Here is a 141884-nt window from a genome sequence, read left to right on the forward strand (position 1 = left end):
CTTTGATTAAAGGACCTTTGAGTCCTTTCCCTAGTGGGTCCCCCAACAGCATAATATTTTTTTTTTGCATTGTATCGTGAAAGTGAGCAAAATTAAGTAATACTGTAAGAACCAAGGGAATGTGCAAGAAACTTGTTCCCAGGCAAGCATGTAAGTTTCACTTCTCAAATTTAAGTCAGCATCTGTACTCACGGACTCTCTTATTCTGCTTCAAACAATAAGAGCAAAAGAAACCACTCCTTATTGCATTCTCCAGTAACTGCAGTGTCATGAGCTCTACATCCTTTCTTTCTCTTTTTTGGTACTGGGGATTGAACCTAGGGGTACTCTACCACTGAGCTATATCCCCAAACCTTTTTATTTTTTTTTAATTTGGAGACAGGGTCTCCCTAAGTTGCTTAGGGCCTCACTAAGTTGTTGAGGATGGCTTTGAACTTGTGATTCTCCTGCCTCAACCTCCCAAGAAACTGGGATAATCTGCATGTACCACCATATCTGGCGTCTATGTCCATTTTTGAACATGGTTCACTTAAAAAATTAGAATAAACATAAAATTTTAAATAGATATTTTTCAGCTACTCAAAATTATGTTTATAAATACTAAGAAAACTAAGTGAAAATATTTATGTTGTGTTAAGTGAAAAAAATCCTTTGTTTTTGCATATATAGGATAGATCATAACTACCTAAAAACTATCTAAAAATGTACACACAGGTAAAAAATAACATCATGACAAAGCTATATGCATCAAGATTACAGAAATAAAAGTACAAAAGAAATGCCGGTTCTCTTTTCTTCCTGTGTTTTTCATATTTTCAGTTATGAATATGTATCACAAAATGGAAAATATGTAACAATTTTTTTTTTTGGTATCAGTGATTGAACACAGGGCACTTTACTACTGAGCCACATCCCCAGTCCCCCGTTTTTTAAAAAAATATTTTTTAGTTGTAGATGGACACAATACCTCTATTTATTGATGTGGTGCTGAGAATCCAACCCAGTGCCCCACCCATGCTAAGGGAGTGCTCTACCACTGAGCCACAAACCCAGCCCTTTTTTATATTTTTTATTTAGAGATGCTGAGTTGCTTAGTGCCTCCATAAGTTGCTGAGGCTGGCCTGGAACTTGTGATCCTCCTGCCTCAGCCTCCCAAGCCACTGTAATCAGTGGCTTGGGATCACACCTGTGGATCACAGGTGTGCACTACCATGCCTGGCTTTGTAACTGATAATTTTAAAGTCACAAGTTTATGTACTACCAACTGATGAAAGAAACAATTAGAGATAATCAAGATAACAGAGAGGTGTAGTGGCACATGCCTATAATCCCAGCAACTCGGGAGGCTGAGACAGGAGGATCACCAATTCAAGGGCAGCCTCAAAAACTTAGTGAGACCATGTCTCAAAATAAAAAATAAAAAGAACTAGGGATGATGCTTAGTGGTAAAGTGACCCTGGGTTCAATGCCTAGTACCTAAATCAATCAATCAATTGAAATCACAGAACATTCCTGACAGTCCTCTGTAGAAATCTTGACACACTGCTTCTTTCTAACTGTCTTGGTGTGTCTTCTGTTTCTATAACAGAATACCTGAGACTGGGTAATTTCTTTAAAAAAAGATTTATTTTAGCTCACAGTCCTGGAGGCTTGGAAGTCCAACAGCATGATGCCAACAACTGCTCAGCTTCCAGAAGGGCCAAACAGAAGGACAACCAACTGGGTGTGTGTGGAGGAGAGGAGGGGACAAAGAAGGAGGGATGCTCGCTAACAACCTGCTGTCATGATTCTGGAGGGAAATATGCAAATTTCTTCATGAGAGTGGAGCTCTCAACACCCCAAACATCTCTAAAAGCCCTGCTATCTCTCAATACTGTTACTCTAGCAATTAAATCTCTATATGAGTTTTGGCAGGGACAAACCGCGTCCAAACCATTGCACGTATTCAGAAAACTTGGTGCAGATTCCAAACAAAAAAATTTTCCAGAAATGACTTTTTCTCAATGGTGGAAGTACTGTGGTTTTTAAAATCAGATTTACCTTACTAATGTTTTGTGTCTTGTAATAGTAAAGCAGGTCTCCATCCACCTGCCATGAGGGTAATCACAATAGATTTGCCCCAAATCATTTACACAGCATAGGGTGTGCCTACAAGATCCCATTCTGGTTCCCCAAGTCCTGCTTCTCCATGGACTCTCCAGGGCAGACACCATTGAGTGCTGTGCAAGAGTCACCCACCCCTCTGCTCTCTTGGAACCAGCTCCAGCTTCTGTTCAGATCAGGCAGACAGTTTGCCCAGCCAGGGTTACCCATCATGGGCATCCTGGTTCCTGCAGAGGCACAGCCACTTGACTCCTCTCTAGCCAATGTGATGCTATTAGGAATATGTTCAGCTATCAGGGAAAACCATTTACTTCCCATCTCAAAGCACAAAGTGGCTGGTCCAGACTGGGAGAGAGTTCTGCTCCCAGACCCATCATTCCAGTGAGTGGCCCTTGTCATCACTTTCCAAGATGGCCAGCAGGTTCCTGGTATGAGGATGGGATAAAGATGTGGTCTCCAAGGAAGGGTCTCTCAAAGAAGATACTTGGATGGATACTTCCTTGATTATTCTTTGGCCAGTATTTAGTTAATTGGCCATATATAGCTATGAGGGGGACTGGGGAACAAACTCTTTATTATGGAGGTCCCATGTGCTCAGGTAAGATATGATTACAATGTAAAGAAGATAACTAACTTGGGGGGCATAATTAAGCATACATTTCCACTTAGCTGGATTTACTGCAAAATTGAAAGGGCCAATCTGCTTCAGGGGCTAATGTCAAAGACTGTTCTTAAAGAAAAAGAGAATTCTGAGCATACCTAGCTTCAGATCTTGGTTTCTAATACCATTCTCCAATAAAAGGCACCAGGCAGGATCCCTAGGAGAAATGGACTGGAGAAGTAAATATTCAAGATGAGCCTGGGAGCACCTGAAAGTAAGGAAGTCCTCAAAAGTAAAAAAAAAAAAAAAAAAAACAACTCTCTCCATAATAATTGGAGATTATATATGGTATATTCAAGGGACACAGAAGCCAACTAAAAGAGATCCCAGTGCCCAACCTGGAATAAATAGAGTAAAAAAAATAATGTTATATTAGATGGTAACCCAAAATACATGTCTGTGAGTCTATGCCAATATAAAAATTTCAGGTAATTTATGTAGTTACTTTGTATGCAGGAAGGTAGAGCATAATTCTTGCTCCTTGCAAAGAGTACAGTATAGATTCAGAGGGGTTTTTTTGTTTTGTTTTGTGCTGGAATTGAACTCAGGACCTTGCACCTACTAGTTATGTACTCTACCACTGAGCTACATCTCCAGTCCTTTTAGAGACAGGGTCTTGCTAAGTTACTGAGGCTGGCCTTGAATTTGTGATCCTTCTGCTTCAGACTCTTGGGTTGCTGGGATTACAGGCATGTGCTGCCATACGCAGCAAAGGAGAGTAATTTTATAGTGGAGACATTTGACAAGCACTACCTCAACCAGGTGATCAAGTCAACACCAACAGTTATAAATCATGTCGACAGTATGTACTTGTTATGTTTAAATTTCTTCTCCAAATTCATGTGCTAGAACCTTAACGGTAGACCGTTAAGAGGTGTTTAGATTAATGCTATTACTGTAGGAGTGTGTTCTTTATAAAAGGACAAGAATACATATAAAGGACAATCTTGGCCCCCTCTTGTGTGCTTGCGTGCTCTCTCCCAGTGACCAGCAACTCTTGCCATTCTCAGGAGGGGCACATTCTCTTATACTTCTAGGCTTATGTGCACTTGATTCCTCTGCCTGGAATGCTTATTTCTCCCAGAAAATACCAACCCCCATTCAGGTTTCAGCTCAGGATGCACAGTAGGCAGAATTCATGATATCCCCAAGGATCCCTGCCTGCATAATCCTCAGTACTGTGAATATAATGGATTTTACTCCTGTGATTAAGTGTGTGAGATGACAGAGTTGGCTTTAAGATTACCCAGATAGGCCTGATCTAACCATATGAACTTTTTAAAAGCAGAAAGTTTTCTCTGGTTGGTAGCAAAAGAGGAAGTCAGAGATTTGATATAGAGGCTTATATGACACATAAGAATTCTCTGTTGCTAGTGTTGAGGACAGAGGGAGCCATGTAGCCAGAAATGTGGGTGGCTTCTATGAGCCAAAAGCAAGCCCAGGAAACAAGAACCTGAATCCTTATAACCATAAGGACCTGAATTCTGGAAAGCTGGGTGTGGTGGCACACATTTATGATCCCAGCTACTTCAGAGGTTGAGGCTCATGGTCCTGGGTTCAAAAGAGTGTCTTTGGAAAATCATCCCCCAGGCCTTCAGATGAGAATTAGCCCAGCTGACACTTGTTTCTGGTTTATGACAAGCTTGAGTAGAGACTCAGCCATGTCCCTGTGGAACTTTCAGAAGTATAGAACTGTGAGCTAATCAATAGCTGTTGTTTGAAGTTGTAAGTATATGGTATTGTGTTATGCAGCAACAGAAGACTCACAAACCATGTCTCCTCTCTGGAATCCCCAGACACACCTGTGACATCTTCCTCTTTACTGCCGTGGCACCCAATACCCATCCCTGCTACAGTGCAAGTCATTCTGTGTGCTCTCCTTACCAGATTCTTAGTCCGCAGGAGAGAGGGACTCTGTTATTTATCATGGCAAGCCAAGGCATAGCAGGAAGGCAAAAACAAACAAACAAACAAACAAAAACAAAACAAAACATTCACTGAATGAAGTTTACATTGAGAAAAAAAATTTCAAGATCATTAATTTGTAATCATATATACTAAAATAACCAGGTATGTCAGAGATTTACTATCTAAGCAATAGTAAAAGGTACCAGTATAAAAAGAGAGTGGAGGTCTGGGCATGGTGGTGCATGCCTCTAATCCCAGCAGCTGAGGATTGATTGCAAGTTTAAAGCCAGCCTCAGCAACTTAGCGAGGCCCCTAAATAACTCAGCAAGAGCCTGTCTCTAATATTTTTTTTTTAAAGGGCTGGGGATATGGCTCAGTGGTTAAGTGCCCCTGGGTTCAATCCCTAGTACCAAATAAATAAATAAAAATTAAAAAGAGAGTGGGGAAAGATTAGCTACTATAAAATATCCACATGAGGTGTTTCTAAGGAATCCAGAAGCGAATGAAGTCCCTACATGTTGTGGGTGAGGGGAGGGAGTGGAGGAGTGAGCAGAGGTATGAGGAAAAATCTATCTCAAGATTACTTGGTAAACAAGTACATATTTATTGAATGCTTGCTATGTGGTCATGCCAGGAGCTCTGGCAAACAAGGGAGAAGTTTAAGATTCAAATGCTATCCTGGCTGGGGGTGTAGCCCAGCCAAAACTATCTTCAAGGATTCCAAGACCCTCCCTCCCTTCTGTGCCATACAAGTCCTATAATGTTAGAATCAAAAGGAATCTTACAAAACTTTTTGAGATTTTATGTGTACATAAGTTTAAAAGACTTCCAGTTTAAAAGACTGGGGTTGTGGCTCAGCGGTAGAGCGCTCGCCTTGCACGTGCAAGACCCTGGGTTCGATCCTCAGCACCACATAAAAATAAATAAGTGAAATACAGGTATCATGTCCAACTGCAACTACAAATAAATATAAAAGAAAAGACTTCCACTTTTTAAACAAGTGGGAGCAAACTGCTTTTCCTTTTAGCTCTGTATTTCTGAGTTGCACATCTTTGTTCCTGTGCTGTTGACACCTCTGCTAATGGGTCTCTAATAAAAATTCCTGGAAGGGGACTCAGACATTTCGATATTACAGTACCCTCTCCTTCAGTCTCCGCCTCATCCTAGACCAGGATCAGAGGTGGAGCAATTCCTTACCTCTGGGCTTGGTGTGTGCAGCTCCCAACTTTCTCATTTCAAGTGCTGGAGTAGAAGTGAGGTTTGGAACAAGCAGGTAAGGGGTGAGATCTTGGTCCAGAAACCAAGTAGACAAAGTATAGGGAAGAATGGTACAGGATATTGCAAGAGGTGTTTAAGCAAAGGAGAACAGATGGGGTGGGAAGGATGCTTTCTGAATGAGTAGGATAGAAAATCTCAAATGCAGGTTATTAACACCACGGATATCCTGATTAATTTGCATTTTATCCCGTGGACGACGGGGCACCAGGGAAAGATACGGTGAGATTCATGTTTTAGTCTCTGCCCCAGGTGTGTGTGTGTGTGTGTGTGTGTGTGTGTGAGTGTGCGCGCGCGCGTGTCCGGGAGCGGGGTGGCCGTGTCGGCTTCTCTCCTGGGCTGAAGTTTGCACACCTGGTAAACCAGTGAAGTAACCCCTGCGGGGCCAAGCTATCACAGTGACAAGAACTAAACTGGAAACACATAAAACTGAGGCGGTCTCCCGGGGGTGGGTTTCAGGCTAGGTGGCAAGTCCTTCAGGGAAGAATTCTGAAACCTGATTCACAAATTTAAGAGGCAGACGGCTCTTCGCCTTGCAAATGAGCTGCCGCGGATCCACCGTCTTTCACTGCCCCTCAATTCTGCTACCATCCGGATCCGCCCGCGAACCACGTAGGAGACGCTTCCCAGGCTCCGCTTTGACGTCGCAGATACAGCACAGGCGCACGTGCGAGAGGACCAGGGTGCTGGTGTGTGGCGCTAGTAGGCCGGCGCCAGCGGATGGAAGCCAGAACCGGCAACCCCGCGGCGCTCCGCGGGTGGGGGACCAAGACGTGTGCGCAGTCACAGTTGGCCACTGCGCAGGCGCCGACAGGATAGCTTCGGTCGGGCGCGCGCCCGCGGCGGGTTCTGTTCTCGGCGGGCCGAGGCTGCGCGCGCACGAGCGAGCGGCCGTGACGTGCGCCGCGTTACGCCCGACGTCACGGGTCTGTGTGTAGTGGCGGCCGGGCTACCCGTAGCGGCGGAGCCTGGCAAGGGTGGTGCGGCCGCTGGGTGCGGTGTTCGGGGTCGCACGGCCAGTTGCGGCGACTACGAGGACCACGACTCTGGCGTTCCGGGGACCCGGCCGCGGAGTCGTCGCTTCTGCCTCTTCTTTGGTCTCCAGCAGCGTCGGCCCTCGGCTTCCTCCTTTTCTGCCGTCCTCCCCGCGGGCCTCGGGACTGCTGCGGCGAGAAGCACCCAGGGGCGTGAGAGGCCCCGGCCGGGGCTCCATGTGAAAGAGGAACGGGCCTGCCACCGGCCCGCGCCCGACTTCTTGCGCGCCCCTCCGGTCCCCGGGGGCCCCGCGGGCTCCCGCGACCGGGGGCCGCGGTGACAGGCCGCGCGGGGGCGGAGGGGCGGGCTCGGCGGCTGCCGCCCCTCCTCGGGCCTGCGGCTCCCTAGGTCCCTGCGGAGCGCCGGTGAGTGTGTGTGGGGGTCTGTCTGTTGGGGGCTGCGGGCCCGGCGTGGGGCGGAGAGGGTGGCTGTCGGTGGCCTGTGCGCTGCTCCGGGGCCGGGATTTCTTCGGGTGACGGGCCTGCTCCGGGAGGGTGGACCTCTGGCCCCCAGCATCGCGTCCTGAAATCCCGATTAGCTTCAAGTAGGCTGCTGGTCCGTGTAGCTGTCAGACACGTACTCTGCCGGGGTTCTTGTCGCAAGGTTGCCGCTGATCCCAGGGGCTAAGCAGAAATGTTACACGCTGTAAGCAAAAAACTGCTTGTCTTTGCATTGTCACAGTGTGATAGTCTATCGATTATTGTTTCTCTCTTCTCTCTCTATGGAGCATTTGGCTAGAGCTTATGCCCGGTGGTTGTGTGTTATCTCACTTCATCTTCCTAACCCTGTGAAGTGGGCACGATGCCTTCCCATCATACAGATTAAAAACTGAGGCTCGGAGAAGTTTAAGGCATTTATTTGCCCAAGGTCACATAGCTAGTAATCGAGGAAGCCGAAGCCGTGATTCAGATATGTAGATGGACTTTTGTAGGACTGTATTTCTTTGACTTGGAAAAGTAAGTATGCGAGGATGAGACTGGCTGGATATTTTCATCCTGAGCATAAATTCTAAACACCTGGATAGTTTACTTTTCCCTGACGTAGGCTGTCCGATGTGTTTTGCTTCAGCCTTGCCAAATCGTTTTCATGATTGAAAAAAATATATATTACTTGTAAAAGGTGGCTCCAGGCACCTTCACTTTTTATGTGGTAGAACTGGACAGGAAAAAAAAATATATTCTCCTCTTCGAAAAAAGAAATATATTTGATGAGACCGCACTTTTCTTGAGAAGTTACAATTTTACTTTTGCAGTTCTTGATGCATATAGGGAACTTGTATTTGGGTTATTTGCTTGAGATTTCCTTATTGCAAAATTTGTTGCTGGATATGTGGCAATGTCAACACACGTAGTAATTTTGAATTTTCTTATGCAATGTTTCTGAGTTTAATGTCAAAATTTAATGTGTAGAATATTGCAGGAAGTTATCTTTTAATGTTGTGATTTTTTTCATTAGTGCAGTACTACTAATCAATGTTTTATAAGCTAACTGAAAATTCTCATTTTAGCGTTTTCTTGTGCCGTTTTTTTAATTGTGGTTAATGAAAAAGTAGAGCCAGAGTTCTGGCTATGTTGATAAATTCTCTTGAGTAATTGGAGTTTCGTTCAGTTGCAGATGTTTAGGAAATCTATTTATGCTGTGTTATAATATTCTATAATTTCATTAGTATATTATCAGGTTGAAGAAAATTTGTAGTTGAGCATCTTTGTAATGCTTGTAAGAAAAAGGTAACTTTACAGAGTTAACAGGTGAATGGCAATAAGTAGATTGCGTTGTTGTTAGGTTAAAATATGAACATGTCGAATTTTGTTGAATTGGATTGAATTATGGTATCATCACAGAATGGTTATTTAATTGTGCTCTTGTGTTTTGAGAGAACTAGCTGTTAAGGACTTATTTTAAATAATTGTTTTTACATTATAGGCTGAATCGTTTTTTGGGGGGTACTAGGGATTGAACTCAGGGGCACTCAACCGCTGAGCCACATCCCCAGCCCTATTTTGTATTTTATTTAGAGACAGGGTCTCACTGAGTTGCTTTTAGCGCCTCACTTTTGCTGAGGTTGGCTTTCAACTTGTTATCTTCTTCCTGTCTCAGCCTCTCCAGCTGCTGGGATTTACAAGGCATGTGCCACCACACAGTGTTTAAACTGAATCCTTTAAGCATTGTATCTTTAAAGATTTTGTTTTTTAAATATTTTTTTAAGCTGTAGTTGGACACAATATATTTTATTTATTTTTTGTGGTGCCGAGGATTGAGCCCAGCGCCTCACATGTGCTAGGCGAGTGCTCTACTGCTGAGCCACAACCCCAGCTCCATCTTTAAAGCTTTTTAGGTGGCGCTTTTTTCCTAGTTTGTTTCTATCACAGGGGTAAACCTATATTTAATAGGTGTATTAAAAAGAAGTTATGTTTGATAATCTGTAGTTCCTACAGTTTTAGTTAAGATTGATTTTTTTTGCCTTGTAGAGTTGAAGCTCTCTAGGCACCCCCCAACTTTTTATTATGAAACAATGTCAAGCGCATAGAAAATTGGTAATAGTGAACACTCTTATGATGATCCTCTAGATTCAACATTTGTTGATATCTTGCCATATTTGTTTTATCTGTAAATACATGTATATTATTTTTGACTGGACCATTAAAAACTAAGCGATTGGTATGACGACACTTTATCCCCAAGTCTGTCAGTATGTGTCTCCTAAAGATAAGGACATTTTCTTAAATAGCTAAAATACTGTTATTGTTAATTTCTTTTAGGTGTGATGATTCTTTAGTGTAATCCAATAGCCTTCCATATTTAAAACTTTTCATTTATATTAAAAAGTCTTTTCGGCTTTCTGCATTGTCCCTTACCAAACCAGGAAACCAGGATCCCATCAAAGTTTACTTGTTGCATTTGGTTGTTAAAATCTCTTCTAATATAGAACAGCCTCACCCAGCTACTTTTTTCTTTTGGTGGTACTGGGGATTGAGCCCAAAGGTGCTCTACCACCGAGCTACATCTCTAGCCCTTTTTTGTTTTTTGAGTCTTGCTAAGTTGCTGAGGCTTGCTTCGAACTTGTGATCTGCCTGTCTCAGCCTCACAAGTCACTGGAATCATAGGCATGCACCATCATGTCCTCCCTTCTTTTAAAATGACATTAATATTTTTTAAAACATCAAAAAAACAGTTGTCTTATAAAATGACTCACATCTTGTGAAATTATGTCATTTGCAAGAAGATGGATGAAACTTAAGAGCATTATTTTAAGTGAAATAGCCAAACTCAGAAAGTCAAGGATCCTGTGTTTTCTCTCATACATAGAAGCTAGAGAGAAAAAAGAAAAAAATATATGTGTGTGAGGGCTCTCATGAAAATGAAGGGAAAGAGTAGAGGAAAGGGACCAGGGGAGGGAAAAAGGGAGGAAAAGGAAATACTGGGGAATGATATTGTCGAAATTTTATTGTTTTATCATGTATACATATGAATATATAACAACAAATCCTACTATCTTGTGTAGTTATAATGCCCCGATAAAACGTGGAAAAAACGATTCACATTCTGAATTTGTTAGAAGTTTTCCTTTCATGGTGTCATTTAGCTTGTTCCTCAATTCCCCCATACTATCTATTCCTGTAAAGGGTTGATTAGTTTCAAATTAAAAATTTGGGACAAGAATTCCTAAGTGATGATGTATACTTCCTATTGCCTTCCATCAGAAGACATATACTGGTCTGAGGTTGTGGCTCAGTAGTAAAGCACTTGCCTCACACAGATGAGGCACAGGGTTGAATCCTTAGCACCCATAAAAATAAATATATAAAGGTATTGTGTCTATCTACCAAAAAATATTAAACAAAAAAGATACTGTTTATTCCCATTATTTGTGATGCTGTTTGTTTACTTTGTTGTGGGGATAATTAAGGTAAGGTCTATTTCTCACTGCAATTAGCATGTAAACTCTGACATGATAAATTAGCACAGTAGTGCTAGCCTGTTCTTCAATAATCTTTCACCTAACAGTTGTAGAGATCTGTTGATGATCCTTGTCAGGCGAGCTTTTGAATTTCAGGTTAATAATCTTTTGTTATAGATGGAAACAAAAATCACAGAAACTGTATTGTGCAGTTACATTAATTAGAATCCCATTTTATGGATTTTTAAGATTTTTAATGATGAATCTAAGGTATCTCTTGTTAAAAGTTTTAAAAGAAACCTGGTTTCAGAAAAATGGGAAACCAGGTTTCTTTTAAAACTTGTAACAGGAGATAACTTAGATTTATCGTTAAAAATGTATACTCTTAAAAAGTATGTTTAAATTTTTCTCAGTCAACATTTGTTGCACAAGAATGGCCAGAAATAGAAGGTAAGATTAGATCTACTAAAAAACATTTTGAGGAGATTGTGTATTTTTGGTGTATTGGTGGGCTTTTCTAACTGGACTGAGATCTGGATTCTAATCTTTTTTTTTTATCTTTTGTGATGCTGGGGATCAAACCCAGGGCCTCACATCCATGAGGCAAGTGCTGTACCATTGAGTTACATCCCTCGCCTCTGAATTCTAGTTTTAATTGTATTACTATGTGTAGTTGAAGAATTATAAGTTTTGGGTTGGGGATTGTGTAGCTCAGTTAAGGGCAGGCATATTTGAGGCCCTGGGTTCAATCCCCCAACACACACACACACACACAAAAAAAAAAAAAAACAAAGGAAGAGTTACATGTTTTTAAACTTTACTTTGTATTTCATTTCATGATGATTATGTTAGTGAACATTTATGAGTAAAAAATGAATTAATTTCTTTTCATATATGTATTTGCTTTAATTAGTAGAATGAATTAATTTCTAATGATGAGATATGTTAATTACATTTAGGGATAAACCTCATTTTTATTAAGTTGGATATAAGTAAATCAAATACATATAACATAAAATTGATTTTCCAACTGAATAACATTTAGTAGATTTTTTTCCCCTTGTTTTTGTGATCCTCTTGCCTTGGCCTCCCTGCCTCAGCCTCCTAGTAACTGGGATCACAAGTGTGTGCCTCTGTGCCTGGAAGTAGATGGTTGTTTTAAAGAAGGTTTCATGATAGAATTTCCTTAAGTAACCCATTATCATTAAAAATATGATTTAATTCATGAAGCAGTTTACATGAAATTTTTTCACTTTTTTTTTTTTTTTGGTAAATCAGGATAAACTATATATATGGAAACAAAAAATTTTCCCTTTATTCGCAAAAGTACTCCTTTAAAGAATGTAATTCACTTAATCCCTATACCAACCCAGTGAGTTACTTACTATTATTATATCTATTGCAGATGAGGAAACGAAACTCAGGGACAGTAAGTAACTTGTCCATGTTTCTACATCTTGTCTGTGATGGAGCTGGGGCTTTGATTTAGGCAGTCTGGCTCCAGAATCTGTGCTTTTATTTATTTATTTTTCAGGGAGTAAGCCTGGGGTACTCTACTACTGAGTGATATCTCCAGGCCCCCCGCCCCCTTTAAAAAAATTTTTTTGTAGTTGTAGATGGGCAGAATGCCTTTATTTTGTTTATTTTTATGTGGTGCTGAGGGTTGAACCCATTGCCTCACACATACTAAGCAAGTGTTCTACCACTGAGCTATAGCCCCAGCTCATCTCTAGCCCTTTTTATTTTTATTTTGAGGTAGAGCCTCATGAAGTAATCCCAGACTGGCCTTGAACATGCCATCCTCCTGCCTCAGCCCCTGGAGTTGCTGGGGTAACAGGTTTTTGCCATCATGACTGGCCAGAGTCAGTGCATTTATCATGCTGCCTATGAGCTTTATCAGGACAATGAGAAAATTGGATCTGATTTACCAAAGTGTAATACATATTATCATTTAGAGAATATGTACTTTGTCCCATGGTGGGTAGGGTGCTTCCAGAGGCCTTGAAAAATAGGCAATAGTTGAACTAATTTAACAAGTCCTATATGTTAACCAACTGTGCTTATAATATTTACTGAAACATTTAAAAATACAGAAAAGAAAATAAAGGTAGTAAATAGCTAAGAATATGAACTTGGGAGTCAGGTCTGAATGTGAGTCTTAGTGCTTCTATTTAATTTCTTTAAACTTCATTTTATGTATTTGTAAAATAATAATAATAGTACTTATAGGTTTGTTATGAAATTTATTTATTTATTTTTAAAAATATTTATTTATTTTTTAGTTTTAGGTGTACACAATATATTTATTTTATTTTTATGTGGTGCTGAGAATCGAACCCAGAGCCTCACGCATGCTAGACGAGCGCGTTACCACTTGAGCCACATCCCCAGCCTTGTTATGAAATTTAAATGGGATAATGCTTAACACAATATCTAGCATGTAAGTGTTCAAAAAATCAAATAAAAAATCAATTCAGTTTTTGTAAAAATATTCTACAATCCACGCAGTTCATGTTTTTATTTTGATGTACATAGACGCTCTCTTATTTAATATGATTAGGGTTGGTAGTGTTCAGTTTAATTTAAAAAGTTCTAATTTCAGGGGAATAAAATGACACATTTTTATCTTAAATATTTTATATTTCAGGGGAACAAAATGACACATTTTTATCTTTTTTTTTTTTTTAATATTTATTTCTTAGGTGTAGATGGACTCAATACAATGCCTTTATTTTTATGTGGTGCTGAGGATCGAACCCGGGTCCTGCCGGTGCTAGGCAAGCACTCTACCGCTGAGCCACAATCCCAGCCCCCATTTTTATCTTAAATATTTTATTTTGTTTAAAAAACAGAAATGTAAAGCAGTCTGAGTATATGATCCATCTAGAGTTATGTGATTTTTCTATCTAGTCTTTTACAGTTGATTCACCTATAACTCATTTAATAATAGTTTTTTTTTTTTTTTTAGACTTTGGGTCTTTCTAGATATTTGACATAATTTTCATTTTCATAGAAACAACTTTTTGCATTCACTGTTTCATTAGTTTATGTATTTGATTAATTATTACAAGACATGAACATAATTCTTGATAAGTTTATGGGAGCAAAAATGTAAGCTTAACTAGTTGTGAATGTTTACTAATTGTCAGTGAGTTTCCCAAATTTGTTAAGAAAGTTGGATGAGAAAATACTGTTGGTTTGCCTTCTGGTATCTCTGAGTATATGTATCTATTATTAAATAAATATTTAAACCAAAGATTCAAAGCTACATAATCATCTCAATTTTGTTTCAGCTCTTTGAAGAGTATTCTTTTTTAAATGTCTGTGGTTTTTCTTTGTGTTCTAGTTCCTTTAGAATGTGGGTTTTTAGATTAGATCTCCATTCTCTTATCTGTCATCTTCTCTCAACATTTTCATCTCTTTGTTATTTTACTTTTCATTTTAGTAGATTTTCTTGGGTTTGACCTCCATGCTACTCCATTGTTTTGTTCTTTATAACCTTCTGAGACAAATGAAATAATATTTTAAATCTCATATGAGTATTTTAGTTATGCATTTGAATCTCTGTTAATCTTGGCAATCCTTGATCTCTCCCATTTCCTTTTTATCACATCCTTGTTTTGCATCTCAGCCTGGTCTCCTCTTTGGCTTTTTGTTCCTGTTTCAGAAGGTATGTCTTCTGGCCTTGAAGGCCATCACCCAATTTTTTATAAATTTCAGACTGTATTTTGGGAGGAAGGAGAAGTAATATTTGAGTGTCTCCTATATGCCAGAAACTTCATTCTACTGTGTGTGTGTGTGCGCGCGCGCGTGTGCTGCTGGGGATTGAATGCGGGGCCTTGCTAGGCAAGGACTCTATCACTGCCAGCCCTCACTCCAGAATTTTTAATTTTATAGTAAGCATGGTTGATCCTATTATCCTATTTTACATGTGCAGAAACTGGCTCAGAGATGTGAAGGATCTTGCTCAGACTCAAATAGTCTGGTTGGGATTTTGTAAGGCTCTTTCAGTTAGAGCAAGAGTTCCTAACCCTCTCGTGACTTCCACATTGCTCACATGTTCTCATTATATGCAACATTCTCTGTGGGAATATGTGCACTGGAATCTTCTGCGATGGGTCAACATAGCTAAAACAACCCTCTCAGATTTAGATGTTCTTACCTCTCATCTTTTGTAATTACTAAGCCATAGAGTTCTGATCAGTACTTGAGTAAACCTTAATGATGTCTTTCTATTACATAAAATTTTCAGTAGGATGAGAATAAGCTGATTTATTTTATTTTTTGGTACTAGGAATTGAACTCAGAGATACTTTACCACTGAGCCACATCCCCAGCCCTTTTTGAATTTGTATTTTGAGACAGGGTCTCATTCAGTTGATTGGGGCCTTGCTAAGTTGCTGAGGCTGGCCTCTAACTTACCATCCTCTTATCTCAGCCTCCCAGTTCACTGGAATTACAAGCATGTGCCACTGTACTGGGCTCAACTGATCTATTTTAAATAAATGGTATGGAAATTGTGTTCACTCTAGGAGAAAATAATTTGGAAGAGCTTAATGTATATTGCTAGAGAAGTGATGATACAATTTCTTGAATAGGATAAACATTAAAAATTTTCATTAAAATTTAGACTCATTTTGAGTAGGCTGTGAACACTAACTCCCACATCTCAGTAGTCCAGAACACAAAAGTTTATTTTTGCTTTGTGTTGGTGGAGGGAGGAGGGTACTCCCTTTGGGAGAACTCTAGGCCAGAAATTCCTCAGGCACTTCCCAGAGTAAAACTTCCAACCCTATGGCAATATCCAGTAACCCGTGACCATGGGATAAAATTTTGTGATGCTAATTAATGAACATTGCACCATCTTAGAATACATAACTGATCTTTTCTTTATTAAGTAACAAGGTAAGATTATGTATGCCAGAGACATAGAATCACTTGTGGGAAAGTTGAGTACTAAAAACCAAGCTAGTAAGCATGGAGCCCTGGAAAACACCAGAGAAGAACTGAATTATTCTGATATTAAGAGTGGAGAACCAAGACTACTGAAACACATTTTTGGAAATGTGTTTAAACACTTTAGTTAAAAATAGGGGATCTTTTTGGAAAAGGAAAAAAAAAGTATTGGAAAAGTTGTTCAGTCTTTTATGTCCAGTAGAAACTTAAAAATAATTTAGGGAGACACTTGGATAAGCCTAAACTTAATTACATTTTAAAAAGCAGCTCTTCCCTGCTTCCAGGGGACAAAACTTTAGGATAAACCATACATCAGTCGATATTTTTCTTCTCAGAATTTTTCTGTGTTGTTGCTCTTCCTTTTTCTATTCTCATGTCTCTAACCAAAGCATAGGATTACCCTTCAGTGTTCTTAGCTAACCTTGTTCTGAGTAAGTTGGTATTGATATTTGCTAATCTGATACCCACTTTAGCTAGCATTCTCTCCATTAAATCTTTGTTTGGTACTGGGGATTGAACTCAGGGGCATCAACTACTCAGCCCCAGCCCTGTTTTGTGTTTTATTTAGAGACAGGGTTTCACTGAGTTGCTTAGTGCCTCGCTTTGAGCTGGCTTTGAACTCACGATCCTTCTGCCTCAGCCCTCTGGAGTCACTGGGATCACAGGCACTGGCTCTCCATTAAGTCTTGCTTGCTTTTTTGTTAATGGGAGGATTAATTAGGAAGGTATAGAATCTTGCATTCCAAAGAAACAAAGATGGGCAGTGCAGAACTGGTAAAACAAAGCAAGGAAGGACTGAGTGGGCCTAGATTTGGATATGCAGGAGGATCTCAGAAGGCAAGTTGCAGAGATTTCTTGTTCAGTAAGTAGATTGGGAGGAAACTTGCATATTTAAGAGTTCAGTCAAGGAAGCAAAGCCACTATGGTATTTTGAAAATAAGACTTTATGAAAGGAATTAAGACCTTATATAGTTGTGGGAGAAACTCAGAAATCAGAGAAAAATCTCTCATGTGATTTCTTGAAGCCATGGTATAGTGGCAAGTTGGAATTTGCAGGTGAATACGAAAAGGTGAATCTGAAACCTTGTATTCCCAGCTGCTGGAGTGGAGCACATGGTGGAGCTGATGGAAAGTCTGTGAAGAGCTGTTACTTCTGCACAGCTGTCTCTTTTGGTCCTAAGTCAGGCTTTGATGGTGATGGACTTGGAGTTGCTGTTTGACACATTTGGCAATCAGGAAGGAGAGCTATATGCAGAGTAGGAGAGAACAGAAATATGGTAGAATCTGTTGGCAACTCTGGTATTTCTGTCCAACAGCGATCTTCAGAGAGTAATTTGCTTATTTGGAAGAAGATTCTGGAAAATGTAGTTTGAACTTAACCAGTTTGACATAGTAACACTGCCACAGCAGTTAAAGGAGACACAAAACAAAACAATGGAGGATGTTAAAATTGTGGGGATCCACAATGGTATTTTCTAGGTCTAGGCTCTATTGTGAAGAGCAAGTTTGCTTAAGCTCTCCAAGCCTGTTTCCCCTTCTGTAATATGGGGAAATAATATCTACCTTATAGGATTGTTAGGCTAAATGAAATGTGTGTAAAGTATTTAGCAGAGTGTCAGCACAAAGCAAGCCATTGTAGACAGTAGCTTTTATTATCAGTAGTAATTGCAGTAGTAAGGAGAAAAGACTGATAAATAGGAAGGATACATTTTGGAAGGAGATGGCGAGAAGAGAGAAGATGAGTGGAGATAAGAGTATAATATGTAGTTCCTTTGTTTGAGGATATTGCAGTCTGGCTGCAGAGAACACATGTAAACATGGACTAGTTAGGAAGCTATTATGTGAAGTTATAACCTTTAAGAAAGATGACCTTGAATGGAGAGATAGCAAACGCTGTCAGTCCAGTATAATTAGGGCTTAAGTGATACTGTATGTGAAATGCCTAGCACACTGACAGTTCACAGATCTTAATTCTTTTCTGCTCTAATTTATAAATGGAAAAATGACTTGGCGAAGAGGACAGGGAGGCCTTGATCTGGGTCCTTAAAAGATGGATTGGACAAGTAGAAAAAGGTAAGTATTTCAGACAGCACAGACAAAAGGTATGCATCCACAAGGCAAGTGGAGCCCTGATTCTGACTCCTATCCTTTTCTGCTTTTGGTCATCTATATGTAATTTCTAGAGATTCTCATGTTTAACTTGGCTTGGGTTGGTTGCCCACCTCTGGACCATCAGTTATGGGAATGGTGTGGGCCCACCTGCTGATTTGACACTCCATATCAAGAGAGTGGTTGAGGTGGTAAGTGGTAGAAGGGGTAGGTTTCCAGGAGAAGGGAGTGTCTGGAAAAAGTTCCCACTGTGGGTGAACAATTCAGTCATCCCCTTTTAGCTTACATGCCATAGTTAAGTATTATAATTCTATACCATTCCTATCAGTTGCCCAAATTAAACATTTTTCTTCTTCTCTACAATTAATATTTAAATTTATTACATTTATCAATTTCTTGCTAGATTGTGTTCTTCTGGAATCACTTTTTTTTTTTGAAGCACATCTTTTAGAAGTTTCTTTATGCTTAGTGGTAAACTGTTTTTGCTTGTCTGAAGTTTTTAGCTCAGTTCTCAAATGTGTTAATTGTCAGTGACAGTCTAGATTGATAGTTATTCTCTTTTCAATGTTTTAAAAATATTACCTGTCTTTTGCTGTATAACCAGAAATAGGAGGCTATCTGGATGTCTTACTAATTATGCTGTTTTATTGTGATGTTAGAACATATATAATGGCTTTTGGATATCATATTAGTGTTTCTTTTTTCTTACTATTTTTTTAAAGTGGTACTGGGGGTTGAACCCAGGGGCACTCTACCACTGAGGTACATCCCCAGCCCTTTTCATTTTATTTTTGAGACAGGGTCTCATTAAGTTGTCCAGGCTGGCCTCCCATTTGTGATCCTCCTGCCTTCCAAGTAGGGAATTCTGATCAAATTAAATCCTATATCAAAGGGTGTCAGTAAAATAAGGCTTTCAGCAATTTATAGTTTTAGTTGTTCACTTGCATTATTACCAAAATTACATTATTACCTTTTCTGTGTTAACCCTGAGGATAAACAGTTAAATCAGTCATTGTTTCTGTAATTGTAGAGCTTCATTCTGGTGGGGGACATGTATGTATTAGGGTGGCCATATAACTTATTAGCCATACATGGGTACTTTAGAGTGTGTAAGAAAGATGATTTAATAATTATCCTGGGCGTATATTGTGCTGATGGTTTCATGGGTGTATATTTTTCTCCTATCTTTTTAGGTTGTATACATGAAATATAGACAGCTTTTTGCATTGTAGTCATACCTCAATAAAGTGTTTTTTGTTTTTAAATATCCTTAGTTAAAAAAAATAAACGAGGGTGCTGGGGTTGTGGCTCAGCAGAAGAGCTTGCCTAGCACATGCGAAGCTCCAGGTTCGATCCTCAGCACCACATAAGAATGAACGAATGAATGAATAAATAAATAAATAATGAATAAATAAATAAAAACAAACAAATAAATAAAATATATTGTGTACAACTACAACTGAAAAATAAATAAAAATAAATAAATAAACTGGGACTGTCCTTAGCAAACTGAAGTATATGGTTTTCCGTACATATGTGAAAATGTGATGCAGTGAGTATTATGGGAATATTTAATGTAATAATATGAATATAAATATTCTAAACATTCATGTAAATATAAAAATTGTAAGTAATAACATAATATTCATATAATAAAGCTATATTTAATTAAGTAGTGATGGCAATACTACTGTTGGTCTTATAGGAATGAAGCATACCTAGCTGTCGGTCTAGCCTAATGAAAACAAGAAGTAAATAGAAAAAGCCTCAGTTTGGCCAAAGAATAAATAAATAAATTCTAAATTGGATAGGTGGGAGACCATGCCCACAAATGAGGTACAGAGTGCTGAGAGTGGCAGTGAACTTAATTGGAAACAATTTCTTGAATAAGTTGTTTTGAGATGCATGTTAGGAGTAATGATTATTGAAGAGGAGGGAGAGATGAGTGGAAACTAAGACCATCCCCTGTAAACCCATCTCCCCTTCTTTAGTTATCTTTACTCCTAACTTGTGTCTCAAATGAGTTATCAAAGAGTAGAATCTCAGGACTGCCATTTTCCAGCCATTTGACTTGGGAAAGTCACTCGATAGGTAGTCCTGATCCTTAGCTCTAATTCAGAATTGAGCTAAAACAGTTAACTAACCTTTTTATCCCTCCATTTTCCATCTATAAAAATGAGAATAAAGGCCCCACTGCCCAAATCCCAACACAGTTCAGTCATGATTTCAGTCCTTTGGGAGAAAGCAGATATTTTTATTATTGTAAGGAGTTAAACTTGAGGTTTGTTTATTTAAGGTGCTTGTTAGTGGCTACTATGTGCTAAGTGTTGTTAGGTGCTGTAGAAGATATGCATGTGTAAATAATATTTCCTACCAAAAGCAACTTACATTAGTGAAGACAGCTAGGAAAAGAACCTTTTTACAGAGCATGAATTGAAGGAGATTGTAGGAATTGCTTTGATGAGAATTGACTAGGTTTGGGTTTTTGTTGGAGTGTGAGGTTTAGGTAGCATGTACTGACTCCAGAGGTCTGAGTGAACAGTACTGTGTTTGATATTATTTGGGAGTTTTGATGATATAATGAACAATAGAAAGTTTGAAACTCCTACCATCAAAATGTGAGTATGCTCAATATAAATCTAATTTGAAGGTAGTCCTGGTTATGTTTTTTTTTTTTTTTTTTTAGTTGTAGATGGACACAATACCTTTATTTTATTATTTGTGTTTATGTGGTACTTAGAATCAAACCCAGTGCCTCACACATGCCAGGCAAGTGCTCTACCATTGATCTATACCTGCAGCCCCTGGTTATTTTTTTTTTTCTTTCATACCAGGGCTAAGGTATAAAGTTTTGTGTATTTTTTAAACTTTGGAAGGATTTTAGAATTTTAAAGGATTTTAGAATTTAATTTTTGAAGGAGTGAGGGGAGTGCATTGGTACATAGTTTATCATATAGTACACCATTTAACACGTGCCTGTATATTAAATAAGCAAGTAAATGAGAAGCAGTACAAAATATGTAAAAGTGGATTCTGAACAAGCTTTTGTCCAAATGCTGAACTAAATTTTTAGCTTTGTGTGTGTGTTTATATGTGTGTTTGTTATGCTTGGTTATTCTAAATGCTTTACAAATAATATTTCTTTTAACCTTGTAACAATCATATGAAGTAGATATAGTTTCTGAGCCCAGTACCAAAAAAAAAAAAAAAAAAGAAAGGGGTGAGTGTCAAGGATGTAGCTAGCTCAGTGTTAAGTGCTTGCCTAGAATGCACAAGGACCTAGGTTCAGTACCCAGTGTAACACACATATACACATAAAAGGGGAAGTGTCTGTAAGATAATGAGACTTGTAGTATGACTCATAAATTAGCCTAATGTCAATTTTAGAGTTGTGGAGCTAGTAGCATTAAAGAATGGCTTTTTTTTGTAACTTGATTGAGATAAGTGACATTTAATAGACCTTACATTAAATTATATAATTTGGCAAACTTTGATGCATGTATATGCCTGTGAAAACATCACACATCTCAAGATAATAAATATCTGTCAACTTCAAGAGTTTACTCAGGCCCTTTTGTATTCCTTTACCATCTTACTTTATTTATTTATTTATTTTTTAATTTTTTATTGTTGGCTGTTCAAAACATTACATAGTTCTTGATATATCATATTTCACACTTTGATTCAAGTGGGTTATGAGCTCCCATTTTTACCCCATATACAGATTGCAGAATCACATCAGTTACACATCCATTGATTTACATATTGCCATACTAGTGTCTGTTGTGTTCTGCTGCCTTTCCTATCCTCTACTATCCCTCCCCTCCCCTCCCCTCCCCTCCCCTCCCCTCCCCTCCCCTCCCCTCCCCTCTTCTCTCTCTGCCCCCTCTACTGACATTCATTTGTCCCCCTTGTATTATTTGTCCCTTTCCCCTCACTTCCTCTTGTATGTACTTTTGTATAACTCTGAGGGTCTCCTTCCATTTCCATGCAATTTCCCTTCTCTCTCCCTTTCCCTCCCACCTCTCATCCCTGTTTAATGTTAATCTTCTTCTCATGCTCTTCGACCCTACTCTGTTCTTAGTTACTCTCCTTATATCAAAGAAGACATTTGGCATTTGTTTTTTAGGGATTGGCTAGCTTCACTTAGCATAATCTGCTCTAATGCCATCCATTTCCCTGTAAATTCTATGATTTTGTCATTTTTTAATGCAGAGTAATACTCCATTGTGTATAAATGCCACATTTTTTTTTATCCATTCATCTATTGAAGGGCATCTAGGTTGGTTCCACAGTCTAGCTATTGTGAATTGTGCTGCTATGAACATCGATGTAGCAGTGTCCCTGTAGCATGCTCTTTTTAGGTCTTTAGGGAATAGACCGAGAAGGGGAATAGCTGGGTCAAATGGTGGCTCCATTCCCAGCTTTCCAAGAAATCTCCATACTGCTTTCCAAATTGGCTGCACCAATTTGCAGTCCCACCAGCAATGTACAAGTGTACCCTTTTCCCCACATCCTCGCCAGCACTTGTTGTTGTTTGACTTCATAATGGCTGCCAATCTAACTGGAGTGAGATGGTATCTTAGGGTGGTTTTGATTTACATTTCTCTGACTGCTAGAGATGGTGAGCATTTTTTCATGTACTTGTTGATTGATTGTATGTCCTCCTCTGAGAAGTGTCTGTTAAGGTCCTTGGCCCATTTGTTGATTGGGTTATTCGTTTTCTTGTGGTTTAATTTTTTGAGTTCTTTGTATACTCTGGATATTAGGGCTCTATCTGAAATGTGAGGAGTAAAGATTTGTTTCCAGGATGTAGGCTCCCTATTTACCTCTCTTATTGTTTCTTTTGCTGAGAAAAAACTTTTTAGTTTGAGTAAGTCCCATTTGTTGATTCTAGTTGTTAACTCTTGGGCTATGGGTGTCCTATTGAGGAATTTGGAGCCCGACCCCACAGTATGTAGATTGTAGCCAACTTTTTCTTGTATCAGACGCCATGTCTCTGACTTGATATCAAGCTCCTTGATCCATTTTGAGTTAACTTTTGTGCATGGCGAGAGAAAGGGATTCAGTTTCATTTTGTTGCATATGGATTTCCAGTTTTCCCAGCACCATTTGTTGAAGATGCTATCCTTCCTCCATTTCATGCTTTTAGCCCCTTTATCAAATATAAGATAGTTGTAGTTTTGTGGATTGGTTTCTGTGTCCTCTATTCTGTACCATTGGTCCACCCGCCTGTTTTGGTACCAGTACCATGCTGTTTTTGTTACTATTGCTCTGTAGTATAGTTTGAGGTCTGGTATCGCTATACCGCCTGATTCACACTTCCTGCTTAGAGTTGTTTTTGCTATTCTGGGTCTTTTATTTTTCCATATGAATTTCATAATTGCTTTATCTATTTCTACAAGAAATGCCGTTGGGATTTTGATTGGCATTGCATTAAACCTATAGAGAACTTTTACCATCTTACTTTAATTCATTGTTCCTAAGTAACCAATAATCTGCATTCTGTCACTGTAAATTAGTTTGCATTTTCTAGAATTTTATGTAAATGGAGTCATACAAATACTCTTTGTGGGGGGAAGTCTGCCTTCTTTTACCTAACATAATTATTATCTTTATTATTATTTTGGTGCTGGGAATTGAACCCAGAGTCTCATGTGTGCTAAGCATGTGCTGAACTACTGAGCTAAATCTCCAGCCCTCACGTAACTGGAATGTTATACATTTGGAATCACACAGTATGTATATCCTTTGCAGATTGACTTTTTTCACTTAGCAATATGCATTTAAGTTCCTGTGTCTTTTTGTGCCTTGATAGTTCATTTCTTTTTATTTCCTGAATACTGTTCTATTGTATTATGTGCCACAATTTGTTTATCCTCTTGCCTACAGAAGGTTTGTTTCCATTTTTTTTTTTGCAATTTTAAATAATTGTGTTCAGGGCTTTTAAGTAGATGTATGTAAGTATTCAGCTCATTTGGGTAAATACTCAGAAGCATGATTGCAGGGTTAAACGTAAAACATATGTAGTTTTGTAAGAAACTGCCAAACTGTTTTCCAGAGTGGTTGTACCACTTAACATTCTCATTAGTAGTATGAACATTTTACTTGTCAGCACTTTGGATGGCCAGGCTTTGGGAATCTTGTGGTTTCAATTTATATTTCCATTTCCATTTTCACTAACAATATTGAGCATCTTTCATGTGTTTATTTGCTATCCATATATCTTCTTTGGTGATGTTTATGTCTGAATCTTTTGCCCATTTATTTATTGGATTGTTTTTTTTTCCTTGGGTTATAAGAGTATTTATGTATTCTTGAGACACAAATGCTATGCCAGGTATGTTTTGTACATACATTCTATTAGTCTGTGGCTCTGTTTTCAGTTTCTTACTGGTGCCTTTTGAAGTGTAAGTTTTTAATTTTAGTGAAGTTCAGTGCTTTTTTAAAAAGATTAGAGCTAAAAAAAATTAGTGCTTTTATTATCCAAAAGATACTATCAGGGGAATGAAAAGAATTATTTTCTACACTTCAAGGTCACCAAGATTGTTTCTTTAGTAGATATAGGACTTCTCAGGTTATATTTTTCTTTGGTGACCTTTGGTAATTTGTTTCTTTTAAGAAATTTGTCCATTTCATCTATTGTTTATAGGTATGCATTTCTTTATAATATTTTGTCATTTGCCATTTCATATTTTTAGAATTTATATCATGTAGAATAAAAGAAACAGTATACTACAATTATTCCCCTCCCTTTTCTGACCTTTATTGTATAGTTGTGATGCTTTTCATTTTTATATGTTCAACTTCATAACATAGTTATTATTTAAAGAGGATTTTAGAATAGGAAGAAATATATCTAATAACATTTCTCATGCTCTCCATTTCTTTTTTTATTAATTTATTTTAATTAGGTATCTATGACAGAATGCATTTTGATTCATTGTACGCAATTGCACAACTTTTCATTTCTCTGGTTGTACATGATGTAGTATTGCACCATATGTGCATTCATTCATGTACTTAGGGTAATGATGTCCATCTCATTCCACCATCTTTCCTGCCCCCACCCTCCTCTCCACCCCTACCTCTTCTTTGCCCAAAGTTCCTCCATTTTTTTCATGCCCCCCCCCATTATGGATTAGCATCCACTTATCAGAGAAAACATTTGGCATTTGGTTTTTGGGGATTGGCTTACTTCACTTAGCATGATATTCTCCAACTCCATGCATTTACCTGCAAATGCTATAATTTTATTCTTTTAATGCTGAGTAATATTCCATTGTCTATATATACCACAGTTTGTTTATCTATTCATCTATTGAAGGACATCTAGGTTGGTTCCACAGTTTAGCTATTGTGAATTCAGCTGCTGTAAACATTGATGTGGCTGCATTACTTTGGTATTCTGATTTTGTTCTTTGTATACAGATCGAGGAGTGGGATAGCTGGGTCAAACGGTGGTTCCATTTCAAGTTTTCTAAGGATTCTCCATACTGCTTTCCATATTGATTGCACCAATTTGCAGTTCCACCAGCAATGTATGAGTGTACCTTTTCACCTACATCCTCTTCAACATTTATTGTTGTGTTCTTGATAACTGCCATTCTGACTGGGGTGAGATGAAATCTTAGAGTAGTTTTGATTTGCTAATTTGATTTCTCTAATTGCTAGAGATGTTGAACTTTTTTTTCATATATTGTTGATCGGATGTATATCTTCTAAGAAGTGTCTGTTCAGCTTTTTAGCCCATTTATTGATTGGGTTGTTCGTTTTTTTGGTGTTAAGTTTTTTGAGTTCTTTATATATCCTAGAGATTAGTGCTCTGTCTGACATGTGTGTGGCAAAAATTTGCTCTCAAACTGTAGACTCTCTCTTCACCTCATTGATTGTTTCTTTTACTGAGAAAAAGCTTTTTAGTTTGAGTCCATCCCATTTATTAATTATTGATTTTTTTTAGTTGTAGATGGACACAATACCTTTTTTATTTTATTTTTATTCAGGGATCGAACTCAGTGCCTCAAGCATGCTAGGCAAGCGCTTTCCACTGAGCCACAACCCCGGCCCTAATTCTTGATTTTATTTCTTGTGCTTTAGGAGTCTAATTAAGGAAGTCAGGACCTAATTCCACGTGATGAAGATTTGGGCCTGCTTTTTCCTCTATTAGGTGCAGGGTTTCTGGTCTAATTACTATGTCCTTGATCCACTTTGAGTTGAGTTTTGTGCAGGGTGAGAGATAGGATTTAGTTTTATTTGCTGCATATTGGATTTTCAGTTCTCCCAGCACCATTTGTTGAAGAGGTTATCTTTTCTCCAATGTATGTTTTTTGAGCCTTTGTTTAGTAAGAGATAACTGTATTTATGTGGGTTTTTCTCCGTGTCTTCTATTCTGTACCATATTGGTCTACATACGGAAATCAGTAAATATAATCCATCACATCACTAGACTTAAAGATAAGAATCATGATTATATCAACTGATTCAGAGAAAGCATTTGACATGTTCAAAGCACTAGAAAAACTAGGGATAGTAGGAACATTACCTCAACATTGTAAAAGCTATCTATGCTAAACCCAAGGCCAGCATCATTCTAAATGGAGGAAAATTGGAAGCATTCCCTCTAAAACCTGGAACAAGACAGGGATGCCCTCTTTCATCACTTCTGTTCACCATAGTCCTTGAAACTCTAGCCAGAGCAGTTAGATGAAAGAAATTAAAGGGATACAAATAGAAAAAGAAGAATTCAAGCTATCATTATTTGCTGATGACATGATTCTATACTTAGAGGATCCAAAAAACTTCTATACTTAGAGGATCCAAAAAACCCAGAAAACTTCTAGAATTAATAAATGAATTCTGCAAAGTAGCAGGACTTAAAATCAATACCCATAAATCAAATACATTTCTATACATTAGTGATGAATCCTCTAAAGGAGAAATTAGGAAAACTACCCATATTCACAATAGACTAAAAAAAATCTTGGAAATCAACAAAAAAGGTGAAAGACCTCTATAATGAAAACTTCTTCTTGAAGAAGACTTTAGAAGATGGAAAGATCTCCCACGCTCTTGATTTTTTTTTTTTTTTTTTTGGTGGTGCCGGGGATTGAACTCAGGGCCTTGTGCATGCAAGGCAAGCATTCTACCAACTGAACTATGTTCCCAGCCTTCCCATATTCTTGGAAAGGCAAAATTAATATTGTCAAATGGCCATACTATCCATATATTTCTGTTGTGCCAGATTTACATCTGATAATTTTTCTTCTGCCTGAATGACTTACTTTTTTTTAATTTATTTTTTAGCTTTTAGGTGGACACAATATCTTTATTTTACATTTATGTGATGCTGACGATCGAACCCAGTGCCTTATGCATGCTAGGCGAGCGCTCTACCACTGAGCCACAACCCCAGCCCAGCCACAATCCCAGCCCCTGAATTACTTTAACTTTTGTGGTCCTTCAGTGCACGTCTTCTGGACATGAGTTTCTTCAGGGATTTTTTTTGTTTTTAATATCTGGAAAAGTCTTTATTTCTCCTTTTTAACAGATGTTTCCTGGATCTAGAATTGTAGGTTGGTGTTTTTCTTTTTTCTTTTTTCCCCTTTCAGTACTTTAAAGATGTTGTTCCAGCTGGGAACACATTCCTGTAATCCCAGTGATTTGGGAGACTGAGGCAGGAGGATTACAAGTTCAAGGCCAGCCTCAGCAATTTAGTGAGGCCCTAAATAATTTAGGACTGGGGTTTAGCTGAATGGTAAAGCACTACTGGGTTCAATCCCTAGCACCTCACCACCCCCCCAAAAAAAAATGTTCCCCTGTCTTTTAACTTGTATTGTTCCTGATGAAAACTACTGTCATCCTTTCCTTTTGTGTATAATGTACACCATGGCAAGGACTTTTGGATATATTCAAGGTGTGATTGGACACTACTGGTAGTTAAGAGCAGAGAAAGAGCTATTAACATTCTCTGACTACTTTATTTATTTACTTTTAGTACTGAGGATTGAACCCAGGGGCACTTTACCACTAAGCTATATCCCCAGATGTTTTTATTTTAAGAAAGCATCTGAGTTGCTAAGTTGTCCAAGCCGGGCTAGAACTTGCCTCTGCCTTCTGTTTTTAAAAGATGATTCTTATTACTGTATAGAAAATGAGTTGTATGAGGGCTTGGAGTAAAAACAGGTTAGTTAAAAATCTCTTTCAATAATCCATGCATACTCGGGCATCGTGGCACACACTCCTAGTGGCTTGGGAGGCAGAGGCAGGAGGATTCTGAGTTCTAAGCCAGCCTCAGCAATTTAGCCAGGCCCTAATCAACTCAGCAAGACCTTATCTCTAAATAAAATACAAAAAAGGGCTGGGGATGTGGCTCAGTGTTTTAAGTGTTCCTGGGTTCAATCCCTGGTACCAAAAACAAAACAAAACAAAAAAATCATAGTTGGGCTGGGGATGTGGCTCAAGCGGTAGCGCGCTCGCCTGGCATGCGTGCGGCCTGGGTTCAATCCTCAGCACCATGTACAAAACAAAGATGTTGTGTCCGCCGAAAACTAAGAAATAAATATTTAAAAAAAAAAATCATAGTTGATCATAGTTTAGAGTGATGGTGGTACATACACATATACATATACATATCAGGATTTGCTGATTAATTTGAATGTTAACATGAGAGAATGAGTGGAATCAAGAATATTCCAAACTTTTTATTTTGTGTAACTAGAAAAACGTGTGCTTTTTGATGAAGTGGAGAAACCTGCGGGGAGGAATAGGTATTATATTGTTTTTCAAATTGTTTTTCTTTTGAAATAATTTTTATCTCTTGAAGTTGCAAAACCAGTATGAAGAAAAAAGTTTTTTGAATCATTTGAGAGTAACTTGCTAACATGAGGTCCCATTATTCCAAAACTCTTCAGTTTGTAATTGTTATCAATAAGGACATTTACTTTCATACTCAGAACACATCAAAATCAGAAAATTTTAACATAGCTACGATAGTTATCTAATTCACAAAACCTGTCAATTTTTTTGGTGGACCTAATAATGGTTAATTTTTAGCAAAATAATTTAATCTAGAGCTATATTTTTCATTTAGATGTTGTTTGTGTCTTTTTTGTTGTCTTTTTAAAAATATATTTTTATTTGTAGATGGACACAATATTTTATTTATTTTTATGTGGTGCTGAGGATCGAACCCAGTGCCTCATGTGTGCAAATCAAATGCTCTACCACTGAGCCACAACCCCAGCCCCATTTTTTTTGGTGCCTTTTATTTTGAAATAGTTCTTTAATATATTCTTGATTTTCATGATCTTGACTTTTTTTTTTTTTTTTTTTGTCAAGGTATTGAACCAAAGACCTCACACATGCTAAACAGAAACTCTACTATTGAACTACAACCCCAATACTTTTAAACATTTTATTTTTGAGAAGTGGTGGGGGATCTTGCTAAGTTGCCCAGACTGACCTTGAACTTGAGATTCTCCTGCATCAACCTCATGAATAATTGATTGCAGCTCTTTGTCACCACATCTGATGATCCTGACAGTTTTGAGATTAAAGAGCAGTTAATTTTGGAATAGTCCTCGTTGGAGTTTGCCCGATGCTTCCCCAGGATTCAGTTCACATCTACTTTTATGTCATAGAGGTGATGTGGTATCTCATTGTTCCCTATCAGATGGTATTTGATTTTAATATGCCTATTACTAGTGATCTTAACACTTTCACCCTCTAGTTATAGCATTTATTGGTTTTTCTTGGCTGGATTATTACTACTAACGAATTATCTACTATTGATAATTACGAAATGGTGATTTTTCTAGTCATTGTACTATTATAATTTATTAGTTGACATTCTACTGAAGAAAAATCTTATTTCCACTTTTATTATCAGTAAGATGTTGCAGGCTCATTTTGTAGTTACCTGCTTCATACTTAGAATCAGCAATATCTCAGTCATAATTTGATTTCTCTTAGTGGGGATAAATACTTACAAACTAGCATCTGGCCAGGCATGGTGGTACGTGCCTGTAATCCCACCAGCTCGGGAGTTCAAAGTCAGCCTCAGTAAAAGTGAGATGCTAAGCAACTCAGTGAGACCCTATCTCTAAATAAAATGCAAAATAGGTCTGGGGGGCTGGGGTTGTAGCTCAATGGTAGAGTGCTTCCCTTGCATGAGTGAGGCCCTGGGTTTGATCCTCAGCGTCACATATAAATAAATAAATAAAAATAAAAATATTGTGTCCATCTACAACTAAAAAAATAGTAAAAAAAAAAACAACATAGAGCTGGGGATGTGGCTCAGTGGTTGAATGCCCCTGAGTTCAATCCCCAGTACCAAAAAAAAAAAAAAAAAAGAAAGAAATAAAAAAGAAACTAGCATCTGACATGAGGTACACAAAAATGTACTCATTTTAAGTAAGTTGTCACTGCTCCCAGGTTTTCTTAGTGGACAAAGCTATAAAATATGTGCACACATACATCTTTCTTTATTTATACATATTAAAAGCTATTATTTTATATGATTTTTATTCTTTTAAATATATTGAAGTTTAGTTTATGGCCTAGGATTATCTTGGTGGATATTGTTTCATGGGTATTTGAAAAGAACTGTGTTGGTTACAATGGTATGTGTAGAAATTAGCTTTATGCAAATGTATAGTTTTTTTTTGTTTGTTTGTTTTTTTAGGGTTATAATTGTTTTTTCCTTTATAGGATCTACTTTCAAAATTTTGTCTTTCTGGGCTGGGGATGTGGCTCAAGCGGTAGCGCACTCGCCTGGCATGCATGCGGCCCGGGTTCGATCCTCAGCACCACATACAAACAAAGATGTTGTGTCTGCCGAAAACTAAAAATAAATATTAAAATTCTCTCTCTCTCTCTCAAAAAAAAAAAATTGTCTTTCTGCAGTTTGACAATATGTCTAGATGCAGATCTCTTGATGTTTAATGGATTTAGAGTTTATTATTAAATTTCTTGGATCTGTACTGTGATGTTTTTCATTATATTTGGGGTATTTGCAGCCATTAGTTTAAATATTTTTTGTGTGTACTTTTTTCCCCCTCTCTTCTCCTTCTAGAACACCTATTTACATATTTTGGCATGTTTAATGTCTTTCAGGTTTCTTAGACTGTTTTTCCTCAGTCTTTTTGTCTTCATTCATTAGGTTGTATAGTTTCTGTAGATCTTTTGTCAAGTTTGATTTCTTCTTCTGCCATCTCAGATTTACTGTTGAATCCATCTAATGTGTTTTACACTTGGATATTGTGCTTTTTTTAAAAAAAATTATTTTTGTAGTTGTAGATGGACAGCATGCCTTTAATTTATTTGTTTATTTTTATGTAATGCTGAGGATCAAACCCAGTTCTTCACACATGCTAGGCAAGTGCTCTGCTACTGAGCTACAGCCCCAGCCCTGGATATTGTGCTTCTGAACTCTAAAGTTTCTGTTTCTCTCTTGAGGCTCCCTGTTTGTGGAATCATTTTCAAGATATTTTCCTTTAATTCTTTTAAATATATTTGTAATAGTTGCTTTGAAGTCTACTAATTATAACATTTGGGCCTACTCGGTGTTTTTTTAAAATTTATTTTTATTTGTTCTTTTTAGATATACATACCAGCAGAGTGGTTTTGGACATATTATACATACATAGAGTATGACGTATTCTAATTAGGATCCCGTTCTTGTGGTTATTCATGATGTGGCATTTCACTGGTCATATATTCATATATGAATATAGGAATGTTATGTCTGATTCATTCTACTGTCTTTCCTGTCCCATCTGCTCCCCTTCTCTTCATTCCTCTTTGTCAAATCCAATGAACGTCTTCTATTTTTCCCCTACTCAGAGTTTCTGTTGTATTCTTTGTATATGTATGTCATGGAGAACTAGCAATTTCTTCCTGAGTATAAAAATGACAGAAATGTGGGCTTATGTTTGCCAAAAGGCATGTTCAAGGAGATTGATAATAGCTTTATTTGCAATAGCCCCAAACTGGAAACAACCTTCATGTCCATTGGTAGTAGAATTAGTTGAGTGGACTATTATTATACATCAATGAAAGGGACTATTTTGCATGGACTATTAATACATCAATATAATGGACTATTATATGTCAATAAAAATGAACAAAATACTACTAATATAGATAATGTTAAAAAATTTAGAAAATATAAATTTAAATGACAATAATTAGTATGTCTTGTATGATTCAACTAAAATGAAAAATATGAAAATCTAGTCTGGTAATAAATGTTGAGATAATGGTTACCCATATGGGGAAACTGGGAACGAATACAAGGGATCCTTCTTGGGTGGAGGTAATGTCTCTATCATGATCTGTTTGGTGGTTTTATATGGATGAATGCATATGTAAAATGTATGTTTAAACTTTGTGCATCTTATACTATGTAAGTTATGTATTTAAAAAATCTGGATAACCAGTCAATTTCCTATCATTTTCTATATGCTTGAAATGTTTTATAATTCAGTTAAGAATAAATTTAAAATATTATGCATTCTGGGATATATTTAACAACAAAAGTCAGTTGCATGAATTAGAAAATGGATGCTTGTTTGGCTTTGGAATATACTGTTTCTCTAGGCCTAAGATGTGATTAAATCTTGAACAATGTTCAGGAGTTGTTCAAAAGTGGTACATGACAACCAAGAATGTAGCTCAATGTGAGAGCATCTCTCTAGCATGTGAGAAGCCCTGGATTTGATTCCCAATATTGGGCAGGGGGAGGTGCAGTAATGCATTTCTTGGAGACTGTTTGGGCTATTTTCATGGTCTTGGTCGCAACCAATTTGGTTCTTATATGAGATACATCTTGTGAACCTGCATCAGGTTTTTTCATAGATTACTTGAATATTCAGAACTTGGGTACTGCTATATCATTGACTATTCAGAGTGAATCTCTGCTCTCAAATCTTTCCCCAGAGGAGGAGGAAAGTGTTTAATTCCAAAGGTGCACATGTGTGTCTATGGGTATATGATTTATGTATATATGTTGGGTGAATATGGGCCTAGGTTCAATTTTAAGGGATGAAAGCAGAGAACCAAAATGTATGCCCTCAGGAGAGGGTAATGGTGACAGAATAACTGAGTAAGTATTGGCAGTGAATTGAAAGTGTGAAATACCCATATGTATAGTAATAGGATATTTTACCCTCAGTTGCTTGAAATACAGTCTGAACAAAAGTTAAAATAATTTGTGGATTATCTTATGGATAAGATCTTTCAGTTTCATATGTAACTGTTATTTCACCTTTGTCTTTTTTTGTCAGCCACTTAATTTTGTAATTTTTCATGATTTTGACCAGTTTAGCATCAGAATATTAGTAAATGTACCATAGCTGCTTTATGGAAATACAGCTTTGATTCATTTCCATTATAAAGATTTTAATAGTACTTTATTTCTGAGATTAGTCAAATTTTGTCTTAAACATTTTAAATCAAAAACTTTGAAAAATTTTATTAAGACTTTAAATTTGTAGGTGCAGAACATAATACATGAAACTTCATCAACCTCTTTGTGATTATTTTGTTTATGTGTATTTGTATGGTAGGAAAATTTCTTATGCTAGCTATTTTCCCCAGAAGTGAACTCAGTGACATATGGTAGTATGGTAAATTTATTTGAGTGAGAAATAAGAAATAAGTATTCACATTCTAGTTTTGCCTAGTTTTATGACTGTAATAAATTATTATATTTTTGGCCCTCAGATGTCTTATTTATAAAAGATAGTGTTTAGGCTAGATCTTTGTTTCTCATTGTTTAAAATTTAGTCTTAGCTGGGCACAGGGTATAATCCCAGCTACTTGGGAGGTTCATACTGGAGGATTGTGAATTCAAGGCCAGCATGGGCAACATAGTAAGACCCTATCTGAAAAACAGAAAAAATTTAGTTCTATACTTGCCTTGATGAAAAAGTCCTAAAAACTCAGGCTAGTGAAGTAGCTCAGTTGTAGAGTGCCTTTTTAGCATGCACAAGGCTCTAGGTTTGATCCCTAGAACAGGGAGTGGTGGGGAAGGGGAAGGCAAGACTAAAAGTCCTAAAAACAGAGGTAATATAGTAGTTGCCCCTGGAAATGGTACTCATTGGGTGATGAAAGGAGCATTTTTATGTTATATCCCAAGTATTCATATATTAAAATGTTTTCTTTGGAAATCCTTTTATGTTACTGTAAAATAATATTACAACTACTATGTTATTGTAAAATAATATTACAACTACTAAGAACTTAGAACTGTTGTAATGTTGAATTTATTTTTTCAAACTGTGTGTGATCCTCCAGTAGAGTGGCTACAAGATGGTAGCATGAAAGAATACATACAATATTTTTGTAAAAATATGAATAAAATTGATAATATTTTAAAATGGGAAGGTCTCACATAAAAATTGAATTTGGCTTTTTGAAAAAATCATAATATCTGATACTATTGAACCTGGAATTTCTGTAGTAGCTATTGTGACTTGAGCTGAGGCTCTTACTCTTCTGTATGGACAGATGATTTCCAGTTATTCATAGAATGTCTCTGTTATTTCTTTCCTCTCTCCCTTTATTCTTCCTTTCCTTTTCCCCTCTAGTTCATTTTCTGCTTCTATAATTGAATGCCACAGCCTGGGTAATTTTTGAAGAATTTATTCCTCACAGTTCTGGAGTCTGGAAAGTCCAGGGTTGAAGGACTGAATAATGGTTGATTGTATTTCATTGATGAATATATCATATGTTGTTTATTCATTCATCAATTGATAGACTTTTGGGTTTCCACTTTGGGGCTCTTATTGAATATTAGTGCAGGTTTTTGTGTGGTCATATTTTCAGGTCTCTTGGATGTATTTGTAGGAGCGATAATTTTTTTTAATAAACATTATTTATTTATTTATAGATGGACACAATACCTTTATTTTATTTGTTTTTATTTTATGTGGTGCCAGGGATTGAACCCAGTGCCTCACGCATACTAGGCAAGTGCTCTACCACTGAGCCACAACCCTGCCCCCGCCCAATAATGTGATTCTAATGGTACCCCTTGCTCTACATTTTCACCACCACTAGTCCTTGTTGTTTTGCTTATCCGTCCTGCTGGGTGTAAAGTGTTATGTCATTGTGCTTTTGATTTATATTTTTCTAGTGACACATGTTATTAAGCATCTTCTCAAGTGCTTATTTGTCTTTGGAAAAATGTGTTTTTAAATCCTTTGTTCATTTTATGATTGGATTAGTTGTCTGTTGTTATAATAGTTCCTTATTAGATATGTCAGACTTGCAAAAGTTTTCTCCCTTTCTTTAGTTGGCTTTTCATTATCTTGACAGTGTCCTCAGTAGCAGATTTTTTTTTTTTTTTTTTTTTTTTTTGGTGGTGCTGGGGATTGAACCCAGGGCCTTGTGCATGCAAGGCAAGCACTCTACCAACTGAGCTATACATCCAGCCCTTGATACCCAGTATCCTTCGATGCACACAATTTTTAACATTTTTCTTTGGCAGTACTAGGAATTGAACCTGGCCGGAGGGGGGGGGGGTGCTCTATCATTGAGCTATATTCCCCAGCCTTTTTTTTTTTTTTTTTTTTTTTTATTTCAAGACAGGTCTCACTAAGTTGGTGAGACTGGTCTTGAACTTGTAATCCTTCCTGCTTCAGCTTCCCAAGTCACTGGGAAAATGTTTAAATTTTGATGAAGTCCCATTAATTTTTCTTTTGTTGCTTCTACTTATAATGTCATATTAGGAAACTTGTTGCCTAATCCAAAGTAATGAAAATATCCACATCCCTTTCTTTCTGAGACTTTTATTTATTTAACTCTTAATATTTATATCTTTGATCCATGATGAACTAATTTTTGTGTGTTGTGTATTATGTTAGGAAGTGGTTCAACTTCATGCTTTGCTATGTGGATATCCACTCATATAGCACCATTTGTTGAAGATTATTCTTTGTCCATTGAATTGTCTTTGCACTTTTGTGAAAAATCAGTCCATCATAGATGTTTGGGTCTATTTGTGGACTCTTAATTCTATCCCATTGATCTCTATCCTTGTGCCAGCACTAAACCATTTTGATTACTGTAGCTTAATAAGTTTTAAAGTCAGTATTGTTTTGGCTATTGAGTGCCCATTGCAGTTCCATATGAATTTGAGGATCAGCCTTTCCATTTCTGAAAAGAGGCCATTAGAGTTTTGATATAGATTGCATTCAATCTATAGATTACTTTGCGGGGTAGTTTGGCTTCTTAAAAATGTCTCCCCATCCATTAACATGGTTATGGGATGTCTTTTTGTATATTTAGATCTACTTTAATTTCATTAATTGTTTCATAGTTTTCAGCACACAAGTCTTGCATTTATTTAAATATTCTTAACTATTTTACACTTTTTGATACTATCATAAATGGAATTGATTTCTCTATTTCATTCCAAAATGTTTATTGTTAATATGTAGAAATACAACTCATTTTTTAGTGTTGATATTGTATCCTGTAACCATGGTGAACTTGTTTCATAGTTCTAATAGTGTTTTTTGTGAATTTAAGACTTTTCTGTGTAATATACATCACTTACAAATAGGTATACCTAAACTCCTTGTCTAATCTGGGTTCTTTTTATCTTCTTGCCTCATATTCTGACTAAAACCTCCAGTACAGTATTACATAGAAGTAGTAAGACAAGACATCCTTGGATTGTTTCCAATTTTTAGGGGGGATGTAGCTAGTCTTTCACCATTAAGTATGATGTTAGTTGTGAATTTTTCATAGAGTCTCTTTATCAACTTGAAGATATTCCCTTCTATTTGTTGTCTGAGTGTTACTCATGTTGAATTTTGACACATATGTTTTTTGTTGAAATGATTATGTGATTTTTATCCTGTATTCTATTAATCTGATTTATTGCATTGGTTGGTTTTGTATTCTGAACCTACTTTTTTTGTATTATGAATACATATCCCATGTGTTCATGGTGTATATTCCTTTTTTCATGTTCTGGATTATATTTGCTAGTATTGTGCTAATAAATTTTACATCTGTATTCACAAGGGATATTGATCTGCAATTTTCTTGTGTTGTCTTTTTCTGGTTTTGGTATCAGAGTTATTTATACTGGCTTCCGAATGAATCGATAATCATTATTGTTAGTTTTTTATGTTTGAAACCATATGGTAGAGGACTTTTTATTTGTGAAAGGTTTTTCATTTTTAATTCAGTCTCCTTGATTTTTATAGGTCTGTTTAGACTATTTCTTCTTGACTCTGTTATGGTTGTTTGTTTCTTTTTTTTCCTTGGTTAGACTAGCTTTGTTGATCTTTTCAAAAATTAACTTTTGTTTCATTGATGTAAAAAAATTTTATGGTGTTCCTGTTTTCTAGCTCATTTCTATAATTCTACCTTGTAGTTTCCTTCCACTCATCTCTATTGTTTCTTTTCTTCAGTTTGCTTTGGGCTTAAATTTTTTTCTAATTTTTTAAGGTATAAGTTTAGGTTATTGATTTGAGGTCTTTCTTTTAATATAAACATTAACAGTTACAAGTTTCATTTTTAATTGCGATGCATGCATAAAGTTTCTGTTGGTTGTGTTTTTATGTTTATCTCACAGTATGTTCTAACTTCCTTGTGACTTCTTTTTGATCCACCAGATCTTTTTGAGTATGTGGTTTAATTTTAACATATTTGTGAATTCCCCAGATTTCCTTTTGTTACCAATTTCTGACTTTACTGCATTGTTGTCAGAGAACACATTTTGGGTGATTGCGTATGCTGAGATTAGTTTTATTGCCTAGCATATGGGCTGTCCTGGAAGATACTGTATTGTGCATTCTGCTGTTTTGAGGGTTGGAAGTTCTACAGATATTTATTAAGTCTAGTAGTTGAATAATTTTGTCCAAATCTTGTTTCCTCATTGACTTTCTACTTTTTAAATCCATTATTGAAAATGGGGCATCCAAGTTTACCACTCTTATATATGAATTGCATGTTTCTTCCTTAAATTCTATCATTTTTGTTTCATGTGCTTTGAGACTATTAGGTGCATATATTTATAATTGCAGTATGTTGTTGTTGAATAGGCCATTTTTCATTATAAAGTGCCCATTTTACTAATAACTTATTGTTATAATCTATTTAGTCTGATATTAGTATAGCCATTCCAGGCCTCTTGGCTACTCTTTGCATAGTATATCTTATTCTATACTTTCACTTACAAACTATTTTGTCTTTGAATTTAAATGTGTCTCTTGTAGGCAACATATAGTTGATCATGTTTTAAAATCTATTCTGCTAATCTCTGTGTTTTAATTGGTTTGTTCATCCCATTTATATTTAAGGCAGTTACCATAAGATAGGATTATATTGTGGGGGGGTTATTGTATCTCTTGTCTGTTGTCTTATTGTTACTCAGTTTCTCTATTACTACCTTTTATGTTAAATAACCTTTTTTTTTTTGGTACCAAGGAGTGAGCTCAGGGGCACTTAACCACTGAGGCACATCCCCAGCCCTTTTTTGTATTTTATTTAGAGATAGGGTCTCACTGAATTTCTAGGGCCTTGCTAAATTGCTGAGGCTGGCTTGAACTCTTGATCCTTTGCCTCAGCCTCCTAAGCTGCTGGGATTACAGGCATGTGCCAGTGTGCCAGATAATTATTTTTGAGTATGCCATTTGAATTCTCTTGTTTTCTTTGATATATATTTTGAATTTTTTTTTTTTTAGTGGTTGACCTGAGTATTAGAGTTAACATTTTAATTTATAAACAGTGTAGTTTGGGTTGATATAAACTTTATTGCAATAACATACGAATACTTTTTTATGCTCAATGTAACTCTGTCTTTCCCCTTTGTGTTATTATTACGAGGTAAATTATATCATTATATGTTGAATTTCTTACAACAGTTATAATTATTGCTTTATGCGGTTTTCTTTAAACAAATGTTTTAATTTCCTATTGCTGCTTATGTAGAAAAGAATTAATGTGACAGACTACTTATCCTTAGAAAGACCTGCTTACAAGGTTAACCTTTGACTGGCACTTGAGGACTTGGATTTCAGGAGAGTTCCAACATCCCTAACTAATAACTGGTAATGGCTTATTGTCCCTAAGCTATTTGTACAAGCACTATGGTTTATTCTGAATGCTTTTCTTTGGGGAGTCTGGAATTTTGGTGTGTTAGGCAAGGGTGCCTACATGATAGCTTTCCAACATAAAGTACTTCTGTCAGAAAAAAAATACATAAAATATTCATATTGTGTATTTCTCATTAGTGTTGTCTATACTACTTTTCTTCTTTTTGTGGCTGCCTCTTCTGTTTCTTACTATTAATGTATTTGGGTTTTTTTGTTTGTTTTACTTCATAAGGCAATAAAGAATGCTGATGGGAGAGCCATTTTCCTAACTTACAAATTATCAAGCTGGTTGCCGTAATGGGTGAGTTCAAACTAAAAGCATTTTCGGTTATAATTAAAGGATAGGATGGGGGAATTTTTTTCTCTATTATGTGTTATAGTAGACATTTTATATATAAATTTTATGATGTATCAGATTTATGTAATGTTTATTTTTACTTAATAGATTTTTCAGTTAAAGTACTTTTTGTGTTGTTAACAGTTTTAGAATGATAATTTTGTGCAGGAGACACAGTAGGGACATTCAGAGTAAACTGTTCAGATGAATTATGATTTGCTTCAGTGTCTGATGTCAAGAGAAAAATAAATTATAAAATTGAATTGTCAAGTAATGCAGCAAACAATTGATGCTCCGGAATGATAATTTAAAGGGACTGAACCATATAAGAATGGATTGTGGGGTCAAGTGCAGTGGTATATGCCTGTAATCCCAACAACTCAGGAGGTTGAGGCAGGAGGATTGGAAGTTTAAGCCTAGCCTCAGCAATTTAGTGAGACCCTGTCTCAAAATTAAAAGGGCTGAGCAATCCCCAATACCACCACACACACACACATAAAAAAAAAAATGAATTGTGGGTGTTCAATTTACATATTTTCTCCCCACTTGCCTTTTTCTCCTAGGTCTTGAGGGTTCCATTCTGAAAAGGGATTAGAGAAGGAGATACTTATTATTTCTCATAGTTATTTTTCAAGTGTAATGAATATGTATATGATATCTAATTCAGTGTATCTTTAATTAAAGATTTCATTTGAAGTTATCTCAGTTTTTTTGATTTTATGTTCATATGAATGTCCTTTTTTTAAAAAAACACACATTAGAAATCCACTACTCTTTCTATGTGCTCATTTGTCAGTCTGATATCCTCTGGGCATTCTCACTGTGTTTTGGGTCTATCCATAACCTATACGACATTTATAACCTAATATGCCACCCTGTGACCACCACAGGGATTCATAATAGAGTAAAACAGTCTAAGAATTGTTTAGAATAGTGCTTATTTTATGTTCACACTAAGTTTGATCTTTTGTGGATTTGGGATTTGTTCACATTTTATCACTCTCCTCAAAGTAAGTTTCTTGATATAGGTACTTATCTACCATGTAATTCTTGAAGCCTGCAAAAGAAGAAACTCAGATTTTCCTTTGTTTTGTATGTCCAATCTTCCCAAGATTTAAACTTTTTGTTCATTTGGACTTTTCCCTTTTTACACATATGGTAGAAAATGGTACATTTTCTCTTTTTTTAAATTGGTACATTGTGACTACACATAATAGTGGAATTCATTGTTACTTTAACAGTCTTTTTTTTTTGTAAGTCATTACTGGGGATAAAACCCAAGGCCTCATGCATACTAGGCAAGTGCTCTACCACTGAGCTACATTCCTAGCCCAACTCATGTTTCTTAACAAAGAAATAAACATGTAAATATAAGAGATTTTCTGTTTGAACATTATGATACTGTATATATATATTAAAACTCGGAATTCAAGTGCTAAAGATTTTTCTAATAAAATAATTAAAACAACATAAATACATTTAAATGTTTGAGTTTTCCTCTCCCCTGTACAGAATTAAGCATTTTAACATTCCTCAAGAAGGTCACATCAGATGATTTTATTTCAGTTGGTTGATATCATTCTGAGCTTATTTAACCTGAGAGAAAATTTATTTTCTTAATCAATAAGTAACATAGGCTGGCATGAACCTATTTATGCATCACTTGTTGTAATTATATTGTATCTGATTGACTCAGTTACCTATTTGGTTAAGCTAACATGACAATTTTATTTTACAAAGGATTCTTCGTAAATGATTATAAAATTTTCTTTTAACTGGAATTTATTATTAAAACAATTGTAATTATTTTAAATTTTAACATGCAAGTACTTTTACTATGGAATAGAATATCTTGAACATTATTAAAAATTAATAAATTAGGGAAGTCAACTGTGTTTGAAAGACTATTGAAACTCTTGAATTGTCATATTGTTTATAATAATTTCCTTTACAGGATGTACCATGTTTTAATTACTATTAAGCAACACAAACATGATGATGATGATGATGATGTTATTATAATAATTTTTCTATTTTTGGACATTGTGATGCTATGTATTAAAACTTATGTTATTATTATAACATTATTATTATTATTATCATTTTGGCACTTGGAATTAATTGAACCCAGGGGCACTTCACCACTGAACTACATCCTCAGTCTTTTTTATTTTATATTTTGAGACAGGGTCTCCCTAATTGCTGAGGCTGACCTCAAACTTACCATCCTCCTGCCTCAACTTCTTGAGTCATTGTAATTACAGGCGTGGGCCACCGGACCCATCCTGGAACATAAATTATTATAGACCAAAATGTAAACTATGAAGTTTTTGTTTCTTTTATTTACCAATTGTTAATAATTATTAGTAGAATTGATTTATTAATGAAATTCAGTTAACTTGTCCCTAAAGTCCTCTAGATAGTTTATAATTGGCATTGCTGAGAGGCATATTCTTTATAGTTTCAAAAACAAATCAATTCTTTTGTTTTCTATTTTTTATTTATTCTTTTTAGATATACATGACAATAGAATATATTTTGACATACATACATGGAATCAAAAAGAAATCTTCAAATGGACCAAATTTTACTTTTATATTGTGTGTATAAACAAATAATGTAATATCAAATCCCATATATAATTATAATGCACTAATAAAAAACATCTAAAATTTTTATAAAAGAAATCTTTAATATGTTTGGAAGAAGCTAAAAGTTCATGGTTCATGAAACTTAGTTTTCTGGATTTGGTACTTTTTCTAAGAAAATAAATTTTCCTGTAGTGTTAATTTTCTAAATTGTTACTGGCCAAAATTCTTAGATATTCTGTTATGTTTATGGTCTTGTCAGCTCTGATGGTGAAGAAATATGAGGGATCCGTTCCAAATATCAGCAGGTCCATATCCACAGATGAAGCTTTAAAGTCTGCACTTTAACTATAAATACTTGGGGCTGGGGTTGTGGCTCAATGGCTGAGTGCTTGCCTTGCACATATGAGGCACTGGGTTTGATCCTCAGCACAACATAAAAATAAATAAGCAAAATAAAGATATTTTTAAAACTCAGCATAGTAATGATAAAAATATAAATACTTAATGATTATTTTACAAGTTGCTTTATTTTTCCCAATTGTTTTTATTAAGATTTTAAGATGTCTTTTTAAAAAATTTGTTCTAATTAGGATAGTAGAATGCATTTTGACACATCATACATAAATGGAGTGTAGACTTATACAGGTCATGTAATCATATACATACATAGGATAATAATGTCTGATTCATTCTACTACCATTCCTACCCCCATACTCTCTCCCCTCCCCTCCCCAGATGTCTTTATGTTTGTTTAGGTGTTATGGAAAAGAATTTATAGTAATAGGGCTGTTTTGATCCTTATCCTAAAATGTTTAATCCTTAGAAGAATCAGAATGACTTTGTCTCGCCTATAAATGTCTTGTGTGGACTCCTTCTTTTTTGTTTTCATTTTTAAAAATAATTAAAATTTTATTTCACCAAAAGTGTAGGTATTAAAATGTTCTAGATGTAGTTTTACATTAAATCAATGCATTTTTATTAACTTTCATATAAATTTTGTTCAATGTCTGTGATAAGTATATATTGGAATTACAATTCTGTGTATGTTTAAAAATACCTAGATGATCAGCAAGCTTTGAACTCAATCATGCAAGATTTGGCTGTCCTTCATAAGGCCAGTCGACCAGCATTATCCTTACAGGAAACCAGAAAAACAAAATCTTCATCACCAAAAAAGCAGGTATTTGTTCAATAATATTTTTATAAGTATATTTTGTTGTTTTATGAATTATTTCCTTTAATGTTCTGATCCTATAAAAGACTAATTTAGTGTGTGTATCTTTTATACTTTTGAGCCAAATGTTTTGTTATATACATTTTCCCAGGACAGTGTACATTAAAAAAACATAGTTTTATTTAATGTGGTAACTGCTTTCTAAAGGTGTTATTTTATTCATTCTTAAAGCACTTAAGCAGTTTTCCTTCAAATAATCTACTCTGGCTATTTACAAATGAAGGTGATTTTAATTCTTATAAATGAAATTCATTTGTGATGCCCAGTATGAAAAGTGGAAATATAGTAGTTCCTCCTTATCTGTGGTTTTGCTTTCCACGGGTTTACCCATATGTCAACTGAGGCCTAAAATATTTGATGGCAAATTCCAGAAATAAACAGTTCTTAAGTCTTCAGTAGTAGTGATGTTCTGAGTAGCATGGTAAAATCTTGCTCTGTTGCTCTCTCCTGCCTAGAACATTAATTTACGTTTGTCTATTTTATTTATGATGTATATTTTACTACCTGTCAATTAGTATAACCTCAGTTATAAGATTGACTGCCACAGTATCATGTGTTCAAGTAATCCTTAATAACTTAATAATAGCCCCAAAGTACCAGAGCTGTGATTCTGGCAATTTGGATATGCCAAAGAGAAGCTGTTAAGTGCTTTCTTTAACTCCGATGCCCCATCATCTTATATATAGGATATGTATAAAAACTTAAATTGAGCTAGGTACAGTGGCACATGCCTGTAATCCCAGTGGCTTGGGAGGCTGAAGCAGGAGGATCACACGTTCAAAGCCAGCCTCAGTAACTTAACGGGGGCCTAAGCAACTTAGACCTTGTCTCAAAATAAAAAAGGGCTGGGGATGTGGCTCAGTGATTAAGTGCCTCTGGGTTCAATCCCCGGTATCCCACTTCCCCAAATTAAATTGACTTTTATAGTTTTTGTAGGTAACCTATATACAGAATGATGGGACATAATGGGTGGTTAAGAGAAGAGGTGAAAGTTGTCAATAAGATGGGGAATCTTAGAACATTTACCACATGAATAAGGGGGACTGTGATAAAGTATTACGTATTTCCCTATAACAGGGTCAGTAAATGTTTCATATCCTTGGTTCCTTCACTAATAGCTCTTAGGGTTCTTTCCTATTGTGCCTAGTTTCACCAACATAATTCTCAGCTGAGCTTTTTAACAGATATTATCAAATGATTGGACTGGCTTTGAAAATGAAACCTTCTTTCCTTTATGTTTTATAGTAAATGAATGGCTAAGAAAAAAATATGATTTTAGAAATTCTAAAAGTTTTATCTGAATAATTACGATTGGTTTGTCATTTCATTATAGAATGATGTCCGAGTGAAATTTGAACATAGAGGAGAAAAAAGGTAAGGAAGGAAACATGTCACTTCATTTAGTAAAACATATATTCTGATTAAGCTCTAAAGGTTTTTTCCATATGTGAATGAATTTCGTGGCCTAAAATTGAGAAACGAGTAGTCTTTGGTAGTATGTAACATGTGACTTAGACTGGAGTTTGTTAAAATTCTGCCTAAACGTTAGAACTGATTAATGTTTTTACTTTGCAATATCAGAAACTAAGTAAGGCCACTGCATAATGCAGCCCTTATTGCATTTCCTTTTACTTTTGCTCAGTGGAAATTAAATATATTTCTTCTTACAATTGTATCATCCCTCCAGATACTATACAGAATTAATATATGTGGACTTAATATTTATAATTTTGATTATTCTCAAGAGACCTCAATGCTATGACATGTATTTCGTTGGTAATGTTGAGGAAGGTGAGTTGGAATGGTGGCTGCAAGTTATTTTAGCAGAGATATAAGTTTAACCTTCCACTTGGTATCTGTATGTCAGTGCAAAAGTGGTAGTAGTGATAGTTAACAACGAAATTACTAACATGACCTGAAAGTAGTTAGAGAAAAGTGATTTTATTTCTACTTTTAGTGTCCCTGTAGTTAATTTACTCATCTGTTAGTTCTAAACACTTTAAAATGGGTCACAAATCATAAAATATGAAGATGTAAAGATGTTTTACAGATAGATGTTGAGAAAAATGAAATATACCAGACATACCATAGAATCATTATTCATTCTACTTTCTTATATAAGATTCTTTTAGGAATGTTTCCCCAAGTTTTCATTCAGTCCTATTTATTGAGTACTTACTGTATGTTAGGCATAATGGGAGCAAAGCAGATGTGGGCTTTTGTTATGGAATTTATAATCCAGTGTGGTAGTATCCAAGCTTTAATGCATGCTCTCTAAGGCAGTGCAGGCTAGTCTTTTGGAATATGGGAAGAAATGTTATATAATTTTATTTTCTTTCAATATTTCAATCCCTTTAAAATGTTTATTTTGGAGACAGGCTTACATAACATATTTGCTCAAAAATGTTGAGTTGAAGCAGGGTGAGGTGGCACATGCTGTAATCCCAACAGCTTGAGAGGAGGAGGCAGGAGGATCGAGAGTTCAAAGCCAGCCTCATCAATTTAGCGAGACCCTAAGCAACTTAGTGAGACCCTGCCTCTAAATAATAGACAAAAAAGGACTGGAATGTGGCTCAGTGGTTAAGCATCCCTGAGTTCAATCCCCAGTACCAAAAAAAATGTTGAGTTGGTAAGGGTACAGAGAGTAAAAATTTGAATCCCCAAAGAACAATTTTACTTTTTTTTTTTTTAACAGTTTCATTGTATTCTGCTGTGCATTTGTCACATAAATTTGATCACATTCCTCAGTGGATGTTTTATATTGCTCTTTAACATTTTCAGTGTGGATTAAAAACTGAAGTTTTGAGAATTGTTTTTTAAAATTAGGATAGAGCAAACAAACTTCAGAGTTTTTAAACTTCATGTTGAAAAATTTGTATACTCAATAAAAATGAGCTGTTATAGTCATAAAAAACATAAAATTATGTTTGCAGGAAAATGAATGGAACTTAAGATCATTATGTTAAGTGAAATAAGCCAAATTCAAAAAGTCATTTGCCTATATTTTCTCTCATGTGGATGCTAGAGAGAAAGAAGGAAAAGAAAAGTATAGGGTGATAAGTAGAACAGAAGAAAGGGACCAGAGGGTAGAAGGATTTGGAAGGGGGAGTGCTAGGGAGTGATGTTAGCCAAATTATATCATCATATTGTGTGCATATATGAGTATGTAACAGTGAATTCCACCATTGTATACAAGTACAATGCACTAGTAAAAAATGTGGAAAAAGTAAATAAATAAATAGAAAATGAACTGTTGAAGTGAATATGTGCATAACTTTTGCTTAATTTTGTATTTTGGAAATGTTGTATATATTTAACTGCCTAAAATACATAAAATATTTTGTCTATATAGAATCCTTCAGTTTCCCAGACCAGTTAAACTGGGAGATCTGAGATCTAAAGCCAAAATTGCCTTTGGACAGTCTATGGATCTACATTATACCAATAACGAGGTAAACAAATACAGTTTAACTTTTGGTAGTCTTTATTTTAGAATAAGTGTGTGCATTTCATATCATTTTAGGACTTTTGTGTTTTTATTTAGTTATTCATAAGAATATGGTATGTTAGACAAAATATCTCAGGTAAATTTGTAAATTCTAACTGATCAAAATGGATTTTTTCCCATTATGGAGATAATAGAAGGTTCAACTGTTGTGCAAATAATTGAATAAGAGTCTATGCTAGCAGGAAATATATGTACCACTTGGTTATACTTTATATGTAACTACTTATATATTTTTTATTTTTATTCTATTATTTTATTGCTAAATGATCTTTTTCTCTCATACTGTACTTGGCTGCAGACAATGGAACCTTGGTAGTCAGACAATTTAGTTGAAACCTAAAGGATTATTTTCTATTGGTTAGGACAGATTAGATTGTTATGTTTGGGAGTCAGAACATGTGATTTTAAGGGCTCTGGCACTGAAGAACAGCTTCTCCTGGAGTTGGCATTATAGATTTGTAGTATGAAGCAATTTATAAATTAATTGTTTATATATGAAGTTCTTTGAAGGAAATGCATTGTGTTGATGAGTAAAGACAAGGACAGTAGGTATTCATGGTATTAAGGAAGTAACTGAGGTGGTGACATTTTTTTCCTTGAATAAATAATTTTAAAATTCTTTTTAGCTATACATGACAGTAGGCTGTATTTTGACATATAAACATGCAGTGTAACTTATTCTAATTGGGAAGATGGTGACATTTAGTAAATATCTCCACTAGACACGGAAACATTAGTATGAAACCCTGCAACAAGTTTTAGGGGAAGAATGTTGCTGGGAGAGAAAGCAGCTTGAGAGCAGTTCATATAGAGATCCTAAAATGGAAAAGACTTGTATGTTTTAGAAATAGGGAAGGTACCAATGGGGCTAGAATAACAGTGGAAATCTTGATAAACTTACCTTAAGAGAAAACATGTGAAACTGCTTTGTAAATGTTAAAGCACTGTTCAAATAAAACATTTGAAAATAGTAGATTTTAAATGAGGTAATTATTAATTTAAAACCAAATTGAATACTAATGTAGCAAGTAATGCCTGTCTGAAGAAATCACTATATTATTTTGATAAAGTAAAAATCCATATCCTCTGTAGTAATAGCTTGAAATTTTATTTTTCAAATACTTGTTGGATTTTTATTTAGCCATAAACACATCTTACTGCTCAGCCCGATCTTGGCACTTTATTTCTGTACATGCTGGTCTGATTTCTAGCTGCCAGCCCTTGGGACTCTGAGGGATTTCTAGAATTATGACCCCAGGGTAGTGCAGATGAATGGACTGCGCTTGCTGAAAGTGATAACTTGCTGAATAATACACCCTTCATGAACCTCCTTCCTTTCCTTGTTTCCCCCATTCCCCTACCAGTGTTTCCTAGTATCTTTTTCCCATATAATAAATTTGAATCCTTATTTCACAGTATGATTCTAGGGAACCAAGACATTACTCTGTGTGTGTATATGTGTGTGTGTGTGTGTGTGTGTGTGTGTGTGTTGTCTCAAAGTGTATCATGGGAAAACTTTCATATGCCTAAATACATTAAGACTACAATATTGTCGCCTGGTAGGTTAGTCACAAAAAATGGGGTTGTTTTGACATTTGTCCATATTGTACCTGTGCTGACTCCTAGAATAGCTGGGTTTTTTGTTTGTTTTGTTTTTTTTTTCCCTCAGTTCTTCCAATCCCCCCACCCCCATCCTGGGTTTCTAGAGTATTGGCATCAAGTTGTCTGATTTTGTAATTTCAGGAACTCTTTCTTATTTTCTTTAAAAAAAAAATTGAATATTCTTCTCATTTTAGTTTATTTTTCTCGTGCTTTTTAAAGGGATTTTATAAGTGATTCTGACATTATAAAATGTGAGAGGCCTCTTTGCAGGAATGTAGTAGAGGTAGTATTAGGGTAAGATTGCATTTAAGATTTCTTACAGCCCCGAGGTTATGTGAGAATCTATTTTCAGTGAGCTAACCAGTCCTGATTCACATCAGAATGTTGTCCCAAACCGAACCCAGGATGTTGTATTTTGGTGGTACTAGGAAAAATCTTATAGTTTTCCTTCTCTACTATCTAAAATAAGAAAGATCTTAGAAAATCTTTCCTTTGCCTGAACACCTCCATACCCATCCCAGCAACACATGATACATATAGCCATCACTTTATTAGGTAAAGAGGAGCCAAACCAACAAATTCAGCCAATCCGGGGCTGGGGTTGTGGCTCAGTGGTAGAGCACTTGCCTAGCATGTGTGAGACACTGGGTTCAATCCTCAGCACCACATAAAAATAAATAAAAAACTAATACAAAGGTATTGTGTTCATCTACAACTAATAAATTAAAAAAAAATTCAACTAATCCCAGCTTATTTTTTTTTTAAATTTTTTATTGTTGGTTGTTCAAAACATTACAAATTTCTTGATATATCATATTTCACACTTGGATTCAAGTGGGTTATGAACTCCCATTTTTACCCCATATACAGATTGCAGAATTACATCAGTTACACATCCATTGATTTACATATTGCCATACTAGTGTCTGTTGTGTTCTGCTGCTTAAATTTCTTGGTTCTTTCAATTTTGGAAAACTTGGTATTTATGAAATAATGTTCATTGTCAAAAGAGGAATTCATGTTATGCTAGAAAAAATATTTATAAAGAAGTAGAATAAAAATAAAATAAATGAGTTTTTTGCTTGTCTACAGGTCCATAAAACTACCACCCCTTATATGGATTGTTTTCAGATTTAATTATGTAAAAAAAGGAAGATAATTTTGTCTCTATTAAGTTCTATTTAATATATACTTATAATATGTATTTAGACTTAATTTTTAGTTTTATTTTCAGAAAGGATTTAGAAACGTACTTCTGATTTACCAAAAATAAGCCAGAGGGAAACAAATTTCATGAATGAGGCTAAAATGATTCACCAAACAAGCAAACATTCTGTGATTTATTTAGTATAATTTAGATAAGTTGGAACTTATTCTTGACTCTGTCTTCATTTTACATTTTATAACAGGTGACATTAAGATGTGAGGGATCATATCAGGATTATAAAAATAGAGTATTGAAGATAGGAGCAAGATAATACAAACATGGGGTTGGGGGCATAGTTCTGTGGTAGAATGCTTGAGGTTATGGGTTCCATTCCTAGCACCACAATAAATAAATAGATAGATAGTTTTTGTTTAAAAATAAAGATACACAAATATGGTTCATAATTGATAGGAAAGTGAAATGGATTTAATTAAGCAAATCAGTAGATCAGGCTTGAGCTCTGATACCAAACAGTTTATTAGAAAACATTTCTTACAGAGATAAAAGAGCCCAGTACTTAGTTGATAGCTTGTAGTAATATACAATTAGCTATAAAAATAAATTGGAAATAAAACTTAAGTACAGAATAAGTAAATGCAAGCAGAATGAATGGTGGAATTGATATTACTCCTGGATTATATATGTGCCTAGCATCTTCATTAAAACAAGGACCTTTTTTAGAGAAATCTGCACAGAATGAGTGTACAGTATGCCAACTAGAAGGTTTGTGTGCAGATTGAGCTCATTCGTGTGATGTTTGGCAGGCCACTGTGCCTGAAGTTGGGGATCCTTATCCTTAAGGGATTTTTACTATAGAGGACCCCAACCTAAGTGGGCATCACATTTTAAATGGCCCAGATGCTATACTTAGTAGAGTTTGTTAACAAGTATGGTATTTGTTTTTATCTTATCCCTTTTTCAGTGAAATGGATGTACTTTGATGTTATTAATAGAGTTTTCATAAGCCTCTAAGTTGACATTCTTTTTGAAAAAGAAAAGTCATTTTGTTTTTCTTAAATTATGTGAGTCACACTTTATCTCATAGACCTCAGGTGCCTCTGTCCTGTATAACATTTTATTCACGAGAGTGATACCACCAGTTATGGCTTCTGCTCCCTCACATGTTGAAGTATAACATTAGAGAAGTACACTGAGGCAAGTATATAAAGCAGGGTTATTTAAAAATGTACTCATTTAGAATTTAATTCTAGTAACAAATCAAAGAGTATTTTGAGATTTATAATTCTCTTGTAATAGATATTCATGAAAGAACTTGACCTGGTGAGATGACCACATGATTCCTTATGTTTCTTTTTATTTAGTTGGTAATTCCATTAACTACTCAAGATGACCTGGACAAAGCTGTAGAACTGCTGGATCGTAGTATTCATATGAAGAGCCTCAAGATATTACTTGTGATAAATGGAAGTACACAGGTATGAATAAGGGATTTTTTCCTCTCCAGGAAGAATTTATGGGACTTAATTCTATAAAAGTTAATATATGAAACAAGTATGTGTGTGTGTGTGTGTGTATACACTCTATCATATCTCTACCCCTCAAAACTACATACTCAAAATTACAAATAAGAATAATATACTATATAGAAATAATATATAGAAACTGACAGCTTTGAAGAATTGTGTTAGGATTAAATGATTTTTTTTTTAATAGAATTTCACTATGTTACCCAGGCCATCTTTGAACTCTTGAACTCAAGTGAACCTGTAGTCTCAGCCTCCTGAACAGCTGAGATTATTGTCATGGGTCACTATGCCTGGCAGGATTACAATTTCTAAGAGTAGAAGATTTTGATAACAATATATAATAACTAGGTTGTATTTGGTAGGGGAGAGAATTCTGCTTAAAGCCCTTTGGGAAAAAAATAGCACTCATGCCCTTTTTCTTTTGTAGGCTACTAATTTAGAACCATTGTCATCAGTAGAAGGTTTGGATAACGCAGGATTTGAAACAGAGAGGAAAAAGCGGCTTTCCATAATAGGTAAGAAAGCTAATATCTGAGTCAGGAAATGGTTGATTTCTCAATTTCTTAATGGAGGGCAACACCTAAACATATTCCTAAATAGCACCCCATTTCTATACTCTGCAATTTATCTAAGTTAACTAGTTTTTAGTGTCTGTTGTTCCTTGGAAATTAGTTTTACATATTATAGTATTAGCAATCTTCAATCAGGATTCTTTGTATGTATATTCACAGTACTTTAATGTTCAATAAATTCAAATAAAGCCTTGTAAGCTTTTAATTATATAAATAGAATAGAGGGACTGGTTGCAGTAGCACACTCCCGTAGTCTCAGCAGCTTGGGAGGCTGAGGCATTTGTTCCCAAGTTCAAAGCCGGTGTCAGCAAAAACAAGGCACTAAGCAACCCAGTAAGACCCTGTCTCTAAATAAAATACAAAAAACAGGGCTGGACAATTCACAATAGCTAAATTGTGGAGCCAACCTAGATGCCCTTCAGTGGATGAATGGATAAAAAAAGTGTGGCATATATACACAATGGAATTTTACTCAACATTAAAAGAGAATAAAATCATGTCATTTGCAGGTAAATGGATGGAGTTGGGGAAGCTAATGCTAAAGTGAAGTTAGCCAATCCCCCAAAAACAAATGCAGAATGTTTTCTCTGATATAAGGAGGATGACTCATAATGGGGTAGGGAGGGGGAACATGGGATGAATAGATGAATTCTAGATAGGGCAGAGGGGAGGGAGGGAAAGGGAGGAGGCAGGGGATTAGCAAGGATTGTGGAATGTGATGGACATCATTATCCAAAGTACATGTATGAAGACATGAATTGGGTATCAACCTACTTTATGTACAAATAGATATATGAAAAATTGTGGGATATATGTGTAATAAGAATTGTAATGAAAAAAACAAAGTACATGTATAAAGGTATAAATTGGCACAAACATACTTTGTATACAAAGATATGAAAAATTGTGCTCTATATGTGTAATAAGAATTGTAATACATTCCACTGTCATGTATTTAAAAAAAAAAAAAAAAAACAGGGCTGGGCATGTGGCTCAGTGGTCTAATGTCCCTGAGTTAAATCCCCAGTAAACCCCCCCACACACACACTCACAAGATAAAAGAAGAGAGGGGGAAAAAGTAATTCTAGCATATTAAAATTAATAGACTAGATTCTTAAGTTCCTAAAACTTTCTGTAAGGTCTTAATAATTGAAGAATGCAATCACAATAAAGATTGCCAAAAAATATCACATTTTGCCTTTATTATACTTTCTTATTATTCAGTTTTTACTTACCATTAATAATGTATTGCTATATTTTTTTAAAAGATAGACTCGATATCTTTATTTCTTTTTATGTGGTGCTGAGGATCGAACCCAGTGCCTCATATGCATGAGGCAAGTGCTTTACATATATTTATCAGGAATATGTTTTAATTATATAAATAGAATAGAGTTATAACCCCAGCTCCTGTATTGCTATACTTAAGGTTATGATATAAAGAAATAAAGATCCTATGTGCTGTATCATAAGGTGGCCTTAGTAAGGTTTGGGAAAGGCAGATGTGTTTTTTCTTTTTTTTTTCCAAAATATTTATTATCTAGCATATCTGAAAATGACCTCAAGAGTTTGATGGATTATTTACATATCTGTTCAGAAACTATCATTCACCAGATTTTCACCTTGTATGTCAATAAGCCTAATGGACAAACTGTTTAGTTTAAACAGCCCTCAGATGTGTTTTTTCTTTTGGTACTGGGGTTTGAACCCAGGGGCACTTAACCACTGAGCCACACCCCCAGTGCTTTTTTTTTTTATTTAAAGATAGGGTCTTACTGAGTTGCTAAGTACCTCACTAAGTTGCTGAGGCCAGCATTGGACTCACCATTCTCTTGCCTTAGCCTCCTTAGCTGCTGGGATTACAGGCATGTACCACCAAGCCTGGTGGCAGGTGTGCTCTTAACTCTTCAGTTCTATGTGTTGTCTTCAGTTTGTACAAAGTGTTGATAATGTGCATTTTTAAAAAAAAGATAAAAGCATTTCATTATTCAAAACTACTGATATGTGGTCATTAAGGATAGCATGAGATTATGTATTTGAAGGGCAAAAGTAGAAGAGGACAAAAGGACAAATAGGGAGGAAACAGAAGAGTGGGACAAAGCAAAAGATTTGATTAGGATACCCCATTTACAATAGCCTCAAAAAAAAAAAATACTTGGGATACCTCTTTCATTAAAGATGTGAAAGATCTATACAATGAAAACTAGAGAACCCTAAAGAAAGAAAACCTTAGAAGATGGAAAGATCTACCTTGCCCTTGGATAGGCAGAATTAATATTATTAAAATTACCATACTACCAAAAGCACTATGCAGATTTAATGCAATTCTGATCAAAATCCCAATGGCATTTCTCATAGAAATAGAAAACATATTCATGAAATTCATCTGGAAAAATAAGAGACCCAGAATAGCTAAAGCAATCCTTAGCAGGAAGAGTGAAGCAGGTGGCGTCACTATACCAGACATTAAACTATACTGCAGAGCAATAGTAACAAAAACAGCATGATATTGGCACCAAAACAGACTGGTAGACCAGTAGTACAGAATTGAGGACACAAGAGACTAACCCACACAATTACAATTATCTTATATTAGACAAAGGCACCAAAAACATACATTGGAGAAAAGATAGCCTATTCAACAAATGGTGCTGGGAAAACTGGAAATCCATATGCAACAAAATGAAATTAAACCCCTGTCTCTCACCATGCACAAAACTTAACTCAAAGTGGATCAAGACCTAGGAATTAAACCAGAAACTCTGTGTTTAATAGAAGAAAAAGTAGTCCCTAATCTTCATCATGTGGGATTAGGCCCCAACTTCCTTAATAAGACTCCCATAGCATAAGAATTAAAACTAAGAATCAATAAGTGGGATGGACTCAAACTAAAAAGTTTCTTCTCAGCAAAAGAAACAATCAGTGAGGTGAAAATAGACAGCAAATCTTTATCCCTCACACATCATGTAGAGCACTAATCTCTAGGGTATATAAAGAACTCAGAAAGCTAAGCACCAAATGAAACAAATAACCCAATCAATAAATGGGCCAAGGACCTGAACAGACACTTCTTAGAAGAGGATATACAATCAATCAATAAATATATGAAAAAATGCTCATCATCTCTAGCAATTAGAGAAATGCAAATTAAAACTACTCTAAGGTATCATCTCACTCCAGCCAGAATGGCAGCTATTATGAAGACAAACAATAAGTGTTGACAAGGATATGGGAAAAAGGCACACTTATACATTGCTGGTGGGACTGCAAATTGGTGCAGCTAATACGGAAAGCAGTATGGAGATTCTTTGGAAAATTGGGAATGGAGCCACCATTTGACCCAGCTATCCCTCTCCTCGGTCTATACCCAAAGGACTTAAAAACAGCATACTACAGGGACACAGCCACATCAATGTTTATAGCAGCACAATTCATAATAACTAAACTGTGGGAACCAACCTAGATTCCCTTCAGTAGATAAATGGATTAAAAAAATGTGACATATATATACAATGGAATTTGATGCATTAAGCTGATGTTTTAAATTCCTTTTAGATTAAAATTGTACTGAATACCTCTGTCTTATTCTACCAATAAATATTTTTGTTGTTTGACCTTAGTGCTGGCATTAAGGGGAAAAAAAATCAGAAATTGACTAGAATTACCAATAGTGCATTAGCATGCCCATTACTAACAGAGGTTAAGAAAAATGGGCTACCAAGAAAGGAGATGGAGTGCTGGGTGCAGTGGCACACGCCTGTAATCCCAGTAGCTTGGGAGACTGAGGCAGGAGAATCTGGAGTTCAAAACCTACTTCAGCAAAAGCGAGGCACTAAGCAATTCACTGAGACCCTGTCTCTAAATAAAATACAAAATAGGGCTCAGGATGTGGCTCCATGGCTAAGTGCCCCTGAGTTCAGTCCCCAGTACCTACCCCCTAAAAAAGAGGAATTTTCATAGTCTCTTTTCTCCCTATTTCCTTTTAGTAGTAGAATATATCAGTCTTTTATAACCAGTGGTATGTGGAAGAATAAAAATATTAGGGTTCAATTTGTTCCTTTGGCTATTAGTTAACAGAGCCTCAATCAACTCTGACTCAGATTGAGCCCCTAAACATTTTACAGATAAGTGTGAATTTGGTAATTATCTTGCTCTCTTTCTCACTAACAAGTGCTGGCATATACTTAAAATGACCTGTTTACACAAAGATAAAGCTTTTTTGCTAGTTTAATTTCAAAAAATTATAAGGTGAGGGAGAAATTATATTCATAAACATAGCATTATTTCCAAAGAACCACATTAAAATAAGATGGATTTTTATCTGATAAGAATTGTGATTAATTAAAGGACTATCTTAAATGGAAGCCAGATTTCTCCATTTTTCTAAACTACAAAGAAATTTAAATTCCAGGAATATGGTTTGCCACACAGACTTAATTTTACGTGCCCAGAAATATAGTCCAGGATTCCAAATTTAAAATACCCTAATAGGGACTAAATGACTTAAGAAGTAATCTCACTTAAGGTATCTAAAGATAAGAGGAATGGAAAGAATATCATGGAGACAAATGTGGATAGAATTCATTTGTCATGAATTATTTTATCACCACAACATTTTTGCAAAAAGGAGAATTAGTCCCATGTTTACAAACTAGGAATTAGGTGATGATCTTGTAACTTTCCCAATGACACTCAGCTGGTAAATAACTTGAACCAAGATTAAACTAAGGTCTGACTCCATGCTTTCACTACATTATGATGCTTTCTACAAGTTATGTAAAAAGTTTACAGATATGAATTATCTGCAATAAATTCAAAAGTGGTGGTATTTATTTATCTAAAATTCCATCTGGCTGGGGTTATGGCTCAGTGGTAGAGTGCTCACCTAGCATGCTTGAGGCACTGAGTTTGATCCTCAGCACTACATAAATGTAAAATAAAGATCTTGTGAAAAAAAATTCTATGATATATCATCAAATATAATGTAGTTGTCAACAGTCAGAAGAGCACCTGATAAGTATAAATGGATATCACAGTGAGGTTAATAATTAAAGTAGGGTGGGAGTTTAGAATGGTTGTAAGAATATCTGAAGTTTTACAAACATGAATGTTCTGATAAATGTTAATAAACACTGGGTTTCATTTGCTTAAATTATTTTGATATAGTTCAGAAATACAGACTATTTAGTATTTTTTGGTACTGGGGATTGAACCCAGGGATACTTTGCCACTGAGCTATATCTTCAACTCTTAATTTTTTGAGATGGGGGTCTCACTAAGTTGCTAAGGCTGGCCTTAAACTTGTGATCCTCTTGCCTCAGCCTCCCAAGTTGTCAAGGTTACAGGCATATGCCCAATTAGCCTATTTAGTTATACTCCAATTTCTTTCTTTCTGATATTTATAAATCACATAATTTTCTTCCTTTCAGGTCCCACTAATAGAGATAGAAGCTCTCCTCCCCCAGGATACATTCCAGATGAATTACACCAGGTAGCCCGGAATGGGTCATTCACTAGTATCAACAGTGAAGGAGAATTCATTCCAGAGAGCATGGACCAAGTAAGCTGAAGTCAGATGTTATTTTTCATTTTATTTAAAGGGATATTGGTAAAAGTCAGTGTGATTTGGCAAGTATCTGAGTGTGTGTGTGTGTGTGTGTGTGTGTTGTGTGTGTGTGTATTTTCTCTTCTCCAATCCTGTATCTTTCTTAAGTGAACAAAATCATTTAAAAAAACAGGAAACTGCACATTAACTTGTATGTGCCTTTATGTATTGAAGTATACAGAAAACTGCTGAAAGGCTACCTTTCTTAATATTGCTTACCCATAAATGAATGAATGAATGCATTTGTTTTTAATCACAGGGATAACTAGCATTCAGATTTTTTATATTAACACTTGAAAGAACAAAATTACAAATATTTAACTTTATGAAACTGAGGTTTGTGAACTTTTTATAACTTTTCAAAAATAATTCAGTATTAAAATGTTTTTATAGAGTTGCTATTATTTCCTTAACATTGGATGATCACACTACTGCAGTAGTAGTCACTGTGTAATTAGTCTCAATTAGGGTGGGGCCATCATTCAGTTTTCAGTAAGTAAAATTATATGAAACATTTTAGCTTTAATTATTTTAAAGGACTATTAGGGAACTTTGAAGTAAGCCTACCTGTGCAAGACATTTAGAAATGAATAACTCCGGAGAGTGACTGCTATTGGGTATGGTTTCTTTTGAAGGTAATGAAAGTGTTCAAAAATTGTGGTAAGGGTTGCACAGCTGCCCGTATATCAAGAGCCATAGAATTATGCCCTTTAAATGAGTTAGTTTTATCTCAATAAAACATTTTTTAAAGACTTTTGGTTGTATCAGATTGAATCATGATGGAACTCTTTATTTTCCTAGATGCTGGATCCATTATCTTTAAGCAGCCCTGAAAATTCTGGCTCAGGAAGTTGTCCATCACTTGATAGTCCTTTGGATGGGTAATGTCAATTGTAGTTTTGTTTTTTAATACATATGAGTAATATACACATATATACAGCATGTAGAATTATCAATAACTCTTTGTACTACATTTATGGGAATATAGTTAATTGATATTTGTTCTTACTGATGGTGAATGAAATTCTTCATAGTGCAGATAAATCCCTTAACCTCATGGAACTCAGTGTTATTGGCTAAAATGATATCTGATGATACTGTTTTAAGTGTTTCTGCTTGCCAAAGATGTGTTTGAAGCCAAATGCAAACTTAGAATTTATGTGTGCTTATTTTTAAAAACTGTACTTATGAAACTTATCATATTTTTTAATTGATTTTATTTTTTAAATACATGACATCAGAATGCATTACAATTCTTATTACACATATAGAGCACATTTTTTCATATCTTTGTATATAAAGTATGTTTACGTCAATTCATGCCTTTATACATGTACTTTTTTTGCATTACAATTCTTATTACACATATATACCACAATTTTCCATATCTCTGTTTGTATATAAAGTATGTTGACCCCCAATTTGAGTTTTCATACATGTACTTTGAATAATGATGTCCATCACATTCCACCATCCTTGCTAATCCCCTGCCCCCTTCTTTCCCTACCACCCCTCTTTCCTATCTAGAATTCATCTAATCCTCCCTTACTCCTCCTCCCTACCCCACTCTGAGTCAGCCTCCTTATATCAGAGAAAACATTTGGCATTTGTTTTCTGGGGATTGGCTAACTTCAGTTAGCATTATCTTCTCCAGCCTCATCCATTTACTTGCAAATGCCATGATTTTACTCTCTTTTAATGCTGAGTCAAATTCAATTGTGTTTATATGCCTCATTTTTTAAATCCATTCATCCACTGAAGGGCATCTAGGTTGGCTCCACAGTTCAGCTATTGTGAATTGTGCTGCTATAAATATTGATGTGGCTATGTCCCTGTAGTATGCTGTTTTTAAGTCCTTTGGGTATAGACCCAGAAGAGGGATAGTTGAGTCAAATGGTGGTTCCATTCCCAGATTTCCAAGTAATCTCCATACTGCTTTCCATATTGGCTGCAGTAATTTGCAGTCCTTCCAAGTAATCTCCATACTGCTTTCCATATTGGCTGCAGTAATTTGCAGTCCTACCAGCAATGTATGAGCGTACCTTTTTCTCCACATCCTCACCAAATTTAATATATTTGGTTTTGGAGATTTCTTGAGTTGCTTCCCTGTTAGAATTATGTTCATCCTGGCACCAGAAATAACTTAAATTCTTTATAATTGTGGCTTAGTATGTTGGTTGACATTTTAAAAATTCAAATACTTTTTGTGTAATACAGGGATGTGAGCAGGATCAAGTAGCAACTGTGAATTTTTTGTTATAAATGTGCACTCTTCTGATTGTAATTGGACATTGTTCTTGGTAGTCATACTGTATCACACAGTCAGTATTAAAATCTTCACTTATTTAATCCCTAGAATTGCTTTATGAATTTTTTTATTTGGTTTTAGGGATCAATTGTCTATCTACATGAAACTCTTGTCTGTGTCAGTGTCTACCTGAAGATAGACATTTAAGAAAGTTAGGGAAGTAGTAATTAGAAAACTATATAGTGAATACTATTTGGAATGTACTCTCCTGAATGCTTACATGTGTGTGTGTGTGTGTGTGTGTGTGTGTGTATTTGACGAGTTTGAAATTATTTCTTTTATACAGATGCAAAAATGATCTTGGTTATACAGAGCTTGGCCTGATAGGTGTTTCTAGATAACTATGATTCCAAAATGCATCATTCTTACCACTATATAGGTTAATTTTAAAAGCCGTATGCAATATACATTTTTCCTATATGTATCAAATAAGTGTTTGTAAAGACCCACAAACACACAGATATGGCTTAAATATTTTTTACATTTTATTTTAATATTTAATTTAATGTGACATTTTCTGTTTATAGAGAAAGCTATCCAAAATCACGAATGCCCAGGGCACAGAGCTACCCAGATAATCATCAGGAGTTTTCAGGTTAGACTATATGAATTCTAAATATTTAAATATTTATGTTACAGTAATGTTTTAGCGGGGGAGGAGAGAGGGAAGATTTTTGAAAAATCAAAAATTTTGTCCGCATACTTTTCATCATTAGAAACACTTGACTTTTTTGTGATGTAGCTTTCTTATGTCTTCACAGACTATGATAACCCTATCTTTGAGAAGTATGGAAAAGGAGGAACATATCCAAGAAGGTATCATGTTTCATATCATCATCAAGAATATAATGATGGTAAGTTTCTGGCAGTTAGATCATAACACTTTGGAAAAATCTCAAATATAAAACTAAATAGAAAATGTTAGGAAAAATTTCATTTGTGTAATATAAAAATTGTTTTTGAATCAGTTTTCTGGTTTTAAAAAAAGCCTTTTTAAGGAAATTGGGTCATAACTAAAACTGTAGTTACATTTTAGTATTGTTTCTAAAATGTAATAATACTTATCTTTCTTTCTTTTAAAAGGAGTAATTTGACAAATTCCACAATTTAAAATATAGAATTATAATATACAATAAAATATGGGGGAAAAGGAATAATTTTAAAATGATTAATTAGAAAATTATTCCTTGATGATAAAATTCATACATGTATTGTCCATTTTAGGGGAAAAACTACCTATAAACTTTTTAGTTTTTGTTTTGTATTTTAAAATCATTGGAAATGAGAATAAATTATTTTTTTATCCAAAAATGAAGGGCTTCTATTTTGTAGTTTATTTTGTGTGTGTGCATGTATGTACATAAGTTACTATTTGAATTTATGTTTAGATCCTAGTTTTTTTTTAACCCCACAATTATTGCCATTTCAGTTCTTTAGCCTAGTTACCAGAAAAATGTCTGTTTCCTACCATATAAATTTTAAATACTTTAAAACTAAATCATATTAACAAAAGGAATAAGTTAATTCTGTTTTCATTTTGTAGGTCGAAAAACTTTTCCAAGAGCTAGAAGAACCCAGGGGACCAGCTTCAGATCTCCTGTGAGTTTCAGTCCTACTGATCACTCCTTAAGTACTAGTAGTGGAAGCAGCATCTTTACCCCAGAGTATGATGATAGTCGAATAAGAAGAAGGGGAAGTGACATAGACAATCCTACTTTGACTGTAATGGACATCAGCCCACCCAGCCGTTGTAAGTAACAAAAATTGTCATAGTGAAATGTATAGCAGAACCTTGCAGAATTTTATAATATTAACAGGAATAAATACCAAATGAATATTCATGGTAAGACAAGACTTTTCAAAAGAGATCATACTTGCATTTTGTGCTTAAAAAAAAAAGAGATCATAATGGGAGTTTCTAAAAATGGCCGGAATGTCTGGTGTAATAATGGTATTATTGCTGATTACTCTTGTTAATTCTGTCCTTCATTTTTATTAGAAAAAATGTTATCAGCTATTCAATTTGTCATCTGTTCCATTCCATGTATCCTTGTCAAATTCCTAAAACTGAGATTTCAAACATGATCTCTAAGATATAGTCTAATGGGATAAATGGTATATAGAGAAATAAATATACTATTGCATTTAATGTAGATCTAAGACCTGAGTAGAAATTCACTAGTTAATGAAGTGACATGTATAAGAGGCCATGACAATTTGAAAATTGAGAGTAATTCATATTTGCTAATGTGGGAGATAGCTTACTTAAATCATAGGAATGGATTATAGTGGTAACTAAGGCTAGATTTTAAAGTATTTGGACTTTATCAAAGATTCATTCTTAAAGATATTTATTGCAGTAAAAATTGTATGCTATGAATTTCTCCCTATTATGCTAGTGTTGTCATACTTTAGTTTTTATGTCTATAACCCCACACTATGTTGTTTTTTTCTTTGCTTTAGACAGCTGTATTTAAAGTGATAAAAAAATAAAAGAATATCCTTAATATCCTTTATATATATATATATATATATATATATATATATATATATATATACCATCTGTTTATCTATTTCTATAAATCTTTGTTTATATAGATTTAAGATGCAGTCAAGTGTCAGATTCCTTTTTCCTAGAGAATTGCGTATAGCTGAGTGGCACACACCTGTAATCCCAACTATTTGGGAGGTTGAGGCAGGAGGATTTCAAATTCCAGGCCAGCCTGAGCAATATAGCAGGACCATGTCTCAAAATAAAAGAAGGGCTGGGGATTTAGCTTAGTGGTAGAATACTTGTCTAGCCTGTGTGAACCCTAAGTTCAATCCCCCCCCCCAAAAAAAAAGGAGGAGGAGGAAGAGGAGGAGAGGGAGATGATTTGCATTTAAACTTTCTTATAAAACAAGTCTGTTAGTAATAAATTCTTTTCAGCTTTTGTTTATAAAAGTCTTTTTCATTTTGAAATATTTTTGTTTTCCTGGGTATAGTGTTCTGGGCATTATTTTTGGTTTTTTTAAAAAAATTTCAGCACTTAAAAGTTTTATCTCTCCATTTTCTTCTTGTTTACATACTTTGTAAGGAAAAATCTGCTATAATCTTGTTTTTGTCATACTGTATACAGTGTGCTTCTCTATACATCAACTCTGCACCACGACCACCCCCATCCCTGTTATCTGTCCCCCTAGCAGCTGCTTTTAAGATTTTTCTTTTGGTTTCCAAAAGTTTGAATATGGTGTGTCTGGATATATTGGTATGAGATTCTCAACTAATGTTCTTTCACTACAGTTTCCCTCAAAAATATTCTGATATTATCTCTTTAAATATTTCTTCTATTCCATTTTAAATTTTTATTTATTCTACTACCTATGCAGTAGACTATTTGATAGTGTCTTATACATCTTTGTGCACTTGGATTTACACACATTCTCTCTTAGTTTGAAAAATTTTTATTGATCTGTTTTCAGATTCATTGACTCATTCCTCAGCCCTGCTGAGTCTATTTATGATTCTTTTGAAGGATTTTTTTTTTAATTTCAAGCATTTTCATTTGACTCTTTTCTTCAGTTTTTATTTCTGTTGAAATTCTCTGCCTGTTGTTAGCTTTTTTTAAAAATTAGAACCTTTAACACTGTAATCGTAGTTACTTTTAAATATCCTGTCTAAATCGCTTAAGTCTTGTATTAATTGATTTCTCTTTTGATTTTTTTTTTGGTTTGCTTTTTTGCATCTTATAACTTTACACTGAATGCCAGATAATGAAGACTGAGGTAAATATAATTTATGCCTGGAAATAGACACAACTATTCTGCCTAGGCAATTACTGTGGGGGATTGATTGGTCTAGTCAGCTGGGTTTAGATTTGGTGGTTGCTGGTATTTCTATTTACCACTGACTTCAAATTCCTCTAGAATTAACCTTGTATTGGTTTTCTAGAGGGATTTTCTCAATGGTGATGCTCCACTCTCAGCTTTTGGCCTTCCTTTTCAGAGAGAGAAGATCTATCTGTGCTCTCACTCCTCCCTCAGCAGTACATGATGCTATTTATTAGCATATTATAGGAGAGGCAGAATAGAGGGCTGAGAGCTGTCCCATGCAGATTCCGTCTTAGGCAGGCTCTAGTTCTGCAGTTCTCAGAGATGGGTTTTCTCCATGATGGTTTCCAGCCCCTCCTCAGGGATAAGCCCCCACCCTTTTTTTCTTATTCTCCTCATCTGTGGGTGATGTTTCTTGCCTCCCTTTCTTCCAACAATTTAAGGTTTTTACGTCTTAGGGGAGAAGAGCTGAAGAGAGTAACAACAGAGCTCATTTTATTCTTCAGGTCTTAACTTACAAAAGGAGGCTTTCTCTGGTCTCTTGCTCCTATGAGTGCATGGAGATTGTCTATGGAAAAGTCTGAAACCACTTTATGTCAGGATCTTGCTAGTGTTTGGTATTCTCATGTAGCCCATGCTTGTTAAAAGTGGAACTGAGTTTTTCTTACCTGCCATTGTGGATCTTTCTGCCCCTCCACAAGTGTGCCAGTGCTTGTGTTCCATCTCTCCTTGGAGGTGCTTATTTTTCCTCCAATTTCAGGCTGGAAAACATTCCAACAGGTTCAGTAAAGGTTATAATTTTGTAGATTACCCAGGATACTCTTGTTGTTAGGATGGAAACAGTGCTCCTTCCAGCTTTTGACATTGTAGGTAGAAGCTGATAAAGTAATTATAAATATTGCATTGATAAAAGTTAGAAATAATGAATCTTGTAATCAGTGGCATCTTAGATTCAGTGAAAGATGCTGTAACATTTGTAATTGGGGGAAAAATCTTATTAGAAAAATAGGAGTTTTAGATATGAATCTTATTTGGATTTAGAATTTTTTTTTTATTTTTATGTATTTACTTATTTATTTTTATATGGTGCTGAGGATCAAACTCAGTGCCTCACGCATGCAAGGCAAGCACTGTACCACTGAGCTACAGCCCCAGCCCAGGGTTTAGAATTCTTAAAAGAGAAAATATTTGAAAAATAGTGACCATAATGAATTTGGATACTCAAGATTTTTGCTTATATCCTAGCATGTTCAATGAAGGGAAGCACTATCCACAATACTCATTTAGTCCTTAACCAATCTTGTGCATCTAATTATCCCATTTTTAAGATAGTGTTCTTTTTTTTTTAGCACCTCGAGCACCTACCAACTGGAGATTGGGCAAGCTGCTTGGCCAAGGAGCCTTTGGCAGGGTCTACCTCTGTTATGATGTTGATACAGGAAGAGAATTGGCTGTTAAGCAAGTTCAGTTTGACCCTGATAGCCCTGAGACCAGCAAGGTAAAAATCACTGCACAAACTACTTTGTCACATTATAAGAAACATTTTTACTTAAAAAGGTAATATACAGAAGAATCTTTAGCTTTGCAAAAGATTTGCAAAACAATTAGATAAATTATATTTATCTACTTTGTACTGTGGATACTTCTTTTCTAGTATTTAAGTTGTCTTTCTAGTCTGATATAGTATTGCTTTAGCGTACTGTGAGGGACTTTTAAAGAAGCTACTGATTAGCCACTTTAAAGTGTTTGTTCCTTGGGAAATAAAAATTTCAGAATGTAATCACCTTGATAGGTCTTGAAGTTAGAATTTTTTTGTTTCTACAGTATTGTAAAGACTTAACAGTGAATTTTGTCTTTTAGGAAGTAAATGCACTTGAGTGTGAAATTCAGTTGTTGAAAAACTTGCTGCATGAGCGAATTGTTCAGTATTATGGCTGTTTGAGGGATCCCCAGGAAAAAACACTTTCCATATTTATGGAATATATGCCAGGGGTAAGCTACTACTTTTTTTTAAAAGTAGACATTCTATTTAATAAAGTGTTAGTTGAGGAAAGAAAACAAAATTTTCATTATAACCTTAGTTAAGGACATTTTAGAAGAGTTTTAAATTAGAGCTGATTAATATTTTATTTTCTGTTTTTTTCATGAATCTTTGTATTTTTAAACTCATTAATGTTAAAATATTTGAGGTTGGTTACAGACATTATAGCAGTCCATCATATTTCTCTAAATGTCCTAAAAATATCCTTGTAGCCAGTTTATCCAAACCGGAACTAGAAATGTAATTGTTTCTGATTTCTAATCATACTCTTTCTTTCTCCTGAGTAATAAGTTAGCATTATAGTTGTACATAGTTGTACATTATATCTCTGAACTCTATTTTTTATCTATCATAGTCCATTTTTACATGATGTAGATTTGGTGAGACCAGGAGAGTTGTTCTTTTAACAGTCTCATCTCACAGATTTCTATAATTACACTCATGGATTCTGTTTAATTTGGTCCTTGTTTCTTTTTTTCCTGTGAACTTTAGGTTAGATCTAAACTCTTAAGTCAGATTCCATTTCATACTTTCTTAGCTCATATGTCATAGATGAAGCTATATACTTTATGTTGCATCCCATCAGGAGACATTCGATTTATGGTTATTTTACCATAGAGATGCTAAGAGTGATTGCTAGATTTGATGACTGACATCCTGATTCCTACATTGTAAAGTTTTGTTTTTTCCTGCAAACCAGTGGCACATATGAATGTTCAGTTTCTTTCCAAACTTTTCCCTAATTTTTTTTTTTTTTTTTTTTTTTTAATTCTGGAGATTAAACCCAGGGCCTTGTTCATGCTGAAGCATGTACTCTACTGCTAAGTTAGAGTTACACCCCAGCCCCACACTTGTTTTTAACACTGATTCACAGGCATCCTAAAGTCAATAATTTCAATGGGAATTATAAAATGATATTTGTGACCTTTTGTCACAGATTGTTATTATTTGTATCTATAGAGGACATTTTAATATATGATTTTCAGAATGGTGGTTGATATATTCATTTAAAAATATGTATAGTCTAAAATTTTAGTGGGTGGCATATGCCAGAAAAAGGAGTTTGACTTATAGGTTTTTATGGAGGTAGCTGATTAAAATTGTATGTAGCAGGTATAGGTTGCAGTGTGAGCTTATGGATCAGTAAAACTGTGTGTGGATCAATACCTGATAGTAATATTCTTAACCAACCTTAGTGTAACATGAGCAACAATAGACTTTTTTCTTATCATAATGAATAACTAATTGTTCCTAGTGACACTATTGCTACTCAGTGGTTATCTTTACTATTTCTGTTTTTAAAGATTTTATTTCCAGTGCAAGTGGACTTTAAAAAGTCCTCTTTGGGTTCTGGGAATGTGACTCAGTGGTAGAATGCTTACCTAGCAAGTATAATAAATCTTCCTTGGTAGCTGTGCTCATGTCAGTTATTCAAAAGGCAGAAGGATTGCTTGAGTCTAGAAGTCTAAGGCAAAAACACACACACCCTCTTTGAAAAGCAAATTGAGGGTTATATTAAAAGCAATAAAAATATTGAAGACAGGACTGGGGATGTGGCTCAAGTGGTAGAACACTTGAGCCTGTCATGTGCGGGGTGCTGGGTTCGATCCTGAGCACCACATAAAAATAAAATAAAGATGTCGTGTCCATCGAAAACTGAAAAATAAATATTAAAAAATTCTCTCTCTCTTTCTCTCTCTCTCTCTCTCTCAAAATATATATATATATATATAGAAGGCATGATAATCTCATGGAAATTTTTCTTCAGTAGTAATCTGAAAGAAGGGGAAAGCTCTGTATATGTATTTTAGTATTATTTGATAGTGGGAAAAAAGGGGAGGTTTTAGTGACCACAGTGGAAATAAATTACGATGACATTCTTTTGAGAACGTATGCTAAAAGTTAAAATTATGAAAATCATTATCATGAAGTTTGAGGAAATATTTTAATAAAAGGGAGGAAAATAATATAAAATACTTTTTAAATAATGATTACAGTATTTTAAATGTGTCTGTTTGAACAAAGAAGAAACTTAGAAAAATGTGATTATGGTAGATTTTTCTTATTCACATTTCTTTTACTGTCTGTGCAATAAATATTTATGTTAAATAGAAAATAATTATGAATAAATATGAATAGAAACTCATCATTGAAAGTAAGATTAATTAAAATGGTTAAAACTGATTTAACATCACAAGTATAGATATATAATCTTTATACATTTATTATATAATTATCTTTTTGAGAATGTAAACTTCCTTTCATTGAATTGTGAGAATATAATGAAAATAATGAAACCCATTTTAAGTACTTATTGTTTAAATATTAAGTTGAATTGGTATATGAGAAGTAATAGTTATGCATTTAGAAAGATTTCTTAAATTGAATATTATAATATTTCAAAACTTTTTATTTTTCAAATTGAATATAATTTCCCTTTATTTTTTTTCCTTCACAATCTTTTCTTATTTTATATATATATATCAGAGTATTATAGTTGTACATAGTAGTTGGGTTCATTTTGACAATCATCGTATAACCTTAAGACTAAAACTAGGACTATTCAGGAAGGGAGAGCTGAGTGATCTTGTTTCTCATTAGCTACACTTGGTTTTGTAAGGGCAGCTATCTCCATCAAAGCATAGGTTGTCATTCCTTGAATTTGAAAAGCATGTTACTAAATTAATGATAGCTTATTGATAGTCTAAGTGAATTAAACATGTAACATATAATATAGCAAGACTATGGTAATAACTGAATTTATATATATTTCCTATACTTTCTTGAATTCCCAAGTGTGTGAAATGCTATATTTCTCTCATTAAATTTAATATGATGGGCTCCTTTGTAACCTAGAATCACAATGTCAAAATTGTCATTCCATTCTTCAGTTTTCCCAAATTTAGCTTTCCATTCCTTAGTTTGTATAGAACTGTATTCATACTTGGGACCATAACTTTTTTACATAAAAATTTTTTAGATACCTAAACTAGCTTTTGGCTTCTCTTCTCTTTCCACACTCCTTCCTCTCCTCAACCCTCCCCTCCCGACTCCCTTTCCCTCTTCTACACACACACACACAGGTTTTTAGCTGGTACAGTTCTTCTCAATCTGTTCCAGTTGTACATGCTGCAGAAGTTAATTTTTTATAGTACACAGGTGTAAACAGACAACATTAATGGAGCTGTTAGCAGCCATAGACCACTGGTCCAGCTGCCCAGAGGATCATATCTCCATAACCCTATAAGTATTTTTCTACCTGTTGTCTAGAGTGTTTAGTTGTAGTTGAGATAAATACAGAATACTGTGTGTCACTACAAGTGGATACATAGTAAATCAACTGTGAACAAATGGGCCACAGTGGATTGCAGGTATGAATGGCAAACATTTCACATGTGTGTTTGGAGTTTGAGTCTGCAGAATTTCATACTGTCATCTCTGCAGGAATCACTCATGAGGAATGGAAACACCACATGACTAAATCTGTAAAATCCAAGGATCTATTTTGTATGGCAGAGTATATAATTTTCTAAAATTAAAGGAAAAACAGGAACATCAGGACATATTTTCTTATTTTTTAAAAAAATTTCCCTTGTAAAGCATTTATTTTTATTTATTAAAAGTCTTGATAAGTAACCATAATGTATACATTGGAATCACTTGGAAAGCTTTTTCAAAATTCAAATGCCTGTGTCTCACCTCAGGCTGATTCAGCATACTCGGAGAAAGACACCTCATCCTGGGCCTATAAAAACACATAAAAAGTTTGATATTCCCCTTTTATATACTCTGTTACGTTTTGAACTAGAGTGTTGAGTATATATAGTAAGAACTAGAAATTTAATTGGTTCTGATTTCTAATCATACTCTTTCTTTCTCCTGAGTAATAAGTTAGCAAATATAAAACACTTTTTAAAAAACAGAATAAGAACAAAAAATGAATAAATAATATTCAAGTAGAACATAGATGAGCAAATAAGAAAAACAAAAGTATACTCAAGGCAAAAAAAAAAAAGTGCAAGATGGATGTACTGGAGAACCTTTAAAAACCAAGTTGCAAAGAATAGGAGGTTGTTAAAACCAACATAGTCACAGAAATGAGGGCATCAGTTAAAACATAGTTTTAATAGCTTCTCTCAGCTATGGCATATACTCTTCCACAGTTAAAGTTGGGGAATGTAGGTGACTTTTATGTTAAATTGTATGGCATATTATGTCTTTACTAACAATTCCTGCCCTCTCCAACTATAGCTTCCCAGTCATGAACTCTAGGACTCTCTTAAAAACAAAGATTTAATAGCAATTTTCATTTCAAACCGTACCATAGTTTTGTTGTTGTTTTCTTTTATCCTAGGGCTCAATTAAGGACCAATTAAAAGCATATGGAGCTCTTACTGAGAATGTGACTAGGAAATATACCCGTCAGATTCTGGAGGGTGTCCATTATTTGCACAGTAATATGATTGTCCATAGAGATATCAAAGGTAAGCAATGTGTTTTTTACCTTAAGTGCATAATTCTTGTTGAATCTGAATGAAATAATTGATATGTTGAAGATACTTAACATTTAAATTAATGTATCTGCCTCTAAAATACCACAGGGAAACAGTTCTCCTGCTTTTCTCACAGACTGTCAATATCCTTAAAACAGTCCTGATATTCAGGTCTCTACAAATGAGTAGCTCCACAGTGGGGATTCATAGAATCAATAAAGATCAAAATCACATAAGTGGCACCATGTCTCAGTTAATCCGTATCAGGGGATCAATTCACTGACTAGGTTAAAACTCTTACAACCCAATCATTTCTCTTCTGAACCTTCTTGCATTGTCTCACACATGAACTTTTAGGGGACAGCTCACATCCAAACCGTAACAATGGGGAACATGGGACAGTTCTCCCTACAGAATAATTCCAATTTAGGAATTATTTTATCGAATTCCTGGAGCGCAATTCTCTTCTCTTTGTGAACTGCACAAATGAATTTTTTAAAGATGACTATAATGTGGAGCTGGGTGTGGTGGCGACACATCTCTAATCCTAGTGGCTCAGGAGGCTGAGGCAGGAGGATCACAGGTTCAAAGCTGGCCTCAGCAACTTAGCGATGCTCTAAGCAACTTAGTGAAATCTTGTCTCAAAATTTAAAAAAGGACTGGAGATGTGACTCAGTGGTTAAGCACCATTGCCAAAACAAAAACCAGAATATGTACATACAGTATAGAATAGAGGAAGTGACCTTACACTGGAGAAGGCAACAAATACTGCCTCCAGCCAGGCAGTGTCAAAGGTAACATCAACAGTGATGTTGACAATATGCGCCTGTAATAGCTTGCTAGGGCTTCAGTTAGTACTTTACCTCTGGTCTTCTTCCACAGAACTCATAAACCCCAGTCTAATCATGAGAAGAACATGAGACAAATTGAGGGACATTCTACAAAAATCTCTATCAGTGCTTCTTAGAAATGTCAAGATGATCATAGAAATGGAAAAGTAAAATTAAGGCAAAAACCCAATATTAAGAAAAACTTTAGGGCTAGGGTTGTGGCTCAGTAGTAGAGTGCTTGCCTCGCAATGCAAGACCCTGGGTTCCATTCTCAGCACCACATAGAAATATATAAGTGAAATAAAGGTATTGTGTCCAACTACAACTAAAAAATTAAAAAAAAAAAAAAACTTTAAAATACAGGTAACTAATATTTAAATAATGGATGAAAGTGCTAGAAGTTTGTGACTATAAAGTACCCTCAGTAAGTTCCTGAGGAGAAACTGACTTCTTGGGAAAATCATTTTCAACCATGCTCTTCTTCCTTTATGACAGAGAAACAGGGGCCAAGAGCCTCCTAGTGCTTTCCTGGTACTTCACTGAGCTTCACTCTTTAGCCTCTCCCTACTCCTTCTCTTCTTGTTCACCCTCCACCCCCGCCACTCTGCCACAGTTCTTTTGAGTGGGAGAACCTTCTTAGGTTCTGAAGCATAACACAGTTGATTAAAAATTCAGTGTTCACCCAGCAAATCCTTAATTAGCACCAACTGTGTAACTGGTAGTATGCCAGTTCATCATCACCTCAGAAGATGAAAAGCAGCAATTTGGATAGATTGAAAAAATCCACTAAGTACTTCTCTGCCATTGTTCTTTTTACTATATTCAAGAATGCTAGTACAATTAATGAAGTGAGGTTCTCTCTTATTTTTAGGCGCAAATATACTGCGAGATTCAACAGGCAATGTCAAACTAGGTGATTTTGGGGCCAGCAAACGGCTTCAGACCATCTGTCTCTCTGGAACAGGAATGAAGTCTGTCACAGGTACACCATACTGGATGAGCCCTGAAGTCATCAGTGGAGAAGGCTATGGCAGAAAAGCAGATATCTGGTAGGTTTTGATGTGAGATTTGCCTGAAAACTTACCTTATGTGTATTTTCACTCAGAATTGAAAATACTGAGCCAGATTTAAATTATTTATCTTTTGAACTATGCTGTATGAATTGGAAGGATTAACATCATTTTAACTGTGTCTCATTGAGACTATACTTAACTAAATAGTTAGAGTCCTGGAACCTGTATTCCCTTCTTTTTTAAAAAATATTTATTTTTTAGTTATAGTTGGACACCACATTTTTATTTTATTGATTTATTTTTATGTGGTTCTGAGGATCGAATCCAGGGCCTCGCACATGCTAGGCAAGCACTCTACCGCTAGCTGAGCCACAACTCCAGCCCCCTATATTCCCTTCTGAGGAAGGATTTGTCTTAAGCAAAGTTCAGCATTAGATAGGTATCATTACCCTGAAGAAGTTTAAAAGTAATTAATTATTATCAATGTTCTTAATATTCACTTGATCTTTAATTGCTTAATAATTTATAAAACACAAAATGGCCATTTCCTACTTCCCACACAGAAAAAACTTTCATTGATGTTTATTGTAAGTACCCCAAGGCAAACAATTTCTTTTCTTTTTTGGGTACCAGGGATTTTTGAGCCACATTCCCAACGTTGCCCGTCCCCCTCCCCCCTTTTAATATTTTATTTAGAGACAGGGTCTTGCTGATTTATTTAGGGCCTTCCTAAGTTGTTGAGGCAGGCTTTGAATTTGCCATCCTCCTGCCTCAGCCTCCTAAGCTGCTGGGATTACAGGCATATACCACTATGCCCAGCCTAAAAACTCTAGCAAAAAAATTCTAATACTTATATTCTTTATAAAAAGAAGACAAAAAATTTATCTTTAAGATTAGGCAGATTATAAAGCAAAAATTATAAAATCAATAATGTTCTTTGCCTCGTCTCATAGATGGCATGATAGTAATTAAATTGTGGTATGCTTTTGATTTTTATGTTTATTTTACGGTTTTATGTAATTAAAAGTGTTTTAATGAAACTTGAATCAAGTCATGTTTAAATGTGTGTGAACTTATTCCTGTTTGTCATTTTCTGGTTTGCCTGCTTTCTTTCCTGATGTTATTGCTCAAATTATGTATTTCTGTTTATTTCTTTTTAGGAGTGTAGCATGTACTGTGGTAGAAATGCTGACTGAAAAACCTCCTTGGGCTGAATTTGAAGCAATGGCTGCCATCTTTAAGATTGCCACTCAGCCAACAAACCCAAAGCTGCCACCTCATGTTTCAGACTATACCCGAGACTTCCTCAAACGGATTTTTGTAGAGGCCAAACTGAGACCTTCAGCTGATGAACTCTTAAGGCACATGTTTGTACATTATCACTAGCAGCTGGTAACCTCTCCTGTGCCTCCACCCAGCTCCCATCTGATCGTTCACCTTCTCTCTGACTGCACTTTTCTTTTTTTATAAAAAAAAGAGAGATGGGGAAGAAAAAAGACAAGAGGGAAAGTATTTCTCTTGATTCTTGGTTAAATTTGTTTAATAATAATAATAGTAACCTAAATTTTTTATATTTAGTCTTTTTTCCCTTACAAGAACTTGAAACAACTACTTTTTTTTTTTTTAAATAATGTACTGATGTGGTTCAGAGAGATAAAGCACTTTAGTACATAGTAAATCTTTTTAGTACAAACAAATCATTTGGAATACCGAAAGATTGTAGAGTCTTTCCCTGTATCGCTGACATATTGATAGTGTTGGGGAGACGTGAAAGACAAGGAGAAAATGATGTACAATTTGTAGTTTTTAGTGATAGTATTTAAAGTAGTTCCTCATTTGTGGGGTTGAGCCCTAAACTTGAGTTTAGGGTAGGTACTCAAAGAATATAGATTTTTTCTTATATCTGTATTCTTTAGATCATAACCTCTGTCTACCAAGCTTTTTGCTCAGTAGGAATCTTGATAGAAGATATGAATATCTAAGAGGTATGTTTATTTGTAATTCTAACCAGTATAGTAAGCAAATACACTATAATAGATCCATGTTACTGGAATCTGTAAACCTTGAGGGATAGTGTTCTGCTTTAAAAAAAAAAAAAATACTGTTTTGTTTTAAAGCAGATATGGGAAGTCAATGAGTAAATATAAGAGACAAAAAGAGATTGCTCTCATTAAATGTGTGAGCAAAGAAGAGACCACATTTGCTAGTAAGCAGAAATAATGAAAAAATGAATTGAGTGTTGTTTAGCGTATTTTAAACTATGTGCTTTATTTGAGGGGGGAAGTCCCAAAATTAAGGAAATTGAGAAAAAATAAAAATCATATATTCTGTCTTCCTATCTAGCTCCTGATTTCCCATAGCTAACAGTCTTTAGAAACTAAGGGTGAAGCCTGGAGTATCCATGTGTAAAGCTAATATAATGAGAAGAAATTCTTTTCTTGGGATCACAGAATACTGAAGCACCTCAGAAAATTAAGACGCCACGTAAAATAGTGAGATTGTCATTGGTGGCACAGGGACATTTCACTTGGGTTTAGCAATGCCTGGAGACGTTTTGTTTGTCACAAATGGGAAGATACTTCTGGCATCTAGTGGGTGGAGGCCAGTTCCCCCCAAAAGAATTATCCTGCCCCAAATGTCAAAAATACTGAAGTTAAGAAACCCCAGAGGAAAGGCCAGTCCCAACTATAAACTGAAAACAGCAATTTACAAAGTAGTAATTACCAAAAAAAAAAAAAAAAAGCAAATTTCAAAGAAAAAGTTTTAATGTATTGCAAAATGAGGGTTTTATAAGAGCAGATACCACTGCCTTAAGCCCAGGGTGAATGATCTCAGCAAGTAGCAATCGCTTCTTTACCAGCAGACTCTTACATCCAAATCAGTAATTCTTCCATTTTAGAAACAGTGTGTTTTGATTAGAAGATATGAATATCTAAGAGGTATGTGCATTGTCACTAGCATCAGTGAGCTCAGCATCGGTGTGTATTCTTTACTTAAAAGTCAATTCATAATCATGGGCAGAGAAAACCATATCAAACAAAATGTTTACTGTAAACAGGAAGGTTAAAATGCTGTAAGGCATTTCTAGAATAGGGTATCCACTAAGAGAAGGGACATAAAATGAAAAGAGACAGCTGGGAAAGATTCCACCATCTCTAATGGAATTATGCTAATTAAAAAGATGAGGATGTCAATAATTTGGCTACTTGTAATTTTTTTCAGCCTATCAAAGCAAGTGTGAAGTACTTTATTTTTAAAGATCTAGAAAATAATAGTCTTCCAGGAGGCCCTAAATGTGATGCCTTTCATAGAATTCATAAGGGACTAAGGTATTCTTATTTTCTGCCACAAAGTATGCTCATTTAGGGGCTCAAAAGTACTTTGTTTCAAAATTGTATAGGTCTTGGTTTACCATATCAAGGTCTCACCTGGCATTTCCTGTAGAAAGGAATATTTGAAATTCCATCTGCTAGTCTGAGAAGTCAAAGCACAAAATTAGTTGTTGACGCTTCTCCCATATTCTGAAAAATCAAAGGAAGCAGCTTGCAAAGAACAAAAATCAGGTGCCTCCTGCTTTGATGAATCCACTACCTAATCTTTGAGCTAGAAACATAATCCCCAAGTATGTGGATCTATTATAATCTCTTTATTTTTTATGAATGAGGGTATTTTTTCTACTTGAGCAAGATCATGCTATCTGGACCAGTGGACTTTTCTTTGTTTCTTTGTCTCCTGTGATTCCGCTTTGGCTCATTTTTGGTCTGTCAGGGTAACCAGCAGTACAGAATATGAGGCAAATACTCTCAAGAAAGAAATCTGGGAAGATTATGGAATGCAAAGCAAAATTGTTTGCTTTTTTCAGTCTCCATTTTCTTTTTTAAATGCTATAGAAAATGAAGGCACCGAAAGGAAACTACTACCTTAACACTGCTGCAGAAGACCATTGCTTTATATTTTAAAAGAGAAAAAATTATCAGCTATGGGACAGTACTATTCTTTTATGTAAAGACTTAAAAATAGACTAATAGTTTACAGAGTTATTATATAGAATATGATGTGAATTTACTCCAAACAAGTTGTGAAGGTACCAAAAACCAAATAAAAGTTAATATACATAAAAACTACTAGAACAAAAAGAGCTTGACATGGGGGTGGGGACATGGAAGACCAAGGTAAATTTTTTAAAAAATTGGAAGGAAACACATTTATCAGGGGAAATTAAATATTACACTCTGTTTTTTCTTCTTTCTAATGTTGGTATGGGTCAACAAATGAAATTTGAACTTTTTAAGATGACTATAAATGTATTTTGTTTTTTAAATGCACAACTGATTCTTCTTCTAGTTTTTCTTTGCTGAGGCTGGAAAATGGCCAGACTGCTGACTTTGTGCCTTTAAAATGCATTCTGCTTTGACAGTGGCAGACTTTTTGGTGCTGGAGAAGATTTACTAGCAGTCTTATATGTGCTTTTCAGGAAATACCTTTATACTTAGGCCTTGAGAGATTCAAAGTGGCATGACTTAGGCTTGGACCAAATATAAGATCATTTACATTGTAAAGTATATTGAATTTAAAGAGTTGAAAAATATCATAATGACTAGTGGAAATTTCGATGGATTGCTAATTCTTTAAAATATATTTAAAGATACACAGACTGAAAATTTCAGAATGAGTGTCTTGAAAAATCCTAGCACTTTTCCTTGTTTACAAAAGCATGTTTTTTACTTTAAAAATGACTAAGACTATACTGCCTTAAAGTTTTAAAAGGCACACCCTTAATATATGTAAGAAATTGAGTATGCACATGCTGAACTACAAAAGGAAATTCGAACTTTGATTTCAGAATAAATCGAATTGGCTTTCATTTAAGGGTCTTTACTCTGTTCCCAGTAGGAATTACATGAAAAGAATGAAAATATTTCTTTACAGCTTTTTGCTACAACAACTCTGAAATAGGTTAGGTCTGATCTGTGGTTTATCTGAGATGGAGTTGTTTATAAGGTATATGAAATCACTAAGGAAATAAAATTAAACCTGTGTGGTTTAACAAGGTGACCAAGCTACCTGCAAACTCCTTGGCCCATGGCAGAATTCTCTGCCAACAATATTGTCTGGGGGTCTAGGAGCCAATAGTTTTATATAAAACCACATGATGTCAATCAAATATACAAATCTATCCATTTTCTTTAAAATAGGGTGAATTTCTTTTTTCATTTATTTATTTAGTAACTGTGACTTACTTTGTCAGGCACTGAATTACATCCTAGGTCACAGTCTAGCAAGAACATGGACAACAGATATTTAATCTACTTCATGCCATACCCTAACTCTTGAAAGTTCAGCAGTGATGTTTTAAAATGTTATGTTTTTGTTTTTTTTTTAATGAAGGTAAGGGGAAAGCAATTTGGGCTAATCTTATTTGGCTGTTATAAACTAAAATGTTTATAAAATGTCATTAAGGAGGAATTAAAGTAAAAGTGTCCCCAAATTGGAGTCCTCCCCTCTAGGCCAGACAGCCTCTTTCTCAGGACCCTCTGTTACTACAAAACACAACCTTTACTCAAATTGTTCCAGGGAGGGGAACATTTATTCCATAATACGATGTTTTTATACCCAGCAGTTTCTTTGAAAGAAAAAAAATATTTTCTTTTTGTCTAAATTGTGAAAATACCGAAAACATTTGATAGAAAATTAACTCTGTCAACATTGTTATTTATGCTTGACAATTTCTCCAGACCATATTATTTTATCTTTAAGCTTAGCATTTGTTTTTATTGTAATGTGCATATTTATTTGAATTTTAAAATTGTTTAACAGTTAATGTAAAGCAGTTGTTAATTTTTAGTAGTGCCTTTTTCTCTGTATGCCTTAATTTTTTTATTTTACTAATTCAAGTTACCCACCAAAATGAAGATGTTTTTCCAAAATCAATAGGCTTCATGAATTCATTTGGCCTTAAACTGTATATTGGCCCTTAAATGTTTCTTAATGCCTGCTTCCTCCTCCTATCTTTTTCTACCTCTTTTTTTTTTTTTTTTAATGTTAGGAGAGAAGAAACATTAGCATTTGTGATAGACACATTGCAGTCTCCACTAGACATGAATTCCTAAAATAAACATAGTAAGATGGATTCTCATTCTAAAGAAAGATAGCAAATTGTTTTCTGAGTTGACTACTTGATTTTTAATCACATTGACATCGTCCAAGTTCTTTATACTATGGTTTAGTTGTGATTTTTCATAGCTGAGCTAGAGTGGTTGTTTTTTGCCCTAAAGAGATCATTTAAATAGTTTTAAAATGTTGAGGCAATGAGACTTAGGGCATTGAGCAGGAAATACAGGGGTAGTGAATTCTAATCCTTAGTTTTAAACTAACATTTTTACTAATATTCTAGCTTTTCTGTGAAGAGAGAATTGAGAGTGCATGTGTGTGCACGCGGGCGCGGGCGTGGGCGTGCATATGGTTGGAATTGGAGCAAGGGTGGGAAGGAAGCAAAGATATGAATGTTCGATTAGATCAGTCTTTATTCTTGGAAGAACAACTCAAAAAATGTTAAGACCTACTGATGATGGATGACAGTAATCATCCTCAAGTAGGAACTCCAGTACATTTTTCATAAGTAGCTAATATAAGTGATTTTTAATAAAGGTATTTATTGTAAATTGCCAAACTTTTGGTTGCTAAAAATAGACTAAAATTCAATTTGTGTGTGTGTGTATGTGTGTGTGTAAAAATGAGCTTATGTATACTTCTTAAATAGGAAGTAATTGATCTTAACATAGTTCTTCATGAATTCTTTTGGATAGAATTTCTGCCAGACATTATCTAAACCAGCTTCCTTAGCTTACCAAGTATTCAAAAGGAAATTCTCTTATACCTCTTATTGGTTGGCTAGGGAAGGCATGCTGTGAATCCACTGTTCCTCCTTCATCGTTTCTTTTAACTTTGCTTTGACTTCTGCCATGGTCTGAGCAACATGCCCTAATAGGTATGGGAAGGATCAGGGCCATCCATCTTTCTCCATCCTCACCTTTCAGAGCTGTAGAGCGCTCTCAGGAGCTTAGAGATTTTTTTTTTTTTTTTTTCTCAGTGGAAGTGACAGTAGTCAAGGCTGAGTTTCAGGAAGGTGAGGGAGGAGTCATAGTAAATGAAAGAGTAAATTGTGTCTGTTTCGTACACAGTCTCTTACATAATTCTTTGGGTTTTTTCATAATTGTGCATTTTAATTGACAGTCATATTGTTGTTAATAACAACAAAGGCATTAAATCATGAATACTGTTATTCCCTCTGCCTGATGACTTCGTATTTGCATCACAATCTGTATTTTTAGAATTACTTTAAACCAAAGCTTTTATATTCCCTGCACACATAGCCAAAATGATTCGCACTGTTATATCTGCCCACTGTAAGCTACTAGAATAAAAATAATAAAGCAGGTACTAGTATAATTTGTATACTGGTCTATCATTCAAGGAAAAGGACAGGTGCTCAGTGTTTGCATTTAGAGGTACAGAATTTATTTCAACTATTAAGGAGTTAGGTAGTCATTACAAAATGAAGCTTGTACACGTGCCAATCTTACTAATGTCACTTGAGCACAGATGCATGTAGATACATATTGACGTCCAGTGCCTCAGGGTGGTGGCGTATCTTCTTCTAGTGTCTTAACATTTATGAGCTTGTATTTGACTTGCGGGGCATTTCAGCAAAGCTGTGAAGAAAAATAGGTTATGACTGATGTCTGCTTTGTGCCATAGACATTTTGGAACATAAGGAGATGTCTACTTTTTAGTATATGTGCAGAATTTGTCCCCAAATAATCTAAATCTCTTAACGCCAGTTGAGAAAAGTTTATGACTATCCTGAAAAGCACTTTTGTGTTCACTTATTTATATATTTTTAAAACTTCTTTTTAAAAATTATGTAATTATAATTTTAGCATTAGCATTACTTAAAGGGGAGAGATAAGTAACACAATTATATCTTAAACTCTGTTAGATGCTTAGACTCCAGAATGAATTTGACATGTTCTCATTTTTCCAAAGAAATTTTTTTTCCACCTGGTTATAAGGAGAAGACTAGTGAAAACATTTGAGCTGAAAGGCTTATGGGCAAAAGAAAAGGGGGCAAAACCCTTAAAACACTCTTTTCAATTAAAAGTATAGTGTATAGGGATAAGAATATTTCTTTAAACACAAGCTATTGTTTTAATACAATCTTATTTAGCAAAAGGTTTACATTTTTTCTATCACTGTTGGTTTTTAAATTTGCTACCCTGCATCCTGAAATATTATAAAAAAGTTAATACCAAAAATACTTTTAATGTCTGACATCTCTTACATTTCACATGATTCTTTTTATTCATTGTAAATAAAAGTAAACTTGGATAAATTTAAAAATAAACTTTTAATTGTTGCAGACTATGATTATCAATTTGTAAATTGACCCTTTGACTTAATGTACATTTTTAAAAGTAGCCATTAAATCTCTATATTTAACATATTGGTTTTTCTCAGTAAATGTTTTTAATCTCATTTGAATGCTGGGCAGTTTATAATTATATACAGAGGTTTTTGTTTCCTATTAAGGTTGACTTTTTTGCACATTTTTGGAAATGTTTCATTTGTACACTGATTTACTACTCTGACCAATAATTGTTGAGTGTATGAGCGTCATGAATGGGTGCATTAAACTACTGTCTGTGTCTGTTTCAACTTCTCTCAAGATGTAGCCATCAGTTACTGCACTGCTATGTCTGTCTTACTTCTAAAACTTATCTATGGTTCTATCTTTGTCTTAAGAACTCAGGAGTTCCAGTTTACTTTCTAATTTTATAACTGTATTCTAAAATCCATTACTAAGTTGTAAGTATGCTTTGTAACTCTGTATCGGGATGTGTGTATGTGTGGAAATGTCTTTTTCTGTTTGTAGGCACATGTATATATATCCCAGTAAATTCTTATTTTCATTTCATTTCTACATTTTTATGAACTTGTTTTATAAGGGTACTATTTAGTTAGGATAATTAAATATATATAAAAGCTTTCTGAGAGATTTATTTACTATATGAATATATTTTCAGCTGGCTGATCAAAATATTTTTTTAATTTTGTTTTTAACCATTTAAGATGTATTTGTATTTCCAGAATTGGAGACAAGTTGTACTTAGAGCTCAATTAAAATATTATTGCAAGGAAAGGCATTGAATTCTTTTGACAATTCTGTGAAATGCAAATTAAGAGAAAGACAGGCTTTAAGCAGTAGCAAAACACACTGTCCACTAACATGGCCTTTGAATTCTCAAAGCTATGAAAAAAATGTGAGAAATGAAATTGTTTTGAAAAGATGTCAAGATTTTTATATCTCCAGTTGCTGTGGGCCTGTCCTACTGTTGTTTTTTAAATATTTTCTTTATTATACCCCTAAAAGATTACAACCTTTTAGTTTTTCCCCTAACGGGCAAGGTCAGACTGGTTTTATAAAACAATACAATGGTATATTGTGATTCTCTGTGACTGATTAAAAATTGGTTTAGAAATGTCCAAACATATATTATTGTGTCTTTATACTGTACTGTGTTTTAAGTAACTGGCAGAAAAAGAATTGGAAATTAGGTTTCCGATCTGACAATGTTACTGTATTTGAAGAAAATCTTGTTTTAATATGCAGTACCATGTAAAATTACTAGTGTTAGGAATAAAGTCCAATGTTGAGGCTGAATGTCACTAAGATTACTATGTTAAAAGGAACCGGTGTGATTAGAACCTCCCAGAAGCCAGATTATAGTGTGGTATGTGCCACATTTCATGCACATTTTGAGTTTATGTTCATTCAAAATTGTGCTTGTAAAAATGTATAAAATTTTTGAGTTTTATAATTTCTATGTTCTTATTTTTTTCTTGCTGGTAAATAGCTTTTTTTAAAATCTAATATAAAAGAAACCATGTTTATATTTTGTTAGTTATCAATGACTTTGTTTATATGGAAATTTGTATATTGTTGGCACACATCTCTGTTTAGATATATCATGCATGAAGGCTTGCAATTATTAGCACAATGAAAATTGCTTTTTCTTACATATTAGTTTTTTTTTTTTTTTTGAAAGATTGTGGTGCAAAGGCTTACTCTAAGTAGCCTTCTGGACTATGGAATGAATATAAATGAATGGCACTTTGAGTGTTAATAAAGCTGATATTTATTTCCACTGTGATTGTTTTGTTCTGATGTCTTCTTGGACACAGTGTGTTTGCAAATGTAGCTTCTTGCTTGAGTTGATGACTCTCTAGGAGAGAGCAACTCAGTAAAGTTCTATCTCAAATTTTTAAAAAAGCACTGAAGATGTAGCTCCGTGGTAAAGTGCCCCAGGTTCAATTCCCAGTTAAAAAAAAAAAAAAGCAAAACAAGCAATAAAGCACAAAGCCTACTATCTTACCTACTAAGGAAGAAGATTGGTCTCTCATAAAGATTGTTTAAATTAATACCTTCATATAGCATGCAAGCCCAAGCCTCAGAGGAGTCCTCTCTAACCTAGCAATTTTAATGTCTAGGAATGAATCCTGTGGAAATCATTATGAATGCGGTAAGGTATGCCTATAAAAACCTAAAATTGGCTGTGTGCAGTGGCACACACACCTGTAATCCCAGTTGCTAGGGGCAAGGGGTTGGGGCAATCCATATTTCTACTACCAATCTCTTCAAGACAACTGAAGTTTTCCTATCATACACCTCAAAATTCTTTCAGCCTTGGGATATAGATCAGTGATAGAGACTTGCCTAGCAAGCAAGAGGCCCTAAGTTCAATCCCCAGTACTGGGGAAAAAAAAAAAAAATTACAACTTCTACCCATTACCCAATTCCAAATCATGTCCACATTTTTAGATATTGGTAATGGCAGCACCCTATTTCCCTGAACCAAAATCTGTATTAGTCATGATTTTTCAGAGAAATGACTCCTAGTGTCTGTGAGAAATAAAAAGCCTGGTGGTCCATTTTCAGAAAATACTATTCAGCCTTAATTGGATCAAATTTGTAGCCATTTTAATTATAGTCCTTTCCTGTTACCTATCATTGATTGTACCCCTAATTGTGCCCTGAGTTTCGAATCAGGATGAAGGGCAGTGCTTCATTAGGTATGTAAACTGATGGACTGCCCACCAGGCCTGCTTGCCAGCCGGGTTCTCTTAGAAGAAAATGCCTTGCCCGCCCATTTTAGAGCTCGTGTTTGATTTCTTGTGGCACCTTGTTCTTTCTAACAGTGTCACAGGACAAGGGTCCAAGGAGGAATCCCCAAGGGACAATAGTATAAGGTCCTTGCTTTAGCATCTGGATGGCCATCTTAAGTGACAGCTGCCATTTTAAGGAAAAAGTTTTGCTTTCCCACAGAAGGGCCTTTCTGAGAGAGGCACACCACTCCCCCACACCAACCCAGCCCTTAACCACCCACATTAGGACCCGCCTGGCACTGATTCCTGAGCCTCTCCCATAAAAGCCCCAGAATTCAAGCCTGTTTTGCCACTTTCTCTTATAGAGAGATGGCCTTTATTTGTCAGCTCTGACAAATAAATTCTTGTGTGTATCTCTGCCTGGTCTCCATCTTTCATTACTCGCTTACCAGTCTCTTGTTCCTTGCTTTCCCTTCAAATACGAGCTCAACTCAGCCAGGTGGATTCTTGACTTATGTTGCTGAAAAGAATTCCAAGATGCATCCAAAGCAAGGCACAAGCAAAGATTTATTGAAGACCGGCAAGGGACTACACATCCCAAACACAGGGCACAAGTGCCATTCACTTCTTGGGGAAGAGAAAACAAGTGACACACCTAAGGTTGAGTTCTCAGATTATATATGACTTTTCTGGGAAGAAATGCACAGATTCTCAAGGAAGCTTCTTTGAAAATCAAATGCCAAGACAGTCATTTGATATTTGGGGTTCACAGTGTTTCCTTTTTTGTCTAAGCAGTCTAGCTATAAATTAATTGTGGGCATGTTGTATAAGTCTTTGAATGTGGTGAGTTTAACTTGGTTATGTTTTTGTTCTGGTTGACCTATATGCTAAAGGTTTTGTTCATCTAACTAAAGAGGCAAGTATGATTGGTTATGCTTGCAGATCTGGATCTCTATCTACTAAGAGTCTCTTTTTTTCTCTCCTGAGAGCCCATCTATCTCAAATGAAGGAATGTATCTTTCATTGAAAAAGAGTGAGAAAGCAAGAGATAGAGTTAGTTTAAGGAATTGGCTCACATAGCTGTAGGGGCTAGCAAGTCAGAAATTCACATACATGTTGTATTTTTCCCATCAATATATACACCTATAATGCACAAATTAAAAATGTGGAAAAAAAAAGAGTTGTACTCTTGAATCCAAAGGCTAGAAACTTGGAATCTCTCTTGTAGTCTGGAGGCAGAATTCCCTTATTCTCAGAAAAACTGTAAGCTTTTTTTTTTTAATTTTTATTTTTTGGTGGTACTAGGGACTGAACCCAGGGGGCATTCTAGCACTGAGCCATACCTTCAATTATTTTGTTTTTATTTTGAGAGAGGGTCTTGATAAATTGCCTAGACTGGCCTGGAATTTGTGATCTTCCTGCCTCAGCCTCCCAAATTGCTGGTTTACAGGTGTGTGCCACTTCAGCCTGTCTTTGCCCTGAAGGCCTTCAAGTGATAGGATCGGTCAGCTCACACTACTGAGGAAAAACTTTACTTAAACTCTATTAATTGTGACTGTTAATCATATCTTAAAAATGCCTTTACACCAGATTGGGTGCAGCGGTTCACACTGTAATCCCAGTGGCTTGGGAGGCTGAGGCAGGAGGATCCCGAGTTCAAAGCAATTTCACGATGCCCTAAGCAATTTAGCAAGATCCTGCCTCAAAATAAAATAATAAAATAGGCTGGGTGAAAGGACACTTGCAGAGTCCATGTGAAGTCCAAGAACCACGCCACACACCAGAATATCACGCAAGAGATTTATTGTCCATAACAGGAGGCATAACCACAAGGCTGTCCCTTCAAGGAGAGCAGCAGCCTGTTGGCACTTAAAGAGCAGCTTTATAGCCCACAAGAATCTCATAAACTGCATATGAGTTTAAGCTGGATGGGGTTGATTGTTTTAGCAGGTACTTGTTCTTAAGCAGCACTGCCTCAGAATTGAAACTTTGGAACCTCTAGATAAAATGGCTCCTGACCTAAAATGGTGAATCTGATGCCAATATTGATCTGATGCCAATACTGGGGGGCTATGGCTCAGTGGCTTAGCACCCCTGGGTTTAATCTCTGGTACAAAAAAAATATATAATTTGTATCTGAAGATATTCATCATAGAGCTACTCATAACTGGGTAAACAGGTACTATCCCAATGCCCCCAACTAGGGTCTGGCTAAGTAAATTATGATATTGTCATGCAATGAAATATTAAATTGTTATTAAACACTCACTTTAAGAAGTGAATAAAACAAAAGAGGATATAAAATCACCATATGTCAATATGGTACATCATTTTTGTAGCTCACAATATTACTTGGACAAGTAATATTTTCATGGTATAAAGACACCTACACATACAAACAAAAGAGAGAGAGAAAACTACTCACAGAAAAAAAGTCTGGGAATATAGCTCAGTGATAGGGTGCTTAACTAGCAATTGCAAAGAAAGCCCAGGGTCCTCCACCCTCACCCCTCCTCCCATCCCTTAAGTAGACAGCTAGAGGGTAGTGTTGTGTGTGGTTTAAGTAGCCTTTGCTATACTTTCTACCAATTTTCAAGATTTTTTACTTTAAACAAATGTAAAACATGAAAATATAAAAGTCAGTTTCACTTATTAGGTTTTTGGGTTTTTTTTTAAGAACTGGGGATTAAACCCAGGGGTATTCTACTGTTGAACAACATTCCCAGACTTTCTTTTTTAATCTTTTCAGACGGGGTCTTGCAAAATTGGTAAGGCTGATGTCAAATTTGCAAGTCCTCCTGTCTCAGCCTCCCAAGTAGCTGGGATTTCAGGCATGTGTGCCACCACTATCAACATAAAAGCCAGTTTAAAAAGTGTGGTTCTTCCACCTCTTCAGTGAAATTCACTTAGACCATGGGCCAACAGCAAATCTTCAATGTACTAAAGTCATTCAGCAGAGAACTGATCTCTACATTGCAAATCTATTGCTGAGTCTCAATCTTCAATCTAATCTTTTAATCTAATCTGTTGATCAGTAGCATTTGACATAGTCCATTCCTTCCTCCACTTTGAAATGAAATGAGCACTTCCAGGCCTCCTAATTTTACCATCTTCTGATTGCCCTTCGGGTGGTGTTACCCAAGACTCCTTTTTTTTTTTTTAATTTTTTTATTAGTTGCTCAAAACATTACAATGATCTTGACATATCGTACATTTGATCCAAATGGGGTACATAATCTTATTTTTCCACGTGTACAGATTGCAGGATCACATTGGTTATACAGCCATGTTTATACATAGGGCCATATTAGTGTCTATTGTATTGTGCTGCCCTTCTTATCCCCACTCCCCTCTCCTCCCCTCCCATCACCTCTTTCTACCCAATCTACTGTGACACGTTTCTCTCTCTTTTATCTTCCCCCTCACACCATCTTATATGTAATTTTGCATAACCATGAGGGTCTTCTACCATCTTACATGCAATTCCCCTTCTCTCTCCCATTCCCATGCACCTCTCATCCCTATTTAATGGTAATCTTCTTCTCATGCTCTTCCTCCCTGCTTTGTTTTGAGTAGCCCCCCCTTATATCAAAGAAGACATTCTGCATTTGTTTTTTAGGGATTGGCTAGCTTCACTTAGCACAATCTGCTCTAATGCATCCATTTCCCTGCAAATGCCATAATTTTGTTATTTTTTAGTGCTGAGTAATATTCCATTGTGTATAAATGCCACATTTTTTTTATCCATTCATCTGTTGAAGGACATCTGGGTTGGTTCCACAGTCTAGCTATTGTGAATTGTGCTGCTATGAACATTGATGTAGCTGTGTCCCTGTTGTATGCTCTTTTTAGGTCTTTTGGGTATAGTCTAAGAAGGGGAATAGCTGGGTCAAATGGTGGTTCCATTCCCAGCTTTCCAAGGAATCTCCATACTGCTTTCCAAATTGGCTGAACCAATTTGCAGTCCCACCAGCAATGTACAAGTGTACCCTTTTCCCCACATCCTCGCCAGCACTTGTTATTGCTTGACTTCATAATGGCTGCCATTCTTACTGGAGTGAGATGGTATCTTAGAGTGGTTTTAATTTGCATTTCTCTGATTGCTAGAGATGGTGAGCATTTTTTCATGTATTTGTTGATTGATTGTATAGCCTCCTCTGAGAAGTGTCTGTTCAGATCCTTGGCCCATTTGTTGATTGGGTTATTTATTTTCTTGTTGTTTAATTTTTTGAGTTCTTTGTATACTCTGGATATTAGGGCTCTATCTGAAGTGTGAGGGGTAAATATTTGTTCCCAGGATGTAGGCTCCCTATTTACCTCTCTTATTGTTTCTCTTGCTGAGAAAGAACTTTTTAGTTTGAATACGTCCCAATTATTGATTCTTGATTTTAACTCTTGTGCTATCGGTGTCCTATTAAGGAATTTGGAGCCCGACCCCACGAGATGGAGATTAGGGCCAACTTTTTCTTCTATTAGACGCAGAGTTTCTGGTTTGATTCCTAGCTCCTTGATCCATTTTGAGTTAACTTTTGTGCAAGGTGAGAGAGAGGGATTCAACTTCATTTTGTTGCATGTGGATTTCCAGTTCTCCCAGCACCATTTGTTGAAGATGCTATCCTTTCTCCATTGCATGCTTTTGGCACCTTTGTCTAATATAAGGTAGTTGTAATTTTGTGGATTGGTCTCTGTGTCCTCTATTCTGTACCAGTGGTATACCTTCCTGTTTTGGTACCAGTACCATGCTATTTTTGCAACCTCTTCACTATGAAAGGTCCTCAGTCCTTGGGCCTCTACCTACATTCATTCACTCCCTAGGTAACTGCAACCAGTTCTATAGCTTTAATACCAGATATGTTGACAATTCCCAAATTTATAATGCTATCCAGAACTTCAGAATCATATATAATATTGTTCTTGACAATTGTTTAATAGGCCACTGCTATGGGAACAGCATCTTCTCCAAAATTCATGTATCAAAGGCCTAGCCCTCACTATGACTGTATTTGAAAATAGGGCCTGTAAAGAATAATGCGGGTTGAAAAGAGGTAGTAATGGTGGGGCTAATCTAATAGGACTAGTGTCTTTACAAGTAAAGAGATGTCAAAAGGACACAGGGAGAAAGTGGCTTTCTGCCAGCCAATAATCAGGCCCTCACCAGGAACCCAATCAGATTGGACCTTATCCTCCAGAACAGTGAGAAAATAAATTTCTGTTTAAGTGATGTAGTCTGTAGTATTTGTTATGAATAAATTGAGCAAACTAATACAGCTGCCTCATATATAATACGTTAAGACCACCCTCCAAATCTACACCTTTCCCTAGGTCCATCATTTTTGCAGCTCACATAACTCCACTTAGGAGGGGTATCCTAGGACCACTCTAGAATGGCACCTGCCCATTATTCTGGGCCGTATTATTTTACCTCAGAGCACTTCGCACCATATTTATTCGTTCAAGGCTCCTTTGGAACTTAAATTCTAGGACAAGGCCTTTAATTTGTTCAATGTTCTACCCCAGCGACAATGGCGAGCTGCCCGAAGACACCGGCGCTCGACAATCACCTCACTTCCGGACTAGAGGTCGTCCGCAACACGTGACCGAAACCCGTTACACCTCTCCAACCCTTCCCTTCCCTGACCTGAGACCAAAGGCGGGACTTCCTGTGAGTGGTGCTAAGTTTCCGTTGTGGGCCGGAAGTTCCTCTGAAAGAAGACGCCACGGTGAGCGGTCGGCGCTGGGGGTGTCCAAGGGCTGTTAACGTCGCTGCCATGGGCAAAAGAGACCGGGCGGACCGCGGTGAGAGGAGGCACGGGCGCGGTGTGTCTTTTCTGTTCCTGTCGGCCCGCCCTCACCGCTCGGTGTCAGAGCTGCCCGGGGTGTATTGGCTGCGGCCGAGCCCACGCGTACACCTTGTCCCGCGGACCGCCGGGCTGGGGAGATGCGGGACCTGGGCGCAGCAGCCCTACCAGCAGCTGTGGGTGGGAGGAGGTTGAGGGACTCGACGCCTGCGGGGTTCAGATGGCTCTTGCTTAGGAGATGGAGGCACCCGTGGAATGAAGCTGCTTCCAGGTTCCTGCTTGTAGTGCATAGTGAACTGAGATTCCCGCTGGGCTCACTTCTGTGTCGGTATCCGCAGACAAGAAGAAGTCCAAGAAGCGGCACTATGAGGATGAAGAGGAAGATGAAGACGACACCCCTGGAAACGACTCTCAGGAGGCAGTCCCCTCGGCGGCCGGGAAGCAGGTGGATGAGGCCGGGACCAAAGTGGATGAATACGGAGCCAAGGACTATAGGCTGCAGATGCCACTGAAGGATGACCACACCTCCAGACCCCTCTGGGTGGTAAGCATGCCTTCTGTCAGGCAGGGCCCAAAGGTCTAGAGTGGCAGCTAAATCTTGGACATTCTTAGACCCCAAAATGTCGGATACAGCCTCTCGGAACCAGCTGGGAGAGGCAACCAGCTGTTTGAACAGCTGGTCACACATAGGTCAGCCAAACATGCTTGGGCTTTCTTCATCTCTAACCCTTTCACTTCCACTCCTTCCCTAGTTCTACCTACTACATATTGGAAAGTACTTTACTGGCCTAATAAATAGCATTTATTCTGTTAACAATTTATTTCATAATTTTTTAGTAGCCAGCTTTTGCGCAACATTAAAATAATTAATGTTCTATACTCAGTTGAAATCTAGCCAAAAAGTAGCTTGAGGATAGCCAGTAATGTGGGGAAGATTTTCCTCTGCAGAACAGTGGGAAACAGATACAATTTGGGAAACCTCTTCTTCTGTTTTCCCCTGCTCTTCTGTATCTGGTTAAAGTAACAGTACCTACAGTTCTCTGAAGTACTGGTTGCACAAGTATCCCTGGTGTCAGATGGCTTATCCTTTCTTGATAACAGTATGGGAAAGAGTCTTGAGTTTTTGCATCTCATTAGTTTTCTTGTCTGTTGTGTTGATTTTGTGTTTCTCAGGCTCCTGATGGCCACATCTTCTTGGAAGCTTTCTCTCCAGTTTACAAATATGCCCAAGACTTCCTGGTGGCTATTGCAGAGCCTGTGTGCCGACCAACCCATGTACATGAATACAAGCTAACTGCCTACTCCCTGTATGCAGCTGTCAGTGTTGGGCTGCAAACCAGTGACATCACTGAGTACCTCAGGAAGCTCAGCAAGACTGGAGTCCCTGATGGAATTATTCAGTTTATTAAGGCAAGTCGGGGCTGAGGCTAGCATTTCTGCCTGCCTTGACAGTGTGGTAATAATGGGGCTAGATGCTACTGATTATCATTCTATGATAGCCATGAAAATGTGCCATTTGTATCTTTTGTGGGAAGCATAATAATAACCCATTGCTATTCCTGTGGACCCAGTGTTGTACTAACACAGTGGGGGTAGTAATTCAGACATATACTAGCCAGGGTTATTTGGGAAAGCAGCCCAAAATGGGTGATGTGGTGGAATATATTGTGTCCCCCAAAATTTATATGTTCAAATCCTGAGGCCTATAATTATATTTGTTTCAACCAAATGAAGACCTAAGAGTGTGGCTCTGATCCAATAGGATTAGTATCCTTATTAGGAGACACTAGAGAGCTCTATCTGCCTCCCTGTTGTATTGCACAATAAGAAGGTGGCAGTCTATAAACCAGGAATAAAACCCTCACCAGAAATTGAATCAGCAGGTACCTTGATTATGAATTTCTAGCCTCCAGAACTCGAAGAAAATAAAATGTTGTTTAAGACACCCACTCTGTGGTATTTTGTTATGGCAGCCTGAACTGACTGATACAGTTGCCAAACTCCATTTAAGGGTAAATACTTGCATGAGACTCAGAGTCAATGAGTTCTATTAGGGATAGTAAAAAAGAACTTCAAATATTGAAGTAATGTTTGAGCAGCATTTGAACATGGATGAATGCTATTCAAAAGAGACGAATGGTGACTTTCATTATCTTTGCCTGATCTAATGGGAATTTGATTCAGATTCCAATTCTGGAGTGGCAGAAGAGGCCATTAGGCATCCACTCCCGGGGAAGCTGGCAGGAACTCTGGAGAGAGTTCTTTTTTCTTGCAAGGTGTCTAGAGAGAGGACTTTTTGGAAATGTCCTGTATTGGTCCCTGGGGCAATGCAGTGGTGGATCAGAGGGGCAGCAGGGGTAGGCAGCAGCCCAAGGTCTGAGTGGAAGATTTTTATGGCCACCACATAATCTCTGCTGGATTCCTTCCTGAAGGTTGTTGGGAAGCTGGGAGGATTTAAGCTGTATTCCCTTAATTCTAGTTGAAGAAATAGGAACATTGATGGGAAGGCTAGGTGGTTTTATATTTTCTTTATGCAGCAAGTTATTAGTTATTACTAAGTAATTACTAAGTGTATACTCCATGCACACTTGTATGCTAGGAGCTATAGTAACATTGTTGTGATAGGATAAACCTCTGGATTAGGATGGGGGCTGTTGGCATGGAGAAGAAAGTAAAATGGGAAACACAAAAAGGGGAGTTTAAGCAGTGTTTTATAAATTAAGAGATGTGGCTGAGAATTAGCTAGGCAGGAGGAAGTTTTGTCAAAAATCAGAAGCCAGTGAAAGAAGTTCTGTTTAGGCTTATCTGTTTTAGGATCATACAATGGGTTTTGCTAAAGTAAACCCAGCTGTTCACTTGGTTGGAAGATGGTAAGATTGACCAGTAGAGAATGTTTCTGAATGAGCTGCTCATTGCTAATTTTGCCTGTTGGGTGTTGTGTCTACTTGCAGTTGTGTACTGTCAGCTATGGGAAAGTCAAGCTGGTCCTAAAACACAACAGGTAAGAGATTCTTTGATAGGCCCATCCCAAGGCACTGTCATCCTCCATGCACTAGATAGGAGGAAGGGCTGTGGGCAGGAGCTAATGTGCATGGGCTGTCTGCTCTGTGCAAACATCTCACTCCCCTGAAGCACAGATAAAAAGAACAAAGAGATGTGGCCCATGTGGGAAATTCATTTGCTGGCCACTGTGTTTCCACTAGTAAGGGAGCTAGGGCTCAGACCCCTGGCTGACTTGACTTCAAAGTAGGGATTTGCCCCCAACTCTCATGTTTTGTCAGAGCCAAGCTGTGATTTGGCAGAGAGTTGTAGGGGGAGCAAAAGAGTAAGGAAAGTCATTATGAGGCCACTATTTCCAGACCATTGAATCAAGTGATTAGCATAGTCTTTTGGAAATGAGGAAGTGGTCAGTAGGCACCTCCTTCCTTTCCTGCTTGTAGGTACTTTGTTGAAAGCTCCCACCCCGATGTCATCCAGCATCTTCTTCAAGATCCAGTGATCCGCGAATGCCGCCTGAGGAATGCTGAGGGGGAGGCCACTGAACTCATCACAGAGACTTTCACAAGCAAATCTGCCGTGCGTGCGTGGGCTCCTGGGTTACCTAGGGTCTGGATGTTTGGGATTTCAGCTCTCTCCTTTACTCTAGCACTGGCAATCTAGCAGCCCAGCCTTTTACTCCCCCTTTGCAACTTTATTTCTTGTTTGATTATGTCAGGGTCAAATGTTTTGTGCAAGTCCAGAAACCTGCCTTTCTCTTAGCAGATTTCTAAGATGGCAGATAGTGGCAGTGGGCCTTCTACTTCCCGGGTGACAGATCCACAGGGTAAATCTGACATCCCTACGGACTTGTTTGACTTTTATGAGCAAATGGACAAGGATGAAGAAGAAGAAGAAGAGACACAGACAGTATCCTTTGAAGTCAAACAGGTTAGTGAATGTACACTCCTTGCTTCTCCAGTAAATGTGTCCAGCCCTGCGCTAACTTCCTCTGTAATATGTGTGAGAGAAAGAGATTCCTTTCTGTTCCTTAGTTGTATTCCCATTTTTGTGTCTGTGGGCCATCATGTTATTCTTCCTCAGGCTAGAAGGCTGGTCCCCACAAGTTCACAGAGACTTTCACAAGCAAATCTGAAGAGATATGAGAAACAGTTGCTGAGAATCCATTTGATTCTGATTAGAGTTCGTTTTGCCAGTGTTACTAGTTTGGATTGCTTTTTGTCCTTTAACTTAATTGTTAGCAAGCAAGATGTGAAATATATTCTTTTGGATAAAATGCCATTTTCTGAACATTGGATTCAATGGAATATGTGTTGTTTTTTAACATACTTTTGGAGTTAACAAGATAATAAAACCTCCTTCATACTGACTCCTCAGGAAATGATTGAGGAGCTCCAGAAACGTTGTATACACCTGGAGTACCCTCTGTTAGCAGAATATGACTTCCGGAATGATTCTGTCAACCCTGATATAAACATTGACCTGAAACCCACAGCTGTCCTCAGGCCCTATCAGGAGAAGAGCCTGCGGAAGATGTTTGGGAATGGACGTGCACGATCGGGAGTCATTGTTCTTCCTTGCGGTGAGTGGAACCTGAATGAGGAAGTTGGCCAGGCTTCTCTCTGGACCTGCCGGCTGCCTCCCACTCTCCCTTGGCAGATTTTCCTAAGTCATACCTTTCCAAGGGACAGCTGAGGTTAGGTACTTCCCTATACATGACTTGGCAAATATTTATTGAATGCTTACTGTGTGTGGCTCCTTGCTTAAGCCCTAGGGCTATGGAGCTCCTTCATCTGGGGTACAGACTGATAATAAACAGATCAATTAAGCAACGTATTAAATCTCAGGCAATGGTAGAGGACATGAAGAAAACCAGAGCAGGTATGGGGTGAGATAGTGCTGGTAGGCATTCTGTGTACAAGAGAGTTAGGTTTCTATTCTGCAAAATCAGGCTAATGATGCATGGATTTGTTTGTTCCTGAAGGGCTTTTGATGGTGTGCAAGGCTGAGAAAAGTCAGCAGCAGCAGCAACATTGGCACCTGACCAACCTCACTTATCCTTAAGAATGTCAAGTCCCCATGCACAACTAATCAGAACAAATTAAAAAAAAAAAAAAGTCCTATCCTACTAGGTTCTTAACCAGAGGCCACACGACTCCTTTGGGGACTACTCCCCACCCCCACAAAGTCCCTAAGACATGGGTCTCTGCCTTTAGTTTCCATCTTTTTTTTTTTTTAACTTCATAGGTTATTTTGATGGTAAAGGAAGAATTTGTGTTGAAAGGAATATTGATTTTTATCTTGTTCTTTGGGTGGTGGATGATAGTAAACTCACCTTCTCTGTCTTTTCTAGTATTGTGTACACTTTAAACACATGGTTTTTAAAAGTATTTTTTAGTTGTAGTTGGACACAATACCTTTATTTTATTTTTTAATGTGGTGCTGAGGATAGAACCCAGCGCCCTGCACATGGTAGGTGAGCGCCCTATCACTGAGCCACATCCCCAACCTCCCTTTATTTTTATATGTGGTGCTGAGGATTGAACCCAGTGCCTCATGCGTGCTAGGCAAGCACTCTACCAATGAGCCACAACCCCAGCCCTTTAAATGCATCCTTAAGCCCTGTTTTCTGTATAATAATTAATAGCTGTCATTTGCCGAGTCCTTCCTTTGCAGGATGTATGCTAGGTGCACTGTTCCTAGTACCAGTATCTTAAGGCCACCGGCAAGGTACTTCTCCATCTAGTTTTCCTTTCTTTAAAATAGTGCTAACAGAAATATTTCTTCTCAATGTTTGGTTTTAAGGTTTCACTATTTAAAGGGGTTCTGTGTAAGGTTCTAGAGAAGGGCCCAGCACCCACTGATTTTACTCATGTGTAAAGTGGGCATGTCTCTTTTTAAAGAGGAAAGCAAGCTGGAGCAGTACATGCCTCACAAATGTCTGCTGTGAGGACCACTATAAAAATTTTGCCTAGATTCCTGTGCTAAAGAGTCCCTGATCATCCCTGTCCTTCATTTCAACCTGGCTTTTGGTAGGATTATCCCTTGATTTCTTATAGGTGCTGGGAAGTCCCTGGTTGGTGTGACTGCTGCGTGCACTGTCAGAAAGCGCTGTCTGGTGCTGGGCAACTCTGCTGTGTCTGTGGAGCAGTGGAAAGCCCAGTTCAAGATGTGGTCCACCATTGATGACAGCCAGATCTGCCGCTTCACCTCTGATGCCAAGGACAAGCCCATAGGCTGCTCCATTGCCATTAGCACGTACTCCATGCTGGGCCACACTACCAAGAGGTCCTGGGAGGCTGAGCGAGTCATGGAGTGGCTTAAAACACAGGAATGGGGCCTCATGATCCTGGATGAAGTGCACACTATTCCAGGTAAGCAGGCTGAAGCTGAGCTGTCTGCTGCTCATTGTAAAGACAAAGATTAATTTTCAGTTGTTGGGTTGGGGGAGAACCTCCTGTGTTTGTCCATGCAGATGATGAGGGAGACTTGCTGGCTGGCTTTTAACTAATTCTTAAGCATGGGTAGGTGGGACTGGATGCAGGGGTGTGTACCTTCATAGCTTTCTTAATCACTGACTCAGGGTACTCATCTAGAAAGTAATATTTTCTTCTTTTCTTCATCTTTTTCTTTCTTTTTTTAGTTGTGAATGGACACAATACCTCTAGTTTATGTATTTTTATGTGTTGCTGAGGATTGAGCCAGCACCTCGCACAAGCTAGGCAAGTGCTCTATCACTGAGCCACAACCCCAGCCCCCTCTTCGTCTTTCTTATTGTTGCAACTCACTTCACCCTTTACCCATTTTTATGGTCCTGTGAAACTGGACCAGGAGCCCTGCTTAGCCCTTGTAATAGTTTTGTGATTTATTTGAAGACTTAATATTTGTCCCTAGTTAATATCTAATAGAAGCTCTAGCCATCTGTAGTCAATTCCTATTTTCTTCTCTAGCCTCAGGCAACCACTGAACTGCTTTCCGTCTCTATGGATTTGCCTTTTCTGGAAATTTTCATATAAACAGAATCATACATGATATATTTTTTGTGTCTGACTTCTTGTACTTTGCATAATGGTTCTTCCATGTAACAACATTTTGGAGAGTCTGTTCCTTTTATTGTGCATAGTCTTCTAGGCAAACCTTTCTCTTTATTTGAAATGGAATTTCACTACATTGCCCACGCATGTGTTGAACTCCTGGGCTTAAGTGATCCAAGACCTCAGTCTCTCATTAGCGGGGGCAAATGGTTTGCGCCACCATGCCTGGCTAGTTAAACCTTTCTTCATAAAACAGATTTCAGGGAGCCCTGAGAAATAAGTCCAAAGTTGAGATTATTCTAATAAAGTGAAATGTGAAGCATACATAGAGCATTCAAAACATTGTTCTTTTTGCTTTTTGAACATTGTTCAAAGCATCTGGTTCTTTTTGTGTAGTGAAAGCTCCTCCAGCATCTGTGGATGTCTGAAGATCCCTACTTGGTCTGTTCACAGCAGACCAGGTAGTGATCCAGATGTCTTTGGGGTGCAAGCATCAGGGCACAGGCCCTGTGGTAAGAAGTTACTTGGCATGTTCAGACAACACAAGGTGGCAGTGCAACTAGAGGAAGAAGAGAGTGGTAGTCAAGGATAGGGCAAGATGGAGGTGTCAGGCCACAGCAGGGACTTTGGCTTGCATCCCGAATACGTGGAAAGCCATGTGAGGGATGGAGCAGAGGGTGACCAAGTTGACTTGCATGTAAAAAGATCACCATGTTAAGCTTCAGCGTGTGAAACAAAAACTTCGAGTTAGACAACCGTGTTATTTCACTATTCTTGTTTTCCAATTGTGTTTTGGTGCATTCTGGTCTTTTCCCTCTGATTATTGTTTTTACTTATTTCTGAAATGTCACTAGCCCTACCTTTAATTATGTTGTATCATAAGCACAACTCAATTCAACCTTCTGTCTAGAATTTTTAAAAGTTGAGCCCATGAAGACTTATAAATTGAGTCTTTTAAAATGAATACCCTATACCCTTTTTGAGTTTGATAGATGAGAAAGAATTATAACATTTAGAACAAAGGAAGAACAAATAAGTTATTAGTTGACCAAAGTGAATCTGATTGGTGGTGTCTGGAAAGGGGAGTTTCTGCCCCAGTCACCCCTAGGTGCTTGATGCTTGGGGCAGAATGATGCCTGGGGTTTCATTGCTGTCTTAGGCTATGTTTTCTCCCTGGTTTCTGGGAAGATGGTGGGAAGCTGATCAGAGTTGATTCCTTTTGTTCTTTTCTCCCTTCAGATCCCCAGCTGCCACCTGAGTACAAGTTCTAGGATGAGCAATATTTTTGTGCAAGTCAGAACTTACTGGTATTCTAAGATTACTTTTCACATTGCACTCCTGATAACTTAGCTACTATCAGGAGATTGCTGGAGTTTGCTAACTTGGAGCCTTCTTGAAATCATTTTTTCCTTGTTCTCAATTTCATCTTTTAAACAGGTCTTCAAGTGTTGTCGAAGTATTCTTGTCATTTTTTTTTTAATATTTATGTTTTAGTTTTAGGTGGACACAATGTCTTTATTTTTTATTTTTATGTGGTGCTGAGGATTGAACCCAGTACCTCATGGATGGTAGGTGAGCATTCCACCACTGAGCCACAACCCCAACCCTTACCTTGTCATTTTTATTTAGAGCCAGGCTCCTGAGGTTTCAAATTAGCCCCTGTGGTGTCAAAGGCTGGTGCTAAGTCATCATAAAGCTGCATGTGGTAATTAAGCAGTTTAGAAAGTGATCGTGTGAATGTTTTCCTTGTTCCCCCAGCTAAGATGTTCCGAAGGGTGCTCACCATCGTGCAGGCCCACTGTAAGCTGGGTTTGACTGCAACCCTTGTCCGGGAAGATGACAAAATTGTGGACTTAAATTTTCTGATTGGGCCCAAGCTCTATGAAGCCAACTGGATGGAGCTGCAGAACAGTGGCTACATCGCCAAAGTCCAGTGTGCTGAGGTAGCTGGGCCTGGTTGGGTGGGTGTCTGAGGGAAGGACCCCTTTTGTGGGCAGGGGGACATGATCAGGTTGATTCCTCATGGCAGATACATAGGTCAGGACTTGGGCTAAACTGCTGCTACCTATTCCCATACCCTCATTCACCCTGTGGGGTGGGCATGTTAACCCATTTCACAAATGAATGCAGCAGGATCCCTTGTCCTGAGTCACATGGTCAGTAATTGGTAAAGTCAGGATACTAATGCAGGCCACTGGGTCTATACTCCATGAGCATCCTCCTTTTCTGACTGAGTCCCTAAAGTGTTCTGCCTGCCTTTTCCCTGAGGGGTCCATCAAGGCCACTCCCAATGTCAAAACCCCAAGAAGACAGATTGTGGCCTTAATAATTTTTTATTTCTAAAAGCACATTTTCCCAATATTTTTCTCTAATGAGTACTTGCATAGGTATGTGTTAAAAATTCATGTTCAAAGCTAAATATTTTTAGAAGGAACAACAACCAAAAAACCCCTTTCTGGTACTTTAAAATGACTGTCGCTCAGTGGTAGAGTAGGGTGGTCTCTGTCCTGAAAGTGTGAGAAGTGGTCTCCTGGATAAAGGTAAGTGTGAGTAACCTGTGAAGATTCTTGCTGTGTTGAAAAAATCCTCACCCTTTAGTTGTGTCTATGGAATCGCCACCATCTAAGAACAGGTGCTGGGACCTTCAAGGCCTTCTGTTCCTCCCACTTTCATTTCCTTTCTATCTGTCAGTGCCGACCTCTATCATGAAGCTTGTATTTGTTATTGTCTTGCTTTCGTTTATTACTTTACCTTCTACATATATTTCCCTCAATATATGTTTGCCTGATTTAATTTAAAAAATTATGTCAGTGGAATTGGGTTATTATGTTTCTCTGTGACTTTTGTCTTTCTCAGCATTTTTATTCTTCACATGATTCTTTATTCCTTTTTGATGGTGCACATATCTGTAGTTCATTCCTTTGAATCACTGTATAGTATTCCATTATACAGATATACCACAGTTTGATATATAACAGAATACTACACAGCAATAAAAAAAGTTTGTTTTTTTTTTTAACATGGATAGATATTTGAGTTGCTAAGTTGTTCTTTTATCAGCTTTTTTGGGTTTTAATTTATACACCAGTAAAATTCATACATTGTTAGTGTACAATTCTATGATGTTAGTAATGTAAAGAGCTGTGTACCTATCCTCACAATCCACTTTAAGAAAAATCCCAACACCTCACAAAATCCCCTTGTGTCTTTTTGGAGTTTATCTCTAACTCCTACTCCCAGTGCTGGGCAACCACTGGATTATTTTCTGTCTATAAATTTGGAGGTTAGATTTTTTTTTGCCATTTGACAATGTTGCTGCTTTTTTTTTTTTTTTTTTTTTTTTGGATATTTCCTAGTGCCCTCTGTAAGAATTTCTCTATTCACAGTGTGGACTATGACCTTATAGTGGACCCCTTCCTGAACGACATACTTTGAAGGAATGTTCTGGGCTGAAAGTTTCTGAATGTTCAGTATATTATTGTGTTAGTCAGCTTTTCCTTGCCGAGACCAGATACCAGACACAACTTGAAGGAGAAAGATTTATTTTGGTTCATAGTTTCAGAAGTTTAAGTCCATGATCAACCAGTTCCATTGTTGTAGACCTAAGGTGAGGAAGAAAATGGCAGAAGGATATGGTAGAAGGAAGCTAATAAAATCTTGGTACCTGGAAGAAGACAGAGACAGAGATAAAGAGAGAATAGGAGGAGAGACAAGGAGAGAAAAAAGGACACGTCCCCAGTGACCTACTTCCTCCAACCATGCTCCTCCATTGACAACCATTGGCTTTATTTTTCCTAATAAATTGTTTCTTGCTTATAGTTTCCACCAGTACCTACACTTAAGTAATGAGTAGATTAATCAATCCACTGATAAGGTCAGAGTCCTCATAATTCAATCACTTCCCCAAAGCTCCACCTCTGAATATTGCTGTACTGGGGACCAAGCCCTCAACACATGAGATCAGATCCAAACCATAATATGCTCAGCTGTTTCCCAAAGTGGGTGTTGCAGTAATCAGTAGTGATTGATACTTCACATCTCCTTTAACACCGAATAGTGATTTTTTTCTTTTGATTTTTGCTAACCTGTTAAGTGTGAAGTGGTATCCCTTTATGGTTTGAATTTATATTTTCCTCTTTATTAATGACATATCATGAGCCATTTGTGTTTCATGATTTGTGAAATGTAGAATTTTAAAGATTACACTGTGAAAAAGAACTGAATTGGCTATAAAAAATAGAAACTCATAGAGTCACAGGTAGGATGTGGCCCAGAGGGAAATCAGCAGCACCTGTGGAATTTGAGCTCCACTTGGTGTTTGGCTAATAATGTTGTCCACTAATTCTGCAGGGCTGGCATCATAAAGAATTGGTCTGTCATGATTGTATAGAAGTGGCACTGGCTGTGGGAGCTTTATTTCTTATTCTGTCAAACACATGAATTTGAAATTAGTATTATTTTTTATCAGCCTCTGAACTTGCCAGCTATGGAGTTTTGAGTGAGATTTAGGGTGCAGGCACAAGGATTAATGAAAGCCCCTGATACCATGACAGGATATGGTAGCTTGGCGGCAGAGCGTTTTGTACTCATACCCCTGAGAGTCTAACTAAAGTGCTCCTGGCCCTGCTAGGGTGTGGGGCAAGGGAGGAGTTCTCAGGAGCATTGCTGACTGTGTGTGAGGTGCGGTCTAAGTGGAGAGGTTCCTAGCATCAATGGTTAGAAATCTGGTTTCCCTCACTTGCACATAGCATGAAAATATTTCCCTGGGTATGATAGTGTTTAAAAATCTTTGTTACATGATGAACATGAGAGTGTGCCAGTTTAACATTACGTATTAGATTTTGTTTAATTTTGTGAATATATTTATAGCTATACAGTAGTTCCCCCTTATCCCTGGGAGATTTTTTCTAAGACCCCCAGTGGATGCCAGAAACCTCATATAGTACCAAATCCTGTAACCTCATGCATTTTCCATCTTTGCTAAGCACTTAATGTACTGTGGCAGAAAATTTTACAGTGTGTAAGGTGTAACAGCAAAACCAACAATAATTTCTTCGCCTTTACAATTTCACAGATAAAAGGTTTGAACTTAACACAGCTCTTAGAAACATCAGCATGTGATTTTTTTTTCTTTCCCAGTAAATTGAGAACTTTTACCTTTTTTACATGCTTCTCTTTGACACATCCAAATTGTTAGCATCACTACTTTTGTGCTTTAGGCCATTATTAAGTAAAATAAGGATTACTTACACAAACAATGAGATATTGGGACAGTCAATCTGATAACTGAAATGTCTACCAGATGATTAACAAACAGGTAGTTACACAGTGTGGATAGGCTGGGGAAAGGATATTCACATCCTAGGCAGAGTAGAACAGGTCCATGTGAGATTTCACTATGCTTCTCAGAACCAGTGTGCAAGTTAAAGTTTCTGGATTGTTTATTTCTGAAATTTTCCATTTAATATTTTCAGTCTCCCATTGACCATGGGTAACCAAAACCACCATAAGGGAGGACTGCTGTTTTGAGATAAAATTCATAACCATTGGCTTTGTTTTGAAGAATTTTAAAGCTAATTCTGCTACATGAAAGGAGCTTCAGAGTCTCCAATCATGTGATGTCTGAACTTGCAAAATGACCCTTTTTCTTTTTTTTTTTGAGAGAGAATTTTTTAATATTTATTTTTTCGTTTTCAGTGGACACAACATCTTTATTTTATTTTTATGTGGTGCTGAGGATCGAACCCAGCGCCCCGCGCATGCCAGGCAAGCGCATTACCACTAGAGCCACATCCCTAGCCGGACTCTTTTTCTTATTGCATCCAGGTTTGGTGCCCAATGTCTCCTGAGTTTTACCGGGAATATGTGGCAATCAAAACTAAGAAACGAATCTTGCTGTACACCATGAACCCCAACAAGTTCAGAGCTTGCCAGTTTCTGATCAAGTTTCATGAAAGGAGGAACGACAAGATTATTGTCTTTGCTGACAACGTGTTTGCCTTGAAGGAATATGCCATTCGACTGAACAAGTAAGAATTGAAACCTTGGAGTTTCTTCCAGACCAGTTTATCTTCCCCACTGAGAGGAGCAAAGGTGCCTATTTCTTGGGATCTGTAGGTCTGGTTCTCTGCCTCTGGTCCCAGGAGCCAGGCAAGACAGAGAAGCAGGTGGTCAGAGTTGGAGGTTAGAACATATAGGAAGGTGGAGCTTGTTTACCCTGACCTCAGAGAATAGGGGCCACAGAGTTGTGCAGTGCTGGGTGGGCACTATCTCAGATCTAGACTCCAAGTGTGCATGGGAATTGGTGTCTGGAGTTTCAGGCCAAGTGAGCACTGTAGGTGGAAGTTAAGGCCAGACTGTATGGTTCAGGGGCAAAGAAGGAAGGCAGGATGGGCTGGGTCAGCATTCTAGGTGTGGATTAGTATCTGAACCAGAACTTTTTGGGAACTGCTCCCTGAACATCCTCACCAAATCACAACCCACACCTACACTTAACATCCTTGCCATGGCAAAATTCCTGCCAAGTAAGAAAGAGGAGGCCTGTGTTTCTTCCAGCCACAAAAGGACGAGGTTCTCTTTGGAGACAGGTCCTTATTTTTTTGTAGTGGTGGATAGAGAAGAATGAATATAGACCAGTTTCTTCCTATAAAGCTGTGTGCTAGGAGTCCTGTATCTATGTATGATTCAATCCTTACCTCAGCCATATGAGGTATTATTGTATGGATTGGAAAATAGGCATAGAAAAATTAAGATTTCTCAAGTTTCTAAAATTGTACTTTTTCTAGATTTAGAAAAGGTATTTATTTTTATCCAAGTTAACATTTAGATTATTATGAAAAAATATTTCTCTGTACCTCTGTTTCTACCTTGTTCTCTGAAGGCAGCTACTTTGAATCTTTATTTTTTTCCCTTCATTTACCTTCTTATTTCTAAGTAGTTTATGCAGCAGTTTCTGGATTATCAATGGCAGGAATTGCCTACTACCTTCCTACTACAGGAGTTGAGGGTGTAGTTTTTTTATAAACACCACTTTCTACCCCACCTCTTTGTTTTCTCTCCTACCATGCTCCCAATACGGTAATGGCACAAGTTTGGGATTAAATTAAAATTCAGTGCTGTGTCGTTTTGACTGTATAAGTATTGTTCAGATGGAGATATGTAAATGTACTATGATTATGTTTTATTTGTTTAGTTGTTGCTTTTGTGTAGTTTTCCATACACTTGATTACTTACTCTTCTCCAGACTTTTCATATAACCAGAAGCTCCCTCTCAATAGTGTCAGGTAATCTCTAAGTTCTGGTTTTTCTCTTTACCTGGTCAGATTCATTATTCCTCTTCCGCCTCTGTTCTGACTTGCTTGTTACCTAGGACTAGGGATACCAGCAGCTGTCATCTTGGGCTTCCCTTGGACATAACCCTGGGCCTCACCTTTTTAATTGTGTTGAACCTCTATGTCCTAGTCTCAGGTCTCCTCTTTCTTAGTCACTTATTTTGTTGGAGCAAATGCTCCATTAGATTCTTGAGGTTTTTAAGACTTAGAGTGCTTGTATATGACTTTACTCAACTCCTTCAGTAGTTTGGCTGGTCCTTGGTATTTATTTACATTGAAGCTTCTAGTGTGGCTGCTCAGGAGTCTGGTGCCATCTAGTTCCTCTGTTTGCAGTCTGTTGTGGTATTTGTGTTTCCTTCTTCTATTAGATAGGATGATCTTTCCCTCTCTTTTTTTCTCTCTTTAAATTTCAAAATTTCTATGCCTAGTTCAGTATTTTTTCTTTCATTGTAATGGACATTCATTAGGCCCTTTCAGTATGGAAACTTGTGTCCTTCAGTTCTGAGAGTTTTTTCTCCTTTTCTTTGCTAATCATCATCTCTTTGTTTTCTGTTTTTAGAATCCCTATTGGTCAGATGTTAGATCTTCTGAACCACTTCACCCATTTTCATATCTTTTTCCTCGTATTTTTATCCCTTTGTCTTCTAACACATCTATTGGAACTTTTGTTAATTTCTGAGAGGTTTTTTTGTTTGTTTGTTTGTACTGGGGATTGAACCCAGGGTCCTATATCCCTAGTCCTTTTTATTTTTTATTTTGAGGTAGTGTCTTGCTAAGTTGCAGAGACTCGCCACAGTCTTCTGAGTCACTGGTATTATAATTGTGCACTACTGTGTTTGGTAACAAGAGTTGCCTTTTTTTTTTTTTTCCAAGTATTTATTTTTTAATTGTAGGTGGACACAATACCTTTATTTTATTTTTATGTAGCGCAGAGGATAGAACCCAGTGCCTCACGCATACTAGGCGAGCGCTCTACCTCTGAGCCATAACCCCAGCCCACAAGAGTTCTTTATTAATAACTTTTTTTAAAAAAAGAGAGAGAATTTTTTTTTTTTTTTAGTTTTCGGTGGACACAACATCTGTATTTTATTTTTATGTGGTGCTGAGGATCGAACCCAGCGCCCCGTGCATGCCAGGCGCCGTGCATGCCAGGCGAGTGCGCCACCACTTGAGCCACATCCCCAGCCCTATTAATAACTTTTAATAACAGAGGTATCCAACTGTGGCTCTCTCATGTGTAATGGAATGAGAATTAAAAATTTTGCTAATAACTTTTTTTTTTTTCCTTGTTGCTTGAGTATAATGTCTTCTTATTTCGGGCTATGAAAGCTTTTGAAGCTTCCTTCTGTTTTCTTGCACTGTCTCTCTTTTTTGCTTTGATTCTTTTAACTTCTTTTTTCAGAGTTTTGTAATCTGTGGCTGCATTTTCTTATTTGAGAGTCAGTCACTAAAAAGGTGACAAGCCATTCTGTATGTCTTAGTGGATATGGACCTTCCTACAGAATGATCAGACAGGCACCTGGCTGTTTTATCCAGAGATTGATAAGATATAAGTCAGTATCTCTAGGTCTTTTCTTGGGGTCTAATCTTTTCTCTGGAAGGAAATTTTCCATCCCCTGGGTACCAGTGTGTGGGAACAGAGGAAATGGGGTTGTGAAGTCTTAGCCTTGAGGAGATGCTTTAACCTTCATGCTTCAGTTTCTGTCTCGCTTTTGCCCTCAACTCTGCTGATGTCCTGAGTATAAACCTTCCTTTTTCAGATCCTGGAAAGGAAGGCTTCGCCTGAAGCCTGCTGTGGGGCTGAGTCTCTGCTCCTTATCCATACTCCCAGGCCTGCTGTCTGCCATCCTGCTTGCCACCTCACCTTCCAGCACAAGTGGGCACCAGTTCTTGAACTCTTCTGTGTTTTGCACAGAAAATTGGCTTGTTCTCTGTTGACTTTCCCTCCTGCCAGCCCAGCTTCTGCTTTCCCTAATCTGTTAGCTCAGTCACGGTACCAGCATCCGTCTGCTTTTCAGCTTCCAAGATGTTACCTACTGCTCTCATCTGCTGTTATTTCTTCTGTTCTTGTTGTAGGTTTTTGTCCTTTTAGCCCTTTACTGTCAAATTAGTGTCAGTTCAAGAGCAGCAGCAGGACAGTGCTTCTGTTTACTATGTCATATTTAATAAGTATGTTCCTCTACCCCCCTCAGTGCTCATCTGGAGACTTCCTCAAGTGGCCTCCCCACACCTACTTTGAAACACCCAAGGCTTGCTTGTGACTGCAGCCATTTGAGCCTGTGGGCAGAGATGTTAGTTTGCCTGGAGCTGGTGCTGACAGTGCTAAACCAGCCTGACAGAGGGAGAAGTAGCCAACTGTGGCTCTCTCATGTGTAATGGAATAATTACAAATTTTGCTAATAACTCTTTTTAAAATTTTTTTTAATATCTGGCTTTTAAATGTAGAAAGGGGTCAGGCACAGTGGTATACACCTATAATCCCAGTCGCTTGGGAGGCTGAGACAGGAGGATCACAGAGTTCAAAGCCAGCCTTAGCAACTGGTGAGGCGCTAAGCAGCTCAGTGAGACCTGTCTATAAATAAGAAACCAAATAGGGCTGGGGATGTGGCTCAGTGGTCAAGTGCCCCTGAGTTCAATCCTTATTACCCCACCACCACCACCAAAAAAAGGGGCTGGGGGGTGACTTGGTGGTTAAGTGCCCCTGGGTTTAATGGCCTGCTACCAAAAAAAAAAAAAAAAAAAAAAGTCAAAACGTTCTTTGTTTGTCCTGTTTTCTTGATTTTGAAATGATTCTGCGAATTCATTCTTAACTTACGATGGACAAACCTGATGTGTCCAGTGGTGGTAAAGGGGGTTCTTCCAGCTTTAAAGAAAGGAATGGGGTCACCACACAGTTGCAGGAGACACTGTTGAGGGTATATGCAGTGTGAGATAATGTGGAGTATCATCTGTGGAGACACACTTTGATTTGGTACTAGCTCCTCTTTATAGGAGTTGCATGACCTCAGTAAAGTACTTCACCTCTCTGATCCTCCTTTTATTTCTTGGTCACTTGGAGCTACCACAGGGAATTCTAATGCCTGGCATCTCACAAGGGTTCTCCAAATGTTTGGTTCTTTTCCTGGAGGGTGGTTACCCTTTAGGTGTTCCAGTTCCTGTATGGGGGAAACCTTCAGATACTGAGGAACTCACCATTGTGTGAGAAGTTTTTTCATGGTGGTGGAGGAATAGTAAAAGAACCCCCTAAAAATCTGGGTGTCAGGAGACAAACTTCTTTTTTTAAAAATTATTTTAAATTTATTTATTTATTTATTTATTTTGAGGGGTGCTGGGGATTGAATCCAGGAGCACTGAGCTACATCTCCAGTCCTTTTTATTCTGAGACAGGGTCTCACTAAGTTGCTGAAGCTGGCCTCAAACTTGCAGTCCTCCTGCCTCATCCCCATGGGTAGGTCGCTAGAACTACATGCTTGTGCCACCACTTTCAGCAAGACAGGTTTGTGGCTTCCCAAGCTTTTTTCCATGACACATAGAAAATGATGGATTGTGTGGTACCCTGATACTCTCTATGTCAGGTGAGGCAGCTTATGTCTAGGTTATCCTGTGGTAGTCAGCCTGGGTGTGCAGCTGACCCAGGTTCTGCCCAGCCTCTGTGTGGCTGAGGGGTTTGTTCTCAGGTACATCTGAGATCATCTTGTAATGTATTGTTGGGTATTGAGTAGCACTGCACAGAGTTGCAAAAGCAGTGCATCCTGTGTCCTTACCAGGCACTGTCCTGGACACCATTGGGCCTGGCCATGAGATAGCCACATCTGGGCTCCATTCCCTTGGGCTCCTGTTTTTTCATTTCTTTTCTTTTTGATACCAGGGAATGAACCCAGGGCACTCAGGGAATGAACCTAGGGCACTCAACAACTGAACCACAACCCCAGCCCTTTTTTGTATTTTATTTAGAGACAGGGTCTTGCTAAATTGCTTCATGCCTCACTAAGTTGCTAAGGCTGGCTTTGAACTTTCAGTTCTCCTGCGTCAGCCTCCTTAGCTGCTGGGATTATAGATATGCACCATCTCACCCAGCTCTGGCCCTGAACCTTTTGTGTAGGTTGAGGAACATGAACCTTAACCTTTTTAATTCTGATGGATATTGGCAATGATGAGTGAGTTATTTTTATTTTTTTAAGTAGTACTAGCTCAGTGCTTGACATAAGTAGGCCCTGGATCTTTATTCCTGTCTTCTTTGTGCTTGTTATCATCATCATTACTGTTGTTAGGGTTTGGGGGAAGTTGTGGAAACTGACTACCAGCACATTCCCATATAAAAGACAAGGATATGACCATCCTAGGTGCCATAGGCAATGACCAGTGAGGTTCCCAGAGGCTTGTGCCCTTGAGCAAGGAGCTAGAAACTAAAGAGAAACTTTTGAATTTGGTATTCTGTGAGTGCAGTGGGGAAAAGGTTGAAAGGCCCTTTTTTACTTTCTGCTCATTTCTTGGAGGTTGTTTGTGACATTGGAGAATGTTGTGTTCAGCCTTTGTTTGGATGTAGAATTGTTTCTTTGCTGCTTCTCTTAGGCTTCATGAAATCGAAGCTTATCCTTACCTAGAGTGACAGATGTTAGAGGAGGAAAAACTATAGTAGGAAATAAATAAGTCAAAAAGGGAATCTTGAAGAGGATGGTGGGCCTGGGCCTAGAAGCAGAGGGGGATGGGCTGGGGCTCTTGGGGGAGGCTGGCAGGGGTGGGTCTGTAGCTAGTTGTTGTCATGGATCTTCTCATATCCCAGTGGACATGACCTAGGGCTTCCTCTCAGAGAAGACCTTGCTTAAGCTTATTTTTTCCATCTGCTGTGTTTTCAGGATAACTGAAGTATGATTCTGTGATTTTTCTAACACATCTGTGTTCTTCTTTAGACCCTATATCTATGGGCCTACATCCCAGGGAGAAAGGATGCAAATTCTTCAGAATTTCAAGCACAACCCCAAAATCAACACCATCTTTATATCCAAGGTTTGTGTGGCACATGGAATAGTGGGGGATCCTAGCACCCAATCCCAGAGGCCTAGGGAGTGTACTCTTTCCTGGACAGTCAGTTCATGTTTATCAAAAGATATTCCCTTGTACATTTTTATTCCTACGTGCCCAGGGTCTGGGATCATTAGGATTTTCATGTGTTATCTATAAAGGCTTTTCACTTAGCTGAGATTCTTCCTACCTCTTCTTGGGATGTAGGAATTTTAGATTGTATTTCCTAGGAAAGGAACTAAAGTTCTTTCCTACTATTAGAAGCTGTGGTCTAATGGTTTAGAAGTCATTCAGATGAAGACAGACCTAAAGCCCAGAAGTGCATTTTCTCTGTAGGGTGATCATAGATAGGAAAGTGAGCATTAGACCCTGCCTGTGGCCCTTTGGTGGTCAACTTCCCAAGTTGGACATCCTGCCCATAATTAGAACCCCTTGCTGGGCAGCGGCCCAGGCCACATTGTCTCATAGGTGCTGCTGCTGGTCTCAGTGATTATCAGATGATTTTGACCTATTTCTATAGCCACAGAAACAAGAAAATTGATTTGGGTACTAGCTCCTCTTTATTAGGAGTTGCATGACCTCAGTAAAGTACTTCACCTCTCTGAAGAAAATTGATGTGAGTCTGTGTTATCTTTGCATGCAGCACTGTGAGCCTTGCTGAGCCGCAGTAATTTTTTGGTGCTGTTAGAACCTACAAGGTCCTAGAGAGGCAGACCCTTCAGGGTGGGGTCCACCACTTCACTTTTCTCTGTATCAGAAGGACTTTGTATGGAGAGGAGAGTGTTTTTTTAAATGATCTACAGAGCAGATTTAAATTATAAGCCAGGGCTAGGGATGTGACTCAGTGGTAGAACACAGCTTAACAAGCCCAAGGCCCTGGGCTCCATTCCCAGCATACAAAGATAAATAAGTAAAATTTAAAATTCTGAACCAGTTGATTGTGTGTGTGTGTATGTGTGTGTGTGTGTGTGTGTGTGTGTGTGATGTAAAAACCTTCCTAAGCTTACAGCTGCTTCATTTCTATAGGTAGGTGACACATCATTTGATCTTCCAGAAGCCAATGTCCTCATTCAGATCTCATCCCATGGTGGCTCCAGGCGGCAGGAGGCCCAGAGGCTAGGACGGGTGCTTCGAGCCAAAAAAGGTAACAGCAGCTTTTCCTCCTCTGCTGTGGGTGGAGAAGAGTCTCCTCTGGAACCACTTTGGTTAAGGAAGGGAGGGATGAACCACAAATGTGTTCAGTGCCTCAATCTTTGTCCCAGAACCAGAAAGACCCTGAAGAGACGCAATCCCAAAGCAAGGTTCAACAGCCACATGGTCCTCACTTTTCATACCATGGGAGTGAACATGGGGGTGTTTTGCATGGCAGTGGCCTACAGTTCACATGAGTGTGCTCTCAGCTAAGCTGTCTTAGTGAGGGGGCTTCCTGTGTGTATTGACTGCAGCAGAAGGGCCCAGACCTGAGCCATGGGCATGGCAGGGACGGATGTTGCTGAGATGTGGCTGCCTCTTTCCTACTGGGACCAGGCACATCCTGAGACAAGGAAATAGGCCCTGTCCTCAGGGAACTTTCTTATCAAACCAGGAAGCACCTGAACTACTAGGATATTTGAAAATGAAAGATTAGTGGACATAAGTTGAAATTATATTGTATTTAAGAATGTTTAAGGCAGCTGGTTGTTACATAATAAATGAAAGCAAGGCAGATAGTCAAAGTAGCATGGACTGAGCTCCAGATTAGCTGTGTGACCTTACGTACATTATTAGCCCCTCTGAACCTTGGTTTTTCCATCCAAAGTGGGGGTGATTGTGCTGTCTTGCTGGACTGTTGTCGGAATGAGCCTATAAAACAGAATACAGTAGGCTGCTTGATAAACTTTTATTAACTGAATATAGTCTGTTAGCAAATGTGAAAATAACTCATTCCTTATTCTTTCTCTCACATACAAAAAAAGCAAAGCTAATTTGAAAACACCTTTGAATTTGATTAGAATTGTATTTTCTCAGTCAAAATATTTTGGCACAGATATCTAGCCCTTTGGAATAGTGGGGGATCCTAGCACCCAACCCCAGAGGCCTAGGGAGTATACTCTTTCCTGGATGTCAGCTCTTCTAAGAGAAACCATTGAATTCAAAGGCAGTATACAGATTCTTAACCTCCTGATATTTGAATTGTGAAGCAGAAATGTTCAGATTTTCCTGAAGAATCAGATCTTTCAGGCCTTAGTATTTTCTGTCCTGATTTCTGTGCTCATTGTCCCTGGTTAGAGGTTTTCTCTCTGAACTGCTGTTTTGTTGGCTTGTTTTTAATCAGGGGTGTAAGCACCTGTGATGCTCTTAAAGTAAACAGTTCAGTGATTTTTTTAGCATATTCACAAAGTTGTGCAGCCATACCACAACATACACTTAGAATATTCTCTTCACCCCCAAAAAGAAGCCCTTATCTGTTACCAGTCATTCCTCATTTCCCTTGCTCCCAATCCCTCAGCCCTAGGCAACCACTAATCTACTTTTGTCTCTATATTCCTATTCTGGATGTTTCATTAAAAGATCACACTGGGGCCCTCTGTGACTCGCTTCTTTCACTTAGCGTAATGTTTTCAAAAGGATTACTCAGGGGCTGGGGTTGTAGCTCAGTGGCAGAGTGCTTGCCTAGCATGTGTGAGGCACTGGGTTCGATTCTCAGCACCACATATAAGTAAAAAATAAAATAAAGGTCCATTGACAATGAAAAAAAATATTTAAAAAAAAGGATTACCCATATGTATCAGTATTCATTCTCTTTTTGTTGCCAATTAATATTCCACTTATGAACATACCATATTTTATTTATCTGTTGATGGACATTTGGGTGATTTCTGATATTTGGTTCTTAGTGCTACTGTGAAATTCACATACAAATTTTTGTATGGATGTTTTCAGTTCTCTTGGATATATACTTAGTAGAAATTGCTGGATCATGTGGTAATAACACTGTGTTTAACATTTTGAGTAACTTTTTCCAAAGCACCACTATACAGTGCATGAAAGCTCCATTTTCTTCATATCCTTGACAACAGTTGTGATTATCTGTCTGATTCTACCATCCTGGTGGAGACGAGATGACATCTCACTGTGCTTTTATTTTTGGTACTGGGGATTGAATTCAGAGGCACTTGACCACTGAGCTATATCCCCAGCTCTATTTTATATTTTATTTAGAGACAGGGTCTCACTGAGTTCCTTAGCGCCTTGCTTTTTGCTGAGGCTGGCTTTGAACTTATGATCCTCTTGCCTCAGCCCTCCCAAGCTGCTGGGATTACAGGGAATGTGCTACCACGCCTGGCTCTCATTGTGTTTTTTTTTTTTTAAATAATTTTTTTAGTTGTATTTGGACATAATACCTTTTATTTATTTATTTATTTTTTAATATGGTGCTGAGGATTGAACCCAGTGCCTCTCATGTGCTGATTGAACCCAGTGCCTCGTATGTGCTAGGCGAGTGCTCTACCACTGAGCCACAACCTCAGTCCTCTCATTGTGGTTTTGATTTGCATTTCCCTGTTCCTTGGCCATTTGTGTATTGTCTTTAGAGAAATGTCTGTTCAGCTCCTTTGCCCATTTTATAGTTGGCTTATCTGTCTTACTGAGTTGTGGTAGTTCTTGATATATTTTAGATGCAAGTACCCTATCAGATATGTGCTTTGCAGGTATTTGTGGATTCTTTTTTAGTTTCTTATAGTGCTCAATAGAGGCACAAAAGGCTTTAATTTTGATGAAGTCCCATGGGGAAAAGTCTGAGTTTTTCTGCCTTGCCTGTAGAAGTTTCTCACTGTGGTGCTTACTTCCAAGCCTGGGACTTAAAGCTCCTGGCATTCTAACATTCTTCTTCCCTACTTTCTGTCACCTTCTCCCTGCAGGGATGGTTGCAGAGGAGTACAATGCCTTCTTCTACTCACTGGTATCCCAGGACACACAAGAAATGGCTTACTCTACCAAGCGACAGAGATTCTTGGTAGATCAAGGTTATAGTTTTAAGGTATGTATCCACTAGGTCTCTGGCTAGACCATGACCAAAGCCTTTCTGGTATTCTGGCCTCCAGGAGAAGTGGGGGCACAGCCTGAGACAGACCTCAGGTAGGCAGAGAGCCTTAGGGTATTAGAGGCTTTGCCTCAGACTCCTTTGTCTCTGCACAAACTACTGGAGACAGCATTCCGATGTTGGCGGGAAATATGGGAAATGTGGTAGCTTGTCCACAGTGAGGTGCCTAGGCGCTGTGGCCAGCCCTGTACAAGAGTGAGCCTCTTAGGGTTCCTTTCTCAGACTGGTGCCGCTCCTGTTGTCTAGGATTGTCTTTACTTTCTCAGCTGATAAGCCCCAGCATCTTCCCAGATATTGGAACCATCTGTATCATAAACTGGGTCTTTAAATAACTTGGGAATTACTAAAGCTTTGGCTAATTTTCATTGGCTGGGGTAATTTGCTTTCTTTCCCATTGACATAACTTGTAAGTTTGTGTTAGGATTTAGTGTCCCAAAGGGTTTTATTTGGGGGTGGGGGTGGAGGGTTCTGGAAGCAGGGAAAAAAAATTCCCCTTGTGGTCTACTGCAGGAACATTGCTAAAACACACGTTTCTTAGGTTCTTGTTTTGCAAAACACCATAGCCCCCTTTCTGAATACATTTTCAGTTGTCTTTTTTCTTCCTCTTGGTGCTAAGGATGAAACCCAGATCCTCATGCATGCCAAGCATGTCCTGTATCACTAAGCTGTACCCCCGGCCTTCAGTCGTGTCTCTTAGTGTGTTGGAGAGTTCCCATGTTTAGCCTTAGAGGACAAGATTGTCTGGCTTCTCTTTTAACCAGGGGCAATGACACTTTTCAGACCTCTTAGGCTTGACTAGAGGACAGGACACCTTGGGTTTTGATCCTAATTTTTTAGAAGATTTGCATTGTGACCCAACCCCTCATCCATGCTGATAGTAGCACTCATAACTCTTGGTCCTTGCAGCACCTCAGGGTAACAGGAATGCCAACTCAGAAAGAAAACTCTGAGTTATTTGAAAGGCTAGCCTGGCAGGTACATGTACACATGATGTCTATGTTGGCCAACTTACCTTTGTCCAGAGTAGCCAGTAAGAGTTCCCTGGGTTGTGTGACCTTGAGCCATTGTGCCAGGGCAGATATGTCCCACTGATTGTAGTCTGGATGTCTGGCCACCTAAAGGACTCAAATCCTTATTTCTAGAAGTTTTCCTTTTACATTATGCAGAGAATTGGAGTGTGTGTGTGGGTTGGGGGGAGGTAAGGGGTTACCTTTACGTAATCAGCCCAGGCTTTCTGCAGGTTTAGGTAAGTCTCATAGTAAGTTATCCCTATAGATGTGAAAACCCAGTTTCCATCATACTGTCATCTTGTTTTTTTAGAGAATATCTTTCCAATAAATTCTCAGTTCCTGAAATTATTAAGCGCTTTCCTGCTGGAAGCCCTGGGTGCCAAGCATAGCAGGGTGGAGGATCCTTGTCAAAGGGCACAACTTTAGTTGGTTTCCCTTCCTTACCTGATTCAATATGGGAAGACTACTGAGGGACTACAGTTACTAGGGTTCCCGTTGATCTTCTATGTGGGATTATTAAATGTTCTGCACTGGGAGCAGAGATTCCTCTGTAATTCCTTCATCTCTGTCTTGGAGTCATTAATGTAGCTATTACAGGCAGCTCTGAAGCTGGTCTCTAGAACACCAGAGAGGAGCCTCTCCATTGGCCACCTGGCCGGCTGTGTCTATGGGAAGGAAGCGACAAGAAGTGGACTTGGGAGAAGGCTGAGTGGTGCCAAGGGGAAGATAACTGAAAGGGACGCATCTGCTTTTGAATTTGCAGGTGATCACAAAGCTTGCTGGCATGGAGGAAGAAGAGTTGGCATTTTCCACAAAGGAGGAACAACAGCAGCTCCTACAGAAAGTCCTGGCGGCCACTGACCTGGATGCGGAGGAGGAGGTAGTGGCAGGAGAGTTTGGCTCCAAGTCCAGCCAGGTGAGCCAGTGGGTGAGGCTGGAGTATGGCCACTTACATATGCACACATTCTTGGGGGCAGGGGCTGGGGGGTTTGGAGACAAACTTGGGAGGAAAAAAAAAAAAAAACCTTGGAGAAGAGAATAATAGAAACAACTCCGATTAATCTTGTGGTGCACATCCCTTCCTGAATATATGTTGTCCAACATGGCTGAACTCTCAGTGGCTGTGATTCATCTCTTGGCTTGTTCATTTAACAGTCTGGCAGGAGCATTTGTTAGTATATTGGTGTTAGAGTCCAGGAAGGTGAACAGGTGACTCCAGACTCTGCCTCTCAGTCTGTAGGGGCAGAGGGTGAGGTGGCAGTGACAGGACAGTGCCTGTTGTTGGTCTTGGGCAAGTCAGCTTGCTTTTGGTTTCCTCCTTAGTGATAGAGCTGAGCCTTCTACTCTGGGAGATGGGTCTGAGGATCAGTTTGTATGGTAGCTTCAACATGTATTTTGAAAAATTTAGAGTTCTTTTAAATTTACTGAGTGCCTGCTTCGTTCCCAGGTAAGTGTAATGTGGTGTGATTAATGAGAGCATTGTCATGGAGAATTGTTTAGGCCTTTTTAAGGAGAGAAGGGCAATTGAGTCAGATGCTGTTGAAATTCAATTAGTATTAAAGCCAAAAGGTGACGAGTTTCTGTAACAAGGTAAGAAGGAAGCACCTCTCATCTGAGCTGGTGCTGCCCTTCCTTCAGCTTAAGACGTCCTCCTGCCAGAGGTTTGCAGCTTACACTGAGACCCAGGAAAGCCTGGGTCTCTGTGGTTCTCACTGGCCCTAAGGTGAGGCCCTAACCTTGAAGTCAGTGCTTGGCTGCATATTTCCCCTGTAACATGGATTCAATGATGTGCTGGGCTCTGGGCCAAGCCCCTGACCTCTGTGATTTCTGTTTATACCTCATCCGTCAGGGCAGATGTGGTTATCTCCATTTTACAGATGTGTTCATTGAGGCATGGACTTTCAGTACTTGCCTGACGTCTCCCAGTGAAAGGTGGGGCCATGAGTCAATCCCAGGGCTTTTGGCTTTTTCCTTGATTCAAAGTTTTTTGTGAAATCTCAGCGAGAGTTAAAATAATGAAACTGTTGAAGTTGTCATTAAGGAAAGCAGTGTAGCATTCTAATTAAGAAAGAGTCTCAAGCCTGATTGCCTGTGTTCAAGTCCCATTTCCTTAGGAGCTGTGTGATCTTAGACAAGTTACTCAATCTCTAGGCCTCCATTTCCTTTTCTGTAAAATGAAGTTTATAATGATTATAAGGACTACATGAAGTCATACATGTAAAATGCTCAGAACAATGCCTGAGACACAGTGACCAGTAAACATTGTTTAAAAATAATAAAATATATTGAATTTGATTATAAATTTATTAAATGAGTCTTTTCTCTTGGAGAATAACTGAAGCTTGGGTTCTCCTCTGCCTCGCAGGCATCCCGGCGCTTTGGCACCATGAGCTCTATGTCCGGGGCTGATGACACCGTGTACATGGAGTACCACTCATCCCGAAGCAAAGCTTCCACTAAGCACGTGCACCCGCTTTTCAAGCGCTTTCGGAAATGATACCTACCCAGGTTACTTGGTTGAAGACTGGGTGCTTGGTCCCAGCTTTGGAAAGGGATTTTTCAGTGTAATATCTTCTCTCCATGTCTATGTACTTTACTGTAGCACCAGTCAAACTGATCTAAACTCAGTATCTGCTAACCATATTGAAGAAAATCAACACAGAGGTTTGGTTCTGCCTTCATGTGACACCCAGGTTTTAAAAAAGAAAGCAAGATTATTTTTTGATTTTTTTTTTTTTTTTTTTCCCCAAACTTGTTTGGGAGTGGGTCATTCCTGTATATAAAAATTTGTACTGGGGGCTGGGGTTGTGGCTCAGTGGTAGAGTACTCGCCTCACACGTGAGAGGCCCTCGGTTCAGTCCTCAGCACCACATAAATAAATACAATAGAGATATTGTGTTCAAATACAACTAAAAAAAATAAATATTAAAAAAAATTTGTACTGTTTAAAAGATGTTTATCTTGATGCTCAGCTAAATAAACAAAATGGAACAATTCATCCTCTTTGTTGAAGAAGTGTTTTTATGCCTTGTCACAGGCATGGTCTTTATCTACATGACCAGGCTCCATCAAGGAGCTGTTGAGCTTTTCTGTCTTGTTCCTGGTGTTAAAGAAAATGTGTTGAGGACAAGAAAGGCAGAGCACAATTGTTTTGTGGAAGGTAGGGTAGGCATGCACAAGGTGAAAACTTGTATTCGGAGGAGGAAGCTGTTCTAACAGTAAATAGTGTTCACACCTGGGAAGTTTTGAAGCCTGCACCAAATAAAGCCTCCAGAGTGACTGTGGAGGCCCTGCAAGCTCAGCCATAGCAGCAGCAGCATTCCATTTTTATGTTACCAGCGCCAGCACACCTAAACTGTGCTCTGTAAAGCAGCCACAGGCCCTGCCCAGGGAGGAGACAGTGTCTGACATTAGGGGACTTTGAAGCTAGGGCTGCCTTCTCCACATTCCACTTCAGGAGCTGATCTTTGGAAACAAGCACATTCTCAGAGTCAGGTCAGGCATTGGTGTTGCCAGGCAGGTAGGACTGTCCGTGCGAATCCCAGGAGATGGCAGTAGCCCCCACATGCAAGGAGAGAAGGCCATGGGCAGCTAGACACAGTTCTGTGTACAGGCAGGCATGCCGAGCCCTATGGGCTTGCCGGGCAGCCCTGGTGTGCTGGCAACTAGATGTTCAAACTTGATTAAAACCCATTATCTTCAATCTCGTCTGTCATGCCTTGTACTTGAAATATTCAAAACATTACCACATACATTCTGTATTTTCCCATTTCTTGTTCTTGTGCTCATGGATTTCTTGACTGCTGACTTCTTGACTTATGATGATGATTTTTACCTGAGCCCTCTGATCCTTGAAAGTAGGGATGGGGGTGTAGCTTAGTATAGAGCACTTGTCTAGCATGTACAGGCCCTGGGTTCAATCCCCTGCATCACACAAACAAAGGAGGAACATTTAAAGGAATTGCTGTTTTTTTTTTTTTTTTTAATTGTAGATAGACACAATTTCTTTTTTTAATTTATTTTATTTATTTGTGTGAGGCTGAGGATGCAACCCAGTGCTCCACACATACAAGCACTCTACCAACTGAGCCACAACCCCAGCCCAATTGCTCCCCTTAATTCTGGAAAAAAACTTACTGCAAAGAATCACCCTTCCTTGTATGTAAGACTCACAGGCATCCCCCTTTTTTTACCTTGAGATAAGGCTAGACACAGGCCTTCTGATTTCCCATTCTTGGCTTCATAGATGATAAAAGTTCTTGTCTTCCCCCACTGATTAATTAGATCAAAACCAAATTTTGGTGGAGATTCTCTTCTTTCCTCAAACCCCCGAATTTTGACCCACCTTCTGCCTCCTGAAAATAGACTTGACTTCAGAATAAATCATTATGTGATCTGACAGTGCCACCCAGTTTGTCACCCTAATTACCTGTCACCCTTTTTCTTTTATTTTTGTGGTACTGGGAATCAAAACCAGGGCCATTCTATCACTGAGCTACATCCCTTTTTAAAAATTTGAGATAAGATCTTGCTAAGTCATTGAGGCTGGCTTCAAACTTTCTGCCTACAGGCTTGTACAACCATGCCTGACTCTAACCCTCTTTCAACTTGTTTCTTCCTCCCTATAAGTAAATCCATTTTGCCTAACTCTTTAGACAGACATAAGTCCCTATGAAATGGTCCCCCCTTGCAGTAATCCTTTCAAAATAGTTTACCAAGTCCTAATTTGTTTTTATTCATCTACTATGGAACAAGCTCCTTTTGGTGGGGGGTACCAGGGATTGAACTCAAGAGCACTCAGCCACTGAGCCACATCCTCGGCCCTATTTTGTATTTTTATTTAGAGACAGGGTCTTACTGAGTTATTTAGCGCCTTGCCAATTGCTGAGCCTGGCTTTGAACTCACGATCCTCCTGCCTTGGCCTCCTGAGCCCCTGAGATTACAGGTATGTGCCACCACATCTGGCACAAGCTCCTTTATATTCTCTAAATTTCCAAATGTTTGTTGCTAGTATAGAAACAGTTGATTTTTTATTTCTCAATACCATATTCTGCAACCATGCTAAATTCACTTGTTAGTTCTAGGAGTTTTTAGATTGCTAGAATAAGTAGACCAAAATCAGTAAATATTTTAAAGATTTGAACATTGTAGAATACTCCACCAATAATAGAAGAATAAGAATTTTTTCAATGACCCAGACCATTTGAAAAGATAGAATCAATTTCAGACCATTTATAAGTCCCAATAAATTTAAAAGGATTTAAGTCATACAAGTTATGTTCTGTGACCACAGTGGAATCCAATTAAAAATAAAGAATCATCTCCGGGAACCCCCTAAATATTTGGAAAATGTGATGGTTAATTTTATGTGTTCACTAGGCTAAGGGGTGACCAGATGTCTGGTAGAACATTATTTCTTGGTGTGTCTGTGAGGGTGTTTTTAGAAGAGATCAGCATTTGAATTGACAGAGTAAATAGAGAAGATCTCCCCGCCAATGTTGATGGGCATGATTCAACAAATCAGAAAGAACAGAAAGAGAGAGGAAGGATGGAGTTGCCTCTTGGCTTGGCTGGGGCTTCCATTATCAGCTTCCTGGCATTGGGCCTTCACACTCCTACTGGGACTTCACATAATTTGTTCTCTTTGTTTTTGATCCTTCAGACGTGGAATGCAACTACCCACTGGCTTTTCTGCTTGCAGATGGCGGATTGTGGGGACTTCTCAGCCTCCGTAATCACATGAGCCAGTTCCTCATTATAAATGTCTTTCTGTATGTACTCCATTGGTTCTGTTTTTCTGGAAACCCCTAATAAGGAAAATAATACAGTTCTAAAGAAAGAATCAAAACAGGAAATTAATATTTTGAATTGAGTGAAAATGAAAACTGTATTGTTTGTATTTTTTTCTGTATTTTATGTGTTGACATCTTACTTTGAGATAGTGAAGACCTAGCCATAGCAGGCCAGACATTAGCAGAGCCACACTTCTGTCTGATCCACACACTTCAGGAAGCAATATTCCTCTTAGTCATACTAGTGCCAGGTGCCAGACACCTAGGGACCACCACTGTAGTTTAGAGCCCAACAAAATTATTCATACTAGCCAATCGTAAAATGTTTACCCTGAAATATCTTGTCTTTCCCAAGAAAACTCTAAGAAAAACTCTTGGACTTTCCTCTTACTCCAGTTTCTACAGACTGACCACCGTGTATCTTCCCTATGTGGCTCATGATGTTACATGCCACTGGTTTCTAGGACTTCTGAATATAATAAACTTTTGTTTACCTGAACGTCTCCTCTGTCTTGTGGCTGCTTCTAACCAACCATCACAAAACCAGAACAAAAATCAACAGCAAAATTTGAGGAATGCAACCATCACAGCATTTATAGAAAAGTATGCCAGGGTATACCATTAAACTATACCAGAAGAGAAAAACTCCAATCAGTAGCCTCTACTTCCATTTTAAGACACCAGAAAAAGATCAAATGAAAGAGAAAGCAAATTAAAGAGAAGAGGTAATGAAAATCAAAGCAGGAAATCAATGAGGTAAAATAATACAGAAAATCAATGAAACTAAAATCTGGTTCTTTGAGAAGAGCAACACAAATTACCAATATTGGGAATGAGAGAGGTGATATTACTACAAATTCTACAGTTATTAAAAAGACAGCAAGTGAATGCTATGAAAAAACTACACAAAATCCACCCCCTGAAATTACTCTATGAAGAAAGTATTATTTTGATAACAAAGACCTTTGAAGAAAAGTGCAAACTAATATCTTTTATAAACATGCAAGATTTCTTAACAAAATCCTAGCAAATCAAATTTAAAAATCCACAAAAGGGATATTATCATGACTAAGTGGATTTTGTCCCAGGATTTCAAGATTGGTTTACCATTTGAAAAAATCAATTGATATAATTAAACATACTGAAAAACCATGTGTTTGTCTCAATAGATGCATTTGACAAAATTCAGCATTCTCTCATGATAAAAATTCTCAGGAAATCAGGAGTGCATGAAAATTTCTCAGACCAGTAGAGGATATCTACCAAAAAAAAAAAAAAAAAAAAAGCATTTAGTGTTGAAAAACTGAATGTTTTCCCCTAAGATCAGAAACTGAGTGTGTCCATTCCCACCACTTCTACTTGGCAATGTAATAGAAGCTCTAGTCAATGCAATAAGGTAAGAAAAACTCATATAGATTGAAATGAAAGGAATAAACTACCTTTACTTGCAGATGATGTGATTGAGTTTAAAAATCTCATGGAACCTACAGAAAAAGCTCCTAGAACTAATGAGTGAATTTAGCATGGGTGTACAATACAATATTTTCTCCCTCTTCCTCCTCCTCCTTCTCCTTCATCCCCTTCTTTTCCTTCTTCCACTTCTCCTCCCCGTCCCCTTACACGTAGCAAGGATTACTATCAAACTCCACTCATTTGGTCAAGATAGCATGTAAGTGAAAAACTTTCCTCTTATGTACAAATATACTTTTATATACTAGCATCAAATATTTGAAAATTGAAACTAAAATACTATTAATAATAGCACTGAAAATATAAAATGGCAAAAAATAAAGCCAAGAAATGTGTGGAGATTACCTGAAAAAAGATGTCAATTTTGTCAGTTTGCCTGTATTAGTCATTATATTAATCTATTTTAAGATCAGATTATTTTTAATATTTTTTGTGTGTTGTAGTTGGACACAATACCTTTATTTTATTTGTTTATTTTTATGTGGTGCTGAGGATCAAACCCAGGGCCTCACACGTGCTAGGCAAGCGCTTTACATCTGAGCCACAACCCCAGCCCTTAAATCAGATTCTTAACCAGACTTTTTATGAAAATTGATAAATGGTAAAATATCATGGAATAATGAAACAAAAACATCAAAGATAATTCATAAAAGGAGTGCAGTAGGAATAGAAGCAGAAAAATACACTGATGGAATGAAATAGAGGAGGTAGCATTACGTGGCCAGTCTACACACACGTCCATTGTTATGGTTTGGATCTGAGGACTTCCCCAAACACTCCTGTGTTAATGAAGGAACATTCAGGGGTGAAATTGTTGGATTGTGAGGGGTGTAACATAAGCAGTCCATCCTAGTTTGAATGGACTAACTGGGAGATAAGCAGATGGGTCATGGCTGGAGGAGGTGGGTCCCTAGAGGCATGCCCTGGAAGAGTTCATCTTCTCTATGCCCCTTCTTCTAGCTCTCCCTGCTTCCTGGCCACCATGAGTGGAACAGCTTTCCTCTGCCATGTCCTTCCTTCATGATTTTGTAGCTCACTTTGGGCCCAGAGTAATGGAGTTGGCTGACTATGGACTAAACCTCGAAGCTATGAGTCCCAAATAAACTTTTCCTCCTCTAAAAAGTTCTTGTTGAATATTTTAGTCACATACACACCTTTCTACATCTCCATTTATTTTAATATTATCTATGAAGCTATTCATAGATATTCTATGTGTAGGATTTATTTTGCCCTTCCTTTCATATTTACAGCTTTCTTCTCGGAGAATGAGAAAACTGGCAACCATTTTTTCACAGGACATTTTCCTATTTGCTCAGTCCTAAAATGTGCATGAAGTAGTTCAGAAGTACTAATTTATGCTGCTGTGAAAAGAAAGGTTTCTGATTATAGTTTGCTATTTGTTTAGGGTTGTTTTGTAACCTGGGGGCATTGAGTCCTAATCTTATGTTCAAATATTACTTGGGTTCTTTCCCTAATGATCCTTCAGTATGGTTATGTTATTCATTTGATAAGTAGTTTGATTCATTTGGGCTTTTTATGTATCAAAATCTTCCCTTTTCTTGTTGATTTTATTTCTCTTTTTTTTGAATATGTAAAACACTAACATGATTACAAAATCTAGACTGTACAAAAAAGTTATATTCAGAAAAGTTTTTCTCTCACCCCTATTTCCTTTGCTTTTCATCCATTTCCTGACATTCCCTATAGGTATCATATCTCAGTATATAGCTTATTTTGCTTGTATTTCTTTTTTTACTCAAATAAGTGGATATATGTGTATTTTCTTATTTTTCTTTTTTCTTACACAACAATGTAGTAGGTAATATTTTCCATTTTTTAAACATCAAAATTGCATGTATACAGAATACATATTAAAAACTCAAGAGAATCCCCCCCCAAAATAAATAAACATCAAAATAAATTCTGGATCATCATACCAATTCATACCATTTCATACAGGTCTTTCTCATTCTCTCTCTCTCTCTCTCTCTCTCTCTCTCTCTCTCTCTCTCTCTCTCTCTCATACAGGGGATAGAACCCAGGACCTCACACAGGAGCTGTATCACTGAGTTATACCCCTAGCCCACTTCCTTATTCTTTACAACTTAAGAGTGGTCCATTGTGCAACTGTTTTAGTAAGTTTTTCGTCGTTGTGGCCAAAACACCTGACAAGAAAAATTGAAAGGAGGAAAAGTTTGTTCTGGCTCACAGTTTCAGCTGTTTAGTCTGTAGCTGGCTGACTGTTTCAGCTGTTCAGTCTGTAGCTCTAGGCCTAAGGTGGAACTGTACATTAAGTTGGAAGGGTGTGACTTGAGGAAGCAGCTCAGGACAAGACAACCAGGAAGCAGAGAGAGCTCTACTCACCAGGGACAAAATATAAACCCCAAAGTCACACCCCCAGTGACTTACTTCCTCCAGACACACCCTACTTGCCTACATTTACTGCCCAGTTAATCCATCAGTGAATTAATCCACAGATTAGGTTACACCTCTCATAATCTAATCATTTCACCTCTGAAAATTCTTGCATTGTTTCACACGTGAGTGTTAGTGGTATACCTCATATCTAAACCATAGCAGCAATTGTACCATATTTCATTTAAATTCTCTTACATGTACAGCATTTAGGTTGTTTAAAATATTCTGCAATTGCAAACAATGCTTCAATAATGAAACTTGTGCAATCTATCTTTTCATTGTTGGAAGTATATCTTCAGCATAAATTTGTAGAAATGAGATTGCCAGTTAAAAAGGTAAATGTTTGTGTAGCTTTCTTAAATACTGCCAAATCTCCCCCCCTGTAAGGGTGGTCCTAATTCATGATCCCAGCAATGTATAAGATGCTTGTTTATCTAACACCTCACCATCAGAGTATACTATTACATATTTTTTAAATTTGCCAATGTGATGGATGAGAAGTGATATTTAGTGTAGTTTAAATTGACATTTCTGGGGCTGGGGCTGGGGCTCAGAGGTAAAGTGCTCATCTAGCATGCTTGAGGCACATAAATTATAAAATAAAGATATTGTGTCCACCTATAACTAAAAAATAAATATTAAAAAAATAAATTGACATTACTCTTATAAATGAGGTTGAAATTTTTTTCATTTTCATATATATTATTTTTTCATACATATTTATTTGAATTTCCTGTTCTTTTGTCAATTTTTCTATTGGATTTTTAAAATTTCCCTTCATTTTTTTCTTTCTTTCTTTTGGTTCCAGGGATGGAACTCTGGGGCACTCAACTACTGAGCCACATTCTCAGCCCTATTTTATATTTTATTTAGAGACAGGGTCTTGCTGAGTTGCTTAGGGCCTTGATAAATTGCTAAAGCTGGCTTTGAACTTGCAATCCTCTTGTCTCAGCTTCTCGAGACACTGGGATTACAGGTGTGTGCCACCATATGGGGCTTCCCCTAAATTTTTATGTTATTTATCTACTAGTATACTGGCCTTTTATCTGTAATATATGATACAAATATTTTCATTAAATGTGTTGGTTGCATTTTAACTTTGTTTATGGTGATATCACCAAATAAATATCATACAAATAATCTTAGTGTTTTTGGTTTTAATTTAATCAAATTTATCAATTTTTTTAAAAAAATTTATTTTAATGAATCTGGATTTTTGAGTTATTCTTAGAAACCTTACACACACACACACACACACACACACACACACATACATACACAGCAGCTAAAGAGAAATTCGCCTAGTGTTCTCCTAACATTTGTAGGAGCTCAGTTTATATTTAGATCCTGGATCATTTGCAGTTTATTCTTGAATAGGTGTGAGATATAGCTCAATTTTATCTTTTCCCAAATGGCTAACCAGTTGTCCCAGGATCATTTAAGACTACATTGTTGCCCTAGTGATTTGATTTGCTACCTTTATTTTATACTGTAGTTCCATATGTATCTAAAATTATTTCTGATTTTTCTATGACAGACTTGACAAACTATGATAGACTTGCTGTCTTGTACAAGTGCTAGCACACACCATACTGTTTTACAGGGATTTTAGAATGTGTTTTAGTGTCTAATAGCGCTAGTCAGCTTTATATTTTCCTTTTTAGTGTTTTCCTGGGTATAATTTTGTTCTTTCCTTTGGTGCTAGGAACTGAGCCCAAGGCCTCGTGCGTACTAAGCAAGTACTCTACCATTGAGCTACACCTCCAACCTTTTCCTGAATATTCTTGAATTACATATTTATTTTTCCATACAAAGTTTAGCATCAACTTTTCTAGTTCCATTTTTGAAAAATAAAAATAAAAAACCTTGTGGGCATTTTTATTGGGAGTGTATTAAATTTATAAATTAATTTAGGGAGATCTGACACCTTTTTCATATTGTATCAGTCTATCCAAGAATAAGAAACGTCTTTCTTTTTATGTATTTAATGTTTACCTCATGAAGATTTTGCACACTTTCTATTAAATTTATTTCTAAGTACTTTATCTTCTTTAATGCCATGCAAATGGGATTTTTCTCTACCTTCATATATTCTAGCTGGCTATTATTTGCATATGTAAAGGGTATTTCTTTTTATATGATAATTTTATAGTCAGCTACTTTATTGAATTATTACTTTTATCATTGATTTTCTAGGATTTTTCCAGTATATTTATATATTCTACAAAATATAGATTTGTTTTCCACTCTCATGCATCTAGTTAATTCCTATTATCTAATTTCATTGGCTAATATCTCTAGTATAACATTGATTACTAGTGAAGATGGCAGATGAATTTGCCTTGATCATGATCTTTGTGGAAAGTTCCTTTTTCCATTAAATGAGATTTTGGCTTTTGCACTAAGGGGTATGTGTGTATACAAGTGCATATGCATTTATCTACTGAAGAATAATATCAATTCCTCTTTTCTTGAGTGTTGCTTTTTTCTTGGTTGTTTTGTTTTGGTTTTTATTCTTTGTGTTGTTGAGGATTAAATCAAGGGCCTTGTGCTAAGTATTCTACCACTGAGCCATATCCCTAGCCCTTTTTAATTTTTCAGTTTGAGACAGGGTTTCTGTAAGTTGCTTATGGCTTTGCTAAGTTGCTGAGGCTGGTCTTGAACTCAAGATCCTTCTGTCTCAGCCTCCAGGGTCCCTGGGATTACAGGCATGTGCCACTGCATCCAACTCTTGAATGTGTTTAATAGAAACAAGTAAGGAACTTTGTCAAAGACTTTTTCAGAGTCTTTGGAAACATGATTTTTCATCTTAGATTTATAAATGTGGTGTGCTAATTCCACATCTTTACCAGCTTTAGGTGTCAATGTTATATTTCTCTTATAAAATAATTTTTCCTTCATTTTCAGTGTTCTCGAAAAATTTATGAAGTATTGAATCTATTTGTTCATATTTTTGTGGAAATTCCTTGATATTGTCCCCTGTTTCTTCTAGAGAAATTGGTCTGCTTAAATTTTCTATCTCTAAATGTGTTTCTCTAGGAAGTTAGTTCATAATAGCTTGCAATATTTTAAAAGAGGTCTAAAAAGTAGTTCCCACCAGTGCACACTTGTAATCACAACAGCTCAGAAGGCTGAGGCAGGAGGTCTGCAAGTTCAAAAGTCAGATAGCAATTTATCAAGGCCCTAAGAAACTTAGAGAGACCTTGTATCTAAATAAAATATAAAAAGGGGCTGGAGATGTGGCTTAGTAGTTGAGCACCACTGGGTTCAATCCCTGGTACCAAACAAACACACAACAAACAAAAAACAAACAAGTAGAAAGTAGTTCCTTGGGGTCTCAAAATATTTTCTGTTTCAATGTTTATTTCAACATTTACTATTTCTTATTTTGTACATTTGTACTTTATCCCTTTTTTATCAAGCAAATATAAGTAGTAATTTGTCTATTTTGTTACTTTTCCCCCAAAATGAAAGATTTTGACTTACTCAAATCCATTATTTTTTCTGGTTCTTTATTTCATTAATTTTTGCTTTCCTTGTTATGCATTTTATTTCCTTTCTCTAGTTTTTAGAACTTCCCCCCTTCCATTGGGTGTAATTTGCTTTTCTTTTTCTAGTTTCCTAAAGTGGAAGCTTAGATTATTTAGATCTTCCTTTTTTCCTAATATATGCATTCAAAGCTGCAAATTTCCTTCTAAACATCACTCTTGTGTCCCTCAAATGTTGATAACTTGCATTTTCATTTCCATTCAGCAGTTTTTTCTTTTGTGGTGCTGGGGATTGAACCCAAGGCTTGGAGCATACTAGGCAAGTGTTGTGCTACTAAGCCACACCCCAACCCTAATTTGAAATATTTTTGAATTTCTCTTGTGAAAATTGAAAAAAACCCCAAAATGCCGAAATAAATAAATAAAAAGAAAGAAAAAAACTGAAAAAAGAAGAAAAATAATAAATACATAAATTCTCTTGAGACTGATTTATGAGTTATTTAGAAGTGTGTTGTTTTGGAGGTTTCTTGGATTTTTTTTTTTTGTTATTGATTTCTAGTTTAATTCTGTTGTAATCTGATAGCATGCTTTGGGTGATTTACATTCTTTTAAATTTATTAAAGTGTGTTTTATGGCGAGCAATGTGGCCTATCTTGGTGAATATTCTGTGTGAGCTTGAGAAGAACTTGTGTTCTGCGGGTGAAAGATAGTCTGTAGATGCCAATTAGATTCAGCTGATAGATGGTGCTGCTCCACTCAACTGTGTCCTGCTGATTGATTGTCTGACAGCCAAATGTGTCCGTTGCTAATAGAGTGGATTCGACTATCTCTCCTTCTAATATCATCATTGTCGTCATCATTATAAGTTTTGTGACACTGTGAATTGAACCTAGGGGCACTCTACCACTGAGCTACGTCCTCAACTTTCCTTATTTTATTTTGAGACAGGGTCTTACAAAGTCATCCAGGTTGGCCTCCAACTTGCAATCCTCCTGCCTCCGCCTCTTGCATTGCTGGGATTACAGTGTGCAGCTAGCTCCTTGCAATACTACTACTACTACTACTACTATTATTATTATTATTAATTTATTTTTTGCCTCATGTTTTTGAATACTCTGTTGGTAGCACCCTGAATCTTTCATTGGTGGTATCCAGTATCTTGAGGAGCCCATAAAAGGCATTCTTTCTTTCTGGCATTTCTTTTTGATCTTTAAGTTAAAAAAAAAAAAAAAACAAACAACTTTCCATTTCTATATTTAGGTTCTCTGCCTTATTGTGTACTGTTCACTTATTCCATTAGTACCACTCGCATATTAATCACATATTTCTTAAGTTCACAATCTGATAATTCCAGCATATCTGCCATATCTGAGTCTTGTTCTAATGCTTGCTTTGTTTCTTCAAAATATTTTCTGTCTTTTTGGGTGCCTTATTTTCTTTATTGTTGAAAGCCAAAACCTATGTGCTGGGTTTTACATAAGGAACCAAGGGAAAAATACCTTTTTGTGGTAAGCCATTCTTATAGACCGTGGCCGCCATTAGAAGATGGCGCCGGCTTCCACTGTGGCCTGTGATAAACAACTCCTTATATGGAGAATTGGCACGCAATCCCTTACCACCCTATGAGAGAGATCCACGTGGCAGCTTGGGATTGGTATGCGGGAGGCTTTATTAGGCTGTGCTTGGGCGCTCGGCGGGGGGGTCACTAGAAGATGATACATGAATCAAGGCCTGAATAAACTGCTGAAAGAAGAATCCTGTGTCATGTTTTCCCTTGCTGGCGAGGGGTCGCGACACCTTTTTGTGACATTTTATGTTTATCTGGCTAGGAGTGAGGCTGTAGATATCAGACACTAAATTTCTTCTGGTGTTCTTAGTTTTGTCTTCCTCATTGCATGGAGCCCTGTTGAGGTACTAGCAAGATGTGGGGGCAGGAGACACCTTTTCTAGCTCCTTAAGCCTCAGTTTTAGTGAGTGTACACCTGGCCTGTGACCATCACAGCATACATTCCAATTTCCTCCTTCAGTGGGTCGGGAGAGTGAGAGGGTGCTGGAGGAGGGTATTTCCCTTTATATAAACTCTCATAAGGCTAGAGTTAAATTAAGCTGTAAATTAGCATTAAGTCAGAGTCCAGCTAAACTCTTGGGCTCTGGTAAACTTGTTTCTCTTGAGGCAGGCCTTGTTAATAAAGAATGCTCTGGCATATTTCAAAATCTCTAATTTCCCCTTCACCTCGCCAGAAGTCTGAAGGGGTTTTCCTCTTTAGTTTGAAAACCTGATAGGACTTCCTGGAGATAGAACTTAAAAAAATCTGGGGACCTCCCCGCAAGATTGGGCCTACTGGAATTTTTAACTCTTTTATAACTACCCAGACAGAGCCTCCAGCAATTCAGTAATTACAGTTTAAGGTTTTCTATCCTAGTACTGGTTCCCACAGAGGTTATTACTCCAGTAGTAATTCAAGAAGTGATTCTTTTCTATATACCTGTCTCCAACTTATGGGGTAGCAGTTTGTCTTATGACCCTAAATTCTCTGCTGGGTATAAGAAGAGTTTTCAGTTTGTTAAGATTTTCCTGTTAGGATGGGATTCATGACTTCCCAGCTCTTTACACTCCAGACCAGAAACTGGCAATATAATCTTAGGGGACCCCTGTTGTATACGTGACCTAATGTTGATAGAAACATTGTTATTGGTGATGATTGTCTTCTACTGCAGCCTTATGTGATGTGCAACTTTCTTTCAGAATTCCGTACAATGGTCTCCTTCTTGTTTTTAGTCTATCACATCATCTTGGTGTCTAAGAAATGGTGGATGTTATGAAACACATCACCTGCTAATGCAACCGGTGCTGGCCAAGTGGACATGCTCTTCATTTATATGCAAAGCATAAGACTTCATAAACCTTGGAAGCAGATTTGGATTCAAATGTTAGCTTTGTTCCTACAAACTCAACTCTTCTTGGTCAGTCTCTTCTGCTTGTTTCTTCATCCATAAAACAAGGATAATATGTCCATGTCATAGGTAAGCTGTGAGAACTCAATGGATTAAAGGGTGCAGAAGTGCCTAGGATTGTGCCTGATGCTCAATAAATGATTGAAGTCCACCCTCCATATCTGTAGGTGCTACATACCTTGATTATTTTATCTTAATTGTATCAACTGATACAAATATTCCTAAAAAAATTGTAAAAAAATCTCTCCAGAAATGTTTTTCTAAATGTATTAATTTGATAGATATTGTTCTTATACCTTTATTTTCTAATTTGACATAAAAATAAAGCAGAAATTATGAGAAAAATTTAAAAAAAAAGAAAATATTTGAAAAAAACTTGCATCTGTACTAACATGTACAGATTTTTCCTTACTCCCCAAATAATGTAGTATAATATTATTCTCATAGCATTTACATTGTATTAGATGCTATAAGCAATCTAGAGAGGATTTAAAGTATACATGAGGATTGCATATGCAATATGCAAATACTATGCCATTTTATATAAGGGACTTGAGCATTTGTAGATTTGAGTATCTTCAGGGGATCCTGGAACCAGTTCCCCTTGAATACCAAGAGAGGACTATATTAAAATGTAAGCCAACATTTTATGAAGCTGTTCAGTTAAAATGATAGTTCTTTGCCACAAAAATCTAGCACGTTTTGTGGCAGCTAAGTAACTAATTCTAAGGTGTGCTGGCTGGTGAATCTACTGGAGAGTGCCCACATTCCTTTGTGGGAAGATATTTATTCTCTGCCCCAACTAATGAGGGTTGTTGGCCAGATATCAGCCTTGGCTTAAACAGCGCCACCTGATCCACAGGAGAGGCGGTTCTCTGTCTTTTGGTTTAACTCTGTCTTGTTTTCTTTCTCTTCTGCCTTTTTATTGAGGGGTCTGGGGAAAGTAACAAAACCATGCCATTGTTTTTCTCTTTTACACCATTAATTCTTAGACTGAAACCTGTCAGTGCATGGAATCAGAGCCCAGACAGTTGCGTGAGAGAATTTGATGCAGAATTCAGAGCCTTGCTTTCTAGAATGACTAGTATAGTAGTTCCCTTTTCAGAGATCCAGTTTGGTCATCCCTATTCTATCCCCAAATATAGTTCCTCAGGCTTTGCTTACCTAACACCCCAGAGTCCCATTCTGCCTCCTAGAGATTTGTGGTGGTTACCTGAATCTGAGTTCTGAGAGGTGTTCATGACTATCTCCTGGGTTTACTTCCCCACATGACTAGTTATTGAACCTAGAGTTTATTTGTTTAACTTTTAGAGGACACATTTTGCCACAGTCTGGCTGGGCACAATCAGGAGCCACTTGTCAAAAGAAACTAACTTTATTTTTAGAACCACACATGCCAAACAAAACAGCCTCTCAGGAAAAACCCTCAGAGCCTCAACTGCCACCACCGGCTTTCCACAAGCCTCTCTCTCCCACACAAGCTTCTCTCCACCTCCCACAATCCTCCTGCTCTTGAGGCCGATTGGCTGGATCACGTGGGCAGAGCCAAAAAAGTCCCCCAGTGAGCAGCTCCGTGGTCTGAAAGGGCAGGGAAACAGCCCAATGAGCATCACCGCAGAGGAGCCAATCAGCTAGATGTTGCTGGGGCCGCTGTGAGCCAATCATCAGCCGGCAGCTGGAAGTTTGCTGGGGCCCCTTTGGCTGTGGCTCTAAACATCTCCCCCTCTCTGTTTAACAACAAGCATGTGGCTTAGGGACCGTGCCTGCCTTAGGTTGTCCAATAGTACATATGGTCCTTAGGTTGGTACCATTGCAATTGGATCTTACCAGTCACTGACTACCGGTCCAGTATACAGCCACACCTGTGGAGAGGTCTTTGTACCAGCGGGGGGGTGAGGTTCTTTTCCTCACCTCTGTTGGCCCCCAAATTTTAGCTGGACGATCATGACAAGCAGAAGGGAGGAAGATACACCAAGCCAACTGACGGCTCCTTTTGGAAAAATTGTACCACCAATGACATCATCAGCAAAAATACCCCAACACTACCACAAGTCGCTGCACCAACAGATAGTTCACAATGCATACAGGTGAGCTCACAATGTGTCCAGGCAAGTTCTGCAAGCAGTTCAGTGATGGCTAATGTAGAAGCTGTAGATTGGTTTTATCTTTGACTTCACCAGCACTGGGATGAAGATAGGAATTCTGGCAATAATGGCTAAAGAAAAAATTATGTAACATTACAAAAGGCACTAAAAGAAAACAAATTTCTTAACAATTTACATTGTCTTCACCGGCACTGGGATGAAGATAGGAATTCTGGCAATAATGGCTAAAGAAAAAATTATGTAACATTACAGAAGGCACTAAAAGAAAACAATTTTCTTAACAATTTACATTATCTTTAAGAGAATTATTAAATATAATGAAAAGGAAAGGTGAAAGTAAACAAACAGATCTGTTAACCTTCTTTTTTGTTTACATATTAAAACAATCCTCAACAGTTGTTTACCCAATTTAAATTAAACCATATAAATCACGTGAAAAAAAATATTTGGATCCATTTTATCATGAGCGCTCATCATATATGATATATGGACATACGTACATTCAAACATATAACACAAAACACAAATGTGCACACATAATATAATACATACAACACATAACATTATAGTAAAGGCCTTATAACTTTTTACAGGTGAAATCTCCATTGCAATGTTTAAAAACTCTATAGTCAAAAAATAGAACTGATCAGCAAAACATTAACCTAGGTCTGCATGAGCTTAAAAAACAAAATAGAACTTCATGATATGGCAAAGGGCAATAATAAAATAGATATTGAAAAAAGCATCCTGGTTCTGTTGCAGATGTAAGAATAGCCAAACTGGAGTTTTGGATATCACTTGTTATGGATTTGAGCCAAATCATCTTCTTTTTGGTCTGTAGAAATCGCTTTAGTTAATCTTCCTGGAATCCAAATCGGCTGCTGTTCTCCCTGTGGAAACACATAAACAGACCCCCGACTCCAGACAATCACTGGGTCAGGACCTTGGTTAATCTCTCTGGAATCCAAATCGGCTGCTGTTCTCCCTGTGGAAACACACAAACAGACCCCCGACTCCAGACAATTACTGGGTCAGGACCTTTCCATTGTCCTGTTAGAATATCCTTCCAAAGTACCTTGGGCTTATGCACATTTTTTAGACACATATGCCTTTCCGCAGCACTAAGTCCTGATGAATCCAAATTTAAAAAGTTTAGAGTAAAAAGGGTTATTTTAAGTTTATCTTTGGGGAATATATACCCCTTCCCAATTCCTTCTTTTTGCTTTAATAAGTACATTTTAATAGTTTGATGAGCTCTTTCAACTATGCCTTGTCCCTGTGGATTGTATGGGATTCCTGTTATATGAGTAATGCCAAATGTTGAGCAAAATTGTTTAAAAGAGGTAGAAGTATAACCAGGGGCATTATCTGTTTTTAACTGTTTTGGAACACCCACAGTGGCAAAATTTTGTAAGCAATGAGCTATAACATCTTTAGTTTTTTCTCCGGCATGAAGGGAGCCCATCAAAAATCCAGAAGAAGTATCAACTGTAACATGCAAATATTTTAATTTTCCAAATTCTGGCAAGTGTGTGACGTCCATCTGCCAAATATGGTTAGGTATCAATCCTCTAGGATTGACTCCAAGATTAACTTGTGGTAAAAAGGTCACACAATTTTGACATTGTTTTATTATTTGTCTAGCTTGTTCCTTAGTTATTTTAAAACGCTTTTGTAAAGTATTAGCATTGACATGGAACTTTTTATGAAAATTTATAGCTTCTTCTAGTGTAGAGAAAATATGTATGTCATGTGTAGTTTTATCTGCTAAATCATTGCCCAAACTAAGGGCTCCAGGCAATCCTGTATGTGCCCTGATATGTCCTATAAAGAATGGATCTTTTCTGTCCCAGATTAGACTTTGTATAGGGGAAAGCAAAGAGAAAACAGTAGAAGAAGGGGAAATCCTACCAGCATCTTCAAGAGATACTATAGCATTAACTACATACTGACTATCAGAAAATAAATTAAATACAGAATCTTTAAACATCACAAAAGCTTGTAAAACTGCATTAAGCTCTACCTTTTGAGCTGATTGTTTGGGTACTAAAAATGTAAAAGTTTGATCAGGGGTAACTACTGCTGCTGTACCATTATTTGACCCATCAGTGAATATATTTGGAGCATTCATGATAGGTGTTTTTCTTGTCATTTTTGGAAAAATTACAGGATGCAATGACCAAAAAGACAATAAAGGATTAGATGGTAAGTGGTTATCAAATGAAACATTAGATTTGCACATGATTATTGCCCAAGTATTTAACTCATTAGCTAACTCATCAATTTGATTCATAGTATATGGAGTAATAATTTTATTGGGAGAAATTCCAAACACTCCCTTTGCTGCTTTTATTCCTTTGAGTATTAATTGTCCTACAGCCTCAGGATACCTAGTAAGAATAGTGTTAGGAGAATAAGATAAATGTATCCACAATAATGGACCTTCTTGCCAAAATACTCCTGTAGGAATATTTTTTGTTGGTAGTACAATAAATAATAAAGGCAAACATATCAATTCTATCCAAATGCATATTTTCCATATATGTTTCAATGATTTTTAATGCCTTTCTTGCTTCAGGAGTTAACATTCGGGGTGAATTTGGATCTGATGGACCTTTTAGGATATCAAATAAAGGTCCCAACTCTCCTGTTGGTATACCTAAATAAGGCCTTATCCAATTTATGTCTCCTAATAACTTTTGAAAGTCATTAAGTGATTTGAGTTGATCTACTCGTATTTGAATTTTTGGTGGACGGACCATGGTTGAGGATAATAGAACTCCTAAATAATTAATTGGAAAATTTAATTGTACTTTATCTATTGCTATCTCTAGATTATAATTTTTTAATAAGTTTGTAAGTGTGGCATAACATTCTAGCAATGTGTTTTTATCTTTGTGTGCTAATAATACATCATCCATATAGTGAAATATTTGTAGTTCAGGATTTTGATTTCTAAGTGGCTGGATTACTTTGTTAACATAAATTTGACACATAGTTGGGCTGTTAGCCATCCCTTGAGGGAGTACTTTCCATTCATATCTCTGATCAGGACCTTCATGATTCAGTGCAGGGATAGTAAATGCAAAACGTGGACTATCCTCAGGATGAATTGGAATTGAAAAAAAACAATCTTTAATATCTATAACTAAAACATACCAGGTTTTTGGCAAAGCAGACAACTGAGGAATCCCTGATCGAGCAGGTCCCATAATAACCATCTCATTATTAATGGCTCTTAAATCTTGCAATAATCTCCATTTACCAGATTTCTTTTTGATGACAAAAATGGGAGTATTATGGGGAGATACAGAAGGTTGTATATGTCCTTCCGCTAATTGTTGTTTGACCAGGTCATGGGCTGCTTGTATCTTTTCTTTAGTCAGGGGCCACTGAGGAACCCATACTGGTCTTTCTGATTTCCAAGTAATTTTTATTGTCTCAGTGGCCCTTTCTGAAAATCCAACCCATGTCTTTCTGTTCCTTGATCTATTTGTATCGGTGCTGCTATACTTTGTTCTTGTTTTTCTAATCTTTTTCCTTTCCTAAAACCTTGTCTAGTCATAATAGTGGGTGCATTTTGGTTGATGTTATTTGTTAATGTCAAACTTAATTGATCTAGGACATCTCGTCCCCATAAATTTACGGGAAGATGATCCCATACATATGGCTGTATAGTTCCTTCACATCCTTCAGGATCCTTCCAATCTAATACCATTGCACTTCTATGGGGATTAGTCGCCACTCCTAGGCCTCGAAGCGTTTGAGTGGCTTGTTGTAATGGCCAATGTTTTGGCCATTCTTGACGAGAGTTGATGCTAAGGTCTGCACCTGTATCCAGTAGCCCATTAAATTCATGTCCTTGAATATTTAGTTTTAGCATGGGGCGAGAATCTAAATTTAAAGAAAGCATAGCCCAATCTACACCTGTGGAGCCTAATCCCTTGGAACCTCTTTCTACAGTACGACTGGAAAATTTATCATGTAGGCTGGGTATTATTAGTAACTGTGCTATTCTATCTCCTGGTGAAATTACTGATATACCCTTTGGAGAACTGGCTATAATTTTTATTTCACCTTCATAATCGGGATCAATTACCCCAGGACTTATCATAAGTCCTTTTAGAGTAGAAGAGCTGCGTCCCAATAATAAGCCTACTGTTCCTTTGGGAAGAGGTCCTTTCACCCCTGTGGGAATGATTTGAACTCCCATCTCTGGAGTTAGTACTGCTCTGGCGGAGGCGCAGATGTCCAACCCTGCACTCCCTCTGGTTTGTCTGATGAGGGATCTGATGGACAATGTGTCCTGGGCACTACCCTGATGGGGTTGCTGGGTTCCTCCAGTGCTCCGTATATTTGTGGTTTTGGGCCCCGGAGCATTGGGCCCCCCTGTCCATTTTTTGGCAATGGAGCCCGATGCCTTTCTCCACGATATCGTGGATAAACACCTGGTCCTTGTTCGTTTTTTGATAATGGAGTACCCTCTATGGTGGTTTGAGAACGGCATTCATTAGCCCAATGTCTCCCTCTACGGCATCGTGGGCAAATACCTGGTATTCTACTCCTTTGATACCTAGTTTTGTTAAACCCTCCTCCAATGGGGCAATTCCTTTTAAAATGTCCTGTTTGTTCACAATTGTAGCATGTTCTTGGCCTGGCATCTAAAGCCTGTTTTACTGCAGCTGCCACAATTTGCCCTTGTTCATTAATGTCTCTGGCATCTAAAGCCTGTTTTACTTTAGCTGCCACGACTTGCTCTTGTTCATTAATGTCTCTACATAATTTAATATATGTGTTTAAATCTTCATGTTTCCATGGTCTAATGATATCTCTGCACCAACGATTCGCTTGCTCATAAGCCAGGTGTTTTAGTAATGGCATTGCTTGTTCTGTATTCCCAAAAACTCTGGTAGCTGTTTGAATAAGCCTATCTACAAATTCAGCATAAGGTTCATTAGCTCCTTGTATTACCTTAGATAATTGACCTTGTAAACCTCCATGTCCTTGTAAAGTCTTCCATGCCTTAATTGCATCTGCAGCAATTTGTGCGTATACGCCAGGATCATATGCAATTTGTTGCTGCTGATCCTCATAAGGTCCCTTTCCTAACAACATATCTAGATTTCTCTGAGGATAACTAGCTGCTGCATTTCGCCTAGCCGTCTCCTTGCAAAATTCCTCATTGGCAACCTTCCATAACAGGTATTGTCCTCCATTTAGCACAGCTTTACACATATTAGCTCAATCTGCTGGCGTCATGTTCAAGTTGTTAATGGATTCGACCATGCTTACAGTGAAGGGTGCTTGAGGACCATAGGTTGTTACAGCCTCTTTTACCTGCTTCACTGTTTTGAAATTTAAAACTTGGTAAAATCGCTGCCCTCCTGCCTCAAATACAGGGCATGTTAATATTTGAGATCTTGTCTCAGGATCCCAACTATCAACTGCGGGGGTTGGGGACCTCCCAGCATATGGAGGTGGCCTTGTTAGTTGGACACTTACGTCCTCTGGTGATAGAAAGGTGTTAGTAGCAGTCTCCTGTAGAGGTGGTGCTGTTGGTTGGACACTTACACCCTCTGGTGATAGAAAGGTGTTAGTAGCAGTCTCCTGTTGTAACTTTCCCCCTGATGGCTTTTTCTGTTTTACACTTTCTTTCTCTGTCTGACTAGCTTGAGAGGCCTTCTCTTTTACTTGAATCTTTTCCTCTGTCTGACTAACTTGAGAGACCTTCTCTTTTACTTGAATCATTATGTCTTCTTCTTCCTCTACCATTGTCTGAACTGAAGGCTTTGGACTAAGCAAACAAGATATGAACGTCCACAATGGCAATGTGCCAACTGGCAGAGTCCCTGGGCTTTTCTTTTCTATTCTTTTTAAATCTTCACCATGATGGTTCCATTGTGATATATTTAACAACTCCTCCTTAAAAAGCCATGGGCTACATTTTTGTATTGTATCAACGTATGCCCTGATTGTTCTTGATTTTACTGAGATGCCTCCTTCCTCTAACAATTTACTTAACACTCTTTCAGTTTGTTTTTTACTAATTTCTGATCCCGTATTTCTACTATAATACAACCCAACAAGATAACGCCTAACAAAACTGAAACTGAGTGAAACAAAATTGGAACAACACAAAATCATTATAATAGCCTCCTGAAATGTCCATCCGTCCTTTCTCCCTATCTGTTCCTCAGATGTGAGCGGTTTTTCTTCCATCTTACACATCTCCAGGACAGGCAACTTAAAACAAAAGTGAAACAAAATAACAAAAGAAGAATCTTAAAATGGCTACCCATCCTCTCGCCCTGCCCTCAGGGGCGAGCAGTTCACTTACCCTCAGTCGCTCCCCGTGCGAGCTACCAAATGCCGCAGTCTGGCTGGGCACAATCAGGAGCCACTTGTCAAAAGAAACTAACTTTATTTTTAGAACCACACATGCCAAACAAAACAGCCTCTCAGGAAAAACCCTCAGAGCCTCAACTGCCACCACCGGCTTTCCACAAGCCTCTCTCTCCCACACAAGCTTCTCTCCACCTCCCACAATCCTCCTGCTCTTGAGGCCGATTGGCTGGATCACGTGGGCGGAGCCAAAAAAAGTCCCCCAATGAGCAGCTCCGTGGTCTGAAAGGGCAGGGAAACAGCCCAATGAGCATCACCGCAGAGGAGCCAATCAGCTAGATGTTGCTGGGGCTGAGGAGCCAATCAGCTAGATGTTGCTGGGGCCGCTGTGAGCCAATCATCAGCCGGCAGCTGGAAGTTTGCTGGCAGCTGGAAGTTTGCTGGGGCCCCTTCGGCTGTGGCTCTCAACACATTTTTCTCCCTTTTCTGCTGGAAGGGCAACTGTTGTTTCTCTATGTACTCTCAACAAGTTGGTTTTCTTGAGGGAAAACATCTGTACAAAACCTCTCCGGGCTTCATTCAGACAGGAACAAATGGGGCTCCCATGTCTACTTGAAATCAGAGGCCTGCATCTGTTTTTCTTGCTCACAGTTATTATTTTTGTTTTCCACTTAGGTTTAAGATTTCTTTTTTCTTTTGGAAGCATTGAGGATTGAGCCTAGGATGCTCTACCAACTGAGTTACAGCCCCAGCCCTTTTTGGTTTTTTAGACAGTCTTGCTAGGTTGCCTGTGCTGTCCTGAAACTTGATATTCTCCTGCCAACCTCCCAAGTAGCTGGGCTTATTGGTTTATGTTTAAGATTTCTAAACTGGTAGGCTGCACCTGTGTGTAGTCCCAGCTACTTGGAAGGCTGAATAGGAGAATCCCTTGAGTCCAGTAGTTGGAGGCCAGTCTAGGCAATATAGTAAGACCCTGTTTAAACAAAAAACAAAAAATAGGGGCTGGGGATATAGCTCAGTTGGTAGAGTGCTTGCCTTGCATGTACAAGGCCCTGGGTTCCATCCCCAGCACCACAAAGAAAAAAAAAAGGGCTTAAAACATTTCATTGAATCCCTCCACAATTATGATTCCCACTTACTTTTATTTCTTCCTCTATTATTATTATTTGTTTTGGTACTGGGGATTGACCTCAAGTGCACTCAACCACTGAGCCACATCCCCACCCCTATTTTGTATTTCTGTTTAGAGGCAGGGTCTCACTGAATTGCTTATTAGCACCTCACTTTTGCTGAGGCTGGCTTTGAACTCATGATCCTCCTGCCTCAGCCTCCCGAGCTGCTGGTATTACAGGTGTGTGCCACTGCTCCTGGCTTACTTTTTTAAATGTTATTTTTTTTTATTATAAAGACAATGTCATTACAGAAAACCTGGACAGAGACCAAAGTAAGTTAATTTTTTGATTGGAATAAGAAATTCTCCTAGACAGAATTTATTCTATTTCTGGATTCATATTTTTCCATTAGTAATAATTAGCCATGAAATGGTACAAGAATACCCTCTCATCCATAGTGGTTTTGCTTTCCATGATTTCACATACCTGTGCATATTAGTTTGTTTTCCATTGATATAACAAAATATCTGGAAGAATGGATACTTTATAAAGAAAAAAGTGTTTATTATTTATTTATTGCTACCAGAGATTGAACCCAGAGGTACTTTACCACTGAGCCACATCCCCAGCCCTTTTAATTAATTTATTTATTTTTATTTTGAGACAGGGCCTTGTGAAGTTGCTGAGGCTGGTTTTGAACCTGTGATCCTCCTGTCTCAGCCTCCTGAGCTGCTGGGATTACAGGTATTTGCCACCATGCCCTGAAGAAAAGAGGTTTCTTTGACTCATAGTTTTGGAGGTGGGAAGTCTAAACAATGTCATTGACTCTGGCAAAGGCCCTTGTAGCTGTGTCACCTCAAGCAGATGGCATCATGGAGGGAGAGCATGTGAGAAAGGGAGATCACATTTTGAGACAGGAAGCCAGAGAGACTGGGGAAGGACCAATCTTCCAGGGTCCTGGGAGATCTACATTAATTGAGGGTAGTGATCTAGATTTCCCACTAGGCTCCACCTTATGATGATTCTACCACCTCTTAATGGAAGCCACACTGAGAACCAAGCTTCTGACACATGGACCCTTGAGAAACAAACAACATCTGAATGATAGCACTGGCCAACTGTGATCCAAAACTATTAAATGGAAATATCCAGAAATAAACAACTAATAAGTTTTAAACAACTTTTATTATAGTATAAAAGCAGTATATTGTTATAATTTTTCTATTTGATTATTAGTTGTTGTGCCTAATTCATAAATTAAACTTTATGATAGACATGTATGTATTGGAAAAAAACACGTATATATAGGTCAATTTATGGTCAAGGTTTCAGACATCTACTGAGGGTGGATAAGGAACTACTATATTCTTTTACTTTCTTCTACCTTCCTTTTCTTTTTTTTTAACTATAGTTCTTTTTCTTAATTGGCCTCAACAGAAGACTAACTACATTTTGTTTTTTAATTTTTAAAATCTTCATGGGGGGCTGGAGCGGTGGCTCAGTGGTAGAGCACTTGCCTAGCATGTGTGAGCCATTGGGTTTGATTCTCAGCACTGCATATAAATAAATAAATAAAATAAAAGTTCATCAACAAATAAAAAATCTCTCTCTCTCTCTCTCTCTCTCTCTCTCTCTCTCTCTATATATATATATATATATATATATATGTATCTTCATGGTTTTTAGCATTAGGGATTGAACCCAGGGCCTTGTGCTTTCTAAGCATTCCCACTGAGCTACACTCCCAGCCCTCCAACTCGAAATATTTAATATAGAGATTTATCTGTATATACACTATCTTATATAGAGATTTCACCATTTTGAATTATCTTATATAGAGTTTCTGAATTATATACAGAGATTTAACCATTTCTGGTCCAGGATGAACTGAATTGACTTCTACATTCATGGTCCTTTAATGATCTTGTTAATCCTGAGGACCAGAAACTCTCTGCAAGGTTACTGTGCCCTTCTTTATACCTTGTCTCCTAGCCACATTGCCCTCACTTCTACTGAAAGACCCTCTCTTCATTCCTGCTGAATGTTGCTTCTTTAAGGAAGGCTTTCTACTGTGTCATCCTTCCCACGAATTCCACTCATGTTCAGCTCCAGGTTTGTGACAGAGTAATCTGTCTCGTATTTCTGTACCTGTATTTATTATTATTGTTATCTTGGTACTGAACTTCATCCCTGGTCCTTTCTATTTTTTATTTTGAAACAGGGTCTTGCTAAGTTGCTAAGACTGATCTCAAACTTGCACTCCTCCTGCCTCAGCTTTCCCAGTAGTTTAGATTACAGGTCATGTGTCCAGTTTATGGTGTTTTTTTTTTTTTTTTGTCACTTACATGATAACTTATAATTATTCAAACACAATATAGATTTAACAGAATTGTAAAGGTATAACTACTATTTTCGTTTAGTAACAATATTTGTAGAGTTTTTAAAAAAGTTTAAAAAATTAAAAAAATTTACCTTTATATACATGAGTACAAACTCTGGAATCTTCAAAATAATGTGCTGGGTTTCCAGGATAAGTGGTTAAGCTGCTAACAGGATCTCGGCTCCCTTCCTAGTGTTTGCTATGCCAAGTCCCTCCTTTGGGGAAGCACTTCCTTTTTTGCAGAGGCACTGAGCTCCCACCCTATGTTGGCAAATTCCACTCCCCTTGCCTGCCCACAGAAGTGTTTTCACTTCTCCAGGGCCTGTGAGAGCCCAGGGAATGCCACAATTTGCAGCAGTCACTAACCTCACATTCTTCCTCCCTGCTTCAAAAGGTGGCCAGAATCAAAATGATGAACCCAGGACTGGGGATAGGGCTCAGTGACAGACCCCTTGGGTAGCACGCTTAAGGCCTGGTTTCCATCCCTAACACTGCAAGGCGGGCGGGGGGGGGGCGGGGGAAGAATTGTCAAGTTCCAAAAAAGCCATCATAAATGATCCTTATTATCATCTTATCATCGAGGCACGAGGTAAAATAATAACAGGGTGCAAATTCGCCCCTAACACAAATTCTCATTTTTAAATGTGGAATATCAACACTATAACTTGAAATCATAAAAATCTTTATA

The 141884-nt window shown here is 37.4% G+C and overlaps 2 protein-coding genes across 4 annotated transcripts; both read left to right on the forward strand.

Annotated features, from left to right (window-relative positions):
- Window positions 1–6863: 6863 nt before the first annotated feature.
- Map3k2 (mitogen-activated protein kinase kinase kinase 2) lies at window positions 6864–81908 on the forward strand. The gene is made up of 17 exons (XM_046463728.2): window positions 6864–7347; window positions 39291–39359; window positions 43049–43167; window positions 44555–44595; window positions 46574–46673; window positions 50861–50974; window positions 51453–51540; window positions 57027–57157; window positions 58004–58083; window positions 60038–60105; window positions 60272–60364; window positions 61054–61260; window positions 64670–64818; window positions 65181–65312; window positions 69716–69845; window positions 71556–71733; window positions 72858–81908. The coding sequence occupies exons 2-17, from the start codon at window positions 39356–39358 to the stop codon at window positions 73081–73083; spliced, it is 1860 nt and encodes a 619-aa protein (XP_046319684.1). The 5' UTR covers window positions 6864–7347; window positions 39291–39355; the 3' UTR covers window positions 73084–81908.
- Window positions 81909–88531: 6623 nt separating this feature from the next.
- Ercc3 (ERCC excision repair 3, TFIIH core complex helicase subunit) lies at window positions 88532–119425 on the forward strand. 3 transcript variants are annotated; one of them, XM_046463743.2, is made up of 15 exons: window positions 88532–88580; window positions 88997–89202; window positions 89832–90068; window positions 91610–91659; window positions 92099–92234; window positions 92421–92585; window positions 93033–93237; window positions 94715–95029; window positions 97448–97632; window positions 101516–101718; window positions 107931–108027; window positions 109069–109186; window positions 111942–112060; window positions 113897–114049; window positions 115499–119425. In XM_046463743.2, the coding sequence occupies exons 2-15, from the start codon at window positions 89161–89163 to the stop codon at window positions 115628–115630; spliced, it is 2157 nt and encodes a 718-aa protein (XP_046319699.1). In that variant the 5' UTR covers window positions 88532–88580; window positions 88997–89160; the 3' UTR covers window positions 115631–119425. The 3 variants fall into 3 exon arrangements, with proteins under 3 accessions (XP_046319699.1, XP_046319697.1, XP_046319696.1); XM_046463741.2 differs by having other exon boundaries at window positions 88556–88656; XM_046463740.2 differs by having other exon boundaries at window positions 88560–88677.
- Window positions 119426–141884: the final 22459 nt, after the last annotated feature.

The sequence above is a fragment of the Marmota monax genome, unplaced genomic scaffold, assembly GCF_021218885.2.
Source record: "Marmota monax isolate L192 unplaced genomic scaffold, Marmota_monax_Labrador192_F-V1.1 WCK01_AAM20220418_F8-fsc00034, whole genome shotgun sequence".
NCBI classification, from domain to species: Eukaryota; Metazoa; Chordata; class Mammalia; order Rodentia; family Sciuridae; genus Marmota; species Marmota monax.

Excerpts from the sequence above, each read along its gene's own strand:
- Map3k2 (XM_046463728.2), top strand. Across the intron at positions 50,975-51,452 it reads TGATAAATGGAAGTACACAG|GCTACTAATTTAGAACCATT; the intron begins GTATGAATAAGG and ends TTTCTTTTGTAG. Across the intron at positions 64,819-65,180 it reads ATAGCCCTGAGACCAGCAAG|GAAGTAAATGCACTTGAGTG; the intron begins GTAAAAATCACT and ends TTTGTCTTTTAG.
- Ercc3 (XM_046463740.2), top strand. The coding sequence starts at position 88,629 with ATGGGCAAAAGAGACCGGGCGGACCGCGGTGAGAGGAGGCACGGGCGC. Across the intron at positions 90,069-91,609 it reads GAATTATTCAGTTTATTAAG|TTGTGTACTGTCAGCTATGG; the intron begins GCAAGTCGGGGC and ends GTCTACTTGCAG. Across the intron at positions 93,238-94,714 it reads AGTCATTGTTCTTCCTTGCG|GTGCTGGGAAGTCCCTGGTT; the intron begins GTGAGTGGAACC and ends GATTTCTTATAG.